Source organism: Pinus tabuliformis, chromosome 7 (genome assembly GCF_031772625.1).
Source record: "Pinus tabuliformis cultivar Carrire ecotype Pingquan chromosome 7, CPIR1, whole genome shotgun sequence".
Lineage (NCBI taxonomy): Eukaryota > Viridiplantae > Streptophyta > Pinopsida > Pinales > Pinaceae > Pinus > Pinus tabuliformis.
In genome coordinates, this window is record NC_142293.1 from 754,118,187 (window position 1) to 754,262,365 (window position 144,179).

Genomic DNA, 144,179 nt, shown 5'->3' on the forward strand with positions numbered 1-144,179 from the left:
TATGTCCTAAAAGGAATATCGAAGGACAAAAAGAATAAGAAAAGATCAAAAAAATGAAAATATATGAACCCCCCAAAAAAATAGATCATGAAAGTGTGCAATTCTAAATGGCACTACTATTTTACTGCTTTACTGCTTTAAATAATGGTTGTGCGCAGCTTGTCATACATGCCACAATCCATGGTAGTCAAATTGCTTAATCTTGATTATTTCATGCTTTGAATTTTATGTTTATATTTAGAGAATAAAATCTGACCAAACAGTTTAATCTTGGCAGATTATTAGATAGGTAGAGAAAATAAAAGGAGCTCATTAGTTTAATCTAAGCCTTTGGATTATATAAGGTTAGAATTAGATAGTTTACTTTTCAAAAGAAAAATAAATGATAAGGGTTTGCTAGCCTAGATGCACCCAAAGAAATGAAGAAAAAATGTTATGGTAAGTAATGGGTAAGTAGAAGAAAGGTTGCTAAAGTATAAATTTGATTGGATAAAAGCACATTTATCATGCTTAGTCATATCTTTCAAATGTGCATGAGTAGTTAACATAGAAAAAACAATGGTTTATAACCTGATTTAATTAACTCCCCCTCATTCATTTCATCCATTTATTTACTAATTTCCCCTATCCACAAGTAAGTTCTAGTACTAAAAATCCTTCAAGTCAAAAAGGCTCAGAGCATTTCTCTGACTTTTGGTGGGACTAGACCCTCGGCTTAATGACTTATGGACATCAAGTGTTAGAATTCCCATTATAAAATTCATTTCCCTTCATTACCCTAATAAAACACCTTTTCCTAAGGTTAAACCCTATTTACCTATGAAAAGTAAACAAACACATGCTAAATTCCATTTCATTTAAAATACCCACAAAAAAACATTTTATCCTAAGTATTAAGTGTATGTGAATAAAATGCACAAACATTACATTTATGCTTAAGGGTATGTTCACTCCGCTCATTTCATATTAATTTTTTGACATAATACTATAGCTCCAAATGTACCTTTTCCCGTATATAATTAAATCCCCTATATAATACCCCAACCCTTAGTTTAGCTATAAACTATACTTTTACCCCATATTCCCGAAAAAACCCACTTAATTCACCACTTCTTAGTAAAGTTAAACTAATCCCATCATTAAGCCCCACCCGATCATTTAATCCAAATATTTACTCCTAATTAATCCCAAACTGCCAAGGATTAAAGCCTTGGGCCCCCCGAAACCTATGCTCATATCATCCGCGCACATCCCTCGCCCGACTACCGTCCGATCATCAGTGCCCACATCTGACGGTCCACAACCATATCAAGTTCACCCGATGGCCGACCTTTACCTACCCGATAAAGTGGTTTTCCCTAGCCCTCCATATGCTACGTGTCAAGCACTGGTATAGATCGGGTGACCCCTCCAAAATACTACCTCCTCCATAAAAGCGATGTGATGGCTTGGGAAACCACCCACTGTTTATTTGTAATTTACCTGCCAAAAAGTGACTGTTTCTCAATAAAAATCCCGAAAATCCCTATTTTGTCTTTTTTTATTCATTTTCTTTGCAAACCTCTGTAAACCAATGCGACACCTGCAAATGTTTAATTCACTAGTTGACCTCAAATTCCACTCCTCAAGAAGTTGCAGAGACCCTAATCAACCTCTCAGTTTGTACCAAAGCCATTCGAACTTCTGCAGTTCCCAAGAACATAGACTTTGTAGTCAATTCACCCAAATTCCAAGTATTTGAAAAAAAATTACCAGACACCCTTTCAAATTTGAAAACGTTTAATATTTAAAATTATTTTAATTAAGTAAAATTAATTGAAATTACTTTAAATTTAAAGTGCACAACCAATCCCTTCTTATATTTATTGAGTTTCCTTCAAAACCTCTCAATAAAATAGTATTGCCTAATTCAAATCCACAAGAACTTAATTATGGCTACCCCCATCGCCATGGATGTCAGACCTATCACAACTCCCCATTTGGACCTTGACCACCTTCCCCTAGATGATAGGGAATTTCAAATCAGAGACACAAGTGCCTACCAACTCCTGCTCAAAATTCATTGTTTGAGTAAGGGTAGATACCTAAACCATTCTAATGACATTGGCCTTTGGGACTGCAATTTGCCTAAAGACCAGTTTCCATAAGTACATATCTTTCCTGAGATTTTCCATATGTGCCATGCCTGTTACATTCCTAGCCAGAGAGCTATAATTTCCCCTGACCAAAAAGTCTTGTTTACCATTACAGTTGAGTCAATGAATGAGATGTTGCAAGTCCAACCAAGTCCAAACCTGACCCCACTCTCCATTGGGGACTTTTTAGACCAGTACACATAATTGGGTGCATCTGGACTTGCCCAAATATTCCAAACTTTCATTGTACAAGAGCATAACATTCCCAAATATGTCCCTCCATATGTTTCTGACATTTTCTCTGAAAGGGGCAAGAAAATTATAACCATGATATCATGTATTTTGGGTTGTACCACTGATGAATTTGTTGATGAGCTTATCCTGGCCTTCATGTCCATTTTTACCCCAGGAAAGCCCCCTGGTACTTTGTACAATTATGCCCAATTTATAGTTGAAAGGATGCATGAAACGTTTACTGGAATGCATAATGAGAGAGTATTAAAATAATCATCTGTACTTTACCATATTTTTTTGTATTATTAGTCAGACAAATTTCCCTTCACCCTCCAGAAGCTAGATACCAAAGACCAGCCCAGGTCTGTTATATTTTGGACACCACTTTTCCACAAGTATTCATCACCATACACCTATACAGATTTCATTGAGTCTTTTTCCCATCCAGTCATGACCATGTTGAAAAGAAGCCCTCCACCTAGAATAAGTCAAGAAATCAAAAGATTTCTCCAATTGTCCAAGAAAAGTAAGGTGGGAGATTGGTACCCTTACCAAAACCACACTGAAATAAGAATCTATGGTTGCTAGCTAGCCCCATACAAACTGCCCAAATACCTACCCATGAGGTTATTTGATTTAGAGTATTATAGGCACATAATGAACTCCAATGAAGTCAACTTTGTCTTAGCCAAGAAAAGAACTCAGTTCTAAGTTAGAAATGAGTTAGGCCATTTCATTTTCAATTCTAGAGAAGCAGGGCAGGAAGCAAATCAAATTCTACAACAAATGAAGTTTCAGAGCAGTTTCATGTGGAGGTATGACCCCCAAGTGTTTATTACCAAACTAAGACAAAAGGTCAAATTGGGACCTTACATTCATCACCCGATACCAGAGATAGATAGATATTCCAATCAATCTGAGTGGTTAGAAAACACTCTCATAGACGGGGATAACACAAAGGTAGATGTTGAAAATACCTTGTTTGATTTAGAGAGACATATTGATGAAATCTCATTCGTGCAGGTACCAGAGCAAGAAGGAACCATGAGTACCCCAACTATTTTGCAAACTCCTAAGAATGAGGAAAATAATCCCAAGAGGAACAGAGTGGGAACCTCCAATTTAGGTATGGAAACTTAAAATTTACAATATGAAGCCAACCAGAGAAAAAGGCCAAGACTCAATCCTGTTTCAGAATAGGAAGACACAGAATGATCAGTAGAAATAACTGGTAGTGAGTTAAACTAGAGTAAGGGCACAAATCCATCTGGAGAAACACAAGAGCCATCTACATCACAGACTCAAATTTTGAAAAGGTAGCTTAGTGTAGAAGTCTCCTCATTTAGTAGGTCTGCTGATAAAGATAAGGACATTAAGGACAGGTTCAAAGAAATCAAAATGAGAAATGAGAAACTGAAGGCACAGTCTTATGCACAGTATCTCAAACTTACACCTACCAATCAAACCAAGTTGATGTCAGCTTTTGACATCAAGGAAGGAAAGATGCAAATGTCTTTCACAAAACTAACTGTACAACGACCAAGGACATTAGTAGATTTCAAGAAGATCGATTTTGAGGTATTGGAAAGGGATATTCATTCCGTTGACCAAATTGAATTTCAAAAACAGGCTGGAGAAATGATTTACTCCACCCTTACAGGAAAATCCATAGCTTCCCATCAGTTTCAGAATTCATTGAACAACATTTTAGCCTAGTACTAGTTGGAAAAGGCCTCCTCATAGGCCAAAGACACCAGAATCAAGTCTTTGGAAGACTTAGTGATTGAATTGGGACATGATCCCAAAGACATCAAAGCTATTGAACAACTGATCAAGAAAAAGAATGATGACATTGCAACACTCAAAAAGCAATTGAAGATACCTCAACTACAACATCCCCAAACAGAGGAACTATTGGAAAGCCAAACAAGACATGAAGAGTTGATGGACTTAGTCCTTAAACTAAATGATCAGTTGAGGGAAACAGAAAAGGAATTGGACAGCTTAATCCAATTGAAGCAAAGTGATCTTGGCACTACATCAGTGAATGTCATCCCAGCAGTTACCACGGTTGTTCCTTCCACATTGGCAGCCTCATTGGCTCCCATAGCTCAAATGGCCACAACACAACCAGTTTCAATAGAGTCTACATCAACAACAGGTACATCAGGTGAAGAAGTAGCAAAGTTAGTTAAAGTTATGGAAGAAATATCCATACAGACTACAAAGATGAATAATTTCAAAGAAAAGGTGACAAGCTTGGAAATTGATTACAAGCTTGCCAAAATCATGCACAAAAAAGAAGTGCAAAAAACTACCAGGATGAGCGAGAGATTGAAAGCCATGGAGAAGGACCTAACACTAAAAGAACCCCTTGGGCAGGCTAAGGAACTACTATGGGCCAATATCATTGACTATGTCAATGATCTTTGGCCATGTATTCAGGTGATTTTTGAACAGATAGATTTAATAAAGATGGCTGCAAAGGCCATCCAAAGAGTAAAAGAAGAATTAGGAGAAATGCCAGAAGAAGCTACCAGAATTATCCAATTCCTTAACAGTAAGAATAAGTATGATCTTCAAGAATTGGAAATAGAGGACAAAACAGAGACAATTTTTGAGGTGAGAAAGGTCCTATCCAAGAGAAACTTAAAGCTAAACTTGGAGGACAATTGTCAGAATATGCAAGTAGCCATTGACATATTTATGGATAATTTTCAAATTTCAAGAGAGAAAGGGTTACCTATACCCCTAGTAATAAATGATAATCTCATGACTTAGGAAGATTACAACAGGAAAATCAGAGAGCTAGAAAAGGATTGGGTGAATACATCTTCAATGAAGGCATTGTCAATAGGCAAAGTACTCTACCAGAAATTTGAAAACTTGTTTTACCTCCAGCATGAGGTAAAATACTTGTTTATCAATAAGCCTACTTTTACCAAATACACCGAGGCAGATGAAATATATAGGAGGATGCTAAAATCCAATTACCTAATGCTGAAGCATGAGAGAAATTGACTGATTTACTATAGAAATGTGTAGTTAAAAGGTTAAAGTACAGTAAAAGTAAAACAACCAGGTAAAAGGATGAAGACAGATCAACAAAGTTAAAGTGTATCATTGTCAAAGTGTATCAGATGAAAGCCTAAAGTAAATGAAGCTTCCAGCGTGAAAGATCAAACAAAAAAGTAACATAAAGGGCTAAAAATCAAACATAAAAGCCAGCAGTACCAAAATAAAAGGGACAACATGAAACAGTTCAATAGCTGTTTCTATCTTCTTCCAAGAAGATATTTTTATCTCATAGATTAAATCTCAAATTAACTTGAGATATTTTGTAAATAAACTTTTGCATAAATACTTCACAATTCAAAGTATGTAGGTGGATTCTATTAGACATTTCTATAGACCTTTTTATCAAGAAGACCCAGAAGGTTATTATATCAGTTAATGAGCCAGCAAGCTAGATTGATTAATAAAGATCATAATTTTCCAAGGATTCATGTGTTGAGTGAATTTCAGACAAGTATTTTCTTGTGTCATTGTTAATTTTCTCAAAGTTATTCATAATCTTGTATGTGTTTCAAATCTAAATGCTATAACTGGAATAATATTTTAGAACTTGTTTAAATCACACTATGTTTTAACAACTAAGCATTTGAATGTTTTATTCTGATATTTAGATTAAATAATTCTTAATTTCTCTTTGGTTTAGATTCATTTCATGAATAATCCAAGTTATCTTAACTTCCCTTTGATTTCGATTACCCCTTCCTTCCTCATTCATTATCTGGGTCTGAGAACCCTTAACTATTCTCTCACCTGGAGTGAAACCCTTTCACCCCTCTGTCTCAAACATCTGAAATACACTCTACTATCTTGCCCTTGGAAGATCCCCTTTAGTGAGTTAATCTAGTTTTGCTTCCTTATTAGTTGACTCCATAGCCCAATGGTCTAAAGGACATCAATTTATCCATATGTCTAAGCAGATCCCACCACAAAATATCAAATACAAATCAAAACCCTTGAACAATCATAGCTAGCCTAAAAACATTCTTAACTAAAACAAAGTTAAATCTTAAAGAGAGAGCCCTCTCTGAGCATTAGGAAGGCTAGGTCCTAATCTCTAAAAGTGGATAGTGGTTACCTTTGGTTTTTCCTTCTTATTGCTTCAAAGGAATTATCAGAGTGATAACATTTTTGGTGACCATACTGGGGACTTCGATCCTCGGTCCCATAAAAACTTTAAGGAAACCTTCAATCAAATCTTGAGCCCCTTAAGGTCATCACCTGAAGTAAGTTTTTAGAAAATTTCATAAAAAATAGCTTAAAAACTTAAAATTTTGGCTCCTAAAAAAATTCATTATACCAGAACCAACTCAGATCCAAACCCTACAACTATAGTGGATGACCTAGAAAGGATTTTAAGATAGCCTAGAACAACAAAAACGCAAGCCAGTGGTAGCCAGCTAGACAGAGCCAATTCACTCCCTAAGGAGTTTTTATCTTTACAAGAAGTCCCTTTTGATTTTTCATTCAACCTCTCATTATTTAGAAACAAATCTGAGAATGATATCCATGAAACAATTTTAGACCTTGAGTTTACTCAACTCATTGAATCAGAAAGGGTTACCCATCCAGATTTAGATAAATTTTTCTTACATGATTTTGACAAGTTAGAAGCCTTGACCTCTATGTTGATTAGTAATATATGTTGAGATTGCAACAAGATGATGGAGCTTAGTGAAAAGAGTCGCCTTCACTAAGTGGGCCCGTAGGCAAATTATGGCGCAAGTTCTATTTTTTATCACATTGTGGATGATCACAGTGTGGGTGACCACAATGTGAGTGATCACAGAGTGAGTGATCACAATGTGGGTGACCAAAGTGTGGGTGACCACAGTGTGGGTGATCAAAGTCTATTTTTAGACTGGCTGTCAAAAATAGAAAAGTCAAATATTATTGTCTCATAATAATATTTGGACTATAAACTTGATCTTATTCTCTTGGAGCACTTCAGTTTGAGCTACAGATGTGGCCCATGTAGCTGTCAGAAGGAAGTACGCTTTTCTTATGAGTTAGTTGAGTTGTTGCATGCATGACTTTAGTTAGAACTCAATCAGTTGAGTTTGGTGGAGTTGATTATGGAGTTGATGGAGTTGTGTTCAATTTGACTTGGTTAAACTAGTTGTAATTAGTCTAACTGCAAATAGAATAATGATGAGTTGTTAAACTAATTATTAACTCATGATGCAACTAATGGATACATCAGTTAACTCAGTTGCATGTCAGTGCATGTTCAGTTCAACAGGGACAGGTGGTAGAGAATTAGATTGCTATCAGTTGTGACTATAGTTGTGCACCAGATCTTGCACAATCAAGGGATTGAGTATGCCAATGAGTTTGCTCACATATTTTCCCAGTATTGTAGCCTTTTCTCACGTCCAAAAAAGTGTGAGTGATTATTTTGAGGTGAAATACGAGTTTGGTAAGCCATTCTCATCAGTTCTTGAGCAGGTATTGAGTAGTGGAGGCAGGCAAGCAGTGGAATAGATTTGGAGATTAGATCTGAGCTATATTGTGTGTAACAGGTGGAGTTGGTACTGAATTGCTTGTGATAAGCATTGTACTTTGTAATGTTACATGGTCTCAATCATTAATATACAGATAGTTGGGATTTTTAGCGAGATGCTTTCCCCGGGTTACATACTGTGTTAATGTGTGAATGCTCTTGATGTTTTATTGTTATTGATGTTGCTATATTGATGATCAACGTAGAGGAGCTTATGTATTGTGTATGTATTCCGCAATAGTACATGATCAAGATAATCTCTGTTGAATATGTGTTAAATTATTCAAAATTTCTACATGGTATCAGAGCGAGCTAGATAATTGTAGAAAAAATTTCTACATGGTATCGAAGTTGTTGATCATCAGATCTACTATTTAGGAAGTGTTTACATTCTATTTCTTCAGGCAGAGTCTGTAATCGGGCCAGGTAGCCTCTGGATTCATCCTTCCTTTGGAAGGTGAGATATCTGGTGAATGCCCATACAGTCAATCTCTGTACGAGAAATATTGTGTTCTCACGAATTCTAGATCGGAAGCAGTTGAGTTTGGAGCTGGTGGAAAATCGAATTTGCAGCAGTGTTGTTGAAATGTCTTTCAACGGATTGTAAATGTTATTCCAAAGCAAGAGCGACCTGGTGCTCAAGGATAAACTCAGAAACAATAAAGCTGAGAATGGATCTTCATCAAAGGTATCTAATGAAGAGAATTGTGCTTTGGCTGCCAAAGCAAAGAAGGGGAAGAACAAGAAAGCTTCTCATTCTGATGCGAAAGGCAAGAAGTGGGATATGTCCAAGGTGAAGTGTTTTCACTATCACCAGCACGGACACTATGCCACTAATTGTCCACGGAAGAAGAAGAACAAGCAAGCTGCTGGATCTTCAACAAGAGAGGCTCTAGCCTCACAGTTTGAGCTTGAATTTTCATTGATCGCATGCTTGGTTTCAAGTGTGATGGGATCCGTGTGGTTCTTGGACAGTGGTGCGTCTTTTCACATGATGGGAGATAAAGATTTGTTCTCTGATCTGGAGGACAAAGATCTTGGAGTGCACATCGAGATGGGCGATGATGGTAGATACACTCCAACCGGTAATGGTACCATTTCCTTTGAGAGGGAGTCTGGTAAACCCTTCGTATTGAAGGAAGTCATGCATGTTCCAGGATTAAGAAGAATCTTATCTCAGTGGCGATGTTAGAAGACAAGGGGTATGATGTTGTTTTCAATGAGGGAAAGGCTTTCCTGCGCAGCAAGACAACTGGTGAGACCCGGAAGATAGGGGTTCGAGTGAGGAACCTTTATCAGTTGCATGTAGATGGATGTGCAGCAATGGCGGTCAAGGCAGAAGGATTGGTGAGCCGGGATGATGGCGAGTTGTGGCACAGGAGATTGGGTCACCTTCACCATGGAGCATTGAAGATACTGCAGCAGATCACTACAGGGCTTCCCAAAGGCACACTTGCGCAGTCAGATCAGTGCAAGGGGTGTACATTGGGGAAGTTTGTGAAAGCCACCTTTCACGAGAAGGATAGTCGCGCCACGACGATCCTTGAGAGAATTCACACAGATGTGTGTGGACCTTTCTCAGTTGCTTCGACAGCAAAACACAGGTATTATGTGATTTTTGTTGATGATTTCTCTCGTAAGTGCTGGATCTTCTCCATGCAGAAGAAGAGCGAGACATATTCAAAGTTCTATGAATTCAAAGCACTGGTCGAGAAGGAGTCGGGGAAGAAGGTGAAGGCTCTTAGGAGCGATAATGGTGGTGAATACATCTCACACGAGTTCAAGGATTTTTGCAAGGCAGAAGGGATTCGTAGAGAGCTCATAGCTCCCCATAACCCACAGCAGAACGGGGTAGTTGAGCGGAAGAACAGAACGATTGTGGGTGCTGCATGGGAAATATTGCATGATCAGGGCCTATCCCTTCACTTGTGGGTGGAAGCATGCAATACAACAGTTTATGTGCAGAACCGTTGTCCTCATAGGATACTTGGCATGAGTACACCCGAGGAGGCTTATTCTGGTAAGAAGCCTGATCTTTCTCATTTGAAGATTTTTGGTGCTAACGTTTACATGCATGTGACGCAGGATGCCAGGAAGAATTTGTAGCCGGCCACAGAGGTTGGGATATTTGTGGGGTACACTGATACGCCCCACAACTATCGTGTGTATTTTCCAAACAGTGGTAAAACTGTTGTGCGACGGGATATAAAATTTCAGGAGGAGAAAGCCATGAAGTGTTCGCTTGAGAGGGAGCTACACTTGCATGTAGATGAGGAGCTATTAGTTCCTAAGGAGGAGCTTCAGGATGTGGATCAGCCATAGGATGAGGTTCATGGAGTGGACGAGTCCACTCATGCAGCGCCAACCATTAGAGGGCGAAAGCACTTGACAGAAGTTGAGCGACTAGCTCAAGATGCAGAGAAAGTTGTAGGACCACCTACAACCCAACGCAGGCAAAGACGGTCACCTGATCGGTACACTGGATACATGGCTCTGATGAGCAAGTGTGTTGTGACTGAGCCATATTCTTTCGAGGAAGTTGTGGAGGATCCGGCATGGGTAGACGCCTGGTGGAAGAGTATGATTCTATTGTCAGAAACAGTGCATGGGAGATTGTTCCTAGACCGGAAGGGAAATCAGTGGTGGGTTCGAAATGGATCTACAAAGTTAAGCAGGCAGCTGATGGGAGTGTGGAGAAGTACAAGGCAACATTTGTTGCCCGAGGCTTTTCACATATTGAGGGGATTGATTATGAGGAGACCTTTGCACCTGTCACAAGGTATTCTTCCATACAGACGATTCTTGCTCTCTCAGCGCAGATGGGATGACACATTCATCAGATGGATGTGAAGATTGCGTTCCTCAATGGAGTCATTGAGAAGGAGGTGTACATTGAGCAGCCTGAAGGCTTAGAGGTCTTCAGTAGCGAGTCGCATGTGTGTAGGCTCAAGAGAGCGCTGTATGGGTTGAAGCAAGCACCACGTGCTTGGTACACATGGATAGACAGCTATTTCACAGGACTTGGATTCTCCAAGAGCGAGGTGGATCCTAACCTATACCAGATTGTGGTGGAGGGTAAGTTGCTTATCATTGTACTGTATGTTGATGATTTGATTCTAATGGGTGATGAGCTATTGATACTGTCATGCAAGAAGGATCTTGCTACAGAGTTTGAGATGAAGGACTTGGGCCTCCTTCACTATTTCCTAGGATTGGAAATATGGCAGCGCAGTGGTGGACTATTTGTTTCTCAGGGCAAGTATGCTTGGGAGATACTGGAGAAGTTCAACATGCATGCCTGCAAGCCTGTTGATACTCCTCTTCCTGGAGGTTGGAGGAAGGAGGATGCCACTTCGGGAGAAGAAGTGGATGCCACTGTTTATCGACAGTTGGTGGGGTTGCTGATGTATTTGGTCAATACACGACCTGATATATGCTATGCATTTAACCAGCTTTCAAAATCTATGGTTAAGCCTACCAAGCTCTTCTGGAAGGCGAGCAAGCATGTATTGTGCTACTTGAGAGGCACATCGGGATATGGTTTGTGGTATAGACAGGAGGATGAGGTGAAGCTATGTGGCTTCATGGATGCAGATTGGGCAGGGAGCCCAACGGACAGAAAGAGCACATCAGGAGAGGTCTTCAGTATTGGATCGAAAGCAATTTCTTGGTACAGTAGGAAGCAGAGATCTGCGTGGATGAGGATGATCCTAGTCAGGTTGTTCGGGTCCAAGCGCATCAGGTACCATCATATCAGAGATTGCGTGCAACGGAGGATCATGTTGCTTTCATACATTCCAACATAGGATCAGGATGCTGATATTCTGACGAAGGCTCTCACTAGGAGCAACTTCGAGTACCACCGAGGCAGGGTAGGGGTTGCTGATAATCCATATCTTGTCGAGAGGGAGTGTTGAGATTGCAACAAGATGATGGAGCTTAGTGAAAAGAGTCGCCTTCACTAAGTGGGCCCGCAGGCAAATTATGGCGCAAGTTCTATTTTTGATCACGGTGTGGATGATCACAGTGTGGGTGACCACAATGTGAGTGATCACAATGTGGGTGACCAAAGTGTGGGTGACCACAGTGTGGGTGACCACAGTGTGGGTGATCAAAGTCTATTTTTAGACTGGCTGTCAAAAATAGAAAAGTCAAATATTATTGTCTCATAATAATATTTGGACTATAAACTTGATCTTATTCTCTTGGAGCACTTCAGTTTGAGCTACAGATGTGGACCATGCAGCTATCAGAAGGAAGTACGCTTTTCTTATGAGTTAGTTGAGTTGTTGCATGCATGACTTTAGTTAGAACTCAATCAATTGAGTTTGGTGGAGTTGATTGTGGAGTTGATGGAGTTGTGTTCAGTTTGACTTGGTTAAACTAGTTGTAATTAGTCTAACTACAAATAGACTAATGATGAGTTGTTAAACTAATTATTAACTCATGATGCAACTAATGAATACATCATTTAACTCGGTTTCATGTCAATTCATGTTCAGTTCAACAACGACAGGTGGTAGAGAATCAGATTGCTATCAGTTGTGACTATAGTTGTGCACCAGATCTTGCACAATCAAGGGATCGAGTATGCCAATGAGTTTGATCACGTATTTTCCCAGTATTGTAGCCTTTGCTCACGTCCAACAAAGTGTGAGTGATTATTTTGAGGTGAAATACGAGTTTGGTAAGCCATTCTCATCAGTACTTGAGAAGGTATTGAGTAGTGGAGGCAGGCAAGCAGTGGAATAGATTTGGAGATCAGATCTGAGCTGTATTGTGTGTAACAGGTGGAGTTGGTACTGAATTTCTTGTGATAAGCATTGTACTTTGTAATGTTACATGGTCTCAATCATTAATATACAGATAGTTGGGGTTTTCAGCGAGATGCTTTCCCCGGGTTACATACTATGTTAATGTGTGAATGCTCTTGATGTTTTATTGTTATTGATGCTGCTATATTGATGATCAACGTAGAGGAGCTTATGTATTGTGTATGTATTCCACAATAGTACATGATCAAGATAATCTTTGTTGAATATGTGTTAAATTATTCAAAATTTCTACATGGTATTAGAGCGAGCTAGATAATTGTAGAAAAAATTTCTACATGGTATTGGAGCTGTTGATCATCAGATCTACTATTCAGGAAGTGTTTACATTCTATTTCTTCAGGCAGAGTCTGTAATCGGGCCAGGTAGCCTCTGGATTCATCCTTCCTTTGGAAGGTGAGATATCTGGTGAATGCCCATACAGTCAATCTCTGTACGAGAAATATTGTGTTCTCAAGAATTCTAGATCAGAAGCAGTTGAGTTTGGAGCTGGTGGAAAATCGAATTTGCAGTAGTGTTGTTGAAATGTCTTTCAACGGATTGCAAATGTTATTCCAAAGCAAGAGCGACCTAGCGCTCAAGGATAAACTCAGAAACAATAAAGGTGAGAATGAATCTTCATCAATGGTATCTGATGAAGAGAATTGTGCTTTGGCTGCCAAAGCAAAGAAGGGGAAGAACAAGAAAGCTTCTCATTCTGGTGCGAAAGGCAAGAAGCGGGATATGTCCAAGGTGAAGTGTTTTCACTGTCACCAGCTCAGACACTATGCCACTAATTGTCCGCAGAGGAAGAAGAACAAGCACGCTACTGGATATTCAGCAGGAGAGGCTCTAGCCTCACAGTTTGAGCTTGATTTTTCATTGATCGCATGCTTGGTTTCAAGTGTGATGGGATCCGTGTGGCTCTTGGACAGTGGTGCGTCTTTTCACATGACGGGAGATAAAGATTTGTTCTCTGATCTGGAGGACAAAGATCTTGGAGTGCACATCGAGATGGGCGATGATGGTAGATACAGTGCGACCGGCATCGGTACCATTTCCTTTGAGAGGGAGTCTAGTAAACCCTTCGTATTGAGGAAGTCATGGATTGTTCTAGGATTGAAGAAGAATCTTATCTCAGTGGAGATGTTAGAAGACAAGGGGTATGATGTTGTTTTCAGCGAGGGAAAGGCTTTCCTGCACAACAAGACAACTGGTGAGACCCGGAAGATAGGGGTTCGAGTGAGAAACCTTTATCAGTTTCATATAGATGGATGTGCAGCAATGGCGGTCAAGGCAGAAGGATTGGTGATCCGGGATGATGGCGAGTTGTGGCACAGGAGATTGGGTCACCTTCACCATGGAGCCTTGAAGATACTACATCAGATCACTACAGGGCTTCCTAAAGGCACACTTGCGCAGTCAGATCAGTGCAAGGGGTGTACTTTGGGGAAGTTTGTGAAAGCCACCTTTCACGAGAAGGATAGTCGCGCCACGACGATCCTTGAGAGAATTCACACAGACGTGTGTGGACCTTTCTCAGTTGCTTCAACAGCAAAACACAGGTATTATGTGATTTTTGTTGATGATTTCTCTCGTAAGTGCTGGATCTTCTTCATGCAGAAGAAGAGCGAGACATATTCAAAGTTCTTTGAATTCAAAGCACTGGTCGAGAAGGATTAGGGGAAGAAGGTGAAGGCTCTTAGGAGGGATAATGGTGGTGAATACATCTCGAACGAGTTCAAGGATTTCTGCAAGGCAGAAGGGATTCGTAGAGAGCTCATAGCTCCCCATAACCCACAGCAGAACGGGGTAGCTGAGCGGAAGAACAGAACGATTGTGGGTGTTGCATGGGCAATGTTGCATGATCAGGGCCTACCCCTTCACTTGTGGGCGGAAGCATGCAATACAATAGTTTATGTGCAGAACCGTTGTCCTCATAGGATACTTGGCATGAGTACACCCGAGGAGGCTTATTCTGGTAAGAAGCCTGATCTTTCTCATTTGAAGATTTTTGGTGCTAACGTTTACATGCATGTGACGAAGGATGCCAGGAAGAAGTTGGAGCCGACCACAGAGGTTGGGATATTTGTGGGGTACATTGATACGCCCCACAACTATCGTGTGTATTTGCCAGACAGTGGTAAAACTATTTTGCGTCGGGGTATAAAATTTCAGGAGGAGAAAGCCATGAACTGTTCGCTTGAGAGGGAGCTACACTTGCATGCTGATGAGGAGATATTAGTTCCTAAGGATGAGTTTCAGGATGTGGATCAGCCACAAGATGAGGTTCATGGAGTGGACGAGTCCACTCATGCAGCGCCAACCATCAGAGGGCGAAAGTGCTTGACAAAAGCTGAGCGACTGGCTCAAGATGCAGAGAAAGTTGTAGGACCACCTACAGCCCAACGCAGGCAGAGACAGTCACCTGATCGGTAAACTGGATACATGGCTCTGATGAGCAAGTGTGTTGTGACTGAGCCATCCTCTTTCGAGGAAGCTGTGGAGGATCCCGCATGGGTAGACGCCATGGTGGAAGAGTATGATTCTATTGTCAGAAACAGTGCATGGGAGATTGTTCCTAGACTGGAAGGGAAATCAGTTGTGGGTTCGAAATGCATCTACAAAGTTAAGCAGGCAGCTGACGGGAATATGGAGAAGTACAAGGAAACATTTGTTGCCCGAGGCTTTTCATAGATTGAGGGGATCGATTATGAAGAGACCTTTGCACCTGTCACAAGGTATTCTTCCATACAGACGATTCTTTCTCTCTCAGCGCAGATGGGATGGCACATTCATTAGATGGATGTGAAGACTACGTTCCTCAATGGGGTCATTGAGGAGGAGGTGTACATTGAGCAGCCCGAAGGCTTTGAGGTCTTCAGTAGTGAGTCGCATGTGTGTAGGCTCCAGAGAGTGCTGTATGGGTTGAAGCAAGCACCACGTGCTTGGTACACACAGATAGACAACTATTTCACAGGACTTGGATTCTCCAAGAGCGAGGCGAATCCTAACCTATACTAGATTGTGGTGGAGGGTAAGTTGCTTATCATTATACTGTATGTTGATGATTTGATTCTAATGGGTGATGAGTTGTTGATACTGTCATGCAAGAAGGATCTTGCTATAGAGTTTGAGATGAAGGACTTGGGCCTCCTTCACTATTTCCTAGGATTGGAAATATGGCAGCGCAGTGGCGGACTATTTGTTTCTCAGGGCAAGTATGCTCGGGAGATACTGGAGAAGTTCAACATGCATGGCTGCAAGCCTGTTGATACTCCTCTTCCTGGAGGTTGGAGGAAGGAGGATGCCACTTTGGGAGAAGAAGTGGATGCCACTATTTATCGACAGTTGGTGGGGTCGCTGATGTATTTGGTCAATACACGACCTGATATATGCTATGCATTTAACAAGCTTTCACAAACTATGGTTAAGCCTACCAAGCTCTTCTGGAAGGCGGGCAAGCATGTATTGTGCTACTTGAGAGGCACATCCGGATATGGTTTGTGGTACAGACAGGAGGATGAGGTGAAGCTATGTGGCTTCACAGATGCAGATTGGGCAGGGAGCCCAACGGACAGAAAGAGCACATCAGGAGGGGTATTCAGTATTGGATCGACAGCAGTTTCTTGGTACAGCAGGAAGCAGAGATCTGCATGGATGAGGATGATCCTGGTCAGGTTGTTCAGGTCCAAGCGCATCAGGTACCATCATATCAGAGATTGCGTGCAACAGAGGATCATGTTGCTTTCATACATTCCAACGGAGGATCAGGATGCTGATATTCTGATGAAGGCTCTCACCAGGAGCAAATTTGAGTACCACCGAGGCAGGATAGGGGTTGCTGATAATCCATATCTTGTCGAGAGGGAGTGTTGAGATTGCAACAAGATGATGGAGCTTAGTGAAAAGTGTCACCTTCACTATGTGGGCCTGCAGGAAAATTATGGCGCAAGTTCTATTTTTGATCACAGTGTGGATGATCACAGTGTGGGTGACCACAATGTGAGTGATCACAGTGTGAGTGATCACAATGTGGGTGACCAAAGTGTGGGTGACCACAGTGTGGGTGATCAAATTCTATTTTTAGACTGGCTGTCAAAAATAGAAAAGTCAAATATTATTGTCTCATAATAATATTTGGACTATAAACTTGATCTTATTCTCTTGGAGCACTTCAGTTTGAGCTACAGATGTGGCCCATGCAGCTGTCAGAAGGAAGTACGCTTTTCTTATGAGTCAGTTGAGTTTTTTCATGCATGACTTTAGTTAGAACTCAATTAGTTGAGTTTGGTGGAGTTGATTGTGGAGTTGATGGAGTTGTGTTCAGTTTGACTTGGTTAAACTAGTTGTAATTAGTCTAACTGCAAATAGACTAATGATGAGTTGTTAAACTAATTATTAACTCATGATGCAACTAATGAATACATCAGTTAACTCAGTTGCATGTCAGTGCATGTTCAGTTCAACAGGGACAGGTGGTAGAGAATCAGATTGCTATCAGTTGTGACTATAGTTGTGCACCAGATCTTGTACAATCAAGGGATTGAGTATGCCAATGAGTTTGCTCACGTATTTTCCCAGTATTGTAGCCTTTGCTCACGTCCAAAAAAGTGTGAGTGATTATTTTGAGGTGAAATACGAGTTTGGTAAGCCATTCTCATCAGTTCTTGAGCAGGTATTGAGCAGTGGAGGCAGGAAAGTGATGGAATAGATTTGGAGATCAGATCTGAGCTGTATTGTGTGTAACAGGTGGAGCTGGTACTGAATTTCTTGTGATAAGCATTGTACTTTGTAATGTTACATGGTCTCAATCATTGATATATAGATAGTTGGTGTTTTTAGGGAGATGCTTTCCCCGGGTTACATACTGTGTTAATGTGTGAATGCTCTTGATGTTTTATTGTTATTGATGCTGCTATATTGATGATCAACATAGAGGAGCTTATGTATTGTGTATGTATTCCGCAATAGTACATGATCAGGATAATCTTTGTTGAATATGTGTTAAATTATTCAAAATTTTTACAATATAGACAGTTCTTATCTTCAGCAATCTGTAGAGCTAGCTACCCTTACTGCTGATGCATCTCAAATTTCTTCACAATAATCACTCACCGTAAATCCACCTTCCTTTACCACAACTTCATCAATTGTATCTACCACAATCAATCACCTAAATCACTTATTAGTCAGTCATATTCATCATCACTTAGTTCACCTCCATCAGTTTCAATCCCTTCTTCAACCACCACAACTTTACCCCCTAGTCAAACCAGAATCACAACAATGGTAAACAAATATTCTCCTCTTGTTTTACCTGCCCAACTCCTTGCTATGCCTGTAGATTATCAGGGCAATATTTTCCTGTTTGATGCTACTGGTCATTACACTACCCAACAACATGTAAACATGATTTTTGACTTTTCTAAATTGCATGAAATAGATGAGGCAAATGTCCAAATGAGACTGTTCACCCAAACTTTAAATGGTGATGTCAAGAAATGGTTCAAAGCCTTTCCTACCAAGCACATTAGAGACTTAGCAAATTTTCAAACGTTATTCATTGATAGATGGGAAAGAAAGAAGAAACCATTACAAATACTTTCTAAATATGGCAATATTAGGAGATCTCCCAATGAGTCAGTTCAATACTATTGCACTAGGTTTAATAATATCTATAATTCAATTATAGCCAACATTAAGTTGCCACCTGAACTAGCATTAATTAAGTTCCCAGATGGTTTTGATGCTAACATGTCATATCAGCTAAGGGAGAGAAATCCTGAAACACTTGAACAAATGTAGAGTAATGCTGTCAATGTAGAAGCCAACCTGTTAGCTAGGAAAGCATGAATGAGGAATAAAAAGAAAGTTGTATTTAAAGAAGAAGCTTCAAGTTCAGATGGAAAAATAGATGTTTTAGCTAAAAGTTTAGAAAGAATCATGTATAGGAAAAATCAATGGGAGAATCAACAACAACCACCCCCAATAAGAAACCCAAATTTTAGGAAGATCCCTAATGCTGGAAAAAATGCTACACTAGACCAACAGATTAGGCCACCCTTCCAAGAAAACTATGTTGAGGAATCACAAAACCAAGAATCAGAGGATGATACCCAGATTAACTTACTGGAAACCATAGAGGAAGACATTGTTTTTCTTACTCAAGAAGAACATGAGTTATATATGCTTCAGTAGTTACAGTTAGAATCTGGTGAATATTTTGATTTTAAGTAGGGATATGAGTCAACTATATATGAGGTACATAAACAATATAGCTTGAGAAGTAAGAAGAATAGTGAAACTGCCACTAAAAGATCCATCCAAACTTAGACTAAGATAATAAAAGAAACTTCAGTTAAAAAAGTATTACAAATTCTCCCTAGGGGAACACCTGAAACTTCAACCCATAGGATTGTAGATATAACCTCTAATGAAACCCAAACAGAACCAATCATTGAAAACAATCAAGATAAAAGAAATCAAGGTAAAACAGTAGAAACATAGACTCAAATGCTTACCACCAAGAAACAGGATAAAGACACTGAATCTGCACACACTAAGGAAGATCTGAATAAAAAAAACAAACCTCAACTCCCTTTCAATATTAAAAATGAGATAGCTAAGTTAAAGATATCAGTTCCTCTATCCGAATTGGTAAAAAATGAAAGTTATAGGTGTTACACAAAAATATCGTCACCATGATTATTTGCAGTCAGTATGGGTCTATCATCACTTTTACTATCATACTAAGCAAGTCTCAGACCTCAGCTCTTCAAGTCAAGCTTTAAAAATAAGAGAAAGACATTAAAAATCAATGAAACTCTGGTTCCGCACTTTCTGTCACTGTTACCTGCGGTCCCACGCCTTCTATTTACAAAAACTACGGACCTGCCTGCTCTGTCCCTAAAGGTGAGGGTGCGGACCCCTGTGAAAGTAAAAAAGGCGCAAGTTTATTCTAAAAAACTCACTTTGGGTTAATTCTAGATGATTCTAGAAGGAATTTTGACGTGGATTTGCTGCTCTTAGGTGGTTCATGCATCCCAAAAGAGAAGGAGCTAATCCCTCAATGAGAGGAGCTATCCCTTTGAAGGAGGGCTTTATCCCTTTGAAGGAGGACCTAGTAAATTCCCCCCATTACACTATAAATTCAGGCATTGGGTTGGTTGCTAGAGAGGTTAGAAGCTGAAGATTTTTAAGGGTAAATGCTGGTGAAATTAAGACTTCCTAGTTGAGCTTAAGAGGAGAGATCACATACCTTTTTGGATTCATTGGGAAGTGAGTGAAACTTGTCAAAGTAGAGGAGACTTCTTGCTGGACCCTAGGAGGAGCTTGTACAACATCAAGGAACAGGTTGTAAAGTTCTTCTTCTTTTGAATTAATACAACCAAACTTATTTTTCTCAACAAGTATCTCATGTTATTTGTTTCATGAACTCCTTGACTTTCATGTTAAATATGTTTTATGATATTGGCTTTTCAGGTGCTATTTAATTTGTTTTCTTGTTTGTGTTTTCAAATTCGCGACAAAGGAGCTCATTTGGATTGAAGGAGCGAGGGAATCCACAAACTTGCGTTGGACCTAAGGTAGGCCCTAAAACACTTGTTTGCCTTTGTTTATAAAACCATATTTAGAGAAAGATAGTGTCTGGTTGGTTTGCTTGTCATTAGGTCTTCTTTAGATTCTAGGAAGGTCTATCTTGTCCACAAGATTGACTTATTTCGTGTGACAAAATGACGACTCCAATGGGGAATTGATTTTTTCCTTGTTTTTACTTTGACCCGAGAAACTGTGTTTTTGTTTCTGTTTTTGGCTTGTTATGTGTAAAATTGGGTAGAGTTTGTAAATCCAGGGTTATTTCGTTTTTCATAGCTTTGGGAGAGGACCGCACCCTATCCTTTTGACACAGTGAGTACCTATCCGCACCTTTGCTTTTAGCACAAAGCGGGACCGCACCTGTGTTAACTGTGGGTCTGCAGACCCTATCAAAATTTTGAAAAGCCTAAGATTTCCTCTGTTAGTCAGCTTAGTTTTTGTTTAGAAGTTATTATCCACTGCCCAGACCTGCATATAACTTGTCAGAAACGTTCCTTAGGTTGATTTCATTAGTGTTAGGGTTTTAGGTGAAATTCCTAGGAGTTTTGCTTGTTGGACTTGTTTTTCATTTTGGTCTTGTAGTGGCTCTGAGCTTAGAAGTTGTAGGGACCTCAGATCACCTTGGTGTCTACCAGCCTTCTTATGAGTCTGACCATTTATGAAATCTCCCCTTGTTGAGGAGTCCGCTTTGAGTTTTCTCTTTACAAAACTTCGAAAAGCTTGTGTTTAAAAGTTTGGATTTTCATTTTTAATAAGAAAACAAAATTGGTTGTTCTTGACTGATTTGTGATTCTGCATAAATTGGTCCTTAGCTTACATCTAGCTAAGTAAAACATCCTTAAAAAATACATCTTGTAGGCTTTGAATTCAAATAGGTTTTTATAATTTATAGATCTCAAAGTTAGTCATTTTCGTAGTTTTGAGTGTTTTATAAAAATAAAAATAAAAATCTCTTTTGGAAAAAGTTTGTTTTTGTAGTGGTTGAGTGCTTTGAAACGAAAAAGGGAATTTTTTGTGAAATAACTAGTTGTCTCGTTTTGAGTGCATTGGAAAGGACAAAAGCTCTTCTTTTAATTTGTTTGGTTAAGAAGGATTTGTGTTTATAAAGTATTTACATTCTCAAACTCTTTCTTAGCTAGAAGTTCATCGAAGAGAAAAGATTGTTTAAATCATCTTAGATGCAATTTTAGTGATTTTGAGTCGAGTCTTCATACCACGAGTTTCATCTCCGCACCTTTTGACTTAAACAAAAACCAATAAAAAATAATGCTTAAAGTAAAATTCATCTAGCAACATTTTTATTTCTAGGGCTCTGATACACCAACTTAGCTTAGGCTAGTGTCTTGGAGTAGGAGAGTAATTAACTCTCCAAGACAGTAAAAACAAACAAGTAGCTGTATCTTGTGGTAGGTAAGAAATCCAATTGGTGCATTTTTTCTCTGGGAAAGCTCCTCTTAAAGGAGAAGCACGAGCTTGTGTTCGAACCAGTGTGGGAATCAATCCTTCCTCATTGGGAATGACACCAGATATTCACGTATTAAAAATGGTAAACCTCGGATTAACCATTGTCGAGGAGCCTGGGGTCACTTGTTGATAAACCTTGGATTATGTCAAGGAGCCTTCAAGGGGATTGAGCTTACTACTCTGCCCTTGCGTGCGTATCGGATCGTAGACTGTTCCCCCAGGTATATTTGTTTCAGTTGGTAACCTTAGTGGCCATATTCTTTAGGATTCTTCCTGAGGTGACAGTGGTGGGAAGATCCCACTGTACCGGGAGCAGACGTCGACTAGACTCACTTGGATTTTCTGGGGGGTTCTCTTCACTCGAGACGGTTAAGTGGAGGAACTTGTGCCAGTCTATTCATTAAGCAGGTTGTCGGGGTAACTGTTCCAACCACCATTTTTGTATTGAACTCTGCGACGTTGGATTTCATCGCCAACTAGTGTTTTCAGTACGGAAAATTACTATTTGTGTGTGTTTGATATCCTAGATTCTTTAGGTGTGTGATTCAAATTTGTTTGGTTCTTTAGAGGCTTTAGGTGGTTTTCATTGAGATTTTACTTTGTTTGCGTGTGAAGTAGTTAAAAGTTTTTAACAGTGGCTGAATTACCGAGGAAGTCCAGTAGACTTCGGGGCCAACCTCCTGTGTTTTCACCGAGCTAGCTTGAAGGCTTGAAAGTCCTCGTAACTCCTAGAGACAGTAGAGTTGGGTCACCTGAAGAAGGAGAGTCTTCTTTGATAGTACATCCTGATTTTCAAGCGTTAGTAGCAGATTATAATCCACAGTCAGTGTCTGTTTCCGAAGTTACTGGTATCTTTTCATCTACTAGTGATATAGGTGAGGAACCTGAAATATCCGAGCCTGAAAGTGAATTTGTTGTTACTCCAACATCGGGGTTTGCTTCTCCAGCTTCTAGTGGTCCTGGTTCACCTAGGGTAGAAAGAGTAATCACCCAAGATCTTCCTTCTGGACTTATAGCTATTGAAGAACTTGCTACTCTGGAAGAAGAAGTAGGCATCCCTATCCCTGAAAATCAACCTGTTATTGGACTAAGGGAGCATGAATCAATTTTTTACAGTCCACCTAGGAGCAGTACTTGGTATCTTTCTTTGACTAATTTCTTGGAAAACCCAGGGTTAAGTTTTGCACCACCTCGTGTTCCTTATCACCCAACACCTAGAGGCTATTATCCTCCATTAAATATGTCAAGACAGTCGTCCATGTTTACTCAATCACCTGAATCCTTTTTGTACGGCGGTCCTTCTATTCCCTCTGGGTATCAGTCAATTTCTGGTACTTTTTTGGGAGCATCTCCTCAACCCATTGAGGAAGGGTTACTAACTGGAAGTAATGGTACTAAGCCGTTGAGCGTAGAAGACATTATCATGATGTTAGGTTCTATTCCCAATCCTCAACCTCAAGGTGGCCAGTTACCGCCTGGGGGGCAGCCTCAATTATCGCCTGGGGGGCAACCTCAAGGTACCCAATTTGCGTCTAGGGGGCAACCTCAAGGACAGTACATACCTACGGGACAGTACGTTCCTCAAGGTCAACCCAAGACTCAATATGTACCCCAAGCTCAAACCTAGTATCAATTTATACCTCAAGGTCAACCCCAGTATCAGTACGTGCCTCAAGGATATCAACCCCAAGGTCAGTACTCGAACCAAGGTTTCTAACCACCCTCCGGTCAAACGTATGTTCAAGGAACGGGAAATGTACCTTTAAATTATCAATCCTACCCTCAACCAGGTTATGGTCCTCAATATTCTCAACCTGTTATGGGTCCGTACCCCGGAATGAATATAGTGTGGGATCCATCACAAACTCAACAGGTGTCGCAGCCAAATGTACAGTTGTCATCTCAAACTGGACAACCCTTAGTTTCTGGTACACCCCAGCAACCAGTCCAGTCTAACATTCAAACTTCTGTACCTTCGGTAGTTTCTCAGCCTGGGCCTAGTATGCCTCGTACTCCGCCTCAAACGACTGCTACAACTGCCGCAACATCTGTTCAAACTACCCCACCTACTTCCGAAGTATCGACAGCTCTGGTTTCTACTGTTCCTGTATCTACTCCTCAGACATCTTTACCACCATCTGGATCTACGATTCAAACTTCGGTTTAGATGCCCGTAGGACAACCTGGTTCAAGTACGGTTGTCATAAGTCAACCACAATTTACTTATCAACGGTACCAGGGATAGTACCAATTCAGTCCTGCTGTGCAGCAACCAGTCTATCAGTATCAACCGTACCCTAGGTACACATATCAACAACTTCAGCAACCCTAGTATGGTCCGGTTAATCCTGGTTTTCCGGGAGGATACAATATCCCAAATGCAATTCCTATTCCTATTAATCCTTGATATCCTCCTCTTGGGGCTGGTCTCATGACCCAGAGTTTTAGGGACCCTAATCGTCAGTTACCGTTTATCACAACTTTGGACTTGCCTCACTTATCGCACCTAATGAACGATCCCATTAACTATCTTCTGTTTTGGCCGCCAATGCCAAATAAGTTGCCTAGTGACATTACTAAGTTCGAAGGTAAATCAGGAGAGGACCTGTCGAACCATGTGATGACTTACCACCTCTGGTGTGCGTCTAACTCCATTTCAGATGATTCAATCCGTCTAAGACTTTTCCAGCACACTCTAATTGGTCTCGCGGCCAAGTGGTACATTGAGTTACCACTAGGAACTTTTAATAATTTTAATCAGTTAGCTACCTTGTTTTTAACTCATTTTCAGTTGCCAGTCCGATATGACAATAGCACGGAATTGTTAACTTCGTTAAAAAAATCGACATCCACTTACATTTCATATCATATTCATGAGTGGACACGTCGATGGCGTTTAGTGAAGGTTTTTATTCTGGATCAGATCTTGGCTGAGTGTGTTATGAAACCAGCTCACAAAAAGATAGAAAAGAGAGATCCACGCCTTAGAATTCAACCTCTTCGAGGGGGCAACCTCCTTTACATTACATAAATGAACAATTCTTGGATGATTGAAATGACAAAACCTCCTTTCTATATATAGGAGTCTAAGGAGTCACAATATAATCCAGCCGACCTAACAATAATAATATAAAGCCACAAAAATAACAATAGAGGGATTCTATGGGCACATTAATAACAATATGGGGGTAATAGGGGCACAACAATATAAATAAGGGGTATAACTACAATAGTAATGGGGTAATCACTAGTATTATAGGGACCCAACATGCCCCTCTCCTTCAAAAAAGTGTTGTCCTCAACGCTTGAGTAGTTCTGGATACTTCTGCATAAAATTCTCATCCTCCCATGTGGAATCTTCAGCGGATAAGTTCTTCCACTTGATAAGATACTCTGAAATTGATCGATTTCGTAGCTGTCGAGTTCTTGTTTCTATAACTGCTTCTGGTTCCAATATAATTTTTCCTTCCTCGTCAAGTTCTGGCAATATTGTTTGAACTGGGAGCTTGTCGCCTATAACCTTCTTTAAGCATGAAACATGGAAAACTGGGTGCAATCGAGAAGCTGCAGGAAGCTCCAATTTGTATGCCATAGTACCAATCTTTTGCAACACCTTGTACGGACCATAATACTTTGGTGATAATTTATTATCCTTCTTAGCTTGCTTGAGGGACATTTGCTTATATGGTTGTAGCCGTAGGAATACCCAATCACCTACATCAAAACTTCTTTCACTGCGATGTTGATCTGCCTGTTGTTTCATTCTATTCTGTGCCAACACGAGGTTATCCTTTAAGAGTTGGAGGACTTGTTGTTGATGTTCGATGTGATGTTCCACTGCCTGAACCTTAGAATTTTCTCTTAAATATGATGTGATGGATGGTGGTTGATACCCATAAAGTGCCATAAATGGGGTCATTTTTGTTGCTGTATGGAAGGAAGTGTTATACCACCATTCAGCCAGAGGCAACCATTTGACCCATTGTGTCTGTTTATCAGATACAAAGCAACGAAGATATCCTTCCAAACATTTGTTTACTATCTCAGTTTGCCCATCAGATTGAGGATGATAAGATGAGCTATGAGCTAACTGAGTACCAAGACAAGAAAATAATTCTGTCCAAAAATTTCCAGTGAAAATGGGATCTCTGTCACTTACAATAATCTTTGGGTTTCCATGTAGCTTTTGAATTGTTTCCATAAATGCAGTAGAAACTGTACTGGCTTTAAATGGATGTGATAATGCACAAAAGTGTGCATACTTGGTAAGTCTGTCAACTACCACCATGATGACACTCTTTCCCTCAGACTTGGGTAAACCTGTGATAAAATCCATTGAAACCTCCTCCCAACGTTGGCTTGGAATGGATAAAGGTTGTAATAGACCCGGTGTCTTAATTGTTTCAACTTTATTTTGTTGGCAAACCAAACATTCCGCCACAAACTTTTGAATATCTGATTTAAGGCCATCCCAAAAAAATTCCTTCTTAACCCTGTGGTAAGTTTTTTAAAATCCTGAGTGCCCTCCTAAGGGAGAAGTGTGCAATTCCATAAGAATCTTTTGTTTTAGCTGGGAATTCTTACAGAGGTATAAGCGATCTTTGTACCATAACGAATCATTTTTCCAGCTAAATGTATCAGACGTACTGGAATCTTGTTGTAGCTTTCGAATAAGTGCCCACACTTCTTCGTCATTCTTCCATTCCTCCCTTGCTTCATTTATCCAATCTGGTTGGATAATAGAAATGGCGCACAACAATGCTTCCACATCCTCATCCTTTCTTGAGAGTGCATCTGCCACCACATTTTGCTTCCCTTTTTTGTAGATGATTTCAAAGTCATAACCCAACATCTTTGTGACCCACTTTTGTTGCTCTTCAGAGGATAATCTTTGTTCTAAAAAGTATTTAAGGCTATCATGATCTGTTTTTACCTTGAAGTGTCTTCCCATTAGGTAGGGTCGCCATTTCTTAAGTGCATGGAGTATTGCCAACATTTCCTTCTCATAAATAGCTTTGCTTAAAAACTTTCCCTTGATTGGACGACTTTCAAAAGCAATGGGTCTTTCATCTTGCATTAGAACAGCACCAATTCCATTTCCTGAAGCATCACATTCCACAATAAAGGTTTTTGTGAAGTCCGGTGTAGCTAAGACCGGTGCTTGGCACATTGCCTCTTTAAGATGTTCAAAGGCCTTTGTTGCTTCCGGAGTCCATGAAAATGCATCTTTCTTCAATAATGTTGTTAGAGGTGCTGCTATTCTCCCATAATTCTTAACAAACTTGCGATAATACCCTGTCAACCCAAGAAATCCTCGCAGATGCTTTATGGATGTGGGGATTTTCCATTCCTTAATGGCTTTAATTTTGCTAGGGTCTACCTTAACTCCTTCATGAGATACAATATGACCCAAATATTCCACCTCCTGGACTCCAAAGAAACATTTGGATCTTTTTGCATATAATTGTTTCTCCTCCAATAGTTGTAGCACCCTGTCAACATGTTCAACATGATCCTTCCAAGACTTGCTGTAGATTAGTATATCATCAAAAAATACTAACACAAATTTTCTAAGGAATGGTTTGAAAATTGAATTCATCAAACCTTGAAATGTTGAAGGTGCATTGGTAAGGCCAAAAGGCATGACCAAAAATTCATAATGACCCTCATGAGTTCTAAATGCCGTTTTTGGAATGTCTTCAATCTTCATTCTGATTTGATGATATCCTGAACGAAGATCCAACTTGGTGAAGTAAATTGATCCATGCAATTCATCCAGTAATTCATCAATGACAGGAATGGGGAACTTATCTTTAATAGTGAGCTTGTTGAGCTCCCTATAATCTGGACACATGCGCCATGATCCATCCTTCTTGTGCACCAATACTACTGGAGCAGAGAAAGAACTTTGACTCGGTTGAATTATACCAGCCTCTAGCATTTCTGCAACCATACGTTCAATTTCACTTTTTTGGACATAGGGATATCTGTACGGCCTGATGTTTGGAGGAACACTTCCTGGAATCAGATGAATAGCATGATCATGATCACGCATAGGTGGGAGACCTTTGGGAGTCTCAAATACCTTGGAATGATTGTCCAAGACTTTTTGGAGATCTGGAGAAATAGATGATTCCAATGTGGAAACATCTAGCGAACATAATTGTGCAATTACACCTCTTTGCTCCTTTTTTAGAAGCTTTGTCATACCATTAGAGCTGATTATCTTTCCTGGTTTCCCTGCAATACCCCTTAATTCAACTTCCTTTCCTTCCACAGAAAATTTGATGAAAAGTTCTTGAAAATTAAAAGCTATTGTACCCAAGGATTGTAGCCATTGGACTCCTAGTACAACATCAGCACCTCCCATTGGAATGGAAAGCATTGGGCTAGTCAATACATATTCTCCCATGGATAGCTTGATATTATGGCACTTTCCAGAGAAATTTATTGTTCCTCCATTTGCAATCATCACTTGACACTCTGGTGCTGGATATAGGAAGCAATTCAATTCTTTTGCTACCCTACAATGAATAAAATTGTGGGTGCTTCCTGAATCAATCAACACTATTACCTTTTTCTTCTTGATTTGTCCTTCTATCTTGATGGTTTGAGGAGTGGTAATTCCCGCCAATGCATTACAAGATATGGTCGGATTTATTTGTTCTTCATCTAGGCTTTGTTCCTGGAGTATATCTTCTTCTTTTGACCTTTCTTGCTCCTTTTCTTCTTCCTCTTCACAATCTATGTAGAATAATTTCTTCTCAGCACACTTATGACCTTTAGTGTATTTGCTATCACAACTGTAACAAAGCCCTTTTGCTCTTTTTTCTTCCAATTTTTGTGGTGTCAACCTTATAGGTTGTGGAAGACTAGGGGCAACAACACTTCCATCTTTATAGTTGTGAGTGGTATGCTTCCTGGTTGCCATAATTTTGCTTTCCATTTTTCTTGCTAACCTGAATGCCTTCTCTAATGAATCAGGTTCCCAAAGGCGAACATCATGTTGGATATTATCCTTTAAAGACCCTATGAACACATCAATCCTATGCTCCTCTGGAATATCTTTTACCCTTATGTTCAATTTTTGGAACTCCTCAATGTGCTCCATTATTGAACCCTTTTTTTTGAGACTTATCAATTGGCTAAAAAAAGTGTTGCTTTTTGTATCCTCATAATGTGCTATCAATTCTTCCGTAAAAATTGCCCAAGTGATAAATTGTTTACGAGAGCAAAGCCATTGATACCATACAAACTGATTTGGTTCCAAATATAAAGTTGCCATACGTACCTTTTGTGTGTTTTGCACATTATTGAGATCGAAGAATTGCTCCATCTGTAATATCCATGTGGCGGGATCCTTGCCATCAAACTTCCTCATATCGATTTTTGGAATATGGTGGGTCTTCGATCCAACATTAGAGTCTATGGAATCATGATTAACATTTCTTTTGTTCACATCATGAGTTTCCTTTACAACCTTTTCACCATTAGTAAGTATCTCTTGTAGAAAATTTGTCAAATCTGTCTTCAAATCTGCCATGTCTGTCTTCAAATCTGTCTTCAAATTTTCGATGTCTTTCTTCAATCTGTCTTCAAATCATCCATCTTAGCTTCCATGCCCTTTATCTTAGATTCCATGCCATTTATCTTAGCATCTGTTAGCTTTTGTGAGCGTGACATTTGTTGCACTTGTTCTTGTAATTTTGATATATCATGTAGCATTTCTTCCTCTTCTTCATGAGTCATGCTAGAGCTTTCAGGTTCCTTACTAGGTGTTTGCATTTTCTTTTCTCGAGGCATCAGTTACCGATAATAATGCTTTACTATGCCCTTTGAATTCCTTCAAACCAAGCTTATGCAAAAATAAAAAATAAAAACTACACACCTTTTTTACTTTGTAGAAGCCTGATATTGAATCTGATGTATCTCTGTAATTTCGAATCATCCAGTTCTGAAATTGTGATCTGTAGTAGCCTTCTATGTCCTCTTTCCAATGCCACTAGTCTGAACCAAATTGGATTCTCCAAGAAAGAGTTATGCACAATCTCCCGCAGTGACCTAATTATAGACTAGTTCAGTAGAGCGAACTTGTATGAAGTGCCACGTGTCACTGTTTCAACCTTTGACTCTGAAAAATATAAAAAAGAAAACTACAGTCCGTCCTCTTTCTGTACCTTCTTACGGAATTTCAATCCGATGCTCAGAAAGAAAGTTATGACGATTTTCCCCAGGTCACCTGTTTTGAGTGTAATTCAGGAGTCTGCAAAAAGACCAACTTCCTGAGATCATATCTCCGCAAATATCAAGCGAAAAGCTCTAAAATTAGGACCCAAGGTTCAGCGTGATTTCTTCTCAAATGGGTTTTTTTTTTACTTCTGAAATGTCACAGAAAAAACGTTATAGTGAAAATGCCACGATGACCTGTTTGGAGCAGCGAAACCCTAGAATCCAAAGCTCTGATACCAAATGTTATGAAACCAGCTCACAAAAAGATAGAAAAGAGAGATCCACGCCTTAGAATTCAGCCTCTTCGAGGGGGAAACCTCCTTTAAATTACATAAATGAACAATTCTTGGATGATTGAAATGAAAAAACCTCCTTTGTATATATAGGAGTCTATGGAGTCACAATATAATCCAGCTAACCTAACAATAATAATATAAAGCCACAAAAATAACAATAGAGGGATTCTATGGGCACATTAATAACAATATGGGGGTAATGGGGGCACAAAAATATAAATAAGGGGTATAACTACAATAGTAATGGGGTAATCACTAGTATTATAGGGACCCAACAGAGTGGTTTGTAAAATCTTTGTTGCCAAAGATCACTGAAGATGTAGCTAAAGCCGGAGTTGTTACTAAGGAGCAAGTAATTGCTCAAGCACAGTACCTTGACTTGGTCTATACTCAGTCAGGTACGTTACACGAGAAAATCCCCGATCTTCCTAAGCAAAATCAAATCGCTGCAGCTCCTTCGGGATCTCATGCCGCCGATGGTATGATTGGTACGGTTAACACTAAAAGTAAGAAGAAGTCTTCCAAGAATTCTTCTCCTATCATAACATTGCCTGATTCCTCGACAGGAGATTCTTCTACAGATATTTTCGCCGATATTCACGTTGTAGAGTCATCTTCAGCCAAATCAAAATCCGGTGGAAAGAAGAAAGGAAAGAAGAAGAATAAAACGGACAAAAATTCAAAGGAGAAACCTGAAAAATCGGAATCCAATGATGAAAAGCACAAACCTCGTTATCCTTGTCTCATTTGTGACGATGAACATTTTACAAGAGATTGCCCTGATCATGCAGAGGTTGTGAAGATTGTCAAAGGTTCCCAAACTCCTGTTGTTTTCAAGGATCCTTTTCCAGCTCAAGACAGTAAGATGATAGGTTCTTCCTCGAGTGCCAATGAAGAACCCATATTGATGATGTCCCATGTTAGGATTGCGACTCGATCGCAAGATTATGGTAGTAAAAGTCCTGTTGATGGTAAAGAAGCAGAATCTTCTCATTCTAATCCATCAACCTCAGCTTCCGGTTCCGATCCACTACAGATCGAGAAACCTAATCCAGAATTGGTAATCAAACCGCTCGCTAAGGGTATACTTCGAAAGTCAGCTTTCAATCCACATGGGAGATTGGCTCAGAACTATAACATTGTTGAGGATTTAGCTGTTTCACCCTCAACAATGTCGGCTTTGGAAGTGTTGCAATCATGTCCAGCACAGCGTAAATTACTTTTGTCGGCTATAGGAGCTGTTGACATTCAGGACTCGAACCTAATGATTTTCGATCTAGAAAATAGTACACCACGCTTACCTCATCAAATGGCTTTCCAGATTCCAGTGATAGTAAAAAACAGGTCTATTCATCGGACTGTAATTGATGAGGGAGCCTCAACGTGTATTATGTCGATACAGTGTTGGAGATCGCTTGGTTCTCCTTCGCTAAATCAATCCCCGATGATTCTAAAGGCCTTTGATGGCCATGGGTTTCATCCTTTTGGCATTCTACAGGATTTGCCTATAGGGGTTGAAGGAAAAACCAATAATCTAGATGTGGAGGTGGTTGATGCCCCTCTAGATTACAACCTTCTCTTGGGTTGAAGTTGGTCTTACACTATGATAGCGGTCGTTTCATTGGTATTTCGGGTTATAAAGTTTCCTCATAATGGAAAGATCATAACAATAGACCAGCTAGCTTACTTTTCATCCGACCCAGCCTCTTCTGAAAGTATTAAGCATGTCGGTAAAACAATTATCCCGTATAAGGATGTTGGGGTAGGACTAGTTAAAGATGTTAGTTTACTGGGAACTTTTCCTTTTCCTCCGATCAACGCATCGTCTTCATTTGCAACCATTCATATGATTACGTCAGACACCATTGTTTATGATGATCCTTGGATCATTCCTTCTGAATCTGAGATAGACTCATTTGGTGATATCATGCCTTTGAGTCCATATGAAATTGCATATGAGGTCGTGCAATCGTTTACCGACCCATCTTCAACCGAAAATGACTTCATGAATGTGGCCTGTGAGGAATCACTTTTCACATCAAGCTCGGATTTAATCACGTTTTCTAAACTTGTTCACTCTGATGAGAAAATTCGTGAAATCATATGTGTAGATGATTTACCATGGGAAGATCTCCATCACAGATCTTCGTTTTTACCCGAGAATGATCATTTTGAAAATGATTTTTCATCAATTTTTACGACTGAATATGTCAAGGAACCTCAGAATCCAATGAAACATCCTCATTCTGAGTTAAATTTGGGAAACATCTCTCGAACTATTCCTATTGACATTTCGGTTAAGCCTGGAATTGTTGAGAACATTCATATAGGTGCCTCGTGTACAGATGATGAAATTCAAATATATAAGGCCCTATTTCAAGAATTTCGTGACGTGTTTGCCTGGTCCTATGAGGAAATTCCAGGAATTGATCCCACGATTGTTGTTCATGAGATCAAGACTTACCCAGACGCTAAACCCATCCGGAAACGTTTGCATCAGATTCACCCAAGAAAAGTTGCTGAAATTAAAGCAGAAGTTGAAAAATTACTCAAAGCAGGTTTCATTTATCCGATCACGTTAACGGATTGGGTATCGAATATTGTTCCGGTTAACAAAAAGCAAGGAACAATAAGAATATGTATTGATTATAGGGACATTAATCGAGCCTGTCCAAAGGAAAATTACTGTTGTTGGGAAAAGTATCCATTCGGAATGCCCCTATCCCACTCTAAGGTGTGATAGTGCCTTAGCAACAAACAAGGAAAACTATTTTCGTATTCTTCTTTATGAAATGTAAATGGAGAAGAAGGATGTAACTAATCGGTGTCTTCCGCTAGTTTGTTGATCCAATCTCTCTCTCCTTTGTTCGCTTCCCGCTGCCTTCTCCTTCACTGGTCCAGTTTCACCAAGTTCCTGCAAGATCACAAGAGAGGAAAACTACACAACAGACATAGATTTACATTCATAACTAGTTTAGGATCAGATATAAACTAAATATGAAAATATAACAAAGCATCATTGATATACAAGCATATAGGAGAAACTCAAATAGTTTTATTGATATGATAAGAAATTCCAAGAGGAGATACAACCAAGTGAGTCCCGATCCAGCATCTACCTCCCAACAAAGGAATCCCTTCCTCTCCTCCAACAAAGCATAAATCACCCAATGTACTAATCTCAATCTCAAACCAACAGCAATTCTCTGCAAAGTACAAAATTCCAGCCTCTGGATCTCTAGGATGAGGGATCCATATATAGATGTAAGCAGAGAGGATGAGTCAGCTTATGTTTTGACTTGTGGCTTCTCTCTGTCAGTTCTTGCTTCCACTTGGAGGTTGAGACCCTCTTACTCATCACTAATCGAATTCATTGAGGCAAGTATCATTGGAGAAGATTCTGGAAGCTTCCATGGTCTTTCCACCTCGTTGAATGAGCTTGCCATTTGTCATTTCCCGCTCAGCGCACCCTGGTAGTGCATTTAGGTGCGTTGCAACGCACCTAGCTAGTGTACTGGGGTGCATTGCAACGCAGGCAGCTAGTAGAGCATCTGAATTAATCCTGAATTGACTGTTTTTGAGTGGTTTTTGGTGGAGAACTTCTGGGAGAAGCTGTCATTGGTTGACCTTGTTCCTTTAGGGGCAGGAACAACTCTTTTAGGGACTTTGGATCCCTTGGATTATGGACATTTCATGCTCAATGCTGCAAGGCAAAAAAATGTCTATAACAGTTGCCCCCTAAAGTATGAGGCTGTTTATCGGGTGAAATTCTTTATTAGGAGGATCCGAAGTTCTTTCAATGCTGGGAGGAGACCTGTAATAAGATACAATACAATACATTATTTTTCATACTGTTTTCATGATCTAGCTGAGGCGGGCATTCCCATGCTCAACTTTATAAATTCATTTTTTTGTACATAGAACAGACAATCGTCTGACGGTAGACTGATGATTTTGATGAAATCATCATCCTTTTGGTAGGATGATTATCTGTGCTGCAATGCTGTACATGTCAATGTCTTTATTTTTCCTGAATATATATCGCAGCCAGGATGGATGAAACTAGATCCGGGGTCTTCAATCTCGTCCGATCTTCACTCTAAGTACAAGTCGATCCATGTGAGAAATGTTCTGAAGTCGAACATGGAAAGACATCGCTTGATTACCAGTCAATGATGTAAACTGTTAACAAGCGCGAGAGGAATCACCGATAATGATAATGACCCTCAAAGTACTGCAGTACAATTCACGTGGTGTGAATAAAGGACTTGGTGTCGAACACAACGCAAAATCTTTCGGTCGAAGGTCATTGATGTATACATTTCGCCGGAAGTGAGAAACTTGCCATTGAGGCATGCAAGCTTCAAAGTACTGAAGGGGGTGTTCCTAGATCAACTTCTTGGATAATGAGCTGATGTCGACAAGAAGCGATCCGTCAGAGGAGGGCCTTGATGTATCCCACATCAGTGACACGGAACGGAGCAAATGATTTTGATGGAGGTGAAAACGATCTTATGATATATGGTTCAAGGTGGCGGTCATGAAAGGATGAAGTATAATGTATGGTAGTGGATGGGACACGGTTGACTTCTCTGGATGACTTCTCTTGAACATATCGATGACACTTATGTGATGGATTGGTAGCATTTACCCCAAAGGTGGATGGTATGGCGAGACCATGGCGATGTGACCGGTGAATGAAACAACCCAATCCGACTCAGGCACGGAGTGGAAGTGTCATGTTCAAGAGCGACTTGCTACCAATAAAAGTTCTTTGAGTTTCTTCCCAATTTTTCCCCAGTCATTGCTAACCAGTACCTCTTTATTTTTGTCAAGCTTGAGGAGGATAACATATGCTTGTTCTATAATTTGCCCTTCGGGCAAACCCATCGCTATGTTTTAACGAGCCTAGTGATAGTGAAACTCGTTCTCGTCTAAAGACAAGTTTGTCGCTATTAATATTTTTAACGAGTCTAACGACAAAGATAACTCGGTCCTTTTCATTTTTAGAGAGTCTGAAAAGGTACGTAAAGATAACTCCAAAGTTCCTTTTTCGTCATCTAATCCCTTAAGTCTGAAAAAGTATAAAACAATACAGAAGGGATGAATTTTCGATAGTTTTAATGAGCCGAAGAAAACAAGCGCTCGATCTTTTTGTGTAATAATCCCTCAGGTCCAAAAAGATTAAAATCTAGAGGAGGGATAGCACTTCCGGTCACTTTAACGAGCTGGAAGGCCAAAACTCGGCAATCTTTTCATATTTTACGAGTCAGATGAAAAGAGCTTAAAGAAGACTCGTCTTTTGAGGAACAAGTGATAAACGGGTAGCAGCTGATTCCAGGTAAGGGTTGGAATTTTCCAATCACGGCAGTGTCACAAGGATGGCTAGTGAAATCACTCTTCGCAGCTGTTCCTCAAAATGGGTAAACAATCAAATGGAGGTGAATGATCGGCCAATGGAAAAGTGGAGGTGACGGTGCAAACACGACCAAGGCTTTAATGGCTGATAATATTACATTCACAGTTGTTATTTACCGGAGGATAGTTCATTTTTTAACGAGCTTAAACGTGGATTGAAACATTTGCTCGATCTTATGTTTATTTTTTAACGAGCATGAACTATGTGCTAAAACGGCTCGATTAATCCAGTCATATGATAAGAATGTCTCATTTAAGATTCCATTTTTTATGGAGCTTGCGCCTTACAAATCTGATAAGAATGTCTCATTTAAGATTCCATTTTTTATGGAGCTTGCGCCTTACAAAGCTTTGCTCCGGAATCCTTTCTTTATGCAAGTTCGGAAACGACTAATCCTACGAGTTTAAAGGGTTAGAGGTCCTAAAAATTTAAAAAATAAATAGCCGCCCCTCGCTTGCACTCCAAAAGGTTTGCATGCCGCCAGGTATAAAATAGAGTTTCAAGGTTACCCCTCAATTTGCAGATAAAACATTTGTTCTACCAGGAAACGCCTACCTCTTTCAGGTTACCAAAGATTGTCTCATTTGCGCAGCAAACAAAACACTTCTTCGGCGATGTCTACCGAGATAGACAAAGGTGAGTGACAACGAGCGCCAAACACATAACTTTGACAAAAGAATCTTATTCTAGAACAACCCCTCTTCCAATCACGGACGGGGTATGGACTAGTAATATTCTCCCGCGGAAACCTACCTTATACCCAAAGTTTTCCTGCCGAAGCAGACTAGGACGCATGCCCCCTGGGTTCCAGTCACATCCTTCCGAATCACTCGCGCTCATCGGGAGGACAGACCGTGGGTTGAGACATTTCTTGCGTGAAGAGACCATTTAGGGATGGTATATGACTATTTGCGATGCATGATCAGGGAAATGAAAGCTGGTCCACGAGCTTGACCACTCTTCCTTCGTGCGGAAAACACATTACTCTAAAGAGTGAGGAGACGATGGCTCCCATGCAATATATATAGTCTCGTCCAAGGAGTAGGTTATAATCCAAGGGTCCTTGAACGACCATCACGTTCATTTGAACGGTCTTCCCTTTCAATGTTATAGGCACATTGGGGAGGATCCCTAAAGGTCGACTGGTTCCTTTATCGAAGCTTGACAGATGTCTCATTTCAGGCAAAAGCGATGGTGAACCAAGCACTTTCCAAGCAATAGAGGAAAGGATACTCACAGATGCCCCCTCATCAATGATGGTGCCAGCCATGACAATTCTGTATATTTGAACGATAATTCGGAATGGTATGCTTGCTGGCAACCGGGGTCTGCCTAGTTGGTTCCAATCAAAGGATACAACTAGGTTGCTTGGTGGTGGGACCGAGTAGACGGCCAGATATCGCTCTGACGAACTTCCTTCCTGCGATAAAGGAATGGGTGGATTACCCCCGTGTTCGTCGGAGTCCGTGTTGATGAAGAGAATTTGGACGGTGTCATCCTTATCCTCTTCAGTGACTGTATCATTCGAAGATAAAACCTCTGAAGGCAAGACCAGGTCAACTTCTACCTCGACCTTTTGACTTTCGTCTGGTATGGATTCAGTTGGTTTATCTTCAATGATAGACGCTTCAGCTGACCACTTGAGCGGGCCAGCTGGATTCTCAACTAACGAAGGACTCGGCAAGAGCTTTTTATATCCAGGAGGAAGTCGTAACGGTGAAATCGGACGATCTTCCAAGACTCTTTTAGCCTCGTCTAAGAAGGGACAACGGTGGAGGGCATGGTTGCCTTCACACAATCTACAGGGAGGTCTAGTTCTCCCTTTTTGTCCTGGAACTTCACTTTCGCTAGTTGACGGTGTACTTTCAACATGGCCATCAGAGGTTGATGACACCGGATTGTGCAAACGGGGAGACCAATCCCTTAGTATCCGAGGGATGCAAGGACAATCTCTGTGAAAGTGGTCTCCCTTGCAGATGAAACATGGCGATTTAGGCCTGGTCAGTGTTGTTTGTGGATTTTCATCAGACGACACTTGTTTTCCCTTATTTGACTTTGGCTCCTTCTTCTTTTTCTCTTTCTTCTTCTTTTCCTTCTTCTCCTTAGGAACTTGGTTTTTTGTTTTACCAGTTCTGTCACGCGAAGAGGAAGGAAGAGAGGAAGAATTATAGGAAGTAGAAGGTTGGTGGGAAATTCTAGACTCGTCTAATTGTTGATTCGACTATTCAGGAATAGTGGTGTTCTGAACGACATTGGTTGAGAAGAGCCAGACCGGCAGGCCAATTGTCAGTCCTGGAAGCGACAATGTGGTCATATGGGGCGCACCAACATCTCCCCAAGAGGAGAAGGGACTAGGATTTCCACCAAGGGGAATTCCTTGGTTGGTAGGCTCCATTTTCTCAACCTAAAGATCAACACAGGGAAAAGGGTATGAATATTCCGTTTAAAATAAATTTTAATGACGCTTAGACACAACTTGCTTTTTCAATTTTAAAGAGTCGAGAAAAAGCAAAAGATGACTCTAGTCTCCTTCGATTTTTAATGAGCCTGAAGTGACAAGTGCTCAGATGGACCTTTTCCGTTAAGGAGTCTGAAAAGGAACGAAAGGGACTGCTCTGGAGTTCTAGGTAGAGGGTGTGCCAAACTTTTCGCAAAACCGCAGAATACTTTTTAGGGTACGGGTGGTCAATCTTCTCGAATGCTATGTTCAGTGCATTGCGATCAGTAGGGCGGCCGACACGGCTTCCTATGGATAAAGGTTTTATACCTATAGGGGTCTCCCAATATATACTCGACGGTACATGGGAGCACAATCCGTACTGGCACTTATCGTCTCTCAGGAGGAATCACCCAACCATCAGTGAGGCGACCAGTGACCAAGTTTTACGACGCCGAAACACGTCTCTAGCCTAGAACTCTATGTTGTGCGTTAAGTTACAAAGCGTTGTTAAGTTCATTCAATTTATTTTAGGTTGATATTTCTTAGAAGTTTGCCTTTTTGGATCACCACGAGATGTATGATACAATTCCTAAATGCAGTCTAAAGATGATAAGCAAGCTTTTATATCTTTTCAACAATGAAAATCTTAGCTACAAGGGGAAAAGAAAGACACAATCTTTTCTCAAAGAGCATAGAGCACACTGTAAATGCACTTTTCCTAAATCAACATACAAACTGTCAACATGAAAATGCACATATGCATGTATTTGTTTTCACTTTCTTAATATTGATGCCTAAAAAGAAAGTTGTTGTACAAATTTGAATTCGATTTCAAGTGAAAAACACAAACAAGCTTCTTTCGAAATCAAAAAGACGATTACGACACTTTATGATTTTGATGTAAACACTCGTTTCGACACTAGAAATGCATAAATTCAAACCAAAAGACAAAAGTAAAAGCGTAATCAACTGTGAACAGCAAACAAACTCACTCCTAAGATCAAAACGACACTTACGACAGGTCTAGATCTAAGGGCGACAGTATGACTAGTTTACTTTTGTAATGGGAAACTGCAAATGATGTAACAAATACACAAAAACAAATACAGTTTCTTTATACAACTGAGGCGGAATTGAGGCAAAGAAAAGGGGTTTCAGATAGGTACACACACTGATAACAGGCTGCAAAAATCAGAGAGAAAACTGAGCAAAAAGAAGCAGAGAACCACAGCTGCACAAGGCAAAGGCTGATCAGCGCACCCCCAGCACAGAGAAACTGAACTTCAGCGCAGGTAGCCTTCTTGGGACCTGCGTTGAAATGCAGAACCTCTTCACAGAGCCTGCGCTGAAGCAGAAACGAGAATTGTTTCTGGGTTCTGGGTCACGGTTTGCAGTTTAATCTACGGTTTTTGGCCGGATAAAAGCTATCAATTAGGTACAATTAGAGGGATGATTTAAAGGAGGACTAAGATCTATCACAAAGGGTTGTTAGAGCACTTGTGGATCAGCTGTTCAGATCATAAACAGGCCCAGCAAATGGACTAGAGTAGCAGATCTCTACTTTGCATTTGTAAATGGCAAATGCAGTTCGATTCGGCACTCCTGAGTTTATGAGAAGAACAACAATAGAAACACAAATAAACTAACAAGATACGATCCCCACCGGAGTCACCAATTTGTTGTTGGGAAAAGTATCCATTCGAAATGCCCCTATCCCACTCTAAGGTGTGATAGTGCCTTAGCAACAAACAAGGAAAACTATTTTCGTATTCTTCTTTATGAAATGTAAATGGAGAAGAAGGATGTAACTAACCGGTGTCTTCCGCTAGTTTGTCGATCCAATCTCTCTCTCCTTTGTTCGCTTCCCGCTGCCTGCTCCTTCACTGGTCCAGTTTCACCAAGTTCCTGCAAGATCACAAGAGAGGAAAACTACACAACTGACATAGATTTACATTCATAACTAGTTTAGGATCAGATATAAACTAAATATGCAAATATAACAAAGCATCATTGATATACAAGCATATAGGAGAAACTCAAATAGTTTTATTGATATGATAAGAAAGTCCAAGAGGAGATACAACCAAGTGAGTCCCGATCCAGCATCTACCTCCCAGCAAAGGAATCCCTTCCTCTCCTCCAACAAAGCATAAATCACCCAATGTACTAATCTCAATCTCAAACCAACAGCAATTCTCTGCAAAGTACAAAATTCCAGCCTCTGGATCTCTGGGATGAGGGATCCATATATAGATGTAAGTAGAGAGGATGAGTCAGCTTATGTTTTGACTTGTGGCTTCTCTCTGTCAGTTCTTGCTTCCACTTGGAGGTTGAGAGCCTCTTACTCATCACTAGTCGAATTCATTGAGGCAAGTGTCATTGGAGAAGATTCTGGAAGCTTCCATGGTCTTTCCACCTCGTTGAATGAGCTTGCCATTTGTCATTTCCCGCTCAGCGCACCCTGGTAGTGCATTTAGGTGCGTTGCAACGCACCTAGCCAGTGTACTGGGGTGCATTGCAACGCAGGCAGCTAGTAGAGCATCTGAATTGATCCTGAATTGACTATTTCTAAGTAGTTTTTGGTGGAGAACTTCTGGGAGAAGCTGTCATTGGTTGACCTTGTTCCTTTAGGGGCAAGAACAACTCTTTTAGGGACTTTGGATCCCTTGGATTATGGACATTTCATGCTCAATGCTGCAAGCACAAAAATGTCTATAACAATTACCCAACTCCCTATATCGATCAAATCATTGATGATTGTGCCGGCAGCAAAATATTCTCCTTCATGGATGGTTTTTCTGGATACAATCAAATCAATATTCTACCTGCCGATCAACGAAAAACGGCTTTCATTTGTCCATGGGGGACATTTGCTTATTGCAAGTTACCTTTTGGGCTCAAGAATGTTGGAGCAACTTTTCAAAGGGCCATGTCTTATGCGTTTCATGACATCAAGCACATTGTGCAACCCTATCTCGATGACTTGCCTGCTCATTCATTACATCGAGTTGATCACCTCATCCATTTACAAGCAATCTTTATGAGGTGTAGGCATTATCGGATTCGGTTGAACCCACACAAATGTGTCTTTTGTATAGAAACGGGTCGATTGCTGGGGTTTGTAGTTTTGAAAGCCGGCATTCGCGTCGATCCCTCGAAGGTCGAAGCTATTGTCAAATTGCCTCCTCCTTCGAGTCTTCGCCAACTCCAAAGTCTGCAAGGGAAAGCAAACCTTTTATGACGATTCATTCCTAACTACACCGAGGTTACAAAAGGTTTTACCTGGTTGTTGAAACAGAATACTCCATTCTATTGGGATGAGATAGCTCAGAAATCTTTTGATGCACTCAAACACGCGTTGACCCATGCACCGTTATTGCATCCTCCCAACTACAACTAGGATCACTTCTTGTATCTCGCCACCTCTCATTCCACCATTGGAATGGTCTTAGTTCAGGAAGATGAATTCAGAACTGAGCATGTGATATATTACCTTAGTCGCACCTTAAATCCAACTGAGCTAAAATACTCACATGTGGAGAAATTGGCATTGGCAGCTGTTCAAGCTGTTCAACGTTTTCGTCACTACATTTTACTACGTAAAACTACAATAATTTCGGATTGCAACCTTATGATCTACATTTTGACCAAGAAATTGCTAGGGGGCAACTACTCTAAATGGATTGTTATCCTCCACGAGTTCGACTTGGAATTTGAGAAATCTAAGTCTAAGAAATCTTTAGCCTTTGCAGAGTTAATGTGTGATTTCCTGCGTATTGATACGGAAACTGTGGCGGAGGAGCCCATTGCAGACGAATCCTTGTTTCTAATTAGTAATTTAGATCCATGGTATGGGGATATCATCGTTTATCTCCAGACTCAATCCTTTCGGCCAGAAATATCAAGGTCAGAACGTCGGAAAATACGATTCCAGTCCCAACAATACAGGATTATTGGAGATACTCTTTATCGCCATGGGGCGGACTCTGTTTTTCGACGTTGCTTAACTCACGAGGAAGCTGAAAGGGTTCTAAATGACTGTCACTCTAGAGCGTGTGGCAGTCATATGTCTGGGTATGCCACAGCCCAAAAGATATTGCGCACTGGCTACTTCTGGCCGTCTTTGTTTAAAGATTGTATTACTGCGGTCCGAAAATGCCACAACTGCCAAATTTTTGATCGAAAGATGCACACTCCACCTGCTCCTCTCCACCCTATAATTACCGTTGGTACTTTTGCCAAATGGGGTATCGATTTTATTACATGTAACCCTCACTCAACCAGGGGGCATACGTATATCATCCTTGCAGTAGATTATTTTACCAAGTGGGCCGAGGCGATGCCTACATTTGAGGCAGACGGCAAGACAGCTGCAATTTTTGTGTTCAATCATATAATTGCTAGGTTTGGTGTCCTGCAAGCGATAATCACTGATCATGGGTGTCATTATCGAAACGTTATGATGACCGAACTTATAGGCCAGCTTGGTTTTCGTCACGATAGTTCAACCCCTTATTATCCACAAGCTAATGGTCTAGTTGAATCCATCAACAAAGTTTTAGTCATCATGATCTGACAAATCATTGGGATTCATTGGTCGAATTGGCATAACATGCTATTTTCAGCGCTTTGGGCATATCGAACTTCAGTAAAAACATCAACAGGGTTCACTCCTTTTCAACTAGTCTATGGTCTGGAAGCTGTGTTACCCATTGAATGCGAAATCTCGTCACTGCAAATGGCCATCGAGTTACTTCCAGCCACTTCCGAAGAAGAAAAGAATTTGTCATACTTGGTGCAATTAGATGAGAATCGACGTGATGCTGCATTGGCGATCGAGACTCACGCAAAACGTATGAAAGCTCAGTATGATCGAAATGTGACCCCTCGAAATTTTTCGGAAGGAGATCTAGTCTTAGTTTATGATCAAGATAATGACAAATTAGGCACTGGAAAATTCGTTCCTATGTGGCATGGTCCCTATGTTGTCAAGCGAAAGCTAGCAAAAGGGGCCTATGAATTGGTAGACTTTGACAGGGACTCTTTGGGTAAACCCAGAAATGGTCTTTACTTGAAGAGGTATTATGCTTAAACAATGGGTATGGAGATTTTTAGTTAGGATAGCTTTTCTTTCTAGCTAGTGTGTTTTAGTTTAAAAATTTTGCTTAGCTTAGAGAGTTTTTTTTTGTCATTATTCCTGCTTATCTTAATTTTACTCTTGATATTGCAGATGTCGATGCCTCTCCAAACATACATTGGTTTCGCTGATGGTGCTTGTCGTAATACACGGAACATTTCTTCCGCAGCTTGGGTTATCTATTCGCCCTCTGACGAGTTAGTATCTATGCATGGGGTAAGCCTCAGTCAAACAACGAACAACATTGCCGAGTATACTGCAGTGATTGAGTTATTATCTGAATCTATTTCATTTTGGATTCGGAGTTTGATAGTGAGGTTAGATTCTGAACTCGTTGTATTACAGCTTAATAGAATATATGCCATTAGAAATCCAGTATTATTAAGATTATTTTTTAGAGTGCGTCTCTTTGAACGTGAATTTGATTATATTGAATATCAGCATATTCTGAGATCTTTAAATACATTAGCAGATGCAATTTCTTCTCGAATGTTAAGTAGACATTTGCAATAATCATACATGTAAATTTAAAACCATTCCATAACATGATTTACATGATAAGCTGGTAATAGTGATATATATATATATATATATATATATATATATAGGAGTGTGTCAAAAAATACATCATCCTCAATCATAGGTTGAAAAACACCTTATGATCGGCAAAAATGAGAAGTACAAAAAACAAAAATGTCATATGTGCCCACAATAGGCGATCATCCTATCACTGGTGATGATCTCGATAAGAAACCATTGCACGGGCAACCTTGCAAAGGAACTTCCTAAAAGGTCATGGGAACCCAATCACATAGCGCTGAAGTCGATGAGGAATGTCATCTATAGTGGTCTCCGGAATATCTCCTCTCTAGCGCTCGAGATGACCCTCCAACTCGGCCAAAACCTCTGCTGATTCGTCCTGTGGGGCTGACGCGGCTGCAACTGGTTGTTTCCTCTCGTAAGGCCGGAGAGCGGCTGGTCGTTGTGGACCCACATCTGCATTTGAAACTTTTGCTATCAGTTTTGGGACAATGGAAAAATAATAAAAAAATTTAAATAGGAAAAATGTTGAAAATGATTTTACCTGAGTCATCCCACTGCTCTCTAGGTCACCACGAAAATCTACCCCAGCGTAACGAAAGTCCTGAATAGAAAAAACCTGGTTTTCCAACCATTGGAAATACTCAGGTTTGAATCGAGCAACCTCTGTCCTCTTGTCCGGGTGACGGGCCATAACTGCGACCCATCGCATCAGTTTGGGCTCTCGAGGAAGCCCAACTCCAACAGTAAGGTGCTGCGGGATCAACATGGGAACCCTCTCCAGACCAAAACTCACAAAGAAAGTCCCATAACCAAAGGTCTTTAGTTGTCCGTTCTTGGCCCTAGTCAGTTGGCCTTTCACATTGGCCAACACAGCATCGCACCAATTTAAGACGGTGCCTCGAAAGCAATCAACTGCCATACGCATCTGGGATCTGGTGACAATATGTAATGCGGCACTCCCGCAAATTCTGGTGACAGTAAACGCAATCACCATGAGTTCAGGACGGGATATGGTTTTTATGTCTATCCCTTTGTCTCTAGCCTGGCTGTTGCAGAACTCTAGCCGGAGGCTATCGACAGACTGGCCACCTGGCCTAGCCCCAAACAGAGTCAAGTCTTCGCCTCTCTTAGGCAAACCAGTCAAGAAATATATGTCCGCCGGCTTGATTTCGAGCTGGTGGCCACCAATGAAGAAGCACTGGTCCCGTATGCTCCATCTGTCAACCAGCCACTGTAAGAAATCAACCTGAGCCCTCATGCCAGGAATGGCCCAGAATTTTTACAAGCCGCATGCCCTCAAAGCATCAAGCGAAGGTTGATGGTTCCATGCGGCAACATCCACGTCCTCATGCTCTCATTCACGCCAATCTAGCATGATGTAATCTCTGCATCAAGTAAAAAGATAAATTAAAATGTTAGAAATTATTTTGTTTGGTCCAATTTTGAGAAATTTTGGGTTAAAAACCCTTGCGGCGGGGACCGCACCCTCCGGGTTAGACACAGTGCGTGGGACCGCACCTTGTCTACATGGAAGGTGCGGACCCCTGACTTTTTCCCAATGGAGAAAAATTCGGGGTCTGCAGGCCAGTAGTGGTACACCTGCGGGCCCCCGCGCGCGGGTTTTAAGCCAAAAAATCCTCCAAAAAATGAAATGAAAACCTAAAGCAAAAAACGAAACGGTTAAAAATGAAGAGTAGGATGATGTGGATTACCTGGAGAAGACGGCGTTCGATTCTGACGGTTGGATTTTCCGCAATATTCACGGGAAGTTGTCTGAACAAAAGCACTATTTTCTCACCCAAAACTCAAACGGTAAAAATGAATTGACGAAGGCACTTTTTATAAGGCTTTTGAGTAAATAAATTGCAAATTTGTTTATGTTTCACTTTGGAAAGGTATTTTTGCAACATTTTTATCCATTTCAAACAGATATGAGTAATATTTGCGTTTTGTTTAGGATAACGGATTATTCAAGCGAAATCTATCATTTTCGATGGAAAAACATTTAGAGTCACCCTTAAGCTCTTTTATGACTCCTAAAACATGAAAAGATTGCTGAGTTTTTCTTTTAAACTCGTTAAAGCGGAATTAAAAGACGGTCCACTTACAGCTCTTTTCTGACCGTAAAAACATGAAAAGATTGTCAGATTTTTGTCGTTTCAAATTCGATATTGGTTATAAAACGATGTGTCGTTGATCGCTTTTTTACTTTTTCGGATCAAGGGCACTAATTATGAAAAGTACTCCTTGGTCGTAAAGATCAAGCGGTTCTCTCAAGTATTATTTTATACTTTTTCGGGCTTAGGAGACACAAATTTACGAAAAAGGTCAACCCTGGAGTTTTCTTAAGTTTTTTCAGACTCTCTAAAATTGAAAAATGCCGAGTTTCTCCCATACTGGACTCATTAAAATTTCACAATAAAGGACATATTCAATTACAAACAGGAACGAACCACTCCTTCTTAGGGTTCGAATTTAAACTAAGTTGGACTCATCCGAAGGATGAGCTTATAATCAAGCAAATGTTATCCTCCTCAAGCTTGTCAAAAATAAAGAGGTACTTGCCAGAAATGGTGGGGGAAAAGAGAGAAAAATGAGCCTGTTTGTCATACTTTGTAACCACTCTTGAACATGACACTTTTATTCACCTAGGTTGGGAAATCCTTTACCTAACAGTTGATCAAACCACATTGAAAGTCTTTAGCCGGTTTCTAGGTATTAACTTTGGGTCAATTGTCACCAAGCCATCTGTCATGTCGTTATGTGTTGAAGAGGTCACTGCCAATAAGCCATTCATCTGCAAAATATCTGTCATCCATCTTGACCACTGTGACGGATCGCTTTCTATCGACTTCAGCTCATTATCTAGAAGGATGATCTAGAAATCGTCAGTACCTTGAGATCTGCATGCCTCAATGGCAGGTTTCTCGCCTTTGATGACAATTTGCATCAACGACCTTCGATCAAAGGATTTCGTGACATGTTCGACATCATCAGATTTATTCACATTTCATGGATTGTACTGGGTACTTTGAGAGCCATTGACATCACTGGTGGTTTCTCTCACACTTGTTAACAGTTTACATCATTGATTGATAATCAAGTGGTTTCTACCATGTTCGACATCAACACATTCATTCGCATGGATAGAATCGTACTGTTTCGGGAAATAGAAATGAAGACCCAGGGTCTAGTTTCCACAATCCAGGCTGCGAGGAATTTTGTATTCATTATATAATGGACTATTCATAAACATATGGCTGCGTCCATACTGTGTCCACATGAGTCTATACTTGTGATGTTTTACAAGATCATTCCTGTATCAGAGCAGTAGTTAGTTTTCTAAGTCAGTTTTGATCTGAGTATGGGAATGCCTATGTCAGCGATGATATGATCTCATATATATATCTTGCATTGAATGTTTTTACAGGTTCCAACCGGGCTCTCCACAAGATAATCCTTGAAATGATAAAGTACTTCACTCTTCCTAAATGATAAATGAAGTCCTCATCTACTACAGACTTCGCACTTTAGGGGGCAATCTTTTACACAAAAATATCATCACCATGATTATTTGCAGTCAGTATGGGTCTATCATCACTTGTACTGTCCTCCTAAGCAAGTCTCAGACCTTAGCTCTTCAAGTCAAGCTTTGAAAATAAGAGAAAGACATCAAAAATCAATGAAACTCTGGTTCCACACTTTCTCTCACTATTACCTGCAGTCCCGCACCTTTTGTTTACAAAAACTGTGGACCTGCCCGCTCTATCCCTAAAGGTGTGGGTGCAGACCCCTGTGAAGGTCAAAAAGTCGCAAGTTTATTCTAAAAAACTCACTTTGGGTTAATTCTAGATGATTTTAGAAGGAATTTTGACGTGGATTTGCCGCTCTTAGGTGGTTCATGCATCCCAAAAGAGAAGGAGCTAATCCCTTGATGAGAGGAGCTATCCCTTTGAAGGAGGGCTTTATCCCTTTGAAGGAGGACCTAGTAACTTCCCTCCATTGCACTATAAATTCAGGCATTGGGCTGGTTGCTAGAGAGGTTAGAAGTTGAAGATTTTTGAGGGTAAATGCTAGTGAAATTAAGACTTCCTAGTTGAGCTTAAGAGGAGAGATCACATACCTTTTTGGCTTCATTGAGAAGTGAGTGAAACTTATCAAAGTAGAGGAGACTTCTTGTTGGACCTTGGGAGGAGCTTGTACAGCGTCAAGGCACAGGTTGTAAAGTTCTTCTTCTTTTGAATTAATACAATCAAACTCATATTTCTCAACAAGTATCTCATGTTATTTGTTTCATGAACTCCTTGACTTTCATGTTAAATATGTTTTATGATATTGGCTTTTCAGGTGCTATTTAATTTTTTTTCTTGTTTGTGTTTGTAGATTCGCGACAAAGAAGCTCATTTGGATCGAAGGAGCGAGGGCATCCACAAACTTGCGTTCGACCTAAGGTAGACCCTAAAACACTTGTTTGCCTTTGTTTATAAAAGCATATTTAGAGAAAGATAGTGTCTGGTTGGTTTGCTTGTCATTAGGTCTTCTTTAGATTCTAGGAAGGTCTATCTTGTCCGCAAGATCGACTTATTCCCTGTGACAATAGGTCACAGATAACTGAGACTTTGAACATAGGAGAGGGAGAGGATTCTATTAATTTGAATGATGACCAACCTATATTTTTGTTTGGCCCTGAGGCCAATGGAATTCATTAGCAAGGGGGAGTTCCTCCTTTTTACATCAGCCTAAATATTCATGATAAAATTTTTGATAATGCTATGTTGGACTTAGGAGCATCCCACAATCTCATGCCAAAGGCAATAATAGAAAGAATCAACCTAGACATAACGAGGCCTCATAAGGATTTATTTTCTTTTGACTCCAGCTAGGTTAAATGCCTTGCTTTATTCAAAGACTTATGTGTGACTCTTGTCCAGTGCCCTGCAAAGAGCATTCTAATGGACATTATAGTTGCAGATATCCCACCAAAATGTGGAATTCTACTATCTTGCTCATGGGGAGCAAAACTGCAGGGATCTTTTCAATTGGATATGTCTTATGCCACCATATTTGTTTTTGGCCAACCAAAGAAATTATATAGGGAGACCTTAATGAAGTACATGGTCAGTAGTGAGGAAAAACCCCAGAACTTTCCCGTATACTCCATGCACTCAAATATGGACTCTTTCATCTTATATAATGCAAAAACTGATAAAAAGGAAATTACAGCCAAAGACCTTAGGTACAGAACAACTGACAATGAGAACATATTCCACGAGTCACTTTGGCATTTAGACTTTAATGGGTCTGTAAATAGGTTAGGGGCTAGTGCAGGAGTTTGTATTCATAATATGGCAAATAACCATGCTGAGGGACATGCTTTTAGATTGAAATTCAAATGTACCAATAACATGGCCGAATATGAAGCCCTGATTCTAGGGTTACAATTGGTTAGGAAATTGGGAGCCAAAAGAGTTTTTCTCATGGGAGACTCAGAGCTAATTATGAAAAAAATCAGTGGTGAATATTCTATCAACAACCCTAGGCTTGGTAGTGTTGGTTTGTGTTATATTCTTTCCACCACTAACCCACGTAGTTAATCGACGGGTTAGAAGGGGGGCAAAGCCCCCCCTTCATTGTGCCGATTGTGTATCGGGGGGAGTGACAAGGGGTTTGAGGGGTGCAGGTAACCCCACTCTATGAAAATTTTGGTTTTGGACCCTATATTAGGTTGGGAAAACCTAATTATGGTTTTGTGCATGTTTTTCACACATGTTTTTGGACGTGATGGTTTTCGATCCATGGTTTTGGACGTGATGGTTTTCAGTCCATGGTATTGGATGCTTTGGTATGTATAAATATGTATTGTAACATTGAAAGAAACAATAATGAAAAATCAAGCTGGTAGTCCCAGTTTTGGGATCCAGGGGAAAATCTTTGTGTATATGTGTCTTATGTGTTATTCCCTCACATTGTTTATTTTCTGTGTTTTAGAATTCGTATGTAGGTAATTTATGTATAGGGTTAAGACCTACATTTGGTATCAGAGTTGTTTTGGATTCAAGGGGATGCCTTTGTTGCTGAGAGGTTTCGCTTGGGCCTCTGGTAGACCCCGTTCAGTGGGAGATCTATGGGATCGATTCTGGTGGTGAAAGAAGATGGCAAGTAGTGGAAAGATAGAGATCAAGAAATTTAATGGTCAGAGTTTTGAGTTGTGGAAACTCAAGATGGAGGATCTGTTGCTGGATAAAAATCAGTGGATCACGGTAGATCCAGGTACTAAACCAACGGGAGTGTCCGATGAAGAACGGAAGAAGTTGGATCGGAAGGAAAAGAGCACAATACAATTGTGCGTCTCAGATTCAGTATTGTTGAATGTATAATGGGAAGCTACGGTGAAGGCTTTGTGGGACAAGTTAGGAACTTTGTACCAATCTAAGTCTATGGTGAATAAACTGTTCCTACGGAAAAAGATGTATAACTTGAGGATGAAATATGGAGACTCAGTGACAGAGCATATAAATGCATTTAATATTGTGGTAAGTCAGTTATCGTCTATTGATATCAAAATTTTAGATGAAGATAAGTGCATTAGTTTGTTGTGTTCTCTACCAAATTCATGGGATAGTCTAGTTATTGTAGTAGGTAGCAATGCAACTGCCTTGCAGTTTGATGAAATAGTCTCATCCTTACTGACGGAGGATATGAGATGGAAAAATATGGAGAGCTAGAATGGTAATTCCTTTTCTGGATGAGGACGGTCCCAGAACAGAAACAAAAATAAGTCATTGAGTGGGAGATTTAAATCTAGAGGGAGATCTAAATCTCCAAGAAAACCTATAAAGGTGGTGTGCTAAAAATGTGGAAAGGAAGGACACTACAAAAGGGACTGTAAATCTAAAGCTCCTGAAAAAAGAAAGGGATCTGATGATGGTCCTTCTACAGAGGTGAAAACCACCTCAAATGAAGGTGGGGATGTGTACTTGGTTTCTTCAAGTACACATGTAGATCATGAGGCATGGTTGAATTACTCAGGTGCATCCTTTCACTTCACTCCCCATAAAGAGTGGTTCTGCGAGTATGAGAAATATGATGGTGGTGATGTCTTCTTAGGGGATGATAGGAAGGCTAGAATCATTGGCCATAGAAAATTAAAGTTGAGGTCTCAAGGTGGAAGGGTTAGAACACTTCCGGGTGTTCTACATATTCCTGCATTGGCTAGAAATCTAATTTCTATAAGCAAGATAGATGATGCAGGAGTAAAAATATTTTTTGAGAAGGATACCTACAAGATGGTTCCGAGAGCACTGGCATTAATGTGGGGAGTTCAGGTTGGAACTCTATACAAGCTGCAAGGTAGCATTGTTGTTGATGGGCACAGTAATTTTTGGTTCCTGAAAGTGGAGTAGAAAATCTAGTGGTCTCTGGAGAAAAGACCATGTTGTGGAATCAAAGGCTTGGACATATTGGAGAGAATGGTTTTCGAATAATTTATGGTAAAGGTATGGTAGAAGGTATGAGTAATAGCTCTTTGGGTTTTGATTTCTATGAAAATTTTGTATATGGGAAACAAAATCGGGTGAATTTCCCCTCTGATGGTAAGAGGGTGAAACGAGTATTAGAGCTTGTGCATAGTGATGTGTTTAGGCCTGTGAAGGTTCTATCACTGGGTAAGTCTATGTACTATGTATCATTTATATATCACTTCTCAAGGAATAAATGGATATATTTAAGGCTCTGGTGGAAAACCAAACAGAGAAGAAGATAAAGGTGTTGAGGACAAATAATGATGGAGGGTTTTGTAGTAAGGAATTTGAAGAATTTTGTAAGAAGTGTGGTATATCACGACAGAAGACTACTCCATACACACCTAAGAAAAATGGACTTGCAGAAAGAATGAATAAGACATTGATGGAAAGGGTGAGAAGCATGCTCTGTGGTGCCTAGTTAGGACAAGAATTCTGGGTAGAGGCAATGGGGACAACACGTTACTTGGTCAACATATCACCTTCATCAGTGTTGGAGGATAAGACTCCATAAGAGGTATAGACTGGTAAGAAACTCTCTCTTTCACATCTGAGGGTATTTGGATGTGATGCATATCTACATGTTCCAAAGGAGAAATGAACTAAGTTGGATAGTAAATCTTAAAAGTACATCTTTATTGGGTATAAGGATGGTTTAAAGGGTTACAAGCTTTGGAATCTAGTAACAAGGAAGGTTGTGTATAGCCGAGATGTGGTGTTCAAAGAGGTGAAAGGTGTTATTAAACATGAAGTCCAACCAAAGGAACTTGAGAAGATATAGTTTGAGCTAAAGGAAGAAGAATCAGACTCTATAACATAGGAGGAATCAGAAGATGAAGAGCCACAAACTCCGAGTGTAAGAAGATTAGTTCAAGAAAGAAAGAAGCCAAAAAGGTATAGCCCATCTGCTTTTTGTTCAAAATTTTCTTTATCTATTACTGATGATGATCCCAAAATTGTGAAGGAATCAATAGATTCAGAGGATGGAAAACTATAGAAAGAGGCCATGGTTTATGAAATGACATCTTTGCACAAAAATGAGGCTTGGTATCTAGGGGAGTCGTAGGCTAGAAGGAAACCCATTGGCAGCAAATGGGTGTTCAAGAATAAGACAAATGGAGAAGGAAAGGTGGAGAAATACAAATCTCGGTTGGTATCAAAAGGTTATTCCCAGGTGTCAGGAATTGATTTTGGTGATATTTTTTCTCCTGTTGCCAAGGTAGCTTCTATTAGATTACTTTTATCTGTTGTTCTTGTTGGGCTGTTAATATGTCATTATTACTATCACTTTTGAATTCCTATTCCACCCATTTCTACTCTTTTTTATCATGTCATTTATCATGGTTTATCATGTAATTCCATCTTATAATGATTTATGCTATTATGGATAATTATTATTTCTTCTCCTTTATTTTTAAATAAATTGATTATTATGCATGTTTTTACCAATGATGGTTTATTAATAAATTTGTTCACCATTTTAGCCTCCAAGATATTTTCCAGATGGAAAATTTGATCTCCAGCTCATCATTAGATGTGCCAACTCAGAAATTCGTTGGAATAAGAAGTAATAGTTTTGCATTGGACGTTTTGGGAAAATGGAGAAGAATCTGGAAAATCCGAGACATGGGTTTATCCAGAACGGACCAAATTAATTTTGTGATGAATCATTTTCCCAAATTTGGTCCATACTATGAGAAATAGAAGGTTCTCTAAAGACGTTTTTCTTAGATTTGTTGTTGTGGCCGTTTTCCAAAATATCTCAGTGGCAATGCCAAATTCGACCTATTCCTGTTGAATGATTGATGAAGAGATATTCAAAATAGGATCTTGTTTATCAATTTGTTGTGATAAATCTAATTTTGTAATGAGAATTATATTGTAATCATCACGGTTGTAACTTATATTTTCTCTCTATGTATTTAAATCAGAACATAGATCAGAGATGGGGAATAATGGATTCATGATTCATGATGGATGATTAGAAAGAGAATTAGATGGATTTTTAGATTAGTGATAGATAGGGTAAGATAGGAGGAATGGGAGAATTACTATTGAGAAATTGTAACTGTTATTGTTGACTCTCGTTGCTGAAGCAGAGAACGAAACTACTGTAATGTTTATGCAATGATTAACATATAAAAACAGTTGTAGTTCCTTCGCATCTTCTGAAGTAATCCGGTGGTGATTCACCAGCAGCTAAGGGCCTAGCCCTGGTGGATCCACTTGCTTCTTGTACCATTACTTTACAGTTCCGTGTGATGGTTTGATTTACTTTTCATTTCTTTAATTTGTTCTATTCAGCAATCTTCTATTTCTAAACATTTCGTGGAATTTCTCTCTTATATAGAAATCATAAATGGATTGCATTGGTGACAAAATTATTACTTATAACTTAAAATGTCATGTTGTTAATTCTAATATGATATTTCGCTGTCCATTTCAGATTCTGTTGTTCATTTATAACTATGGTCGTTGTTCATTTATAACTACGATTGCTATTCATTTATAACTGCGATTGTTGTTCATTCTGCTAGATTAAAATTGCTAATTCAGTTACATTTGCAGTTGCTGTGTATTTCTATTTAATTAGCTCTGCTTTTCAGTTATATTTAAGATTGATGTTCAATTCTAGTAATTTAGCATTACTGTTGTTTAGTTATATTTAAGATTGTTGTTCAATTCTAGTAATTTAGCATTACTGTTCCTTTCCATTAATATTCATTTATGATAGATGAAGCTTTGCTATTCAATTTTTCAATAGACTTAGTTGCTTTTCCTTTTCTGCGAGGATTTGATTTCATCCTTTAATTGATATTGTAGCAAGTGTGTTTTAGTAAGCATTTCCAATTGAATTTCCATTTCCAATTATTTGCTTTAGTGTGGGTTGAAAGATCAACAATTGTAAAGAACATTGACTATAGTTGTCTAAGTTATTAGATTGGAGATCTTGCCTATGATTTATTTTCATTTGTATCAGTTTACAGGGGAGAGAGTTATCATTATTGAGTCCTCGATTGATGATTGTTTGAGTGAATGATTTAGTTCAGAACATTTCAGTTTCTTTCTGTTCTTATTAGATTTTGTTTCCAACATTCATTTATCTTTGCATTTTAAAGCACTATATTGTAAAACATTACTCTTGAGCAAGTGTCCGCCTCAGACTAAGTACACTTTTGAAATAAAAAATTGTCCCTGGGTTGACAATTAATGTGAAGATAATTAGAAGTTAAAAAGACACCTTTTATCACTCAACGTTTTGGCATCGTTGTCGGGGAGAGTGTAGCCATTTCTAAAGAGTAGTGTGCATCTGATGGATGCTTGTTAGGAAAGAGTTGGGTATTAAGAAAAAAAGGTAAGAACTTGCTTATAGAGCATGCAAAAGCCCTGCTCCCCCACTTGCTTTCCAGTAGGATTTTTAGACTTAGGGTAGAAATAAATGTTTGAATTTCTCTATGAATGACTAAGAAAATAAAATAAAAAAATTTGAAAAACAAATGTCATGATTTCACTTAAGTTGTAATGTAAGCACCACCCATTTCACTAACAAATTGACAGGAACATTTGAAGAAGGAGCCTCAAATAAAAATATGAAGAACATCTTCTATTATCGTAAGAAATGGCTCACATTTCTACTTTTGAATTCCCTATCAAAGATTTAGGAGTGACACAAATGCACATAATTACCCTATCTTCTATATGTTATAGACATATTTGGGCACTGCAACCCAATCACATATGTCCATAAACAAAGGGCTTTTAAACCCATAAAAGTGTTGTTTCATACCCTAAAGGGACAAGGTCAGCTGATTACATCATCTCCCAGAAGTTTTCCATGAATAACTACTCAAAATTGGTCAAAACATGACCATACAGACTGCTCTATGCATAGGGTGCGACGCATTTCACCTATTACACAAGGGTTGTGCGATGCATACTAGAAATCCCTTCTGTAGGGTGCGATGAGCGAATGCAGATAAATGGCAGAAGTAGTTTGCTAGGTGGAAACCCAGAGAATCTTCTAGAAACTGCTCATATGACACTTGCCTCTCTGAATTCGCCTAGGGATGAGTAAGAGATCTGAAATCTCTAAGTGGAACCAAGAACTATCAATGAAATGACACTAATTAAAATCCTAGAAGCTAACTCACTCTCTTGTAAACATCTATATATGGATCCCTCATCCAAGAGATCCAAAGGCTGGAATTTTGTAATTTGCAAGGAAGTGTTGTTGGTTTCTCTTTGAAGAAATTATTGGGTGATATTCCTTTGTATGAGGCGAAGAGGGCTTTCATTCTGGGAGGATGGAGCTAGGTCAAACCAATGGGTTGTAATCCTCTCTTCTACTACTTCTATCAATAAAGCTATTAGAGTTTTCCTCCATATTCTTGTATATCTCTGAATCTTGTATTGATATATGCATTTGTATGGTTAATATACTTCTGATCCTATATTGTTTATGGTTATATATCTCTATGCTTTGATAGTATTATGCTACTTTGACTCTACAGGTATTCTTTGAAGCGGGACAAGTAAGGAAGGAGTGGTGAATCTCTGTCAAAGGAGGGAGGCAACAAGCAAGGAGCCAAGTGAAAGACTAAGGTGGGTGCTCTCCACTTCTCTCTCATCTATCTCTCATAAAGGAAAACACAAGTAACTTTAATCTATTTTTTTCTAAGATAGCTACCCATCTTAGTGGGACTAGCAGCTCTAAATAAACACTAGTTTTCCCGCTAACACTATACCAAATTTTCATGGTTTGACAAATGAAGATCCAGATACATTCTTATTTGAGTTTGAAATAATTTGTAGAGGATATGATTATTGTACTCATGACCAAAGGTTGAAAGTGCTTCCTCTTACTCTAAACTCTTTGATGGTTCGTGAGCTTAGGTGGGAACTACATCCAAACATGGGAGGACATGAAGAACATATTCTTGAAAAAGTACCAAGACTATTGTGGATCCAATGAAAATATTTTATGTATGATACAAGGGGAAGATGAAATCTTGGACGACTATGTAGAGCGATTTCATTACAACCTTCAAAAATCAAAGCATAAGTATTTGGAAAAAGAGATCTTAAAAACACTCATTCTTAAAGGAATCAAAGATGAATTTTTAGAACTCTTAAATCTGATAGGAAAAGGTGATGTTTTTCAGTTGCCATATGATGATGCTTTTGAATTGTGCATAAGCTATTCAAGAGGAATCTCCAAGGCTGGTAAGAATTCTACAGATGTTTGTTCTTTCTTTTCCAAATCTGCGACAAGAATAGGAGATATAAGAGTTGAAATCAATGTTTTATTTGAAAAATTTAAAGTTGATTTTATTAGCTCTCTAAATTTAAAATTGGATGTTTTGCAAGTTCAAAAAAATCAAGAAATTCAAGAAGTGTTTTTCCCTCATTACCGAAAGGAGCATCGCATAGATAGTTGTTCTTCCTTATCTAGGATGGAAGTACCATATCAAAGAGATGAGGAAGCTGCAACAAGGTCAAAACCATGGGAAGCATGGCCTATAGGTATGGTTAAAAACACCTCCTCTCCATCTTCTTACTTGCATAATCCATTATGGAATACTCGTGTGTTAGGGAATCCATGTCAATCTCAATATAACCACCACCAATCTTGTCTACAAGTTTGGCATGGTTCACCTTATGATTGCATGACTACTATCTCTCATCTTGTAGCACAAGCACATTCTCCATATTCTTCACCAGCTCTTCCACAACATCCTGCTTGCATATCAAAATCATCCACTCAATCCAATCATCTACATCATCAAAATGCTCCATTTCGTACACAATTTCCTGCTCAACTCATTCCACACCCTCACCATAATAAACCAGTACAACATGCTTACAGTGTTGAACTGCAAAATTTACCCACCCTTCCCACCCATTCTATCTCACATGCGCCATTAGAGAAAACTTACAATGAGATTCATAATGTTTCAAATTAAAAAATTGTAGAAGTTATGGAAAAAAATGAGGTTTCTTTTAGTTTGCATCAACAAGCCATTTTAAAATCTCAAGAACTTCATGGTATGATGGCTATGGGAAATCAAGAAAGTAAAGGATATATTGAAGATTGGTTTTACTCCATCACTTGTTTGCAACATCACTCCATACTTCAATATTTTTTGACACCATCTTTTCAAGGGAAGTTGGCTTCTCATACCCTAATATTCATTAATATGCATTTTTCAAATTTGGTTATGTGCATACTTGAAGCATTATTTCGAAAATGGCTCCACTGGAAGTACTCGTATACGTAATCATATTCATTTTCAAATCAAAGTAGGTTAGTTTAAAAAATAAAATAAATAAGGACATAAACAAATGAGTTTTGTTTATAATGTAAAAATAGTTGTTTTTTTTGTTGCAACACGCTGTGGAAATCAACATCAGTGATAATTTTTTTTTTTCAATTCATTTGTGTAGGTAGATGAATTATAATGGAAATAACAGTTCTACAAACACTCATATTCATTTTTATCACTGATTTGGAAAAAGTGCTTGAATATCATATTTTTTTTGGCTTGTGGGCTTGATAAAATTTTTGAAAACACAGTAGGGACAATTATGTTTTGAGGGAGAAAAAGAGAATATTTTTAAAACTTGTTTCTATCTTAATTATCCCTTGCTATCTACTTTCCAACCCAATTTGAATCACTCAATTTGGAGGCCTAAATGACTATATTTTTAAAACCTGTTTCTATCCTTGGTAGCCTTTGATGTTTACTTTCCAACCCAATTTGAATGACTCAATTTGGATTTGAAATGAAAAAGTTAGAACAAACATTGACAGGGTGTCTAGCAGGAAACTCAGGAATAGAGTTGGGATAGTCGGTTTTTGGAGGCCTAAATGACCATATTTTTTAAACTTGTTTCTATGGTAGATTTTCCTATGAATCTAGTTTACAAGGAAATTGGAATCACTCATTTTCGATATTGTATGAGGAAGTTATGATCAAAATACTGACTATCTATCGTAAATCAGTACTCTTAAAACTATGCCTTTCCAGCTATTCCTTAGGGTATTTGACCTATCAATTCTTCTTGTCTTCAAAATATGTTTTTATTAGAGAGAAATAAATGAATCTACTTTCATTTCCAATTTGAATCATTCGAATCCAACATCAAACGAAGAATTTATGCTTAAAATATCCACTGTTGTTCTAAGTCGGGTAATTGAAAATGACTCTATTATGCAGGACGTTCTAAGTAAAATTGAAGCCAAAATATGATTCAAATGCTCTTGCAAAAACTACTTTTGCACCAGTAAGGGGTGGTTTTATCTCTAATGGAATACTTTATAAAGCTTATTAAATCTCTTAATGAATTCAACAACTTCCTCATTTGGTATTTTTAATAGCATTGAACTCCATCAAAAAGTAATCATGATCCTTTTTCTCTCCCCATATTTGTATAAATGTGTTCTTCAATTCCTCCCAAGTATTGGTTGAATTGGTTGGGATAGTTTTGAAACATTTCGAGGCCTCTCCATTCAGATATGGCACAAACAATCTAATCACCACATCTACATATTTCACATTGAGATTTCTGCAAAAGCACATAAATTTGCTACATGTTTTTCAGTTGTAATCTCATCTTCCCCTATGAACCTTGGTCACAGTTTCAAGTAATGTTGAGGTATTGAATTCATTGGATGGGGGAATTAAAAGAAACCCTCTAAGTGCCATGTTTTGATTTTGAGGAGGAGGAAGATTTCATGCTTGAAACACAAAAGAGGTTGGAGGAATCAAAAAATTGGGATTGGCTGGGAAACTAAAGGAATAGTCTGATACGATGCTAAAAAATCAAGAGTGTTTATTTCTTCAACTTCTGAGATTGTTGGAAAAGAAAAAGAAATTATTCAAATGATCTTTATAACAAAAGGAATAACCTAATATAATGCTAAAAAATCAAGAGTGTTTATTTCTTCAACTTCTGAGATTGTTAGAAAAGAAAAAGAAACAGATTCAAATGATCTTTCTTCAAGAGTAGGCTTAGGAAAGGATGACTGAGGCAGAACAAAACCCCTTTCAAAGAAATCTAAATTTCTTGCAACTTCTTCTGGGTGCGATTCTTTGGTATCTTGAGAGAAAGAACTAGAACCAGGAGTAGATAAAGTAGGTCTTGGGGTTTTTAGAGATTGTTTTTTCTCCAAACCCTTCGAGATACCAATATTTTAGGGTCAGATAAAGCTAGAGCTTTTTGTTGGGAAGAATCTAACCTCATGTGGGGTCTTCTTGGAGCTAGGACTATTGCCTTTATTCTTATTTGGTGAGAAAACTCAACCAGCACACTATCTTTGTTCAGCAGACAAAGAAATAGTTTCTAAAAATCCCAAGGAAAAGAAAAATCATTATTCAATTCCTGGAAATGGCTCCAAAATATCGTGTAACCCTAGAGACAACTTTTGGCTGAGATGAGGTTAGTGCCTAGGACATTTTTAAGAAAGATAAAAAATTTGCTTGGTATCCCATACGTGATTACTCATAGATATTTTATATAGAATTAATGCAAAGGAAGACTCTTGGAGAAAAGACACCTTTCTAGATGGCCACATTGTCTAAGAAAATGATCTTCAAGTTGTAGTGAGATGACATAATGAAAAATTGGAAGATTCAGAATAGAAGGTTTCCATGGCATAATATTTTATTATAAACCTTAGCAAAAAACATGAAATACTAAGAAAATGAAAGTATGAAAATATGGAGCACAATTTAAGGTTATTTAAATCATAAATTTACAAGTACTGTGAGCTTTTTCAAGCAAAGTAAATATGTCTTAATGGAAATAACCACTAATTTCTTTACACATTTACAAGAGAAATAAAACAAATAATGACTTACAGTAGTAAAGAAACACATATCATATTCAAAAGGCAGTTGGAATCATCCATAAACTTTATTAAATCTCCAAGAAAATGTTGATACATTACACAAGTATTTCTCTCTGAGGTAAAAATTTGAAACCCCAAAAATGGTTCATCCATGTCTTTTTAAAGAAACATTACATTAAGGACAGTTACAAAAACTGTTAACTATCAAGAAATAACTTCAACTACTTTCAAAACTACTCTAAACTTTACTCGGTCCTTATGAGGACTCAAAAATTAAACTTAGAAATTAAAGTTCTTCGACTTGAAATTAAAAAATAAAATATCTTTTCCAAAATAAATTATATGCTTGCTCTTCATTCGATCACTTGGGATCCTTATGCAGGCTCGCTTGAATTCATTCATTCTTGACACATAATAGAGTGAAAACCATTTACCGCTCAAGGGGGTGCCCACGGTGGTAAGTAGTATCACCCGAGAGTGATGTCGGATGTGATATCAATCTTCAACCTCCCGATGAAGGTTCCCCGCCAGACCACTTACCGGGGCTCCTCTTAGCATAATAGTCGAGAACATTATGGTATCGGGTTCTCCCTACATATGGATCTCGATGCTACTAATGACATTACTCTTGGGAAGTGCGCCATCTTTAACATTAGTTCATATTCCATCGAAAAATCGCCCAACAACTTATAATATTAAAATAACTTCATAAAATGGACTTGCACCACCTTGGAAACAAATTAATTTATTTTCTTTTCCTCTTTTCTTTTTTTTAGTAAAATTGTACAAAACAATTCCAATGACCTTTTGACATTTCTTTTCATTTTTTTTTTCATATCTATTTTTTTCTTTTTTAATATATTTGAAATAGAATGAAAATGCACTGCAACATCTTGGATAACTATCAGATATTCAATTTCCTGTACAAGTTATTTGTCCTGCAATTGTTTTCTTTCTTCTTCAACTAGTCGATTATGTTCTTCTTATTCAACTTGCTTTAGTGTTGTTTCTTCCTCTTCTTTTCTCATTATTTATTCTTCTTGTATATTCCTCTCTTTTTTTTTGTGTAAGTGAGTAGATTATATTATATAACAAGTATACTACAAAAAACTGCCGAAGCAGTGTGAGCAGGGATGTACAATATTCCTGGGCCTATCGCCTGCTCTGAGGAAGTGATACAAGTAAACCAAAACGTTGCACACCACGCAGGGTGGCGAGGAACAGAACAAAACATAACTAAACCATAGGAACTACCGTAGGTAGACAGGAGAAGTAACGACATAACACCGGACACAAACTAAAGCCGAGATAACAGAGTGAAAAGATAACAGAGGAGCGAGAACCCGAGTCGGTAAGAGAGCCATCAAAAGACCTTAGAGGTTGTAATTCCCCAGTTGGGCGATGGTGTCCAAGCCGATGTCCTTGATGTGGCTGTCGGCCTTCGACTGCATTTCTTCCAAGGAGGCAGGCTGAAACGCTGCAGAAGTGGCTGGCATGGCAGCTTGGTTCGCATTTGAAGTGCCTGGCTGAGCCGCAGGAGCAGTATTGATGGAGTTTTTGAGAAGCTGGATGAGCAGTCTGAGCATACGGTTGTTGGTTTTGATCTCTTCATACACCAAGGTTATTTTTCTGTCTAGGGAGCTATTGAAGTCCGTAATCTTGGCCATCTGTTCTGTAGTGAGATTAACCTCAGTAGTTAGATTAACCTCTGTGACGGATTCCAGCGCCTTTGCAATTAAGGTTTTCGTGCGCCAACTCTCTGCCTGGGTGCGCACAAATTGAGTGGCTCTCTTCGTGGGAGTACCGGGGTCTGTTAACTAGTTGACCTCAGCAGCAATTTCTTTATCCGAACGACCACCTTCCTCAAGCCTCGCCTGAGCCTCTAATTCTGCAATTTTGCGTTTGATTCTGGTCGCGGTCCTGGTTTCGTAGCCACCTCTGGCTACCTGAAGTTCCCTATTAGCTGCCTTGCAGCGACTACCTCCCGCCTCCATGGTAAACCTCTTGTGACTAGCCCGAAATAAACCAGACTCGTAATCAAACCCGCTCTCAACACAGACTCTAAGAACAATGAGGAGAACAGGGCAATTGCCCGTGTTTTTATAGTGAAGGCAATGATGTTTCCTCAGGAGATTGGAGTAAATGCCTCTGATAGTGGCGGTACCTTGCTGATGGGTGAGCTGAAGAATCGCACAAGCGAGCTTGTCATTGAAAGAATTGGAGCTAATGATGTAACTACCAAGCTGATGAGCCGGGCGCCAAGTGTAAGGTGAGAGCCTTCTTAAGGGATGGTAGCGCGTGAAGGGAGATGAGCCCCGTATGCTGGCATGCTTGGTGCTGTTCCTTCGGGCCTTGTTCCGCCTTCTTCCACTCAGAATTGCCATTAATGGTGATGAAACCTCTTCATACGGATCCTCTCCATGCATGCTGCAAGGACGGTGTCGGAAGTGATAGATCTCGTCGCTTGACTCGTCATGATCGCTTAACAGCAGGAGCCGCTGCCGCCAGGAGCTCCATCTTCCCCTGTGTCCCATCAACCCATTGAGGGCTTTGGGTTGATAATCCTTGTCGATTTCCTCATGATTCCGGGACTATGGCCAGATGCCGTCCGCGATTAAGGTTGGGTGACTTGGATTAGGTCCTTCGCTACCAGTTGTATGCATGCTTCCTTTATGATTGGGTCGTCAAACTCCCGCCAGCACTTGTCCAAGGCAATGTTGGGGTTGTCTGCTCCACAGTTTGCCAGATGGTCAGCAAGACCATTCGCCTTTCTCCTGATCGTTTGAAAGATTAGACCTTTCATCCCCATAATGAGCTCAGCTATGTTTTCCGTGGCTTTGGCAAGCCTCCAATGCTTGGTTGCTTTGCTTATGGTCGTGCCTGTCTGAAGGCGTTTAGCCGCCATGATAGCCAGAAGAGAGTCTCCTTCGACTATTAAATTTCCTCTTCTGAGACTTTTTAGGATTCTTAAGCCCTGTTCAAGCGCAGCGAACTCAGCCTCATTATTAGTTGCTTCACCTAAAGCTCTACAGAAAATGTGAATGATTTCCCCTGCTTGATTTCGGACAACTCCCCCAATGCCTGCTATGCCGGGGTTTCCCCGAGAGGCACCATCAAAGTTCATTTTCAGGCTGCCCATAGGAGGTCGCTGCCAGATTGAAGAAATTGATGCGGGTTGGGGAGAACTTCCCCCTGTTGTTTGCTTGCTCACCACTTCCAATTGAAAAGCCTTTAAGATTCGTAAATCCTGAATAGTAGGTTTTTCATCCGCTTCAGCTTTGCACTTGGTCTGTATGAGCTGTTTGATATTTGTAGAAATGGATTCCTTAGCAAATTCTAGGCTTCTGGTTTCTTCTTTGAAGATTCTACGGTTGCGTTCTTTCCAGATGGTCCAAACTATAAAGCCGGGGGCAGATTTCCAGATGCTTTCCACTCTGTTCATTTTTGAAAACTTGCTTCTCCAGTTGGAGATGGTTTCTTGAATTGAATCACTGTTCCGGTCCGAGGCTCCAAGAATGCCTTCCATCCAGTCCCAGAGCTTGGAAGCCCATTCGCAAGAGTTGAGAAGGTGGTTCATGGTTTCCTCCTCCTTAGTGCACATAGGGCATCTGGAGGGTCCCCTGAAGCCTTTCTTCATAAGGTTTTCCCAGGTGAGAGTCCTCTTCTGCATTAATAACCATAGAAAAGTCCTTATCTTCGGCCATAGCAGACTGTCCCACACCTTAGCTGTCCAAGGTAAAATGTTCGGTTGTCCTTCCTCATCTACGATACTCCGGGCCTCTTTCAGAGAAAAGTTCCCGTTTCCTCGAGGTCCCCATCTGAGCTTGTCATTTTCGGCTGCAGTTCGAATTTTCCTTTTTGAGATTAGTTGATTCAAGTCTTGTATTGATTCCTGAGTTAGTTCATTGTTGTTTGAATCAAAGGCTGTCCACTGCCTCCAATCCTGGTCATCATTGTTGGTAGACCAGTATTGACTTACAGTAAATTTGCCTACCGCTTGCTGACTTTGTTTCAGGGGAAGGAGATGGGGGGAATCCAACTTGGGAAGCTGTTGCCAGGCGTCTTCCCAGAAGAGAGCGTTGTTGCCGTTTCTTATCTCCCAGAAGCTGTGGTCCTGGACTATGCTTCTATTGGCCTGAGCGTGGTTCCAGATAGGTGAGCCGTTACGGGTTATCTGCATCCTGATTATGTCAAGATTATTGTTGTTAGGCATGTACTTCTCTTTCCAGTGAGTGGCCCAGGGAAGACTCGTTTCAGAGATCCACTTCCACCAAATCTTAGCTCCACAGATGTTATTGACTGTTGCTGGATCAACTAAATTTAGACCCCCCTTGTTCTTTGGTCTGCATAGCTTCTCCCAAGCAACTAGAGACCATTTTTTCTTCTCGCTGCTTCCACTCCACAGAAAGGAGCGCTGAATGGCACGAATTTGGTTTAAGACCCCTTTTGGAGCTGGGAGGATAGAGAGCAGATAATGAGGAATAGCCTGCAAAACCACCTTTGTGAGAATTAGTCTGCCTGCAAAGTTCAAAGCACGGTGAGTCCAGTGTTTCATTTTCCTTTCCAAGCTGGCTAGCATTTTCTCCCAGTGTCCTTTCTGCCAAGGTTTCAAAGTGAGGGGAGCACCAAGGTATCTGGAGGGAAGAGAACCAATTTTGAACCCCAAAAGACGGGAAAGGTGGGACTGAATGGAAGGGTGAGTATTGAAGAAGAATAGAGTAGATTTGGAGAAGTTGATCTCCATACCTGAGGCTTGGCTGAACAAATTAAGAATATTCCTATAGGCTGAGGCTTCTTTGACAGTAGGGATACCGTGTAACATAGTGTCGTCCACGAACTGTTGATGAGTTGTGGCTTGACATTCTCTGATAGGTTGAAGGCCTCTGATGTTGCCTTCCTCTTTGTTCCTTGTGATTAATCTGCCAAGTCCCTCCATGAGAATGATAAACAAAAAGGGGGAGAGGGGATCGCCTTGCCTAATGCCTCTAGTGGGTTGGAAAGGAGCTGAGGGAACCCCATTCACAAGAATGGAGTGTTTAGGTGATTTGATGAGGGCTAGAATCCACTTAATCCACTGATTACTGAAACCAAAAGCTACAAGCACAGCTTCCAAGTAAGACCAACTAACCTTATCATAAGCCTTGGAGAGATCAAGCTGCATGAGCATACCTGCTTCTTTTTGAGAATGTAGAGAGTGAATCATTTCTTGCGCAAGCAGGATATTATCCATGATTTTCCTGCCCTCCACATAGCCAGACTGTTCCGGAGATATGATGCCCGGTAAGATGACTTTCAATCTATTTGCAATGACCTTTGAAATAATTTTGTAGATGACATTACAAAGAGCAATAGGTCGGAATTTTTCCGGAGTGTTGGCAGCTTCCATTTTAGGAACAAGAGCTATGAAGGTAGAGTTTAAGGACTTGAGAATGGTTTTGGAACGTCTGGAGTCTTCCACTATCTCCCAAATGTCTTGCTTGACGATGTTCCAGCATGCGTTGTAGAAATTGATTGTGAAACCATCCGGACCTGGGGCTTTATCATTGGGCATGCTTTTGACAGCCTCCTCAACTTCTTCCATCGTGATTGTTCTTCTGAGGGACCAGTTCTGTTCTTTAGTAATCATTCTGGGAATTACTTCTGTGATCTTTGTGATGGCTTCCTCCCTATTAATGTCTGGCTCCTGCGCTATAAGACTAAAGTGATTTCTGAGGGAGGTTGAGATTTCACTGTGATTTCTTACGATATTCCCCTCCTCGTCTTTTAACTCCAGTATTTTGTTAGCATTTCTGTAATCCATAGCTGATCTGTGGAAGAACTTTGTGTTTTGCTCCCCTTCTTTCAGCCAAAGAATTCTAGATTTCTGTTTCCAAAGTGTTTCTTCCTGTTTGCATCTGCTGTGCCATTGTTGCATGAGTTCCTCTTCAAGTTTGCTTGTTTCCTCCTCTCTGCGTCCTTCCATGCCTTCCTTTTGTATTAGTTCCAGTTTCTCTTCGATGATTGCTTTCTCCTGGAAGATGTTTCCGAAGACTTGTTTGTTCCATTCTTTCAGTTTTAGTTTGATGTATTTTAGTTTCTGTTGCAGAATGAACATTTTGGAGCCTTCCTCCCTCGCGGGCTCCGACCACCATTTCTCTACCATTTCTAGGAAGGAGGGGTGTTCTATCCAGAATTTCTCAAACCTGAAGGGTTTGTTTTTGGGAGAGTCCTGAATCTCAACTGCTAGAGAGACCGGCCAATGATCTGATCCTCCGCTAGGGAGGATGTTTGATTCGACGGCTGTTCCTTCCAAGAGCAGACTCTCTGAGATTAAGAAACGATCCAATCTAGAGGCAATGAGCCTATCTCCCCCCCGTCTATTGTTCCAGGTGTATTTGCCGCTTTTGGGATATACATCCACCAATTTAGCATTCTCTATGAAGCTTATAAAGGCCTCTCCATCCTTGTGTAGTCTTCTTAGGCCTCCTTTCTTCTCCAGTAGGGAGGTTATCATGTTGAAGTCTCCCCCCAGGATGAATTTGGCATTCTGGTGTCTTTCTATGAGTTTGGTGAGCGAGTCTAGGAAACAAAATTTATCTTCTACCTTTTGGGGACTATATACATTAATGCAGATAAAAGAGGATGAGTTACCTGTTGGCTGCATCTCCAGGGCTAGGTAGTTCTTGCTGGCTTCAGCGGTTAAGAGATGAAACCTTCGGGTATCCCAGAAGGTTGCTAAGCCTCCCTCGCGCCCTTTACTTTCAATCTCCATAACTTCGAGATTCCTGCTTAACTTCCTTTGTAGCTTGCCAATGAGTTCACTGTTGCATTTGGTTTCTTGGAGAAACAGCATATCCGGATTATACTTCCCCATTTTTCGGTTTAGAACCCTCTGTTTGGCCTGACTATTTACTCCTCTGGCGTTCCAAGAGATGATCTTCATAGCTAATTGTTTTGTTGGAAGGACGGGTACTCATCTAGCTGCCTGATCATGCCAGCATTGATTAGCATTTCGCCAAGTTCCTGTAGCTGCTCTATGCTTGTTTTCCGGCCTCGTCGGCGCTTGTGTCTTGGGCCTGAAATTCTGCCCAGCTGCAATTGGTAGTGAGGTGACCCTCCCTTGATTATTCCAAGTTTACTTTTCTGTTTCTCCATGATTGTTTTCTGCCGTGCTATGAACAGGTCATTGACCTTCCTTATTTCTTCCTCTGGAACTGCTTCCAATCCTTTGGCTTTCCAGCTTTCCACCAGCGCATTTAGGTCCATTCCATCCGTTGCGAGGGTATCTTCCAACTCCAAGTCCTCGCTGCCTGCTTCACTTGTTAGCATATCTGTCTCCTCCTCCGTTTCGACGACTCTGTCGATCATGAGGATCTCCCCTGCTGTTGTTGCATCTGTCCTTTCTTCTTCTGTGGGTTTTTCCGGCTTCTCTTGCCTCGCAATCCTGTGGGGAGTGTGCTGCTTTTCCTCCGAGTCCGTTTCTAGATCAAGAATCTCGAAGGGATTACTGAAATAGTTTCTGTCTATTTTCCCTTTCCCATTTTTCCTTCTGTTGGCTCTCTGCCTGTTCTTGGGTTTAATGAAGTTATTCTTGTCTCTGGTGGTCTGTATTTTTTCCTCTTCTGCCTCCTTTTTGTTCAAGGGGCAGTCCCTTACTAGATGTCCATGCTCGTGGCATTTCCGGCATCTAAAGGGTATTTGCTCATAGTCTAGCGCCTGAAAGTATTCTTCGTCCCTGTAGTCAAGCCAAACCCCCTCGTGTAGCGCTCCTGAAACGTCCAGTTCCACACAAATTCTCGCGTAGGTAGTGTATCTTTTCTGCATGGTTGCTTCTGATGCTTTGACGAAGGTGCCGAGCTTGTCCCCGATTTGTTTTAGGGCATTAAGACCCCAATAATCTATGGGTAGGGAGAAGAGTCTGATCCATACAGGCACCTGGGTGAAAGTTTCCTTCTCCGGGACAAAGTTTGGCTTCCAATGTCTCATGTAGAGCCCTGCTGCTGCCAAAAAATAAGGGCCTCCCTCAAACACTCTGTCCTTATCTTCTAGGCTGGTAAAAACTACTGTGAAAAAGCCTTTAGCTCCTAAGTGCAGCTGCACGTCTCCTTTTGGTTTCCATTGCTGTCTTATCCACTGGCAAAGGGTTCGCTCGGAAGGCCAGATGCCCATGAATTTGCATATGATGGCATGTTCAGCCATGTGATCTCTATAAGCTTGGATTTCAGGGTCGTTGATGGTTATCCGTAGACTGTCTCCTTTTTTTGGCTTACAAGCGTTGTTGGTCACGTGGGTTCTTTTGGGGTCTGCGCTTGTTTCCCCCTCCTTCTCCGGATAGACTATTCCTTTTCCCTTCCCTTCTTTGTCTTTTTTGGGCTTCTCCTTTTCACTTTCTGATGGTTGCGTTCTGTCATCATTCTTGTCCTGTTTGTCCACAGTGTTCCCCTTCACTGTATTCCTAGCCCCTGTTGATTTGTCTGTCTTGTCAGACTGTGGCGTCTTTTTTCCCTTGTTTGTCTTGCTGCTGAGCAGCTTACTGTTCAGACCCTCGATTCTCACTCCCACCGTTGCTTTATGTGGCTGAGTTTGTGAAACAACTTGTTTAAACGACGGGGTCCCGCTGGACCCCTCGGCACCCATTCCGCCCGAGCTCAGTGCCCCCAGCAGGACAATATCTCCCGATGCGAGCTTTGTGTGAGCTGTGCGGCTGTAGCAGAGGAAAACCCAAACCCTAAATGGGCTAGGTTAAGATGCCATTAACGAACCAGTTCCCTTGTATATTCCTCTCATCTTGCTCTTTCTTCTCTTATTCTTCCTTCTGTCTTATATCTTTCTCTTGCCTCTTCTTCTTCCTCCTTCTTTCCATTTCCATAACTGCTTTCAAGATAATTTGATCTTCGTTGAATTTGTAGCTCCGCTCTTCTGTTGAATTGTGCACAACCTTCCTCTTAGAATTTGTGTGCACTGGATGTGCCTCTCTAATGGTTTTACTTCTAGAGCGGATTCCTTCTGAGGAGTAACCTGCGATGTACCTGCAAATTTTACTAGAGTGCAAGGCTTGGAGGCATTATAACAATTCTTAATATTTTCCTCCTCAGGTTTAGAATAAATTTTTCTTGTCCAGCTGAAATGTATATTTGCACATTGTTGCTTGCACACACTCCTAGGATCATATGGGTGATATTCGATAAGACCAAACCTAAAGTTATCCAACTCTTTACCCTCATTCTCCACAGCCTTTAGATTCTTAATCTCGTATAATCCATTCTGCAAAGGAAGAGTGGGCCATCGTGCTTTCTTCTTCCTTTGCAAGACTATGGATAAACTTGTGGAAGGATGAAAAGCTACCTCGTACATGACCAATTTTTCAATGGCATACCTTGGCAAAAAATGAGAATATTTCTAACAACTGAACACCCTAATGTAAGGGCCATCAAGTGAGGCAAACCAATAGGCAAGTTTTGCTACTACTTCTATCACCTTACGAGACATGCAATGTGGTTCTTCTTCAAAGATCAGCTTGTATAGCACTATGAGGAAGTTATCAGTGATATTCTCCATGAATCCTCTTTAGATACACTCTGAAAGAAACTTGTATTAAATATGTAGAGTAGGCTCCTTCAGTGTCCTTGTCCAACTCATGCCAGGAAAATAATTATGTGCACATATCACATCTAGCAAGTAAGTGGACATATAGAATTTGGCTTGCTTACCTTAGGAGGGTTCTTAACATTAGTCACATGGATCTTTAACTATTGGGCCAACAAATCTTACCAATTTCATGATTTCCCTTCCTTCACAATCTGATACCCCAAATATGTCTAGCCTTCGGGAAAATTCTCAGTACTCTTTTGACCATAGATCCGGAAGCATATAACTATTAAGTAATGGAATGATTTTCTGAGAGATTTGGTCTTATATGTAATGTTGGGTGTCTAGAAAAATTTGGATGGATCTTTCACCCAACCTTTAATGACATCTTTAGTGCTCAGATAAGTAGCAACTGCATAAAATTGGGAGTCGATATATGCTTCTAGTAAGGGAAAATGATACATAAGATGAAATTAATGTGCCATGAATGAGTTAAGCCTTTATCCACTAACATTAGTCTGGATCATGCTCTTTGCATCTATGTGTGGTAGGTTCCACTTGATAATGTATGCACATGGAGAGACTGGAAACATGCATGCAATCTTATGTAATCTTTACTTTTGGACATTGATATAAACATGTATGTCTTCTAGGTCTTCTTTCTAATTGGTTGTCGTGAATGCATCTTTTACTATGTGCCATGTGATATCTTAATCTTTCTCAATGAAGAGTGAATAGTCTGATAGAATTGGCATGGTGATAGGGGTACTCTCAACTACTTCATTGGTGCTCCTCTTTGTGGTATATTTTCAGACATATCTCTTTGGTGGCACGATGACAACAACTAACATAAGAGATATAAGCTCAATAAAATGCAGTACCTGTAACACAAGATGCACACATGATGAATATAAATCAGCTCAAAAAAAACATTTCATTCAACAACATCCAAATATCAACTCAATGACTAAAGGAAAGGATTGCACAGTGTCTGAGGCTCATGAACTACACTTTGCACAATCTTAGAGGGCGAGGAGTGAGCTAGAGGCTTGAGACTATGTAATGTGTAGTCTCAACTGGGCAGGCTGAGGAAGAATGTGCATTACGTAGTCTCAGTGGCTAGGGCTGAGGCTTGAGACCTAAAATTGTACAATTCATAGTTGGGAAAGCCAGTCACTATGCATTGTGTAGTCTCAGAGGCGAAGTATTAATCTTGAGCTTTGAGGATGCGAATTTTGTTGTTTTTAGGGGTGATTGTTGGCCAAGATTGTGAAGATCTACCCGAGAAGGAGAGAGAAAATTGTCAGATCTAACTGATGGGGTGGGAAGGAAAGTATATTGCATTTAGGGGAAGTTATATCATTGAAAATTAAGTATCAAAAAAAAGCATGCAAAAGGAAAAATGAACATGCATAAAATGACCCAGCAACAACAACTGCTAGTGGGAAAAAATTAAGTAGCTGAGACACTAGTAAAATGTAGATGATAGACCGAACCAACACTTGTAAAAGATAATAATAGTTAAAATTATATCTACCATGAAAATAAATAAGAAAAAAAACACTCATAGAAGCAAAAGAAACGAAAAAAAAAGTGACAAAAAATGACACATGCAAAACTTACTAGAAAAAGCACCGCAAACTTAGTTGAATGTTCCTTGATATTGTTGGGAAGGCTAGAGCTCCAAGATCAAATGTGAAAATGACCTCTAGAGGTTTCTATTATACAAATTATTTAGGTTAGGGTTTATAAAACGCATGCCTAAATTCATTGAAAAGGTGCCACTTGTCTTAACATCAAAATTAGCAACTTGGTGCCACTTTCCGGACATTAATTAGGCAATCCCTATTTTCTAGGGATGGAAACTTAGATTTTTCTAGGAAACTTCCCATTCAAACTGGTAGGAAAGACTACAAAATTCCCATAAATAGGGATTGTGGAGTTCACTTCTTTAGTGAATTGTGTAGTTTATGGTTGAAGAGAGAGGCTCAGCACAGTTTTTATGCTCAAGGGTTTCCTGTCTTCAAGGATTGTGCTGTTCTAATCCTCAAGGCCTAGCACAGCTTCTAGAGATAGTGGATTTCGTAGTTCTAAGAGGGTAGACTGGAAATAGGTACAAGATCAAGGGAAGAGATGGATTGTGTTTAAAACTGCTTGGTTAAGGTTAAATAAAGTCATCACAAGCACTTCATGCAAAGATAAGTTTTCAAAATTAGGTAGGATACTTGACGACAGTGAAAGATGGGTCCTTATGGATAGAAGGTAGGCTCCAAAATCAAGGCATAAGAAAAAAATTTGAGGGGGGTTGTAGCAGCTACAATACTTGGTGACACACTGGTAGAAATCCAACTCTTTTAATGGGTTTTAACTCTTGTAAACCTGGTGGAACTCTTCAGGAAGAATTTTTCATTTCATCTATCACCATAGCTTCTTTACTTTGTTTGAGTTAAATATATAGTCTCATCATTCTCTTCGTCGGAAACACTAAAAAAAGCAAGTCAAACTTAGTTGTTTTGATTGGGGATGAGGATTCCATAGATACATAAGTGGAAAAGGATTATCAGTGTCTTGGTTTTCATCTTTAGTTTTTCTCCGCTACTAGGAGGCCTAGATGGTACCTTGGTAGAGTCACTTCAGGACCACAAACATTGCTCCACTTCCATTGAGCCTGGACAATACCTAGGCGTACTTGCTTACTTCACCTCCCTATGTAGGAATCCTTTCTCTTATTTCACCCTTTATTCATTTTTATATTTTATTTATATAATTGTGCATCTACACTTATTGATTTCATGGGGAGGAAAAGGGATCCTGACTTATTGAGAGCATAAGAGGTTATCCCTTCAAAGAAGGATATTTATACACCTCTGAAATATAGTCCACTTGTTTAAGTTTCCTCCCCTCCTGATGGAGGCAATCCCTCTAGCCCAGGGGAGAGGGTCTAGCCAAAAACAAGATAATATAACATAAGTTCCCTTAGATTGAGAATGTATAAGATCCTACCACTTGTATTGCTAATACTTGTTTGATGAAGTCCTTGTGCCTTTGCTCCAACTATCAGCTCCTTAGTGTAAATCAAGCACCTAAAACAATGAGACAAGAAACCAAAGCACACATGATAGCATACAAAATATTCAACCTACTTAAGAGGCTAATGAGTTTTAAGCTACCAAATATCATATGCAATTGATATAGGAAGCAAATTATCAGTTGTGTTATTATGACAAAAAGGAAAGTACAACCTTCGCCTTAGCATTGCAGGTTTCCTTCGACGTGTCCAGGTTCCAGCACCACTATTAGAATCTCATGATTCACCCTCAAAACAATGGAGTTCAAGGCTTCTTCCTCTTTACTCCAAACCAAACAAACTACAAGCTTATTCTCCCTTTACAAACACAAACTATAAGGCTAAAGTTCTCAAGATGGCTATCAAGATTTGCAGAATATTCCAGCCCTTTCATTAGCTAGAGGAGGTTAGAAAAGGAGGAGTTTATATAGCTTGAGAGGGGGGATATGGATCCTCTTATGATGGGAGAGGCCTTATCCCTTTTGTTTTGTTCCATTTTATTAGGGGAAATGAGCCCAAATAGTCTCTCTAGACTCTATATTTCCCAACCATTTATCAAACGTCTGTTCATGAAGCTTCTAGACCTGGAAGCTTTGACTCCATTTTTACAAACTTTCATAAGAGGGTCAGCACAGGTCATGAATGGATTACCAACACCGTTTGGTGCTAGGCCTAGTGTTAGACTTTCTAAAGTAGCACAGGGAAGAACCTGAGTCCTAGCACTAGTCTTGAAAACTGAGTTTGAAGAAATATTCTTGGGAAATGATGTAAGAGGGAAATGTTCTACAGATGAAGAGGGATGTAAGGACATGTTCTTCATGAAAGGGAAACACGTGAGGGTCACTATATAGTTCCTACAAGATCGAGGAACGGGGAGTATAGGGACAGTGACAAAATTCTGTGTAACAGATGCCCCCTAAAGCATGAAGGTCGAACAAGAGTGAGGGGTGAAATTTTTATGAATAGGTGCATGGAACCAAAATAATAATCAGAAAACCTACAAGAAAGCATAGATACATATACATCACCGAAATATCTAGTACATGGATCATGGTATGGATGCATCCATCCAAAAAAATATCATGTAAATGGATCCAAGGTATGGGCGCAACCATCTAGTAAGAAGGATCATATCTAACCCAAGGTATGGTCACAACCATCTGTTAATGAGAAGGATCACATATAACAGACTCATGGTATGGTCACAACCATCTATTAATGAGAAGGATCACATATAACAGACTCATGGTATGGTCACAACCATCCATCTTAAAGAGACATGTATATGAACATGATCATGTCACATCACCCTGCAACCTGGACTTCTGTAATTTGAGCCAAGGGTCTTGCGCTCCAACATGACCCGATCAAAGTACAAATTTTAGCATGTGAATAGATGCGTTGAAGTCAAACATGCTAGAAAATCACTTGATTACCAGTCAATGATGTGAACTATTAACAAGCGTGAGAGGAACCAGCAATAATGATAATGGCTCTCAAGGTAACAGTAGCACAATTCACAGAGTGTGAATAAGGAACTAAAGTCGAACACCTGTGAAGTCACTCGATCAAAATCCAATGATGAGAACTTACCATCGAGTGCAAAGAAATTTCCATTAGGGCATGCAATATCTAAGGTACTGGAAGGGAGTCTCTCAGCCAAATTCCTAGATAATGAGCTGAAGTCGACAAGAAGTGACCTAGTTGAAGGAGGGCCATGATGTATCCCACATCATCGACGTGAGACAAGGGGATGTGATGATTATGGATGATACATAGAATCGGGAATGAGTGTAAACTGTAGAATGATTAACTCTTAAACATATTAGTGACACGATTGTGGAGTTTGGAAGCTTTTTGAATCCATAGGATCGGAGGTCATGATGATGTGGCAAAGATCAAATGGAAAGGCAAAAAGTGGCAACCCAAACCCAGGAAGGTCAATGATGAAGTGAGGATATCCCAACCCAACACCAAGCATAAAAGTGTCATGTTCAAGAGTGACAAGCTGCCGACACAACTGGTAAAATTTTTCCATTTTCCCCCACCATTTCTGGCAAGTACCCAAACTATTTTTTATCACAAGACTGAAGGGGATAGATTATTCTTGTAATGTAAGTCCATCCTTTGGATGGATCTGACCTAGTAATATTAACAATCCCCAGGAAGGAGAATCTCATGTCTGTCATGGTGACAAATCCAGTGTCATTAAAGTTTAACAAGTTTGACAAAGCGAAAACTCAATATCTTTTTCATGTTTAGAGAGTTTGAAAAAGACACGAAAAATAAAACTCTGAAAGGTTCCTTTGTGTAAAGTTGTCTCTCGAGCCCGAATGGGTAGAAAACAATACTTGAAAAAACCTCTTGACCATGTCTTCCAAGGATTACCTTTTTCATGAATAGTTTATCCTGGCCCGAAAAAGGAGTAAACATATACTAGGTAAATGACGTTTCAGAACCATTGACAAGGTCAAAATGACAAGAACTCAACAATATTTCATGTTTTGAGAGTCAGAAAACAGCTTAAAGTGGACTCCCCATTTTTGTTTACTTTCACGAGTCAAAAAGGGAAAAATACTTGGCAATCTTTTCATTTCATTTTTTACGAGTAGGGAAAAGAGCTTAAATATTTTTTTTTCACATCACCACCAGCAAAGCATCACATGTTGCTACACAAGAAGCAAATGCATTATCCACTTCTAAGGAAAAATGGAAAAAAATACTTTTAAAACCGTAAAACATAGCGAAAAGCATATAAAAAAGGAAAAAGTAAAACATTTTTACCATTTACCTCATTTGGAGCAATTTTTACCCATTTGTGCCCTAAATCTCCAGGAGTAGATTACTGTCGATTCAGGAGGCTGATCATCAAACTGTCTATTGCAGGTAAGAGCCGAGGCCCTAACTTTTGCATTAATACACATTTTTTGAGCATTTAACTGTCTTTTCAGGGTTTTTGAGGGATTTTTGGCAAATAAAATTCGTCGTCAGTCAGCGTGGGATCCAAGCATGGGATCACGCCGATTGGGGGTTTTAGCATGGGGACTCGCGCCAGCACAAATAACTAAATTTTTCAATTTTCTCCCAATTTTATTGCTTCAAATCAGATTTTTCCCTTGCAAGAACTGATGTTAAGTTAAATGTGGGGTGTTTGCAGGAAAATCAAGGCACAAAAAGATGGTGATTGAATGGAAAGAACGTGAGCATGAAAGAATATATTAAATGGCCTTGGAGGATCCAAATTGTCTTGATGCATTAAGGAACTGTGGGCTCCTCATGTTCTTTCTTAAACCAGGGCTACGAGTTCAACCTGAGCTACTACAACACCTGATCAGTCTATGGGACATCGGATGAGAGGTATTTGTGATCCATGACCAAGTGCTAGAGTTCGAGACTTCAGAAATTTACTTCATTACAGGATTGTCTTGTAGAGGGTAACCAGTCCAACTGTATGGAGGCAAGCCCATTGGGGCGAGTGTAAACATGCTCCTTATTGAACATTACCCAAGAAATATGAAATCTATAAGAGGAAAGATCAGCATTATGACCATAAACGATCTTGTTTTGAAGTTAGTTCTCTTGACCATTAACTGTGTAGCTGGGGCTAAAGCACTACACGAGTCCAACAAATCTCGATTCTAGTATGCAGTGGATTTCATGGCATCCATGGTTTACAACTGGGTGAAAGCCATGAAGTTAAACATGAAACTAAAATTATCTAAATGCAAAGGAGGAAAATTGAGGCAATTTGGATATGGCTCCATCTTAGTGACCATCTTGGAACGGATCCCACTGTTCCACTACCAGATGGTGGAGGTGAATCCTATGGTACCGGGAGATCCACAGATGGTCTGATGGAGTGAGATGATGCCTAGATCTAGAGGGGGCCAGCAGATGTCCTATAGGGCTACCTTCTTTGTATGGCTCAGATGATAGTTGATCATGGTAGAGGATTGGCCATACAGCAGGAATGACTTCCACGATGATCCTGACATACCCCTCCCAGAGGGAGAAGACTTTGATGATGGAGGTGACCAAAACAATTTTGGTTTTTCATTTTTATTATTTTTTCATATATGTATTCACAACACCTTTAATTTGTAACTACAGTTGTTCGACCAGAAAGACCAACAGGGATCTCTCCTATAGCTAGACATGTGGCTTAACAATTTGAGGTTGCTCCTTATCAGGAAGGAGTGGACAACGAAGAGGAGATTGACTGAAATCTAGAGGGCCTGATGAGAGGAATCCGAGAGTATGCACAGATCGGGGACATTCCTCGTCATTATCAGCAGCACACCGTGGGAGTGTCTGATCAAATCTGACGATTACTGACTCGTGTAGTACGAGCAGTAACATGTTATCCTGATCACCACACAAAATAGTCCATAATTTGCATTTATAGTTTTGAGACCTGTGAGCCACGTATATATTTGAACACATTATTTTTTGGATTTTGATGTATTACACTCAAATATTATCAACATATATATGTGTTATATTTCTTGTTTACTATGATACAATTTTTTTCACATATTGCATAAATGTCCATCTAAAACATAATTAGCCAATGCATCTGTTAATGTATTTATATGCCTAGGAATTTGATGATATGTGATATAATCAAAATTTCTTTCCAATAGATGAATATGCAAATAAATTCTCAATAACTAAGGGTTTCTGATAGAATATTTCCCACTGAGCTGAAGAACAACAATTTTCAAATCAAGGTTAAAAACCATTTGTCAAATGTCAAGAGCAACAACTTCTAACAAGAGTTCAATAACTGTGCTATATTCAGTAATGTTATTAGTTGTTTGACCCAAACAAATACCTTGAAGATCAATTAACTCACCATGAGGTACATAAATAGCCCATGCTAGGGATGATAGATTCTGGGTACTATGGCAAGCACCATCAGCGAAACTAACATAAGGAGTCACATACATTTGCAAAGAAGGTGAAGACATAATAAGCAAGAAAGCTACTTGAAAAACAAACCAAACCAAACTGCACACAAAAATGAATAACACACTTATGTTCATAAGTAACCATGCGAGATGACTCATTCATAATACCTTTTGAGGTACAGCCCATTGTGGGGCTTGCTCAAAGGGTTACCTTCATAATTAGTTAGCTCATATGCCCCTTTTTGTAACACGCACTTGACAATATAGGGCCCATGCCACATGCGTTTAAATTTTCTTGCCCATAGCTTATCGTTAGCTTGGTCATATAGCAACACAAAATCACCCTCAGAAAAAGCACGAGGAGAGACCAACTGATCAAAATGGTATTTAACTCACTTTTTCTGTGCTTCAATGACTAAAGCAACGAGACGGTGGGTTTCATCTAGTCGTTCCAAATATAGGAGATGCTCTTCTTGAGGTGAGGTTTCAGGGAGTAATTTGACAACCAATTTGAGTGAGGGAATTTCACATTCAATTGGTAAGGTAGCTTCCAGACCATAGACGAGCTGAAAAGGTGTGAATCTAGTTGTGTCTTTAGTTGAGGTTTGGTAGGCCCACAGAGCTGAAAAAGCATGAGATGCCAATTGGATTTGTGCATCCCAATGGTGCGTTGAAGCATAGTAACTAAGACTTTGTTTACTGCTTCAACTTGGCCATTGGCCTGAGGGTAATATAGAGTTGAGTTGTCATGATGCAAGCCCAATTTTGAAGTCATCTCAGCCATCATATAATTGTGAAAATGGGAGCCATGGTCAATGATAATGGCTTGAGGCACTCCAAACCTAGAAATCACATGATTGAAGTGAAATTGCACCGTTGTTTTACCGTTAGTTGTTATACAGCAAATTGACCACACCCATCAGCTCAGAGGGGAAAGACATGATAGCTGAAGCAAAGACCAAGATCACATGCATTGTTTCCACACTAACGTTGGCTATTCACTGACAACCTGATTTATAAAGCCTCTCAATAAGCCTAAGGGTGCATTAGTGACCCTACTAACTCTATTTTCTAGTTCAGGAATAGCCTTAGTGGATCCTAATGAAGTTCTAAGTGTCAAGGGAGTGAATTGACTCATAAATATCTAGATATTTTCTCCTAAATCTACTCAAGAAAAGCAAGGAAACATCTCAAGTTCAACCTGTTTGGGGGATTTCTAATCCTAATGAAGGAGGCAAATAGGAAAGAGTGAAAAGCATGGAAACTGCATTTCTTTTACCCGAATGAACTCATGGGGGAACTTGGCAACCCTAACTCAATTGCTACATAAGAAAAGCTAGGCCTATGGTGATAGGGGTCAGATCATTTGAAAGAATAGCATACTTTATTGTTGAGCATTGTCTCAAATTAGAAGAAGTTGGTAAGAAGGGAGAGAGAGAGAGAGAGAGAGAGAATTTGGAGGGGTAAGGGAAGGTTGATGCAATAGATGGTTGTAATCACTCTTCCGACATTAATATAGAACTGCAGTTGTACTGTCTACTCCGTGGTGTTGGTACTATCATTCATTAGCTTGTTTGTCCAATACCTTTTAGCATGAGTAGCTTAGTTATGTGTAAATAGATGTTCTTTTATGTATTCATGTATTAGTTATTGAAGTTGTATGTTGTGATTATGCTTGTCTCTTCTATGTGCAGGACTTGATCTGGAGCTGGCTCAGGGGACTTCCACCTAGCTGCATTGTGCTCTCTAGCAAATCTACACGGAGGCTTGAGGTAATCTATTTGTCCTACTTTGATAGTTAGTTATTGTTTATGAACATGCATGTAACTTTGTGATGGTTGCAGATAATCTTATAGTCTGCCAAAGGTCTTGGGAAGACCTTTGATGGTATTGTTGAAAATTGGAAACAAGAAATTGCTAAAAATAGAAGTGCTAAAAATAGCACTGCTAAAAATAGTAGTTTGGGCATCATTGTTGTATTGGGCAATAGGGAATGAAAAATCGAGGTGCAAAAAATAGAAGTTCTATTTTTAGCAGTTCAGTGTGGATTCCTATTTTAGTCAGTCCCTGGACTAGAAATAGGAAGTAAAATTCGAATTTGGTCTTACCAGTAGTTTGAATATTAATTAATTAATTCTCCATGAGCTAATTAGTTAAGGAAAAGCAAACTTGAAGTCTTTGTGAGAATATGCAATAATTTCTCTACTTATTGGGGAATATGTCCTTGATTTGCTCCACTGATTGAGGAATTAAGGATGAGTTCTATATTGAGAGGATCATTTGACTTATTTTGGGTTTAGTATCAACAACTTTGACCACCGATCTACCCTTAACAAGATACACTGACCTACTAGTTGATCTAGTGCAATTCATAGCTCCATTGGTTGTAACCTGAACACATCTGACCAATACTTTGGCTCCTAATCTCTAGCACCAACTTGCCTCTATCAATGATCTTTCTTGTTTAGGTCACTGAACACATCTCTAATATGCCCTCTAACTCATCATTAGTCCATCAGCAACCAAGACACAAGGTATTCTTTTCAATTGTTCACAACTCCATTTGTGTGTAACTTAGTCAAGTCCATGTAGATTAATTTAACAAGTTGTTTAATTAATGAGATACAGTTTGTTGATGCTTGCACGCATGTGACAACTATTATTTTCAGATAACTATGTATTTACTCATGGATAAGTGATGCATGTCAATTCTGTCAGATACCTAGTTGAGATCAGATGTGGGACAATGTAATATCAGATGCTAGGATATTTCTAGTAAGTACTCCTTGCATGGGGAAGGAAGCTTCTTCCTTCTAAGATTGCGTAGTTGGACCTGAGGTTACAGCAGGTATGATGTGGCCAATTCACACATGTTATGATATTGGACCCCAATCAAAAGTGTGCAAGGAAACAGGAGCCTAGACCTAAGGTGCAGCCTTTATATACAGGGCTAGGTAGTCCATGAGCTTGATCATCAAAGTATAGAGAGAGCAGGATAGCTTTTGAGCTGATTCTTTTTGTATGCTGTTGAGGATTTCCACTTGATTGATAATACAGAGATGGGGTTTTAGGCTAGTGCTTTTCCCAGATAAATTCTTCTGTGTTATGTGTGATTGATTCCTTCTTATTAGCTATATGTGTTCATGCTTGATGTTTCTCATGGTTGATTAGCTTCCGTTAAGTTTATGGTAGTTGTAGATCTAGTATTATGCTTTAGTACATTGCATATATCAGTTGGATTTGTAGGTGAAATTTCTACATGATATCAGTGAGCTAGCTAATTTGTAGAGAAAATTCTGCAGGCATCTCCATTCTCCATACACCGTGCATTTTAACCTATAGTAGAATTGGCAACTCCACTGGGGACTATACATCTAGTTCCTGGTTTACCTGGACAGTTCTCAGTTTCCTCCTCCTTCTAAGACCTCCCTATACTTCTGCATTCCTTTTCTGACCCACCAAAACCTTGTTGTATTCTGCCTTCACATATTCAGCCTTGAATCTGATCCAAAAGGCCTTGTTTTGAGCTATTTTCCCACGCAAGTTAGCAGACTACATAGTACTTTATAAAGCTCTGTGTCTACATACACAAAACGTTAGTGGACCCAAAACTCTCTGTGGCCACTGCTACATAGCGTTACTCCCTTAAAATCTTGATATACAGTTGTGTCTACAAAATCAAGGGAAAAGGAAGCCTGCTCATGGACTGAAAGACGGTCTGCAACTGCATTTTGTTAGCAAGATCAGTGTCCTGAAAAAAAAAAAAAAAAAAAATTAATTAATTAATTAAAAAAATTAGGAAATAAGTTTTTTTTTTCTTTCTTAAAACATTTTTTATGAAAGAAAGATCCACATTTTTTATTCATTCTTCTATTTAGTTGGTTAAAATATGCTTTATTTTGGTTTTAAGTAGTTGTTCGGAAAGCATTGGAAATATTTTTGTTGGATATGCATGTGTTATAATGACTAGGATGCATGGAAAAAATATGAATATGTGAAAGACTCTCACCTATGGAATACAACTTGTTTTCATCGAATTGAATCTTTTTTAAAATCATTGTTTATGCATGATTTTTGAGTCAGAGTCCCATCACATTTCATACATCAACTCCCCTACCAAAGACACTAAAAAAGTACGCAAAGTTTACCTAAAATCAATTATTAACTCCTTATTCAGCAAACAAACATTAGTTCAGGCTAGGATCTTAGGATAGGCAGTGTGAGTAAACTGCCCAAGATCAGAAACCAAAACTAGTGTCATTAAAAGAGTGAAAAATCCTACTGCACTCATACTACTGGGACCACTCCAGTCAAAGCATAGCTAAATATGAGACAAAATTGGACTGTAAGTGAAGGTAGCCCACCTTTGCTTGCAACTCCTTTGGGTATTCTGTGTATTTGGGATCCCTTCAGGGATTTCGAAGCTGAGTCGGGGACTCAAGTATCCTACCCACACAGCATACTATCTACAACTATGTCCCCCCCAGTAATGTCCATGATTTGAGGTATCCTTAGTGGGCAAGCTTTTAGGGACTTACACAAGCTGATTGGGGTAGGCTGCCCTGGTACCTAACACAGACGAACCTACTCTTTCTTTAGTTTTTGCGAGGGCGCTCGTCTTCATGAGAGTACTTGGCCCCTCAATCGGAGTTTCAGGTGAAGCTCAAGAGTAACCATAACTAGATATTTGGCCAACCCTCTTTGTTATTCATTGTGATACGGGGTTTCATCTCCAATGTTTGGTGCTTATCAGACAAGGTCATTTCCCTATATTTATTGATTGATCAACTTAGTGTATTTTTTATATTTTTTTTAGGCACCCGAGTGTTATCATTTAAGACTTTAACAAATATCATGATAAAATTTATTGATAAAAATTAATGGTCATCGTGGCTACATCTGGCCCTTGTCGTCAATCCAGACAATTGTTAGGACTTCCTCCACTCATTGTGGAAGATTTGCCGAGCTCCAATGAATCGGATTCCCCATCTTCAGGGAATTAGTCTCCTAGATCTCACATGGAATCTATTTGGACAACCGACGATTCAAGTTTGCCATAGGATTTATTTACCAAAGGATTTCTTCCTCCCTTTAACCCTCCACTTACGAATCTGTTGGACCCACTCTTGGTTCCCATGGCACCTGTACTCCCTATTTCTTTAGGTCAAACATTTCCATCCATCCCGTCGACGACTAATGGGTTGTGGAACTTTGTGGACACTTTTGGTCCTCCACCACTTCCCTAGTCAATAGTCACCACCACACCATTGATGGAAAACCCTGCCATCCCATTTTTCCTAAGTAAAACCACTCACATGACACCCTCCATGAGTGGAACCCAGTCGATGCCAAGTTCCACCAATTTTGTGTCAAACTGTATACCTTCGACACGTGCTACATACAACGCTCCTTATAATGCTCAATATAGGACTATCAGTGCGGTTCCTATCCACCAACAATATGGTCGGCAGCCATTGTACAGCTCAAACCCCCAGATTCAAGTATCTAGGGGAATTCCCAATATGCACATACCGGTCAAGAACATAACAGTCCCCTCTCCATTCTCAGGCATGCATGGTCAATCATTGGTTGACATGAGTGTTCCTTATGTCAATCAAGGATATATGGTTAGTTTTTTGGAAGGCTGGAATCCTCAAGGAGATCCCAACCAATCCATGGGGGCACCCTACCCACAAATTCAAATGAGTCAAGGGGGCACTACTTATCCTAGGGGAAATTCTATACTCCAACATCAAATTCCCCATGGAAATCCACACTACAACACCATACCCCAAGGCAACTACTATACCATGCAACTTGTGTATAATATTGGGACTCAAACGATGGGAGGACCACAAGGTTCCTCAAGTCATATTTCATCGCCTTGGTCTGAGTCGGGGGCACCACACAGTTTTCCTTTCTTGACAATGTTGGATATCCCTGACTTGTACAAAATTAGAAATGACCCCATCTACCATAACTTACTTTAGCCACCAATCCCACACAAAATACCAACAGACATCTCCAAGTTCGAAGGGAAACAAGGGGAAGATCTAGGCACCCATATCACCACCTATCATCTTTGGTGTGTTTCCAACTCCATGGTGGACGATAGTGTCCGGTTACGTCTTTTTCCCTGTAGCCTCACTGGAAATGCAGCTAAGTGGTATATTGAGTTACCATGCACGTCAGTGAATACCTTCGATGCTCTAGTGATGGAATTCCTAAAGCACTTCTAGCTACCCATCCACTATGAGACTGGGACAGAGCTCCTCACTTCACTACGTCAGGATACCACCACCCACATCTCTGATCATATACATGAATGGAGACGTAGGCAGAGGTTAGTTAAAGCTCCCCTCCCAAACTATCTCTTAATAGACTGGCTCTGCAAGTCCCTACTCTTGCAAATCGTTAAAGATGTCACTTTAGGTGGTGCGGTCACAGAAGACCAATCCATACGTTGTGCCCAGCACTTAGATCTGATATATTCACATTATGGCACTCTTTACGGCGTAATCCCTAATGCCCCTCGTAACTCCAATGTTTCCGCTACTCAGCACCTAGAAGCGCACGCTGATGGGATTATCGGCACAACCTCTGGGGCTGCTATAAAACAACTCAGCGGTCACATTGCCTAGATGTCACTAAACCCCTCTACCAAATTGACTGCTCTTCCTACCACCACCACAAACTCTGTGCAGTCTACATAAAAACCCAGTGGTAAGAACAAGAAGAATAAGAAAAAGACCGCTCCTTTTGAGGAGCAGTCACCAAAGCGGCAAAACCCAAAATAGAAGGCTACTGCACCTCTTGACGATGGAAAGGATAAACCCACCAGATTCCCTTGCAAAATCTGTGCTAAAGACCACATGACCTATCGTTGCCTGTGTCTTCAGTAATGCACAAAATACATTGCCAAAAAGGATGCCGGTAGGAGCCCCGCTGTCCTTAATAATCCTTTCCCCACTCAGTAGTAGCAAAACCTTATTGCAAACCAACCCCAACCCCCACATGGGGGCAACGGTGGTTTGCAACATCCTTCAACTGGTGAAGGATCTTCTACCATTTACACCTTTGAAGCGGTAGATCTACAAACAAGAGCCAAATCCTATGGAGCTCCTATCGCTTATGCAGAGGAACCTTCCTCAAGTCAAAACCCATCGTCACCTAATGATTTTCATATCGAACGGCTAGTTTCTGACCTTTTAATTCACCCCCCCAAAGGGGCACTTCGACACACAATGCACAGTACATCTGCATGTGCCGCCCAAAACTACAACATTGTAGAATATATGGCAGAAGCTTCGTTAGATATGTCAACACTCAAAGTATTACAAACATGCGTAGCACAAAGGAAATCTTTGCTTTCAAGTATTGGTGGTATTGACCCACAGGATTCCATGCTTGCAATTTTCGACATGGAGAAGTGTAGACCTCCCCTTTCCCACCAACTTACATTTCAAGTGCAAATTTTTTCGAAAGGTAAAGGTATACGCAGAACTGTCATCGATGAAGGTGCTTCTACCTATGCCATGTCGGCTTCATGTTGGCTTGCTCTGGGTTCTCCAACCCTATCCCTGTCGTCAAATTCCCTTAAAGCTTTCGACAATCACACTTTCATCCCAAAAGGTTACCTTGCCAGCTACCCCATCACTTTGAGTGGGAAAGTGGTAACGGTGGATATCGAAGTTGTAGATCATAAACTCGACTATAATCTGCTTTTGGGCCGCACTTGGACTTACACCATGAATTCCATTATGTCTTCAATCTTCCATATCATACTATTTCCCTTAGATGGAAAGATAGTCACAGTAGACCAACTGTCCTTTTGCACCCCAGATTACTCCCCATTACCTAGCAGCTCCATACCCTTAGTGGGAGGTGTTCCTGACTCTTACGTCAGTATCGATACTGATCTATTGAAGGGCTCTTCCTTGATGGGTTGTTTCCCTCTTCTGCCACCCTCAGTTCCATAGGCGGTCTCTATGGTTTCATCCATTCCTCACAAACCGACCGATCGTTGGATCCTCATGGCCCCTTTAGACATTGACACTTATGGAGAAAAAATGTCGTTGTCACCAGCTAAATTGGCCTACCAAGCCATTCAATTTGCATCTAAGTCTCCAGTCACTTTGGTCACGGACAACAGTACCACTGCCCCTCCCATAACTACTCCTTCTTTTGATCCTCTTAATCAAGTCCTACCTGTGGATGAAAATATTAGAGAGATCATGAGTTTAGAAGAGAAACCTTGGGAGGACTCACACCATTGTGTTTCGATATCTGATTCGGACATCATCCATCTTCAAATCCTGTAACCTGACATAGCAGAAATAATTTTCTCACCCTATACGACTATCCAAACTTTGGAGGCAGAAGGAAACATGGGCAATATTTCAAACACATTGCTCATTGATATTTCTGTCATGACAGGCATCGTGGAAAACATACAGATTGGAGCCAATCACAATCTTGAGGAAATTGTGAGCTTCACCTACCCTTTTAAGGACTTCCGCGATCTTTTCCCTTGGTATTATGAGGAAATGCATGGCATAGACCCTTCTATTGTCAAGCATGAGATCAAGAAAAAGATCAATGGAGCATTATTTTTATGGTATTTTTCTTACTCATTAATCCGAAAAATAAGTCTCCTTCTTCGGGCTCGTTAAACTACCATGAAGAAGATCAAGTGTTCTTTTTACGGTATTTTTCTTGCTCGTTAATCTGAAAAACCCCGAGTCTCCTTCTTTGGGATCGTTAAACTACTACAAAGAAGATATGAGTGCTTTCTTTTATGGGATATTTTCTTGCTCTTAAATTGAAAAATCCCCGAGGTTTTCATCGTTGGGCTCGTTAAACACATACGATGACGGTCTGAGAAACTCTTTTTTGCTCTTTTTATAGCTAATTAAACTGAAAAAGACCATTAGAGCATTCTTTTTAGACACTTCTTTCTCGCTCATAAAACTGAAAAAATCTTGAGTTTTTCTTTAGGCTTGTTAAACATTTATAAAGATGACCCGAGCATTCTTTTAGGTACTTTTCTCGCTCATTAAACTGAAAAAACATGAGTTTTTGTCACCAGGCTCGTTAAAAATCTATGGCAGCAACAAGAGCACTTTCTTTTTTGGGACCATTTCTCGCTCTTAAATCGAAAAATCCCTGAGTTTTTCCCCTTCTACGAGCTTGTTAAATCTACGAAGAAGGAATGAGAAGTTATTTTACCTCTTTTTCCTTGCTCAATAAACTGAAAAAGATACCTTGAGTTTTCTTCATTTGAGTCGTTAAAATTTGATGAAGGTATTGAGTTTGTCGTCACGTGACTCATTAAAAATTCACGACGAAAAATGAGTTTACTCCGTCTCCTGGTACTCGTAACAAAATGAGGTCAACATCTATTGAACATAGGTTTCCCATTATCTAGATTCAATATATTAACTCACAGAAAAGTAACGAATCCGAGTATACTATTAACCTTTTGTCACACCCGGTAAACAACTATGACAAAGGGACCACCATGGAACCATTTTTTACAATCTTTTCAGACTCTCTAAATATGAAAAGACCACCGAGTTGTCTAGTCTAGACTCATTAAATTACACAGACAAGATATAGAGTCACTCCCTTCACAATCCTTTTGAGACTCTCAAAACATGAAAAGATCGATGAGTTTCCTATCTAGACTCATTAAACTAATCATATAGGGAACAAAGTCGCTCTTTTTGTGGTCCTCTTTAGACTCTTAAAATATGAAAACATCGACAAGTTTACCCATCTAGACTCACTAAAATAATCAGATGGGGAAAGTATACAATACAACCGCATTTAGTATTAGAAAGCGTGGTTTGGTAGCAGTCATTCCCTTGAACATGGCACTCCCTCAGATAAACCTTCCTTGTGACGGCCTCTCAATATGAATCCTTCCATCCTATGAGCGTAGCCTAAATACCCCGATGTTCCTGCATCTCTGTATCCTAACACTCTTTGGTGTTCATGAGTCTAGTGTTGCATGGTTAAAACCATTGTCGTGCCTTCTATTGTTCAAGGGTTAGCCTTTTGTTTCCTCTGTCAACCCATTAAACATATTCTTTCATCATGCCCTTTGTTGTTTAGACCTAATGCTCAAATATTCCTCAAAAAATAAAGCATTCGTGTCTCGTTTCGTGTCAATTGATGTAGGACACATTATTGCCTACCCTTAAACAGGTATCTTCCTATCGACTTCAACACTCTATTTAGGAAGACAACCCAGAAACACATTCAGTGCCTTGGTACTTGCAGACATTAGTGGCAGGTTGCCTTGTGTTTAGTCAGGGATTCTCATTATTGGCTCCTGGTTAAGTGATTTTATGGGTGTTCGATGAAAAAAACATCTTTCACACTTGTTAGATTGTACTATGCATCTTGTAGACAATCACCATTATTGGTGGCCTTCCTCATGTCTGTTAATGGTCTCCATTATTGACTTGTAATCATATTATTTCATGCATGTTCAACATCAATGCATATATTCACATGTATTGATCTATGTTGTTCAGTGAATCAAACATCAAGACCTTGGGTAGAGGCTTACATCACTTAGCCTTGCTTCCTCTCCCAAGTTGCGTATAATGTTTTTTGGAGACAACTCATCAGAATGATCCTATTATGACACTGGATCCACATTGTGCTTATCGGCAGCCAACATCGTCATATCTCTTTTATGAGAAAATCACTCTGACATAGCTACTGAGCATGGGAATGCCCGACTTAGGACATGATTTTAGTAGTTTTATATATATGTGTTGTATCTAGTTTCCCATACCACCCAAAGATTTGATCCTCTCTCTCTTTCTGTCGAATAAGGAAAATTACGGTTAAGTATTTCAGCCATCGTCGTAGCCTCTGATCTCACACATTAAGGGGCATCTGTTATACAGCAAATTGACCCCCCTCAACAGCTCAGAGGGGAAGGACATGATAGCTGAAGCAAAGACCAATATCACATGCCTTGTTTCCACACTAACACTGGCTATGCACTGAAAACATCATTTATAAAGCTTCTTTGTAATCCTACGGGTGCGTTAGTGACCCTACTAACTCTAGTTGCTAGTTCAGGAATAGTGTTAGTGGATCCTAATGAAGTTATAAGGGTCAAAGGAGCGAATTGACTCATAAATATCTAGATATTTGCTCCTAAATCTACTGAGGAAAAGCAAGGAAACATCTCAAGTTCAACCTATTTGGGGGATTTCTAATCCTAACGAAGGAGGCAAATGGGAAAGAGCTGAAAAGCATGGCAACTTCATTGCTTTTGCCCTAAGGAAATCATGGAGGAACTTGGCAACCCTAACTCAATTGCTACATAAGCGAAGCTAGCACTATAGTGATAGGGGTCAGATCATTTGAAAGGATAGCATACTTTATTGTTGAGCATTGTCTCAAATCAGAATAAGTTGGTAAGAAGGGAGAGAGAAAGAGAAGTTGGAGGGGTAAGGGAAGGCTAATGCAACAGACGGTTGTAATCAGTCTTCCGACATTAATATAGAATTGCAATTTTACTATCTACTCTGTGGTGTTGGTACTATCATTCATTAGCTTGTTTGTCCAATACCTTTTAGCATGAGTAGCTTAGTTATGCGTAAAGAGATGTTCTTTTATGTATTCATGTATTAGTTATCGAAGTTGTATGATGTGATTATTCTTGTCTCTTCTATGTGCAGGACTTGATCTGGAGCTTACTCATGGGACTTCCACCTAGCTACATTGTTCTCTCCAACAAATCTACATGAAGGCTTGAGGTAATCTATTTGTCCTACTTTGATAGTTAGTTATTGTTTATGTACATGCATGTAACTTTGTGATGGTTGTAGATAATCTTATAGACTACTAAAGGTCCTGGGAACATCTTTGAGGGTATCTCCATTCTCCATACACCATGCATTTTATCCTATAGCATCAGTGGAATACGTAGGCATCACTTTGGCCCATTTAGTGAAGTAATCCATGACAACGATAATATAACCATGCCCCCTAGCCGAACGAGGGTTACATGTCATAAAATCAATGCCCCATTTGGCAAAGGGACCAACGGTAATAATGGGGTGAAGGAGAGTGGGTGGGGTGCACATTTTTCGCTAATAAATCTGGCACTGGTGGCATTTATGGACAACAAGAATTCAATCCTTAAAAATGGAGGGCCAGAAATAGCCAGTGCAGAGGATATTTTGAGCAGTGGCATAGCCAAACAAATGACCACCACATGTGCCAGAATGGAATTCATTTAAGACTCTTTCAGCCTCATCGAGAGTTAAACATCAACGAAGAATCGAATCAACACCAACGTGGTATAAAGTATCCCCAATGATGCGGTAAGGTTGGGATTGATGTCGAATGCGTCAGTGATCATCCTTGGACAATGCAGACCAGAAGGTAGAAGTTTGGAGATACATGATGATATCACCATACCAAGGATTGATAGTGCTAATTAGGAAGAGAGTCTCATTGGGTAACTTCTCATCAACACCAGTAGGAAGACAAGCAGAGGAAAAAGAGAAAATCAACTCGAAAAATGCAAGTGATTTCTTCGATTTGGCAGTAATGAACACTAAATAAAATTCTTGGAGGATGACAATCCACTTAGAATATTTTCCCGCAAGCAATTGACAAATCAGAATATAAGTCATGGGGTTGCAGTCAAAAATCATAGTTGTAGTGCGGAGGAGAATATAATGTTGAAAGCGCTAAATAGCCTGAGTAGTAGCCAAAGCCAATTTCTCAACATGATCATAACGGGTCTCGGCATCGAGAAGATTTTGACTAAGGTAATAAATTACATGTTCATGACCTTCATTGTTATCTTGTACCAGAACCATAACAATAGTGCTAGAAGTTGTTAGTGCCTAAATCTACCTCATGCTGAAGGAAGGCAGGTCTAGGGTAACATCAAACCATGCTTAACCTGGTAGCTAGCCCTAACAAGTCGGGAGAGGGCTCTCTCCTTGTCAATATCAATTAGAATATTGGCAACTAGGGTTTGAGATGACTGAAATAAATGCTGATTTTAGGGTAGGTATAATAGATCAGAGAATTTTGTTTAATTTTAGGTTTTGGTTGCTAGATCAATTGGAGAAGGAAGATTGGGTCTGGGAAATCAACTCATGCATATAGTCATGTCCTGTGGGGCAAGGTAGACAAGAGCTTATGTACTAGCAATGGATTGAGATGGTAGAGTAAGACAACTGAGGAGTTGAGGAGGGCATAAGAAACTATGAATCCTCTTCAAACAGTGAAAACATTGAAAACCAAATGCATTCCCAAGACAAAGCACTATAAATTTAGTGTATTTTTTCTATTCACCTTGATTCATTTAGTTTAGAAGAGAGAGAGAGATGTGGATACATATAAAACATCAGAAAAAACTCATTACAAAGAAGAAACAATACATAAACTCACTATCACAAGAATCCCACAAAAATAGTTGTGAAACCTAGTTTTATTCCTTGCCAAACTGCTGATACAAATTCTCAGTGAGTCCAACACTTTTTCCAAAGTCCAACCTTCACAAATGAATCAAAAAGTACATGATATAGGCAAGGAAACTACTCAAGCTAGCTATCAGGATCGAATCCATGAGAAAAGGGGTGGATTCAGTTCAAAACCACCTTTGACTTGATGAATCTACCCTATTAAGTGTTTTACATTCATAATTACATCAAGTTACATCATTTTCCATGATAATTTCTCCAAGAGAGAAGGAAAAAGTCAACTATAGAGAAAACTAGGTGAAATTTGGAAAATCAAGCAAAACTGGCAAAATTCATCCTATGCGCAGTGCTTTTTCTAGGCCAATTTTGGAAGGCTTCCTGGAGTCAAAATCGGGTGTAGGATAGCTCATTGGAAAGCTTGATGAGTCTACTTTCTGGAACAACTTTAATTTCTTAATTTCGGATCCATTTGCCCCTCCAAAAATTGATTCTCCCAAGATTGTTTCTTGTGAGGCAAAAAAGTGGCAAAGAGGGCACTTTTTGGGGGTTTTTTGCCCTTTAGAAGACATAGAACTTGTCCAAAATTCCCAGCCATTTCTGAGCTTCCATATTTTTCCATGTTGATTTCAAAAATATAAAGTTTTTTGCAAGAAATTTTACCCAACAAAAGCACAGCGCCAGTGACGCTGCGCACATACTGAAAAAGCCTGTGTTTACATTAAAATTTTCAAAATTGACAAAAATTTCTCCAAATTTCTTGAAATTTGGCATGATTAACCCTTGTTAAGTGATTTTATGAGCCAATTATGCTTCAACCAATATATTGACTTTATCTTGCTCTTTTTAGCTTGGCCTTTAGCTTCTTCACCCTAGTTTTGCAAATTTTGTTCCGGGTTAGGTAGTGATAGGCCATATGGCGCAACATTTTATTTTCTTTGTTGGATTTCTCAAGAATCTTCTCAAGGTGCACGTTATCTCTTTCCAACCATGATTCTCGGTTAGCTTCAATTTCTTTCTCAAGGGAGGTAATCTTAATCTTTCTCTTCTTTGTCATTTGCCTATTTTCCCTAATCATTTGCAGCTCTATAATAGCTTTCTTATCTGTCAGTTGCTTGTTTTCCTACTCAAGAAAATTGATGATCCATTTGGCCCTCTCAAGATCAAGTGATAAGGCTTGTATTTCAACCTCCTTCTCTTTGATAATCATGTCTTTGAGTCTTGATCTTTGAGAGCCCAAATCAGTGACATCCTCCTCAATCAAAACAAAATCCCTATCTTTCCCTTCAGTAGGGCCCACCTCATGCATCCTTTTCTTCCTTCTATCTTTGCTCTTTAACTGTTGGCCAACCTGTATAGCTGGAGAAGAAGGAAAAGCCCCTTTCACCCCCGGTGAAGATAACATTTTCCTGTGGTTTGGTGAAGAAAACGAGACCCCTTCCACCTCTGGTGGAGATAGTACTCACCTGGAAGCAACAAAAAGCCTCCTGGTGCCTCTCTCATAGGTGAAAAACACCGGCACACCTATAGTTTCAGTCTCATGAAAACCTGGCTATCCTAATGGCCCCCCTTCCTGTTGAGGCACCGATGGAATCACCTGAGGGCCTTTGAAAATCTCATGGGAAATAAAGGTATCCCATGGTATGTTCAGCAAGCTTAGTTGATGCAAAACAATAATTTTAATTAGTGAGAAGTGGTAAATGCTATTAAATTGTTGAGGAAAAGGTTTCCTCTGCACATAGAGAGCCATATTCTCAATATTCCTACATATAAAGCATGGGAGGTTCATCATCCTTACTCTTGTGAAATGCATCAACAATCTGACATGATATATATATAGGCAGGAAAACCTTCCTTCACAGGTGAAATACTTGATGATGAGTTTCATGAGAGGAACATAAGTGCTCTGCAAGTATTTGAAAGGAAAAACCCTACTGATTTGCCTGTGATATCCAGCCGTAATTTAAGGCTCATAATATTCGCTGCCCACATGTTGCCCCTTATTCCACTGTTCACCTACATTAGGGATACCTATTGCTGTTGAAATCGTGTCAGGTGTCAAGGTGAAAGAGACACCAGTGAGGTTCACCTAGCCATTGTGGAGATGAATAACAAACAACCTAGCAAGCTGATGATGAAATTTCAGCCTCTCTACCATTTCAAAAAACTGATAACAAGACTGGTGTTTAAAGTTAGTTACAGCAAGCGGGCAAGCAAGTAATTTTGTAAGAGTGGTGGGCTCCTCCTAGATTATCTTTCCCCCTTTGTGAGGCTTCTTCTACTGCAAATTCCTTTCCCTAGAACTATCACTAAGTCTATCTTCCTCCATTCATAATCACTATCCCTCTCCATTGATTTTGATGATTGTGAATACTAGTGGTGGAATGAAGGAAAAGGGTGAATGAAGATGAGTATGAAGAGATTTAAAAAGGAAATTAGGTGAGGTGAATGAGGATATGGAAGGGATTTAAGGAGTGAAGGATTTGGTATGTAGGTTTTAGGTTTCTAGGAATAGTGTGTAGAAGGGTTTACATGTGGAGGGTTAGGGTTTAGGGAAAATAGATTAAGGGAATGGAAACAGCAAAAAACAAGTACCCTTTGCAAGTCTATGAGATAGTTTGGAGGATAACTAGGGTTTAGATTTTTGAGATATGAAAATCACCACAATTGATGAAAAACCCTTGCTAAACTAGGTGGTAAGATTTACTTACTTGATGAGAGGCCAATTAAGAAATTTGAAGTGAATTAGGGTGACTTGAGTCGTTTTGAAGCTCAGTGGACAGGTGCGTAGCACTGCCTCTTAGGTGCACAACGTTCTTTGTATGCGCAACGCCCATTCAATCTTCAACTATGGGAACTCTACAGGTGTGCAACGATCTTTCTATGTGTAGCACCAGCTGCCAGGTGTGCAACGCCTTCTGCTTTTCCACAAACTGCTATAATTTCTTCCCTGAACCCAATAACACTCAAAATCATGCTTTTTTCTCTCCTTAGCACTTACAAATTCAACAAGGAAGTGAGATAACACATGGACGACCTTTATATCCCTCTCATTTAAATTTTCACTAACCAAGACCCACTTTTCTAATGTTTTACCAGCTTTTTCAAAAATGCTCTGTTTCACTTACATTCTGACTTTTTTCCTTTTTGCAGGTGGACTTATACATTGACATTTTGTAATGGCAGGAGTTGACTTTGTCACCAGGTCACTAGGAATAGTTATTGAATACTTAGTACATATAGAAACATTTAAATTACATAAAATTTTCACAATAATGGAAAAAACTATGTTTTCACCTCAAAACAGAGTTTTGAGATAAAAAAGATTTATTGAACATGACAGAAGTAAATTTATGATTTTATGAACTTATTTACCCTCCTCATGTGCCTGCTGACCTTTTTACTCAAATTTGGATGACCATGATGACAAACCCTAAGACCTAGTGAGACTAAACCCTAAAACTTATTTTTATAAATGAAATGAAATAGGATGATATTAAATGACTAAAAAAATGTGTGAACAGGTCAGCAAGTGAATGTCGTGAGGGAAATTGACATGAGACCACTACCATCAGTTGATCCATGACCTAATGGAATGCAGTTGATTAGATGAGACACCTAATATGCGTGCAAAAGAGCATTTTGATCACTGATGGAAGTGTGAAGACACTGACACTAACATTGGCTCCAATGGGGATGGTGGCTCCTGAGAGGTGCCAAGAACCATAGATCTCTAGAAAAGCAAATAAGTGCCTTCATCCATTGGGAAATATGGAATCAACATCTTGGCAACAAAAACATCAAAACTTAAGACTCAACACTCAAGACTCATAACTAAAATGACTAAGAACTAAGACTAACTCAAAACTGAAACAAGACACTCATAAGATAAAACTATCTTGAAACTGACGAAAACAAAAAATGACTCAAGACTTACTTAATTGAAACAAGTACTTACAAAGCTTTTTAATGGTAGCAAACCATTGAGATTTGAGGGCTTCAAATCATGATGACAACCACCTGCCTACTGATGAAATATGTACAATCATGTGAAGTGGGCCTTCCAATGTAACCAATCCAGCAAATGGCTACTTACTGAAATCCTGCTCTCACTTTCCCCAAGCAGGTAGAACGATGTACATGTAGGAAACTCACAATAACAACTGAAACCAAGGCTTATGCTAACGAACCAGGAAACATTCATCTTCTCTAGTTCTTGCAAAAGAATGATGAAGGAATCTTGAAAATCCTGAAGCACTAGCTTGTATTGAGATCTAGCAGCAAAAATACAAGTACTACCTTCATTGTGCTTTGAAAAACAGTTGGTTGTTGTTTGATAGGAAGGCTTTGAGAAATATAATCTTCTGCTATTTGAGTGTTGGCTGTGAATTCCATGAGCATAAGAAATTCTAACCTAAATTCTGATACACCATCTCTCTCAGGTTCATACTCCTCAATTTCATATTCGAAGCATTTCTTAAACATAAAACAATCTTCAAGATTATCAAACATCACAACCATATCATTTTCATGAAGGAAAACAATATCCTTTCATTGATCTATAAATCTAATTTCAAGACTGTCCTCACTTTCAAAAGTGGAAGAAGCTTCACTAACACCTTCTTGACAATGCAAACACTGCAAACTTGCATTATCTTGGACTGTAACCTGACCTTTCAGGAGTTGATCTATCTCATCTTCAGACAGAGGAGATAATACTTTTTGTTTTCTTTTGCTCAAGTGATTATTGTCTTCTTGAAATAACATTTCAAAACATGAAAAACTTGAATGACAGTCCTCAATTCCCTGATCTTCTGAAATTTGAAAACATTGTTGATTATCTTCATATGACATGGAAATCAAATTATCATTTACCACTGAGTTATCGAAAGAAGATTTTTCACTTACTTGAACAAAGATCTCATCTTGTTTTTCTTAAAATGACTAGATTACCTCTTCATGAAGGCTTTGTTCTAGTGAAATGAGAACATTTAGGTCAATAACTTTGTCTTCTTCTTTCCAGACGATCTCAACAACAGAGCTCTCCTTCATGGGATTCAGAACAAGGTACTCTTCATCATCACGATCTGAATCTAGATCTGAAATAGCCAACTTGATGTTATCACAATCTGAAATTGAAACTTGATTTCCCTGCATATTGTCTTCTTCTATGAGCAGATCTGAAATAAGACTTTCTCTTTCATCATTTTCCATTGTACTAAGATCTTGAACCTGCTGCAAATTTTCCTAATCATCTTGATAAGTATCACTCTCTTTATGCTGCTGAAATGGATTTTCATACAGGGCTTCCATGATCTCATCGTCCATGAAGTCATAATCTTCATAAATTTTCTCCAGATTTTCAATAAAAATATAAACATGTTTGGAACAATTCTAAACTAATATTAAGTATGGATAAGATTCTATATACCTCTCAAAGAACATGGTATGAAAATCTTTCAAACAGTAAATACTAGAAGGAGACAAACTTTCATACTAAGATCAGGCTTCACCTTCTAGAGTGGCCATGAATATCTTCATCAAGAAGTCTTTAGGAAAATCAACCTTCAACTTGTGAATATGTATGTGAAATCTAACTAGATGTAAAGCAGCATCATTCCTATCATCATCTTTAAACATAGGAAAATTCCTTTGTCAATATACCTTCGGAATTTTATTTGGGAAACCTGGAATGTGAACTCGGCTCATGGGAGCATACCTTCGATCCAGTCAATCCATTTTGATAGCAATGAATTCACCTGGAAATTCTTCAGGCTACTGATTCTTGAAGAGTAGAGTTGCCATAAAAATTCTGAACCTTGAGATTCTTAGACACTAGAGTCGCCAGGTGAATGATTTCAGCCTTCCGGTGTCTGATCATTGTCCACCATCAACAATCAGATCTAAACTTGATACATTTTGCTGAGGAACATAAAACTACATTCCCCAGTATGGTCACCACTATGTTAGTGCCTAAATCTACCTCAGGCTGAAGAAAGGCAGGTCTAGGGTAACATCAAACCACGCTTAACCTAGTAGCTAGCCCTACCAAGTCAGGAGAGGGCTCTCTCCTTGTCAATCTCAAGTAGAATATTGGCAACTAGGGCTTGAGATGACTGAAATGAATGCTTATTTTAGGGTAGGTATAGTAGATCAGATAATTTTGATTGATTTTAGGTTTTTGTTGCTGGATCAATTGGAGAAGGCAGATTGGGTCCTGGAAATCAACTTAGGGATACAGTCATGTCCTGTGGGGAAAGGTAAAAAGATTTTATGTACTAGAAATGTATTGATATGGTAGAGTAAGACAACTAAGGAGTTGAAGAGGGCATAAGAAACTATGAATCCTCTTCAAACAGTGAAAACATTGAAAACCAAATGCATTCCCAAGACAAAGCACTGTAAATTTAGTGTATTTTGTCTATTCACCTTGATTCATTTAGTTTAGAAGAGAGAGAGAGAGATGTGGATACATATAAAATATATATAAAAACTCATTACAAAGAAGAAACAATACATAAAATCATTGTCACAAGAATCCCACAAAAATAGCTATGAAACCTGGTTTTATTCCTTGCCAAACTGCTGATACAAATGTTCAATGAGTCCAACACTTTTTCCAAAGTCCAACCTTCAAAAATGAATCAAAAATTACATGATATAGGCAAGGAAACTACTCAAGCTAGCTATCAAGGTCGAATCCATGAGAAAAGGGGTGGTTTAAACCATATCTAAGCTAAGAACAGGAATATAGGCAGTGGAATAGTTTGCCTCTAAAACCAAGGAAACCAATTCATTCAGTTCAAAACCACCTTTGACTTGATGAATCTACCCTATTAAGTGTTTTAAATCCATAATTAGATCAATTTAAATCGTTTACCATGATAATTTCTCCAAGAGAGCAAGAAAAAGTCAATTGTAGATAAAATTAGGCGAATTCTAGAAAATCAGGCAAAACTAGCAAAATTCATCCTATGTATAGCGCTGTCATGCGGAAAGAGTTGACGGTGCGGACACAACCGACCTCCCTAGAATCCTAAGACTTTATAGTGACAAACACGACAAATAGGAGCAATCCTTCTCTAAATATGCATTTATACTATGTGAAATCAAGTGTTTTAGATCTTACCTGTAACCCAACGCTGTTGTAGTAGTCCAGCTTCGTTGATCCGGATGAGCTCCTCCCTCTCTTCAAAAGCTGCATTCACTAACAATCAAATGATTAAATAGCACCTGAATATCACATAAAATAAAACACATTTAACATATAGACCAAGGAGTATATGAAACAACTCATAAATAACAAATTGTTGAGAAGAATGGACTTATTTGTATTAAAAGGTAACAAAAGAAACCATTACAACCTGAGCCTTGGTGTTGTGCAAGTTCCTCCCAGGGTCCACAAGAGTCCTCCTTTACTCTGATCAGCTCACCCACTTCCAAATACAACAAGTAAAGATGGTAATCTCTCCTCACAAGCTTATACAAGGAAGTCCTAATTCCAGCAGCATCTACCCTTAGGAATGTTCAGCTTTCAACCTCCCCTCCCTCTAGTCCAATGCATGTATTTATAGTACTGTAGAGGAAGTTAATCAGGTCCACCATCAATGGGATAAGCCCCTCTTTTGGGTCGGTTAGCTCCCCTCTTGATGGGATAAGTTCCTCTTCTATAGGGATACATGAACCATCTGGAGGCACTCCATACACGTCAAACAAGCTTCTAGAATGCTCTAGAAATAACCACAAGTAACTTTTTTGGAGTGAAACTTGTGCTTATTGACCTTTACAGGAGTACGCACCCATTGCTTTACAGACAGAGCATATAAGTACGCAGGTATTGTGAACTTGGATTGCGTACCCGCAGGTAAGGCTGAGAGAAACTGCGTACCAGAGATAACTTGACTTAAAATGACTTTTCTCTCTTCCTTTGAGTTTGACATGGAAAGCAGAGGCATGAGACTTGCCAAGGAGGATAGTATGACAGGTGATGGAGTCATACAAACTGAAAATAGTCATGGTGACATTTTTTAGTGTAACAAGCGCCACTAATCCTATGCGCAGCACGTTTTCTAGACCAGTTTTGGAAGGCTTCCCAAAGTCCAAATCAAGTGTAGGATAGCTCGTTGGAAATCTTGATGAGTATACTTTCTGGAACAACTTGAATTTCTGAATTTGGAGCCCATTTTCCCCTCCAAAAATTAATTCTCCCAAGACTATTTACTATGTGGCCAAAAAGTGGCAGAGAGGGCACTTTTTGGGTGTTTTTTCCCCTTTTGGAGACCTAGAACTTGTCCAAAATTCTCAGCCATTTATGAGCTTCCATATTGTTCCATGCTGATTTCAAAAATATAAACTTTTTTGCAAGAAAGTGTCCCCAACAAAAGCACAGTGCCAGTGACATTGCGCAGCTGCTAAAAAACATTGTTTTTTACATTAAAAATTTAAAAATTGACAAAAATTTCTCCAAATTTCTTGAAATTTGGCATGATTAGCCCTTGTTAAGTGATTTGATGAGACAATGATGCTTCAGCCAAGATCTTGACTTTATCTTGCTCTTTTTTTCTCCTCAAAGCTCTTTTTAGCTTGGCCTTTAGCTTCTTCACCCTTGTTTTGCAAATTTTGTTCCGGGTTAGGTAGTGATAGGCCATATGGCGCAACATTTTCTTTTCTTTGTTGGCTTTCTCAAGCATCTTCTCAAGGTGAACATTAGCTCTTTCCAACCATGATTCTCGGTCAGCTTCAATTTCTTGCTCAAGGGAGGTCATCTTAATCTTTCTCTTCTTTGCCATTTTCCTATTTTCCCTAATCATTTGCAACTCCATAGTAGCTTTCTTATCTATCAGTTTCTTGTTTTCCTACTCAAGAAAATTGATGATCCATTTGGCCCTCTCAAGATCAAGTGATAAGGCTTGTATTTCATCCTCCTTCTCTTTGATAATCATGTCTTTGAGTCTTGAGCTTTGAGAGCCCAAATCAGTGACATCCTCCTCAATCAAAACAAAATCCCTGTCTTGCCCTTCAGTAGGGCCCACCTCATGCATCCTTTGCTTCCCTTTGTCTTTGCTCTTTGACTATTGGCCAACCTGTATAGCTGGAGAAGAAGGCAAAGCCCCTTTCACCCCCGGTGAAGATAACATTTTCTTGTGGTCTGGTGAAGAAAACGAGACCCCTTCCACCTCTAGTGGAGATAATACTCACCTGGCAGCAACAAAAAGCCTCTTGGTGCCTCTCTCATAGCTGGAAAACACTGGCACACTTGTAGTTTTGGTCTCATGAACACCTGGCTGTCCTGATGGCCCCCTTTCCTGTTGAGGCACCGATGGAATCACCTAAGGGCCTTTGAAAATCTCATGGGCAATAAAGGTATCCCATGGTATGTTCGGCAAGCTTAGCTAATACAAAACAACAAATTTAATCAGCGAGAAGTGGTAAATAAGATGTCAAATTATTGAGGAAAAGTTTTCCTTTGCACATAGAGAGCCATCTTCTCAATATCTCTGCATATAAAGTATGGGAGGTTCATCATCCTTACTCTTGTAAAATGCATCAACAATCTGACATGATATGTATATAGGTGGGAAAACCTTCCTTCACAGGTGAAATACTTGATGATGGGTTTCATGAGAGAAGCATAAGTGTTCTGTATGTATTTGAAACGAAAAACCCTACTGATTTGCCTATGATATCTAGCCTTAATGTAAGGCTCATAATATTCTCTGCCCACATGTTGCACCTTATTCCACTGTTCACCCACATTAGGGATGCCTGTTGCTACTGAAATGGTGTCAGGTGTCAAGGTGAAAGAGACACCAGCAAGGTTCACCTGGCCATTCTGGAGATGTATAAAAACAACCTAGTAAGCTCATGATGAAATTTCACCCTCTCTACCATTTCACAAAACTGATAACAAGACTGGTGTTTAAAGCTAGTTATAGCAAGTGGGCAAGCAAGTAATTCTGTAACAGTGGTGGGCTCCTCCTGAATTTTTTTCCCCCTTTTTGAGGCTTCTTCTGCTGCAAATTCTTTTCCCTAGAACTGTCACTAAGGTTATCTTCCTTTGTTTCATAATCACTATCCCTCTCCATTGATTTTGATGACTGTTAATACTTTTGGTGGAATGAAGGAAAAGGGTGAATGAAGATGAGTATGAAGAGATTTAAAAAGGAAATTAGGTGAGGTGAATGAGGATATGAAAGGGATTTAGGGAGTGAAGTATTTGGTACGTAGGGTTTATGGTTCTAGGAATAGTGTGTAGAAGGGTTTACATGTGGAGGGTTAGGGTTTAGGGAAAATAGATTAAGGGAATGGAAACAGCAGAAAAAAAGTACCCTTTGCAAATCTATGAGACAATTTGGAGGATAGCTAGGGTTTAGATTTTTGAGATATGAAAATCACCACAATTGATGAAAAACCCTTGCTAAACTAGGTGGTAAGCTTTACTTACTTGATGACAGGCCAGTTAAGGAATTTGAAGTGAATTAGGGTGACTTGAGTCATTTTGAAGCTTAGTGGACAAGTGCGCAGCGCTTCCTCTCAGGTGCACAACATTCTTTGCATGCACAATACCCATTCAATCTTCAACTGTGAGAACTCTACAGGTGCGCAATGCTCTTTGTATGTGTAGTGGCAGCTGCCAGGTGCGCAGCGCCTTCTGTTTTTCCACAAACTGCTATAATTTCTTCCCTTAGCCCAACAACACTCAAAACCGTGCTTTTTGATCTCCTTAGCACTTAGAAATTCAACAATGAAGTGAGATAACACAAGGATGACCTTTATATCCCTTCCATTTAAATTTTCACTAACCAAGACCCACTCTTCTAATGTTTTTCCAGCTATTTCAAAAATGCTATGTTTCACTTACATTTTGACTTTTGCCTTTTTGCAGATGGACTTATACATTGACTTTTTGTAATGGCAGGATTGGACTTTGTCACAAGGTCACCAGCAACAACTATTGAATACTTAGTACATATAGAAACATTTAAATGACACAAAATTTTTACAATAATGGAAAAACTTTGTTTTCACCACAAAATAGAGTTTTGAGGTAAAAAAGATTTATTGAACATGACAAAAGTAAATTTATGATTTTATGAAATTATTTACCCTCCTCATGTGCGTGCTGACCTTTTTATTCAAATTTGGATGACCATGATGACAAACCCTAAGACCTAGTGAGACTAAACCCTAAAACTATTTTTATAAATGAAATGAAATAGGATGACAGTAAATGACTAAAAAAAGTGTGAACAGGTAAGCATGTGAATGTCATGAGGGAAATTGACATGAGACCGCTACCATCAGTTTATCCATGACCTAATGGAATGTAGCTGATTGGATGAGACACCTAATATGCGTGCAAAAGAGCAATTTGATCACTGATGGAAGTGTGAAGACACTGACACTAATAGAAACTATAGCTAGATAGAGGAAATAATCACGATGATAGTTCAGAGGGTGCAAAAAAGGAGCATTAATGAGGATAACTTTCAAGTCATCAAAAGACTTTTGGGTAGTCTCATCCCAATGAAACAGAGTTCCTTTCTTAAGAAATTGGGTGAACCCTAGAGCTCGCTCAACATAGCTAGGCACAAAGTGACAAAGGAAATTCAATTTCCCTTGCAAACTCTGTAATTGATACAATGAAGAAGGAGGGGGTATATTAACAATACCCTCGACTTTAAGAGGATAAGGATGAATACCATCCTTCGAAACAATAAAACAGAGCCGGACTCAACGCAGAAGACACACTTATGCGGATTAAGCCAAATGTTATAGTGTCGATAGCGAAGAAAGATTTGTCGAAGGTGATTGAGATGGTCATGGCACTTACGTGAATGAGCAAGAAGATCATCCAAATAAGGTTAAATGATTTTTTTAATGTCATGAAAAGCATAAGACATCACTCGTTGGAAAGTAGCCCCAACATTGTTAAGGCCAAAAGGGAGTTTTTTATATTCAAAAGTCCCCCACAAACAGATGAAGGTGGTCTTGTGTTGATCAGTAAGTGCAATTTATCTGGTTGTAACCAGAAAAATTGTCCATAAAGAAGAAAATCTCACTCCCAACACATTCATCTATAATCTAGTCTATAAAAGTAGTGGGATAATTGTCCTTCAGACAGGCACAATTAATGTCATGGTAATCAAAACATACACGAATGGTGCCTTTTTCCTTAGTCATTGGTATGGTATTGGACACCAAATTTGTTAGAGGAATAGGATAAATAAATCGAGCTTTAAGAAGTTTTTCAACTTTTCCCTTAATGGCGGCCTCTTTCCTAGGGTGCACAGGACGAAGTCGTTGGCGAAAGGGCCTTACGTTAGGATAAGTCAGAATTTCATGCACGAGTATACTTGGGTCAATGTTGGGAATTTCTTCATACGAACATGCAAAAACATCTTGAAAGTCTTGAAATAAACAAGTATAAAGCTTGATCTTATGAGGAGAACAAGTTACCCCAATATGAATGTTTTCAATGATACCAAGTTTAACAGAAATGTCAATAGGCATTGTTTGGGTAATATTACCCATGTTCCCGTATGACCAGACTTCATGGGTCATGATATGCGTTTGAAGTGGTTGGACTGGGAAATGAGAAGAGAACTTCTCAAGACAAGTAAACATGTCTTTTGAGCTAGGTAAGAATGAGGAACGATGATGGGTATCATTCCAAGGTGCTTCCTAAAGAGAAATAATTTCCATGATACTTTTGTCAGTAGGAAATGTCTTGATTAAGGGATCGGAAGAATCCAAAGAACCAATGCAGGGAGATTGAGAATACGTGTCAAGATATGTACCCAAAGTAGTTTGAACAGTAGATATTGAGGCTGAAGCTGAAACAATATCCACATAATTAATCTCAGCAGGTCTTAACGACATGACATCACCCCATGTATCAACTTGATCAAGAGGAGGAATGATCCAAGGATCAGACTTAACTGAGATCATGTTGACTAAGGCAACATGTGGAGGTGGAAGAGGAAAAATACCCATTAAGGTGGGATCTTTAAAAATTCCAACTCCCACACTCTTATATGGAGCACTGGTATGCTTCACGTAAGGAACATTGCCATTCGAGGAGGAAGAGGCAAAGAAAGACAACCGGTTGACTATGACGATTTTTCCTTAATGAGGAAAATGGAGCATGCAGAATAGAAAGGAGGCTACATCATGCATAGCATGGGTCCAACTTCATCAGAGTAGAAGATTATAGTAAAGATTTGCATCAACAATTTCTACTTTGACATTAACTGTCTTTCCTTCCAAGGTAATGGAGAGATTAGGAAGGACACAGAATGGTTGAGAATCTTGTCCATCAAAGGCTTCCAATGTGTTAGGTGATTGGTTCAAGGTAGGAGAACTGATTTCCTTCCAACAAGAAACATACATGATGTAGGTAGAAGCACCTTCATTAATGATGAACCTGTGGATTGTCTTTTCATTTATAATCACCTGAATGAGAAAGGAAATTTGATGAGGTAAGTGGGGAACATGGTTTTTCAGATCAAAGAAAATAATATTGGAATCAGATGGATCAATACCTCCAATGGCTGACAATAATTCTTTCTCCTCGGAGGGACAGCTTTGAAGGACCTTGAGAGCAGACATAGCTGATGGTGCTTGACCTAAGTCCTCAACAATATTATAGTATTGGAAAGTTCGAGCATTTGAATTATATGAGGACATTCACAGCACACATCTAGAGGGTGGTCAAACAACATAATCTGGATTAGGTCGCCCTATATGGAGAGGACTAGAGGTCGATGGGATAGAGGAGGAAGGGGTACTTTCTTTCTCTTTCCCTGCCATCAGGGTTTGATAATCTTTGGATTTGGTAGCCACATTTATAGGTGTGTTCATAATAAACACTTGGGAACCTGAGGGAGCGGAAGATTGAGGCTGGTCTACCATTTGGGTTTGATGGAATGGAAAGGGTTCTTTTAAGACATTCAGGGTCCCTTTTAGCAAGCGACTAACTTCATATCATCAAGGACAATCTTTAGGCATGGATACTTCGGCTTTATTTGAGAACCATCACCATGATATGACTTAGGAGGGACCATTTTTGGGGCATCGGCTTTTGCCTTTCCTTTTCCCTTCCTTTTACCCTTAGAGGTTTAGTCTACTGTGGTAGACTGGACAGTGTGAACCTCAGAGGTTTTACCAGGACCATGTGAATTTTGAGAGTGATCATTGGAACCAATGTTCGAGACTTATTTCTACTTGGAAGAAGATTTCGCGAGGGTTTAAGGCACGGAAACAATCACTTCATCAACAGGTGTTGTAGCCAGAGACTCCGATGCTGTCAGATCAGATGATGGTCTCAGAGCATCAGGTAACATCTCATATAATGTGCCAGATTATGAGTAGACTACGTCTAAATACTAGGCACAAGCAATGGTTTTCTCCTCAGTAACACATCCACCCCTGGCTATGTCCTCAACAATCATGATGATGAATGATTTTTTGAACCATTTTATCAAAACTGATCAGCAGTTTCAAACTTGATCAGGCGACGCTGACATCTCCATTCATGGATGTGATAATTGATATGGGTCGCAGTGTCTTCCTTAAGTGACGTAAGACGATGGGTGTCAGTTTCATAGTGAACCGGTAGTTGGAAAGGAGTGATAAAATCCATAGCAAGAGTGTTGAATTCACTATAGGTACCTCGAGGTAATTCGATGTACCATTTTGCTACATCTCCTATGAGAGTTCTTTGAAAAAATCGTAGGCAGATAGAGTCATCAATGTGCGAATTGGAGGAGCACCAAAGGTTATATGTCATCACATGGGCTTGTGGATCCTCCTTTTCTTTTCCCTCAAATTTTGGGTAATCGCTCAGAAATTTCATTGGAACTGGAGGCCAATAAGGCAAATGAAGGATAGGATCATTAGTGAGCCTTGAAACATCTAGCAATTCCAACGTGGCCAAGAACGGAAATTGCCTATTAAAAGGAATTTGGATCCTTTCAGTAGACACAAACTATGGAACCCATCCTTGTTGGTAAGGGTTTTTCCCACACAATGGAAGGCTTTATCCATATGGAATGTGATTTTTCCCCCATTGTAGGTTACCATACCTATAGGGAGGATTCTGTCCTGGGTAGACATGATATTGTCCTATCATAGGTCATTGATAGGCATATGGGTTAAAAGATTGTTGAGCCTACTGACCTTGGACGTAAGGATTTTTAAACTGTTGACCCTACACATAAGGATTTTGAACCTATTGCCCCTGGACATAAGGGTTTTGAACCTGCTACCCCTGGACATAAGGATTTTGAACCTGCTACCCCTAGACATAAGGATTTTGAACCTGTTTCCCCTAGGGTTGACCTTGACCTTGAAAAGTTTGACCTTGGTGTTACACAAAATATCGTCACCATGACTATTTGTAGTCAGTATGGGTCTATCATCACTTATAATATCCTCCTAAGCAAGTCTCAGACCTCAGCTCTCCATGTCAAGCTTTGAAAATGAGAGAAAGACCTTAAAAATCATTAAAGTTCTGGTTCCGCGCTTTCTCTCACTGTTGCCTGTGGTCCCACACCCCCTGTTCACAATAACTATGGACCTGCCTGCTTTGTCCCTAAAGGAGTGGGTGTTGACCCCTGTGAAAGTCAAAAAAGTGCAAGTTTATTCTCTAAAACTCACTTTGGGTTAATTCTAGATGATTCTAGAAGGAATTTTGACGTGGATTGTTCACTCTTAGGTGGTTCATGCATCCCAAAAGAGAAGGAGCTAATCCCTTGATGAGAGGAGCTATCCCTTTGAAGGAGGGCTTTATCCCTTTGAAGGAGGACCTAGTAACTTCCCTCCATTGCATTATAAATTAAGGCATTGGGTTGGTTGCTAGGGAGGTTAGAAGCTGAACATTTTTTAGGGTAAATGCTGGTGGAATTGAGACTTCCTAGTTAAGCTTGAGAGGAGAGATCACATACCTTTTGGCTTCATTGGGAAGAGAGTGAAACTTGTCAAAGTAGAGGAGACTTCTTGTTGGACCCTGGGAGGAGCTTGTACAGCATCAAGGCACAGGTTGTAAAGTTCTTCTTTGATTTGAATTAATACAACCAGATTCATTTTTCTCAACGAATTGTCTTATGTGATTTGTTTCATGAATTCCTTGATCATCATGATAAGTATGATTTATTATATTGGCTTTTCAGGTGCTATTTAATTTCTGTGCTTGTTTGTGTTTGCAGATTCTCTACAAGGGAGCTCATTTGGATCAACAGAGCAAGGCTTCCACAAACTTTCATTGGACCCAAGGTAGGCCTAAAACACTTGTTTGCCTTTATTTATGAATTGCATATTTAGAGAAAGATAGAATTTGATTGATTTGTTTGTTGCTAGATATCATTAGATACTAGGGAGGTCGGTCTTGTCCGCAAGAATGACCCATTCCGTGTGTCACTTGGCCCTGAACGGGTTGACCTTTTTGATATGCATATGCACCCTATAGCTACAAAGGTTGGCTTTGCCACTACATAGGTTGGCCTTGTGACTACTGCAAAGATTGGCTTTGCTACTGCATAGGCTAACCTTGTGGTTACTACAAAGATTTCCATTGATGCTTCAAAGGTTGGCCTTGCAAGGATAAAGGTTGGGAGTATTTCTGAACAAACTATGTCTGCATCGCCAAAGGTTGTTGCGACTGTTGCAAAGGTTTCCCTTGCAGTTGTAGCAGTTTTCCTTGCTACTGCAATGCTTTCCCTTGCAGCTGTGAAGGTTGTCCTTGCCACTGCAAGGGTAGCTAGATAGCTCCTTGATAATTCCTGAATTGGATTTGGCCATATCCACCAGGCACAATGGATTGTCCAGGGTAAACATAAGGTCCAGCTTGAGGAATGTAAGGTGGGGTAACCAAGGCTTGTGAACCATATGTAACATAAGCCAGTTGGAACGGAACCTGAGCCATGTATGGTTGTTGGTATTGGACATTAGCTGACCCGAATGGATCAACAGGGTTAGGAATAGCATCGTAAAAAGGTTGATTTGTTCCAACCATGTGAGTTTGTGATCCACTCACATTGGTTTTGCCTGACATCATGGAGATATTCAAATCTTTCCCCCCCCCAAGTGGTGGAATGGTCTGTAAACTCACTCGATGGGTAGAAGAATTTATTGAGACCTTACTTGCCGAGACCGTCAGTTGAACCAGAAGAGTCGGTTGAAATGATGAAACAAGCGAAGATGGAATAGTAGGTTGAACCAAAACTGAAGTGACTATAGTTCGTACAATCGGTCGAGAGGTCATGTTATGGACAAACGAACCTGATGTAGGCATGGTGCTAGAAGACCAAATAGGATTTTGATACAACAACAAGGCACTACGAGTGCCTGAAACCAACTGAGCTAGAGAGGTGTAACCATGCGGAAATAAGCGCTCATTAAACTTAGGATAAACGCTAGACAGGATGATTCCCGTATAAGGGAAACCTTCTAGAGGGAACTCATATGGTTGTTGATCACCCACTTGAGGAGTGTGAATGACAGAAACTTCTGACTGGCTCAGAGAGGAGACTGGAATTTCGCCTTCTAACTCTATAGAAAACAACTAGTGACAAGTCAAACATCAACGAGGAGACAACTCCAACCAAACACCAGGCTGATCGTATGGACTATAAATACGTTGTGGAGATAACACAAAAGGGTATATACCCAGTCCTTGAGGACTGTCAAAAGTCTGTGGACTCTCAGTTTTCTAGATAGGATTATCAAGGGATTCCATGCTAGACTCATAAGATGACTCAGTATCTGAAGGAGGAAAATGAGAAGACAAAGGTTGAATACTCAGAAAAATCACAAGCTCAACATCTTGTTCCTTAAGTGACTGTGGAAGTTCAGAGAAAGCTTCTCCAGATGACCTTATAGATGAAGGAGAGGAAGAGGAATGAGGCAAACCTGATGGTCTAGCCATAATGACTTTGTCTCAAACAAAAGAGGAGATTAATTTCAAGGATTTTAAAATATATTAAGGATATACGCATGATGTGGTCCAAAATAAAACTATCAGGAATGTGATGTGATCGTGGGCAAAATAAAAATTAAGACACTGAATAAACTGATGCATTTTCATGTTTTAAGAGTTGAGGAAAAGGAAAATATAACTCTAGTCACTTTCGGTTTGAACGAGCTCGAAAGGATAAGTTATCGATGATATTTTAAATTTAAAGAGTCAAAAATACCAAAATGACTACTTAGGATAATCTAGGCAAAATGATTACTAGGTAACCGTGAACTACAGAATACCTCTCGGCGAACCGAGAAGTACGGGTAGACAATCTCTGCAAATGTTGTGTTCAGTGTATCATGTTTACAAGGTGGCAGACTTGGCCTCTTGTTGATAAAGGATTGCAAACCTAGTGGGGTCTCCCTTTATATACGCGACGTATGAGGAGCACAAGTCCATACTAGTGATGTCTAATGCTGAAGCAAACGACAACTGCTAGGTTTAAAGATGTCGAAACACGTCTCTAGCCTAGACCTCTAAATATGAGCATTTAGTTTCAAATGTGCCTTAGGTTAATTGAATATATTTTAAAGGTTTATCTTGAAATTAAGTCTCTGTTTTTAGGCCCTATCAATGTCACCTGAAAAAATCTTATGTGCAACTATATGAGACAAAACCCTTTCAATTCGATCAATGCTTACACTAATTGAGAGAAGAGAAAACAATCAATTGAACAAACAAGCAACAGAAAGAAAGATGACTCTTCACTACTTCGCTTTTCAAAACAAAATAATGAATTTTTTTTCCAATTCCTACTCTTCCTATCAAATTCACTTCAACTAGTCCTTTTAACAGTAAAAGAAGTTTATTTCATTTCACATGCTCATGAAGATGCAATTCTAGCTTTTAATGATGCTAATCAATGTAACATATCAATTAATCAAACTAGAATGATGTATTTTTTTTAAAATATTACAAACAACCAAACATCAATCAAATACAAAGCACAATAAAAAAAACTCCTTTCAAACCAAATGCAAAGATTCAACCGAAACAAACTGAGCAATGTGATTTATGCCCAGAAAAGAGACGTTCAACAAAAATTTTTCACTAGTTCAATTGAAACCAAAGCAAGATAGATGCAAGGACTGAAAAACAAAATGCATGAAGTGGCAAACCAAAAACTTGACTTGATGAGCATACAAAAAAATGAATGGACAATGACCTATATGCCCTAGGAACACAAACCATCCAACAACTCAAAAAATCGAGTAAATCAATCTCAAACCAATCAAGCAATAAAATCAAGCTAACAAAGCATTCTAACCAAGGAGAATAAAGGAAAAAAAGCCGAGAATCATAATCTATGAGGACAAGACACACTGGCAATGATTTAGGAGAAACCCTGATTTTAACCTATAGACATTGGTGCAACGGTCTAACTAGCAATGTGTGCCAGAAGGGGATGTGGCACGACTGTTCAAGGGGAACTCACTCTCGAAGGCACTACTGTTAGAAAATTAACAACACTGATCGAGGGATTCAAAGAATAAAGAAAAATTTCCACAAAACAAAACCATACCTATCACTATAAATTTAAGAATCAAAGCATCAGATGATGTAAAATACATATTACAAAAGAGAAAGTAAAGGAGAAAAGTTTTCAAAAATCATGAAATAAAAAACAATCCAAAGAGAGGGATGGGTCCCCAGTATGGTCACTAATTTGTGGAGTAGGAAGATTCTCTCTATGGACAGATACAATCCCTCTAGCCTAGGGGAGAGGTTCTAGCCACAAACAAGACAATCTAACATAAGTTCCCTTGGATTGAGAATGGTTAAGATCCTACCTCTTGTATCGCTAATCCTTGTTTGATGAAGTCCTTGTGCCTTTGCTCCAGCGACTAGCATCTTAGTGTCAATCAAGCACCTGAAACAATGAGACAAGAAACCAAAGCACACATGATAGTAGACAAAATATTCAACCTACTTAAGAGGTTAATGAGTCTTAAGCTACCAAATATCATATGCAATTGATATAGGAAACAAAATATCAGTTGTATTATTATGACAAAAAGGAAAGTACAACCTTCGCCTTAGCGTTGTCAATTTCCTTCGACGTGTCCGTGTTCCCACACCACTATTAGAATCTCATGGTTAACCCTCAAACAAATGGAAGTTCAAGGATTACTCCTTTTTACTCCAAACCAAACAAACTACGAGCTTATTCTCCATTTACAAACACAAACTAGAAGGCTAAAGTTCTCAAGATGTCTATCAAGATTTGCAGATTATTCCAGCCCTTTCATTAGCTAGCTAAGGTTGGAAAAGGAGGAGTTTATATAGCTTAAGATATGGGAAATGGATCCTCTTATGATGGTAGAGGACTTATCCCTTTTGTTTGTTCCATTTTATTATGGGAAACGAGCCCAAACAGTCACTCTTGGCTCTATCTTTCCCAACCATTTACCAGACTTTCGTTCACGAAGCTTCTAGACCTGGAAGCTTCGAATCCATTTTTAAAAACTTTCAAAAAGAGGGTCAATGTAGGTCATGAATGGATTACCATCACCATTCAGCACTAGGCCCAGTGTTAGACTTTGTAAATCAGTACAGGGAAGAAACAGAGTGCTAGCGCAAGTCTTGAAAATTGAGTTTTAAGGAATATTCTTCAGAAATGATGTAAGAGGGAAATGTTCTACAGATGAAGAGGGTTGTAAGGAAATGTTCTTCATGACAGGGAAACGCATGAGGTCACTCTAGAGTTCCTCCAAGATCGAGGAATGGGGAGTACAAGGGTAGTGACAAAATGTTGTGTAACAAAGAGTATCAACCTAATTGTGCTTGGGACTAACATCAAGACTGCAAAAACCTGACAAAACCATCAACACAGGTTGAAGGGCCTTGAGAACTTGAGCTAATTCTAAGATATCATAAGGTACATCATTAAAAATTGATGGCTTAGATCATTGACAATGGAATATACATAGTCATTACTAGATGAATCAATGAATATATCACAACATCCATGATCAAGATTTTCTTCATCTGAAAGAAAGGATTCTTCATGATTTCATGAATCATATAAACGAGGTTATTGAAAAATTGAATTTTCACTCTTTGTTTCTTCAAACTAATCAAATTATAGATGAGAGAGATCACAAATAGAATATATTTCCTTATCCTGTTCTAATGTAAAATCAACATTCCACCATGTTGAGATTGCAACAAGATGATGGAGCTTAGTGAAAAGAGTCGCCTTCACTAAGTGGGCCCGCAGGCTATTTTTGGCGCAAGTCTATTTTTAGACATATGGATCATGTCTATGTTTATGGATGATTGATCAAGTTGGGAAAAATAGATGGACTTCTATTTTTGATGAAAGTGTGAGTGATCACAATGTGAGTGATCAAGTCTATTTTTAGACTGGCTGTCAAAAATAGAAAAGTCAAATATTATTATCTCACAATAATATTTGGACTATAAACTTAATCTTATTCTCTTGGAGCACTTCAGTTTGAGCTACAGAAGTGGCACATGCAGCTGTCAGAAGGAAATTCATTTTTCTTATGAGTCAGTTGAGTTGTTGCATGCATGACTTCAGTTAGAACTCAAGTGAGTTGAGTTTAGTGGACTGGAGGTACAGTTGATGGAGTTGAGTTCAGTTTAACTTAGTTAAACTGGTTGTAGTTAGTCTAACTACAGATAGACTAATGATGAGTTGTTAAACTAATTATTAACTCATAATACAACTAAAGAATACATCAGTTAACTCAGTTGCATGTCAGTGCATGTTCAGTTCAACAGGGACAGGTGGTAGAGAATCAGATTGCTATCAGTTGTGACTATAGTTGTGCACTAGATCTTGCACAATCAAAGGATTGAGTATGCCAATGAGTTTGCTCACGTATTTGGCCCGCATTTTAGCCTTTTCTCACGTCCACAAAGAGTGAGTGACTATTTTGCAGGTGAAAATCGAGTTTGGGAAGCAATTCTCATCAGTTCTTGAGCAGGTATTGAGCAGTGGAGGCAGGCAAGCAGTGGAAGAGATTTGGAGATCAGATCTGAGCTGTATTGTGTGTAACAGAGGTGGAGATACTTGTGAGAAGTATTATGCTGTGTAATGTTACATGACTCAATCATTAATATACAGATAGTGTGGGGTTTTTAGCGAGATGCTTTCCCCGTGATACAAACTGTGTTAATGTGTGAATGCTCTTGATGTTTTATTGTTATTGATGCTGCTATATTCTTGATCAACGTAGAGGAGATTATGTATTATACATGTTCCGCTTATAATTGTATGATCAGGATAATCTCTGTGAATATGTGTTAAATTATTCAAAATTTCTACATGGTATCAGAGCTAGATGATTTGTAGAAAAAGTTTCTACATGGTATCAGAGCAGCTTGATTTGTAGAAGAGATTTTTACAGGATATCAAGCGAGGGTTGATCGGAAGCAGTTGAGTTGGTTGCTGGTGGAATCTGAATTTGCAGCAGTGTTTTCTTGGTGACAACGCAGCAATGTCTTTCAACGGATTGCAAATGTTATTCCAAAGCAAGAGCGACCTGGCGCTCAAGGATAAACTTAGTAACAATAAAGGTGAGAATGGATCTTCATCAAATGTATCTGATGAAGAGAATTGCGCTTTGGCTGCCAAAGCAAAGAAGGGGAAGAACAAGAAAGCTTCTCATTGCGGTGCGAAAGGCAAGAAGTAGGACATGTCCAAGGTGAAATGTTTTCACTGTCACCAGCATGGACACTATGCCACAAATTGTCCGCAGAAGAAGAAGAACAAGCAAGCTGCTAGATCTGCAGGGGGAGAGGCTTTAGCTTCTCAGTTTGAGCTTGATTTTTCATTGATCGCATGCTTGGTTTCAAGTGTGATGGGATCAGTGTGGTTTCTGGACAGTGGTGCGTCTTTTCACATGACGGGAGATAGAGATTTGTTCTTTGATCTGGAGGACAAAGATCTTGGAGTGCACATCGAGATGGGCGATGATGGTAGATACAGTGCGACCGGTATCGGTACCATTTCCTTTGAGAGGGAGTCTGGTAAACCCTTTGTATTGAAGGAAGTCATGCATGTTCCAGGATTGAAGAAGAATCTCATCTCAGTGGCGATGTTAGAAGACAAGGGGTATGATGTTGTTTTCAGCGAGGGAAAGGCCTTCCTGCACAGCAAGACAACTGGTGAGACCCGGAAGATAGGGGTTCGAGTGAGGAACCTTTATCAGTTGCATGTAGATGGATGTGCAGCAATGGCAGGCAAGGCAGAAGGATTGGTGAGCCGGGATGATGACAAGTTGTGGCACAGGAGATTGGGTCACCTTCACCATGGAGCCTTGAAGATACTGCAGCAGATCACTACAGGGCTTCCTAAAGGCACACTTGTGCAGTCAGATCAGTGCAAGGGGTGTACTTTGGGGAAGTTTGTGAAAGCCACCTTTCACGAGAAGGATAGTCGCGCCACGACGATCCTTGAGAGAATTCACACAGACGTGTGTGGACCTTTCCCAATTGCTTCGACAGCAAAACACAGGTATTATGTGATTTTTGTTGATGATTTCTCTCGTAAGTGCTGGATCTTCTTCATGCAGAAGAAGAGTGAGACATATTCAAAGTTCTGTGAATTCAAAGCACTGGTCGAGAAGGAGTCGAGGAAGAAGGTGAAGGCTCTTAGGAGCGATAATGGTGGTGAATACATCTCGGACAAGTTCAAGGATTTCTGCAAGGCAGAAGGGATTCGTAGAGAGCTCATAGCTCCCCATAACCCACAGCAGAACGGGGTAGCTGAGCGGAAGAACAGAACGATTGTGGGTGCTGCACGGGCAATGTTGCATGATCAGGGCCTACCCCTTCACTTGTGGGCGGAAGCATGCAATACAGCAGTTTATGTGCAGAACCGTTGTCCTCATAGGATACTTGGCATGAGTACACCTGAGGAGACTTATTTTGGTAAGAAGCCTGATCTTTCTCATTTGAGGATTTTTGGTGCTAACGTTTACATGCATGTGACGAAGGATGCCAGAAAGAAGTTGGAGCTGACTGCAGAGGTTGGGATATTTGTGGGGTACACTGATACGCCCCACAACTCTCGTGTGTATTTGCCAGACAGTGGTAAAACTGTTGTGCGACGGGATATAAAATTTCAGGAGGAGAAAGCCATGAAGTGTTCGCTTGAGAGGGAGCTACACTTGCATGCAGATGAGGAGCTATTAGTTCCTAAGGATGAGCTTCAGGACGTGGATCAGCCACAGGACGAGGTTCATGGAGTGGAAGAGACCACTCATGCAGCGCCAACCATCAGAGGGCGAAAGCGCTTGACAGAAGCTGAGCGACTGGCTCAAGATGCAGAGAAAGTTGTAGGACCACCTACAGCCCAACGCAGGCAGAGACAGTCACCTGATCGGTACACTGGATACATGGCTCTTATGAGCAAGTGTGTTGTGACTGAGCCATCCTCTTTCGAGGAAGCTGTGGAGGATCCCGCATGGGTAGACGCCATGGTGGAAGAGTATGATTCTATTGTCAGAAACAATGCATGGGAGATTTTTCCTAGACCGGAAGGGAAATCAGTGGTGGGTTCGAGATGGATCTACAAAGTTAAGCAGGTAGCTGACGGGAGTGTGGAGAAGTACAAGGCAAGATTTGTTGCCCGAGGCTTTTCACATATTGAGGGGATCGATTATGAGGAGACCTTTGCACCTGTCGCAAGGTATTCTTCCATACGGACGATTCTTGCTCTCTCAGCGCAGATGGGATGGCACATTCATCAGATGGATGTGAAGACTGCGTTCCTCAACGGAGTCATTGAGGAGGAGGTGTACATTGAGCAACCCGAAGGCTTTGAAGTCTTCAGCAGCGAGTCGCATGTGTGCAGGCTCAAGAGAGCGTTGTATGGGTTGAAGCAAGCACCACGTGCTTGGTACACACGGATAGACAGCTATTTCACAGGACTTGGATTCTCCAAGAGCGAGGCGGATCCGAACCTATACCAGATTGTGGTGGAGGGTAAGTTTCTTATCATTGTACTGTATGTTGATGATTTGATTCTAACGGGTGATGAGCTGTTGATACTGTCATGCAAGAAGGATCTTGCTACAGAGTTTGAGATGAAGGATTTGGGCCTCCTTCACTATTTCCTAGGATTGGAAATATGGCAGCGCAGTGGTGGACTGTTTGTTTCTCAGGGCAAGTATGCTCGGGAGATACTGGAGAAGTTCAACATGCATGGCTGCAAGCCTGTTGATACTCCTCTTCCTGGAGGTTGGAGGAAGGAAGATGCCACTTCGGGAGAAGAAGTGGATGCCACTGTTTATCGACAGTTGGTGGGGTCGCTGATGTATTTGGTTAATACACGACCTGATATATCCTATGCAGTTAACGAGCTTTCACAAGCTATGGTTTAGCCTACCAAGCTCTTCTGGAAGGCGGGCAAGCATGTATTGCGCTACTTAAGAGGCACATCGGGATATGGTTTGTGGTACAGACAGGAGGATGAGGTGAAGCTATGTGGCTTCACGGATGCAGATTGGGCAGGGAGCCCAACAGACAGAAAGAGCACATCAGGAGGGGTCTTCAGTATTGGATCGACAGCAGTTTCTTGGTACAGCAGGAAGTAGAGATCTGTGGCACTCAGTTCAGCGGAGGCCGAGTATATGGCAGCAAGTTTGGCTGCATGCGAGGCTATATGGATGAGGAAGATCCTGGTTGGTTTGTTCGGTTCTCATTTGGATCCTACTGTGATTTACTGTGATAACCAGAGTTGCATTAAACTCTCGGCTAATCCTGTATTTCATGATAGATCTAAACATATTGACATCAGGTACCATCATATCAGAGATTGTGTGCAGCGGAGGATCATGTTACTTTCGTACATTCCAACGGAGGATCAGGATGCTGATATTCTGACGAAGGCTCTCACCAGGAGCAAATTCGAGTACCACCGAGGCAGGATAGGGGTTGCTGATAATCCATATCTTGTCGAGAGGGAGTGTTGAGATTGCAACAAGATGATGGAGCTTAGTGAAAAGAGTCGCCTTCACTAAGTGGGCCCGCAGGCTATTTTTGGCGCAAGTCTATTTTTAGACTATGTCTATTTTTAGACATATGGATCATGTCTATGTTTATGGATGATTGATCAAGTTGGGAAAAATAGATGGACTTCTGTTTTTGATGAAAGTGTGAGTGATCATAGTGTGAGTGATCAAGTCTATTTTTAGACTGGCTGTCAAAAATAGAAAAGTCAAATATTATTATCTCACAATAATATTTGGACTATAAACTTAATCTTATTCTCTTGGAGCACTTCAGTTTGAGCTACGGAAGTGGCACATGCAGCTGTCAGAAGGAAATTCGTTTTTCTTATGAGTCAGTTGAGTTGTTGCATGCATGACTTCAGTTAGAACTCAAGTGAGTTGAGTTTAGTGGACTGGAGGTACAGTTGATGGAGTTGTGTTCAGTTTAACTTAGTTAAACTGGTTGTAGTTAGTCTAACTGCAGATAGACTAATGATGAGTTGTTAAACTAATTATTAACTCATAATACAACTAAAGAATACATCAGTTAACTCAGTTTCATGTCAGTGCATGTTCAGTTCAACAGGGACAGGTGGTAGAGAATCAGATTGCTATCAGTTGTGACTATAGTTGTGCACCAGATCTTGCACAATCAAAGGATTGAGTATGCCAATGAGTTTGCTCACGTATTTGGCCCGCATTTTAGCCTTTGCTCACGTCCACAAAGAGTGAGTTACTATTTTGCAGGTGAAAATCGAGTTTGGGAAGCAATTCTCATCAGTTCTTGAGCAGGTATTGAGCAGTGGAGGCAGGCAATCAGTGGAAGAGATTTGGAGATCAGATCTGAGTTGTATTGTGTGTAACAGAGGTGGAGATACTTGTGAGAAGTATTATGCTGTGTAATGTTACATGACTCAATCATTAATATACAGATAGTGTGGGGTTTTTAGCGAGATGCTTTCCCCGTGATACAAACTGTGTTAATGTGTGAATGCTCTTGATGTTTTATTGTTATTGATGCTGCTATATTCTTGATCAACGTAGAGGAGATTATGTATTATACATGTTCCGCTTATAATTGTATGATCAGGATAATCTCTGTGAATATGTGTTAAATTATTCAAAATTTCTACATGGTATCAGAGCTAGATGATTTGTAGAAAAAGTTTCTACACACCATTCCTAAGTGTGATTAAAATTGACATGCTCAGACACTGACTCATCAAAAGACGTGACAGTTGCAATAGGTTTATGGAAAATGTGAGGATAATGAGGAAGAGGTGATAGAGAATAAAAATCATCATTCATTGCAAATACTTATTTAGAATCATAATCCCACACATAATCATTATGAATAATATCACAAGTTTCTTTATTAACATTGACTCCATCCTGAACTTGATCCTCATGAGAATCGGAAGAATCAATTATAACAAGTGGTTGTAATAATTCAAAATTAGGAGGATCAAAAGAGAAGGCAGATGGAGAATTAGTAATTTTATTATCATCGACACTTCTGGCCTAATCAACATCGGTGTATGCAGTCAAAGTAAGAGTTGAGCTCTTAGGGTACCAGAGACCGAAATCAGGAGTTCCTTTCAGGTATATGAGAATTATTTTTATACCCAACAAATGGGATTGTTTAGGAGCTAATTTAAATCTTCCCACCATTCCTATTGCTTGCATAATGTTGGGTCTCATAGCAATTAAGTACAGAAGGGCACCAATTATTGACCTGTAATGAGTTGCATCTACTGGAGGGGAGTCATCATTTTTTCTCAATTTGCAACTTGTGGTCATAGGTATGCTCATGGGTGCACAGTCTTCCATTCGATATCTTTTAAGCATGTCTTTAAGATGTTGGGCTTGAGATATGGACATGCCTGTCGTGGTTCGAGATACTTTTAGTCCAGGGAAGTGAGATAACTCTCCTATCATTGACATCTCAAACTCTTTTGACATATTTTGAGAAAACTCATGGCTCATCTCATCATTATTTCTAGCAAAAATCAGATCATCAACATAAACAAGTGTGACTAGTAACTTATCCTCATCTGTCTTTATGTAGAGATTACTTCCTACCACCCCCTTCTTGAAGCCTTATTGTTGTAGATAGTGATCCAATCTTGCGTACCAAGCTCTAGGAGCTTGTTTCAACCCATATAATGCCTTTTTCAACTTACAAACAAAGTTTTTTCCTTCTATTAGATTAAACCATTCTGGTTGCTCCATGTAGAGTTCTTCCTTGAGTTCCCCATTTAGAAATGCTGATTTTACATCCATTTGATAGATTTTGAATCCTTTTGAGCAAGCAAATTCCAGGTACATCCTGATAGATTCCACACAAGCTACTGGTGAAAATGTTTCTTCAAAGTCAGTTCCTTCAATTTGTGAATAGCCTTTACAAACAAGCCTTGCCTTATTTCTGATGATTTGTCCATCTTCATTCATTTTGTTTTTAAACACCCACTTGGTTCCTATTATGTTTTTGTCCTTTGGATGCGGTACCAGCTCCCATGTCTCATTCTTCTCAATTTAAGATATTTCTTCTTCCATGGCTTTTACCCAATGAGGATCTTTTCTTGAGTAAATTTTTCTGATTCTATCATCGATAGAAGAGCAATATCATTTTTCTTTGGTTCATTTTTCATCCTTCTTTAGGTTTGCATCCTTTCATCTATATTGCCAATAACATGCTCTTCCAGGTGATATTTTTGGAGAAGTTTCATCTTTGAAGGAGTTTGAAATGGTTCTTTTTCCTTGGGTATTTCTTGATTTTTTTCTTCTTCTTCAGGTTCTCCTTCACTGAGAGGATCAACTTCATGTTCTTCAATTTCTTTCTTTGGAAGGTCTTCATCAATCTTCAGATCAATTATTTCCACTATTTTCCATAGTCGGTTATTGTAGCACTTGTAGGCTTTGCTCCATGTAGAATATCCAAGGAAGATCCCTTCGTCAAGCCGAGAATCAAACTTTCTTAGTGAGCCATCATTGATTTTTATGAAGCACTTGCTTCCAAAAATCTTGAAGTATTTTACTGAAGCAAGTCTTCCTTTCCATAATTCATAAGGAGTCTTTTCATTATTTGGTCTTAATTGAATTCGATTCAAGGTATAGATAGTTGTCTTGACTGCTTCTCTCCAGAATTTTGGCTGCAAGTCAAATGCTATTAACATTGTTCTTTCCATTTCTTGAACTATTCGAATTCTTCTTTCAACTACCTCATTTTGCTTGGGTGTTCTAGTAGCAAAGAGTTCTCTTTTAATTCCATGTATTTTACATAATTCATTAAATTAATTTGATGTGAATTCTCCCCCTTTATCTATTCTAGGGCACTTAATCTTTTAGTCCTTTTCATTTTCTACAAGAGTTTAAGATTCTTAAAACACCCAAATGCTTCGGATTTATATTTTATAAAATATATCCACATCATTCTAGTATAGTCATCAACAAATAAAGCAAAGTACCTTTCTCCTTGGAGTGTCATAGTTCTAGTTGGTCCACATAAATCATCATGGATGATCTCCAAAGGCTTTTATGTAGAAAAATCCTTGGTCTTATGGCTGGTTCTAGTTTGCTTTCCATGTTGACATGGACCACATATTCCTTGATTTGGTTTGAATAACTTTGGAATGTCTCATACTGCTTTAATATTGCTGATATTGATCAAGTTATAGAAGCTTGTATGTCCAAGTCGCTTGTGCCACAACCAAATTTCATCAGTTTGACTTCAGTAACATTTTTATTCTTGAAGCTTGTTCAGAATGTAGATGTTGTCTGGTGTTCTAACCCCTTTCGCCACAAGTTACCCCAAGGAAGAGTTCCCTATTTCACAGTCTTTGGTGCTAAAGACAACATTATGCCCTTGATCATAGATTTGGCTAACACTCAAGAGGCTGTGTTTGAACCCGTTTACTAGCAAATCATTTTGAGCTTTTCCTTTTCCATTAATAAGAGTAGCATTTCCTTTTCTAGCAATTTTGGCAGATCCACTTCCAAAGGATACATTTCCTTCCTTTTTGTTCAATGAGACAAACTTCCTTTTGTCCCATGTCATGTGCCTCAAACACCCACTATCCACAAAACAATGATTTTCATTATTTTGACCACATAAAGCTAGGCCACATTGATCCGTGTTGGGATTCTCACTTGTTTCTTTTCCTCTTTTGAGTAGGCAATTTTGTTCATTGTGTCCATTATTATTACATAATGAGAAGGTCAGATAAAATCTGGTCAAGGGATCAAAAGAATTGTAGTTCTTGATTTGTCCTTACCCTTTGGTGCCATATTGTTTGTTTAATTGATCCTTCACTTTTGGTGTGTCATTCTTACCAACCGTGTAATGTCTAGCCCGATGACCAAAACTTTTACAATGCAAACAATGCCCAAAAAAGAGAGTTTTATACCTGTTGTAATAGTCATGATTTGAATCAACATTCTTCCTTTGAGTTACTCTCTCTTCACTCTTTGGATCTGGGATGAGACTTTGATGAAATAATCTTTCTTATTTTAGGTTGCTGGAAATTACGTTGGCATATATTTTCGCATTATTCTTAGTACTTGATGATTCTCCTTTAAAACCTATTCTAGATTTGTCATGTTGAGGTTTTTGATTATTTAGGATTGTGTCAAGTATTTGAGATCTTTTCCAACCCTTTTTAGCTTTCTCCAATTCCTTCCTCAGAGATACTATTTCAGCTTCACGTTCTTCACAAGCTTCTTCTTTTTCTTTTAGCTTACTTTTCAAGAGATCTTCCCTTCTTTTTGTTTCCTCGTTTTCTACCTTGAGAGAAATATTTTTTTTTTTTCCATAATTTCTAATTTTCTTCAATGGAACTTATTAACAATTCATCTACATTTCCATCTAGCCCTGAGTCATCATTGTCACACAGAATGAATCGATCTTGCAGACAAGATAGACCTCCCTAGTATCTAAAGATATCTAGTGACAAGCAAGCCAATCAAAAACTATCTTTCTCTAAATATGCAATTTATAAACAAAGGCAAACAAGTGTTTTAGGCCTACCTTGGGTCCAATGCAAGTTTGTGGAAGCCTCGCTCCTTTGATCCAAATGAGCTCCCTTGTAGCAAATCTGCAAACACAAACAAGCAAACAAATCAAACAACACCTGAAAAGCAAATATCATAAAGCATACTTATCATGATGATCAAGGAATTCATGAAACAAATGACATAAGACAATTTGTTGAGAAAAAAGAATCTAATTGTATTAATTCAAATCAAAGAAGAAATTTACAACCTGTGCCTTGATGTTGTACAAGCTCCTCCCAGGGTCCAACAAGAAGTCTCCTCTACTTTGAAAAGTTTCACTCTCTTCCCAATGAAGCCAAAAGGTATGTGATCTCTCCTCTCAAGCTTAACTAGGAAGTCTCAATTCCACCAACATTTACCCTAAAAAATGTTCAGCTTCTAACCTCACTAGCAATTAGCCCAATGCCTTAATTTATAGTGCAATGGAGGGAAGTTACTAGGTCCTCCTTCAAAGGGATAAAGCCCTCCTTCAAAGGGATAGCTCCTCTCACCAAGGGATTAGCTCCTTCTCTTTTGGGATGCATGAGCCACCTAAGAGCGAACAATCCACGTCAAAATTCCTTCTAGAATCATCTAGAATTAACCCAAAGTGAGTTTTTTAGAATAAACTTGCGCCTTTTTGACTTTCACAGGGGTCTGCACCCACTCCTTTAGGGACAGAGCGGACAGGTCCACAGGTAATGTGAACAGGGGGTGCGGGACCGCGGGTAATAGTGAGAGAAAGTGCGAAACCAAAGATTTGTTTATTTTCAATGTCTTTCTCTCATTTTCAAAGCTTGACTTGAAGATCTGAGGTCTGAGACTTACTTAGGAGGACAGTACAAGTGATGATAGACCCATACTGACTGAAAATAGTCATGGTGACGATATTTTTGTGTAACAGATTGCCCCCTAAAGTGCGAAGTCTGTAGTAGATGAGGATTTTCATTTATTATTTAGGAAGAGTGAAGTACTTTAACATTTCGCGGATCATCTTGTGGAGAGCCTGGTTGGAACCTGTAAAAACATTCAATGCAAAATATATATATGAGATCATATCATCGCGGAGGTAGGCATTCCCATATTTAGATCAAAACTGACTAGAAAACTAACTATTGCTCTGATATAGGAATGATATTGTAATACATCACAAGTATAGACACACGTAGACACAGTATGGATGCAGCCATCTGTTTATGAATAGTCCACAATATAATGAATGCAAAATTCCTCGTAGCCTAGATGGTAGAAACTAGATCTAGGGTCTTCATTTCCACTTCCTGAAACAGTACGATTCTATCCATGGGAATGAATGTGCTGAAGTCGAACATGGTAGAAACCACTTGATTACCAGTCAATGATGTAAACTGTTAACAAGTGTGAGAGAAACCACCAGTAATGTCAATGGCTCTCAAAGTACTCAGGACAATCCATGAGATGTGAATAGATGTGTTGATGTCGAACATGTCACGGAGTCCTTTGATCGAAGGTCAATGATGCAACCTATCGTCGAAGGCGAGAAACCTGCCATTGAGGCATGCAGATCCCAAGGTACTGACGATTTCTAGATCATCTTTCTAGATAATGAGCTGAAGTCAATAGAAAGTGATCTGTCGTAGGCAAGCCCACAACACAAAATCATAGATCAAGTTGAAGAAATTTAGTTGCAAGGACTGACTCAGGGATGGTCAAGATGGATGACAGATATTTTGCAGATGAATGGCTTATTGGCACTGACCTCTTGAACACATAACGACATAGCAGATGGTTTGGTGACAATTGACCCAAAGTTAATACCCAGAAACCGGCTGAAGACTTTCAATGTGGTTTGATCAACTGTTAGGCAAAGGATTTCCCAACCCAGGTGAATAAAAAGTGTCGTGTTCAAGAGTGGTTACAAAGTATGACAAACAGGCTCATTTTTCTCTCTTTCCCCCACCATTTCTGGCAAGTACCTCTTTATTTTTGACAAGCTTGAGGAGGATAAGATTTGCTTGATAAGCTCATCCTTCGGATGAGTCCAACTTAGTTTAAATTTGAACCCTAAGAAGGAGTGGTCTGTTCCTGTTTGTAATTGAACAGGTCCTTTACTGTTAAATTTTAACGAGTTCAGTATAGGAGAAACTCGGCGTTTTTCAATTTTAGAGAGTCTGAAAAAACTTAAGAAGACTCCAAGGTTGACCTTTTTCATAAATTTGTGTCTCCCAAGCCTGAAAAAGTATAAAATAATACTTGAGAGAACCGCTTGATCATTACGACCAAGGAGTACTTTTCATAATTAGTGTCTCTGACACGAAAAAGTAAAAAAGCGATCAATGACACGTCGTTTTATAACCAATATCGAATTTGAAATGACAAAAATCCATCAATCTTTTCATATTTTTACGGTCAGAAAAAGAGATTAAGTGGACCATATTTTTATTTCCATTTTAACGAGTTTAAAAAGAAAAACTTGTCGATCTTTTCATGTTTTAGCAGTCAGAAAAGAGCTTAAAGGTGACTCTAATGTTTTTTCGTCGAAAATGACCGATTTCGCTTGAAAAATCCGTTATCATGAATAAAAACTTCAAACATTACTCATACCTGTTTAAAAGGGATAAAAATGCTGCAAAAGTTACCTTTCTAAAGTGAAACATAAACAAATTTACAATTCATTTATTCAAAAAACTTATAAAAAGGGCTTTCGTTAATTCATTTTTACCGTTTGAGATTTGGGTGAGAAAATAGAGCTTTTGGTCAGAAACTTCTCGTGAAGATTGCGGAAAATCCATCCATCGGAATCGAGCATCGTCTCCTCCAAGTAATCCACATCATCCTACTCTTCAATTTCATCCATTTCAAATCGTTTTTTAGGGTTTTATTTAATTTTTAGAGGATTTTTAGGCTAGAAACCCACGTGCGGGGGCCCGCAGGCATAACACAGGCAGCCCGCGGACCCCGACTTTTTCTCAATGGGGAAAAAGTCAGGGGTCTGCACCTGCCGTGAAGGCAAAGTACGGACCCACGCACTATCTCTAATAGAGAGGGTGTGGTCCCCGCAGCAAGGGTTTTTAACCCTAAATTTCTCAAAATTCACCCAAATAATTCAATTTTTTACATTCTAATTCGCCTTTTTGTTGGATGTAGAGTATACATCATGCTTGATTAGCGATAATGGGAGCATGAGGATGTAGATCTTGCCACGTTAAATCACCAACCTTCGATCGATGCATTGAAGGCATGCGGCTTGTACAAATTCTGGGTCATACTTGGCATGAGGGACCAGGTGGACTTTTTGTAGTGGCTGGTAGACAGGTGGAGCATACAGGACCAGTGCTTCTTCAATGGTGGTAACCAGCTTGAAATGGAGCTGGTAGACATATACTTTTTGACTGGTTTGCCTAAGAGAGGTGAAGACTTTACTCTATTCGGGAATAGGCCAGGTGGCCAGTCTGTCGATAGCCTCCGGCTAGAGTTCTGTAACAACCAGACTAGAGACAAAGGGATAGACATCAAAACCATATCTCATCCTGAACTCATGGTGATCACGTTTACTGTTACCAGGCTCTGTGGGAGCGCCACACTACATATAGCCACTGGATCCCAGATGCGGATGGCAGTTGACTGCTTTCGAGGCACCATCTTCAACTGGTGCGATGCTGTGTTGGCTAATGTAAAAGGCCAACTGACCAGAGCCAAGAATGGACAACTGAAGACCTTTAGATATGGTGCTTTAGTTGTGAGCTTTGGTCTGGAGAGGGTCCCAATGTTGGTCCCGTAGCACCTTACTGTTGGATCTGGACTTCCTCGAGAGCCCAAACTGATGTGATGGGTTGCAATTATGGCCCGTCATCCTGATGAGGGGACAGAGGTCGTTCGATTCAAACCTGAGTATTTCCATTGGTTGGAAAACTAGGTTTTTGCTATTCAGGACTTCCCTTATGTTGGGGTATATTTTCGCGATGACCCAGACATGGCTCTTCCACCAGAGAGCAATGGGATGACTCAGGTAAAATCATTTTCAACATTTTCCTATTTTAATTTTTTTTTTATCTCGTCCCAAAACTGATAGTAAAAGTTTCAAATGAAGACATGGGTCCATAGCGACCAGCCGCTCTCCGGCCTTACGAGAGGAAACAACCAACTGCAGCGGCACCAGCCCCACAGGACGAATCAGCAGAGACCTTGGCCGAATTGGAGAGCCATCTAGAGCGTTTGACAGGAGACATTCCAGAGACCGGCATAGATGAAATTCCTCGTCGATTACAGCGCTATGTGATTGGGGTCCCAGGAACTTTTAGGAGGTTCCTTTGTAAGGTGGCCCGTACAGTGGTTTCTTATCGAGATCATCACCAGTGATAGGATGATCGCCCATTGTAGACACATATGACATTTTTTCTTTTTGTATATCATTTTTGCCGATCATAAGGTGTTTTTCAACCTATGATCGAGGACGATGTATATTTTGACACACTCCTATATTATACTATATCACTATTACCAGCTTATCTTGTAAAACATGTTATGGAATGTTTTTAAATTTACTTGTATGATTATTGCAAATGTCTACTTAACATTCGAGAAGCAATTGCATCTGCTAATGTATTTAAAGATCTTGGAATATGTTGATATTCAATATAATCAAATTCACGTTCCAAGAGATGCACTCTCAAAAATAATCTCAATAACACTGGATTTATAATGGCATATACTCTATTAAGTTGTAATACAATGAGTTCAGAATCTAACCTCACTATCAAACTCTGAATCCCAAATGAAATAGATTCAGATAATAACTCAATCACTGCACTATACTCTGCAATGTTGTTCGTTGTTTGACCGAGGCTTACCCCATGCATAGATACCAACTCGTCAAAGGGCGAATAGATAAACCAAGTTGCGGAAGAAATGTTCCATGTATTACGACAAGCACCATCAGCAAAACCAATGTATGTTTGGAGAGGCATCGACATCTGCAATATCAAGAGTAAAACCAAGATAAGCAGGAATAATGAAAAACACTCTCTAAGCTAAGCACACTTTTTAAACTAAAACACACCAGCTAGAAAGAAAACTAACCTATCTAAAAATCTCCACACCCATTTTAAGCATAATACCTCTTCAGGTAAAGACCATTTCCAGGTTTACCTAAAGAGTCCCCGTCAAATTCGACCAATTCATAGTCCCCTTTTGCTAGATTTCGCTTGACAACATAGGGACCATGCCACATAGGAACGAATTTTCCAGCACCTAATTTATCATTAGCTTGATCGTACAATAAGACTAGGTCTTCTTCCGAAAAATTTTGAGGGGTCACATTTCGATCATACTGAGCTTTAATACATTTTGCATGAGTTTCGATCGCCAATGCAGCATCACGTTGATTCTCATCTAGTTGAGATAAGTATAACAAACGTTTTTCCTCTTCGGAAGTGGCTGGAAGCAAATCGATGGCCATTTGCAATGACGGGATTTCGCATTCAATGGGTAACACAGCTTCCAGACCATAAACTAGTTGAAAAGGAGTGAACCCTGTTGACGTTTTTATTGAGGTTCGATACGCCCAAAGCGTTGGAAATAGCATGTTATTCCAATTCGTCTGATGAATCCCAATGATTCGTCGGATCATGATGACTAGAACTTTGTTGATGGATTCAACCAGACCATTAGCTTGTGGATAATAAGGAGTTGAACTATCGTGACGTAAGCCAAGCTGGCCTATAAGTTCAGTCATCATAACGTTTTGAAAATAACGCCCATGATCAGTGATAATTGCTTGTGGAACATCAAACCTAGCAATTATATGATTGAACATGAAAATCACAGCTGTTTTGTCGTCTGCCTCAAATGTAGGCATCAGCTTGACCCACTTGGTAAAATAATCTACCGCAAGGATGATATACGCATGCCCCTTGGCCGAGTGAGGGTTACATGTAATAAAATCGATACCCCATTTTGCAAACGGGCTGACGGAAATTATAGGGTCGAGAGGAGCAAGTGGAGCATGCATCTTTCGATAAAAAATTTGGCAGTTGTGGCATTTTCGGACCGCGTTAATACAATCTTTAAACAACGATGGCCAGAAGTAGCCAGCGCGCAATATCTTTTGGGTTGTGGCGTACCCAGACATATGACCGCCACACGCTCCAGAGTGACAGTCATTTAGAACCCTTTCAGCTTCCTCGTGAGTTAAACAACGTCAAAAAACAGAGTTCGCCCCACGGCGATAAAGAGTATCTCCAATAATTCTGAATTGTTGGGACTGGAATCATATTTTGCTACGTTCTGAACTTAAAATTTCTGGCCGAAAGGATTGGGTCTGGAGATAAATGATGATATCCCCATACCATGGATCTAAAGTGTTGATTAGAAACAAGGATTCATCCGCAATGGGCTCCTCCACCACAGTTTCCATGTCAGCATGCGGGAAGTCACACATTAACTCCGCAAAAACTAAATATTTCTTCAACTTAGACTTTTCAAATTCCAAGTCGAACTCCTCTAGGATGACAATCCATTTGGAGTACTTCTCCCCTAGAAATTGCTTGGTCAAAATATAGATCATAGGGTTGCAATCTGAAATTACTGTAGTTTTACATAGTAAAATGTAATGACGAAAACGTTGGACAACTTGAACAGTTGCCAATGCCAATTTCTCCACGTGTGAGTATTTTAGCTCGGTTGGATTTAAATTTCGACTAAGGTAATATATCACATGTTCAGTATTGATTTCATCTTCCTGAACTAACACCATTCCGATGGTGGAATGGGAGGCGGCGAGATACAAGAAGTAGTCCTGGTTGTAGTTGGGAGGATGCAATAACGATGCATGGGTCAACGCGTGTTTTAGTGCATCAAAAGATTTCTGAGCTATCTCATCCCAATAGAATGGAGTATTCTGTTTCAACCATCGGGTAAAACCCTTTGTAATCTCGGCGTAGTCAGGAATGAGTCGTTGTAAAAAGTTTGCTTTCCCTTGCAAACTTTGGAGTTGGCGAAGACTCGAAGGAGGAGGCAATTTGACAATAGCTTCAACCTTCGAGGGATCGATGCGAATGTCGGCTTTCGAAACAACAAACCCCAGTAACCGACCCGTTTCTATACAGAAAACACACTTGTGTGGATTCAACCTAATCCGATAATTCCTACACCTCATAAAAATTGCTCGTAAATGGATGAGATGATCAGCTTGATGTAATGAATGAGCAGGAAAATCATCGAGATAGGGTTGCACAATGTGCTTGATATCATGAAACGCATAAGACATGGCCCTTTGAAAAGTTTCCCCGGCATTCTTGAGCCCAAAAGGTAATTTGCAATAAGCAAATGTTCCCCATGGACAAATGAAAGCCGTTTTCGGTTGATCAGTAGGTAGAATATTGATTTGATTGTATCCGGAAAAACCATCCATGAAGGAGGATATTTCGCTGCCGGCACAATCATCAATAATTTGATCGATATACGGAGTTGGGTAATTATCTTTTGAATGGACTTGATTAATGTCCCTATAATCGATACATATTCTTATTGTCCCTTGCTTTTTGTTAACCAAAACAATATTCGATACCCAATCCGTTAACGGGATCGAATAAATGAAACTTGCTTTGAGTAATTTTTCAACTTCTACTTTAATAGCAGCATCTTTTCTTGGGTGAATCTGATGCAAACGTTGCCAAACGGGTTTAGCGTTCAGGTAAGTTTTGATTTCATGGACAACAATTGCAGGGTCGATTCCTAGCATTCCCTCATATGACCAGGCAAACACGTCGTGGAATTCTTGAAATAGGGCCTTATATATTTGAATTTCATCTTCCTTACACGAGGCACCTATATGAATGTTTTCAACAATTCCAGGCTTAACCGAAATGTCAATAGGAATAGTTCAAGAAATGTTTCCCAAATTTAACATTGAATCAGGATTCTTCATTGGATTCTGAGGTTCCTTGACATATTCAGTCGTAAAAATTGATGAAAAATCATTTTCAAAATGATCACTCTCGAGTAAAAGTGAAGATCTATGATGGAGATCTTCCCATGGTAAATCATCGACACATAGGATTTCACGAATTTGCTCATTAGCGTGAACAAGTTCGGAAAACGTTGTTGAATCCAAGTTTGATGTGAAGAGTGATTCCTCATGGACCACATTCATTAAGTCAATTTTGGTTGAATATGGGTCGGTAAATGACTGCACAACCTGATACACAATTTCATATGGACTCAAAGGCATAACAACACCAAATGAGTATATCTCAGATTCGAAAGGTACGATCCAAGGATCATCATAAACAATGGTGTCTGATGAAATCATATGAATGGCTGCAGTAGAAAATGATGCGTTGATAGGAGGAAAAGAAAAAGTTCCCAGTAAACTGACATCTTTAACTAGTCCTACTCCAACATCCTTATACGGGATAGTCATTTTACCGACTTGTTGAATACTTTCAGAAGAGGCTGGGTCGAATGAAAAGTAAGTCAGCTAGTCTATAGTTACGATCTTTCCATTATGAGGGAAATTTATAAGTCGAAAGACCGATGAAACGACAGCTTTCATAGCGTAAGACCAACTACAACCCAAGAGAAGGTTGTAATCTAGAGGGGCATCAACCACCTCCACATCTAGATTAACAATTTTGCCTTCAACCCCTATAGGTAAATCCTGGAGAAAGCCAAAAGGATGAAACCCACAGCCATCAAAGGCCTTTAGAATCATCGGGGATTGATTTAGCAAAGGAGAACCAAGCGATCTCCAACACTGTATCGACATAATACACGTTGAGGCTCCCTCATCAATCACAGTCTTGTAAATAGGTCGTTTTTTGACTAACACTGGGATCTAGAAAGCCATTTGATGAGGTAAGCACGGTGTACTATTTTCTAGATTGAAAATTATAAGGTTTGAGTCATGAACTTCAACAGCTCCTATAGCCGACAATAGTAATTTACGTTGTGTTGGACATGATTGCAGCACTTCCAAAGCCGACATTGCTGAAGGTGAAATAGCTAAATCTTCAACAATGTTATAGTTCTGAGCCGCTCTCTTTCGAAGTATACCCTTGGCAGGTGGTTTGATTACTAAGTCTGGATTAGGTTTCTTAATCTGTAGTGGATCAGAATCGGGAGCTAAGGTTGATGGGTTAGAATGAGAAGATTCAGCTTCTTTACCATCAACAGGACTTTTACTACCATAATCATACGATCGAGTCGCAATCCTAACATGGGACATCATTAGTATGGGTTCTTCATTAGCATTTGAGGAAGAATCTATCATCTTACTATCTTGACTTGGAAAAGGATCCTTCAAAACAGTAGGTGTTTGGGAGCCTTTGACAATTTTCGCAACCTCCGCACGATGAGGGCAGTCTCTTGTAAAATGCTCTTCGTCACAAATGAGACAAGGGTAACGAGGTTTGTGTTTCTCATCATTTGATTCCGCTTTTTCTGGTTTCTCTTTCGAATTTTTATCTGTTTTATTTTTCTTCTTCCCTTTCTTCTTACCACCGAATTTTGATTTGGCTGTAGATGACTCTACAACATGAATATCGGCGGAAATTTCTGCAGAAGAATCTCCTGTCGAGGAATCTAGCAAGGTTATGATAGGAGAAAAATTCTTGGAAGACTTCCTCTTACTTTTGGTGTTAACCGTACCAATCATACCATCAGCGGCATGAGACCCTGAAGGAGTTGCAGCGATTTGATTTTGCTTAGGAAGATCGGGGATTTTCTCATGTAACGTACCTAACTGAGTATAAACTAAGTCAAGGTACTGTGCTTGAGCAATTACTTGCTCCTCAGTAACGACTACGGCCTTAGCTACATCCTCAATGATCTTTGGCAATAAAGATTTTACAAACCATTCAGCTAAGATCTGATCCGGAATAAAAACCTTCACTAAACGCCGTCGACGTCTCCATTCATGAATGTGATCTAAAATGTAAGTGGACGTTGACTGATTTAATGATGTTAATAATTCCATGTCATTATCATATCTGATAGGCAACTGAAAATGAGTTAAAAATGAAGTAGCTAACTAACTAAAGTTATAAAAGGTCGCTCGCGGTAATTTAATGTACCACTTGGCCGCAAGACCAATTAGAGTGCATTGGAAAAGCCTTAAATGGATTGAATCATCTGAAATGGAATTAGACGCACACCAGAGGTGATAAGTCATCACATGGTTCGACGGGTCCTCTCCTGATTTGCCTTCAAACTTAGGAATATCACTAGGAAACTTATTCGGCATTGGTAGCCAAAACGGAAGATAGTTAATGGGATCGTTCATTTGGCGCGACAAGTCAGGCAAGTCCAAAGTTGCGATAAATGGTAACTGACGATTAGGGTCCCTAAAACTCTGGGTCATGAGACCAGCCCCAGGAGGAGGATATCCAGGATAACTAGGAATTGGGATTGCATTTGGGATATTGTATCGTCCCGGAAAACCAGGATTAACCGAACCGTACTGGGGTTGCTGAGGTTGTTGATATGTATACCCAGGGTACAGTTGGTACTGATAGACTGGCTACTGCACAACAGGATCGAATTGGTACTGTCCCTAGTACGGTTGATAAGTAAACTGAGGTTGACTTATGACAACCGTACTTCAACCAGGTTGTCGTACAGGCATCTGAACCGAAGTTTGAATTGTGGATCCAGACTGAGGTAAAGATGTTTGAGGAGTTGATACAGGAATAGTAGAAACTGGAGTTGTCAGTACTCCAAAAGTAGGTGGGGTTGATTGAACAGATGTTGCAGTAGTTGCAACAGTCGTTTGAGGCAGAGTACGAGGCGTACTAGGCCCAGGCTGAGAAACTACCGAAGGTACAGAAGTTTGAATAGTAGACTGGACAAGTTGCTGGGGTGAACCAGAAACTAAGGGTTGTCCAATTTGAGATGACAATTGTACATTATGTTGCAAGACCTATTGAGTTTGCGATGGATCCCACACTAAGTTCATTTCCGGGTATGGACCCATAGTAGGTTGAGAATATTGAGGACCATAACTAGGTTGAGGGTAGGGTTGATAATTCAGAGGTACATTTCCAGTTCCTTAAACATATGATTGACTGGAAGGTGGTTGGAAACCTTGGTTCGAGTATTGACCTTGGGGTTGATAACCCTGAGGCACGTACTGATACTGGGGTTGACCTTGAGGTACATATTGATACTGGGGTTGACCGTGAGGAACGTACTGTCCCGTAGGTATGTATTGTCCTTGAGGTTGCCCCCCAGGCACAAACTGGGTACCTTGAGGTTGCCCCCCAGGCGATAATTGAGGATTTTGAGGCTACCCCCAAGCGGTAACTGGCCACCTTGAGGTTGAGGATTAGGAATAGTACCTGACATCATGAGAATATCTTCTACACTCAACGACTTAGTACCATTATTTCCACTTAATAACCCTTGTTCAATGGGTTGCAAAGATGCTCCCGAAAAAGTACCAGTAAGTGACTGATACCCAGAGGGAACAGAAGGACCACCATACAAAAAAGATTCTGGAGATTGAGAAAACATGGATGACTGTCTTGACATATTTAATGGAGGATAGTAACCTCCAGCTGTTGGGTGATAAGGAATACGAGGTGGTGAAAAACTTAGTCCCGGGTTTTCCAAAAAATTGGTCAATGAAAGATACCAAGCACTGCTCCTAGGTGGATTGTAAAAGATTGATTCGTGTTCCCTAAGTTCTATAACAGGTTGATTTTCAGGGATAGGGATGCCTACCTCTTCTTCCGGAGTAGCAAGTTCTTCAATAGCTATGAGTCCAGAAGGAAGATTTTGGGTAATTATTCTTTCTACCCTGGGTGAACCAGGACCACTAGAAGTTGGAGAGGTAAACCCCGATGTTGGAGTAGCAGCAAATTCACTTTCAGGTTCAGATATTTCAGGTTCCTCACCTATATGACTAGTAGATGAAAAGCTACTAGTAATTTCGGAAACAGACACAGATTGTGGATTATAATCTGTTACTAAAGCTTGAAAATCAGGATGTACCACCAAAGAAGACTCTCCTTCTTCAGGTGACCTAACTCTACTGTCTCTAGGAGTTACGAGGGCTCTTAACCCTTTAGGCTGGCTTGGTGAAAACTCAGGAGGTTGGCCCTGAAGTCTACCGGACTTCCTCGATAATTCAGCCATGATTAAAAAATTTAACTACTTCACATGAAAACAAAGTAAAATCTCAATGAAAACCACCTAAAGCCTCTAAAGAACCAAACAAATTTGAATCACATGCCTAAAGAATCTAGGAGATTAAACCACACACAAACAGTAACTTTCCGTACTGAAAACACTAGTTGGTGATGAAATCCAACGTCGCAAAGTTCAATACAGAAATGGTTGTTGGAACAGTTACCCCGGCAATCTGCTTAATGAATAGATTGGCACAAGTTCCTCCACTAAACCGTCTCGAGTGAAGAGAACCCCCCAGAAAATCCAAGTGAGTCTAGCCGACGTCTGCTCCAAGTACAGTGGGATCTTCCCACCACTGTCACCTTAGGAAGAATCCTATAGAATATGGTCACTATGGTTACCAACGGAAACAAATATACCTAGGGGAACAGTCTACGATCTGATACGCACGCAAGGGCAGAGTAACAAGCTCAATCCCCTTGAAGGCTCCTTGACATAATCCAAGGTTTACGAACAAGTGACCCCAGGCTCCTCGATAATGGTTAATCCGAGGTTTACCGTTTTTAATACTTGAATATTTGGCGTCGTTCCCAATGAGGAAGGATTGATTCCCACACTGGTTCGGACACAATCTCGTGCTTCTCCTTTAAGAGGAGATTTCCTAGAGCATAGATGCAACAATTGGATTTTTCTCCTACTGCAAGATACAGCTACTTGTTTGTTTTACTGTCTTGGAGAGTTAATTACTCCCTACTCCAAGACACTAGCCTAAGCTATGTTGGTGTATTAGAGCCCTAGAAACAAAAAGATTACTAGATAGATTTTACTTTAAGGATTATTTTTATTGGTTTTTGTTTAAGTCAAGAGGTGCGGAGATGAAACTTGTGGTGTGAAGACTCAACTCGAAATCACTAAAAAATGCACCTAAGATGATTAAGCAATCTTTTCCCTTCAATGAACTTCTAGCTAGGAAAGAGTTTGAGAATGCAAATGCTTGTAAACACAAATCTTTCTTAACCAACAAATTAAAAGAAGAGCTTTTTGTCTTTTCCCATGCACTCAAAACGAGACAACTAGTTATTTTCACAAAAATTTCCCTTTTCTTTCAAAACACTCAAATACTACAAAAACAAACTTTTCCAAAAGAGATTTTTTTTATTTTTTGTAAAACACTCAAAACTATAGAAATAACTAATCTTGAGATCTATAAACTATAAAAAAACTCTTTGAAGTCAAAGCTTACAAGATGTCTTTTTCAAGGATGTTTTACTTAGCTATAAACAAACTAAGGACTAATTTGTCCAGAATCACAAATCATTCAAAAAAGAACCAATTTTTGTTTTCTTTTCTAAAAATGAAATCCAAACTTTTAACACAAGCCTTTTCGAATTTTCGCAAAGAGAAAACACAAGGTGGGTTCCTCAACAAAGGCAAATTTTGCAAACGGTCAGACTCATAAGAAGGCCAGTAAAAACCAAGGTAATCTAAGGCTTCTACAGCTTCTAAGCTCTGAGCTACTACAAGACCAAAATGAAAACCAAGCCCGGCAACCAAAACTTCTAGGAATTTCACCTAAAACCCTAACACCAATGGAATTAACCTAAGAAAAGTTCTTAACAAGTCATATGCAGGTCTGGGCAAGGGATAACAACATCTAAACAAAAACTAAACTGACTGAAAGAGAAAATCTTAAGTTTTTCAAAATTTTAGCAGGGTCCACAGGCCCACCGTTCACACAGGTGCGGTACCGCTCTGTGCTAACAGCAAAAGTGCGGATAGGTACCCACTGTGTTGTAGGCCGAGGGTGTGGTCCTCTCCCAAAGTTATGAAAAACAAAAAATAATCCTAGATCTACTAAATCTACCCCATTCCACACACAACAAGCCAAAAACAGAAACAAAAACACAGTTTCTCAAGTCAAAGTAAAAACAAGGAAAAAATCAAGTCCCCAGTGGAGTCACCATTTTTTCACACAGAATGAGTCGATCTTGCGGACAAGATAGACCTCCCTAGTATCTAAAGATATCTAGTGACAAGCAAGCCTATCAAAAACTATCTTTCTCTAAATATGCAATTTATAAACAAAGGAAAACAAGTGTTTTAGGCCTACCTTGGGTCCAATGCAAGTTTGTGGAAGCCTCACTCCTTTAATCCAAATGAGCTCCCTTGTAGCAAATCTGCAAACACAAACAAGCAAACAAATTAAACAACACCTGAAAAGCCAATATCATAAAGCATACTTATCATGATGATCAAGGAATTCATGAAACAAATGACATAAGACAATTTGTTGAGAAAAATGAATCTGATTGTATTAATTCAAATCAAAGAAGAACTTTACAACCTGTACCTTGATGTTGTACAAGCTCCTCCCAGGGTCCAACAATAAGTCTCCTCTACTTTGACAAGTTTCACTCTCTTCCCAATGAAGCCAAAAGGTATGTGATCTCTCCTCTCAAGATTAACTCGGAAGTCTCAATTCCACCAGCATTTACCCTCAAAAAAGTTCATCTTCTAACCTCACTAGAAACCAGCCCAATGCCTTAATTTATAGTGCAATGGAGGGAAGTTACTAGGTCCTCCTTCAAAGGGATAGCTCCTCTCATCAAGGGATTAGCTCCTTCTCTTTTGGGATGCATGAACCACCTAAGAGCGAACAATCCACGTCAAAATTCCTTCTAGAATCATCTAGAATTAAGCCAAAGTGAGTTTTTTAGAATAAACTTGCACCTTTTTGACTTTCATAGGGGTCCGCACCCACTCCTTTAGGGACAGAGCGGGTAGGTCTGCAGGTAATGTGAACAAGGGGTGCGAGACCGTAGGCAATAGTGAGAGAAAGTGCAGAACCAGAGCTTTGTTGATTTTCAATGTCTTTCTCTCATTTTCAAAGCTTGGCTTGAAGAGCTGAGGTCTGAGACTTGCTTAGGAGGACAGTACAAGTGATGATAGACCCATACTGACTACAAATAGTCATGGTGATGATATTTTTGTGTAACAATCATCATTTGTGAATGCCATGAATAATACTTCTTGGCTTCCAGCATTGTCATTTTCTTCATCTGATTCTTCATGACCTCCTTTGCGGTGAGGGAACTGGTTAGTTGATTTCTTTTTTATGACTACAAATTCATCTTCATCAGACTCATCTTTCTTAGAGAGGACATTCTTCTTATTGAACCCTTTCATTTTGTATACCATCCTTTTAGAATTTTCTTCACCATCACTATCATGCTTATGAGGACATTTTGTATCATAATGACCTATTTTTCCACATTCGAAACAAATGAGGGTATTTACCTTTTAGCTTAGATCCTTTCTTCAGCCTTCATACAAATTGCGCCAATTCGGATTCAACATCAGAGTCATCACTACTAACATTCCTTTCTTTCCCCTTTTTTGATTTTGAGGCCTTGAATGCTGCATCTTTGGAACTTGGGCAACCTTTTATCATCTCATAGGCAATGAGGATTCCATGGAGTTCATCCATCTTGAGAGTATCTAGATCCTTCATTTCTTCTATGGCACTTACTTTGGAGTCAAATCTGTGTGGGAGAGATCTTAAGACCTTTTGAACAATGGTGCCTTCTTCAATGTTTTCTTCCAATCCTTTAAGAGAGTTCACCACTTCAGCTACTCGGAGAAAGTATGATGCAATATCTTCTTCATCATCCATTTTTAGACTTTCAAATTGCTTTCTATGAGTTTGAAGCTTTTTCTTCTTGAATTTGGATTCCCCGTCATATAAGCTAATTAGCTCATCCCATACTTCTTTGGCAGAGTTACAATTCATGACTTTTGTAAATTCAGAATCAGTGATTCCACTAGTGATGGAGTTTAACGCTTTTTCATTTGCAACGTAGAATTTCCTCTTGTCTTGATCTGTTGGAAGAGTGGAAGGAGCTATGTACTCATTTAAGGTTGACTTCCAAACATCGGGTCCAAGGGACATTAAGTAGTAGGACACTCTTTTTCTAGAAACCAAAATGTGTGCCATCAAATAGAGGAGGTCTTCCTAACACTTCTTGATTTCTCATCATGACTGAGAATCCTTCTTCAAGCTAATCGGCTGATATGAAGAAGCCCACTCTGATACCAATTGTTGGAAATACTGGGGGGGGGGGTGAATCATTATTTCTTTTCAATCATTATTTTTATCAATTAAAAACATTTACATTTGGAACATAGAAATAGATAACAGAAATAGATGCTTTTATTAATGTGATCTTTGCAATAAATCAAGTACAATATATATATATATATATATGGTTTCAATCAGTTTTCAAGCACCAACTTGGACTCTTTGTGAGGCTGCAACCTCCAGAGCACTAACTCTATCTTGTCAAGGCACCAACCTTGAATTTAGGAGCACCAACTCCCAGGAAACCAGTCCTTTCAGTTCTAGGCACCAACCTCAAGTGCTCCAACCCTCTGTTGTGAACAGTCTATTTATGTTTGCTTGTAATTCTCTGCTCCCAACCCTGCTGGACCTATGACTTACTTCTATCCTCCTATTCCTTCCACTTCTACCAAGACTTTGGCTTCCTTTTTTTCTTACAGTTTGCCAGCAACCCTAAACTTTCCTTGTTCTCTGTTTTATATGCCTGATACACCTGACCTTTGGCTTCCTCATTGATCACTTGTTATTTGGCTTCCTCAATGCTCATTTGATCTTTCAGCTTCCTCTGCGCTCACTCTTTGACTTCCTCTGTCTCTTTGAATTCATCAATACTCACAGGACACGTTAATTAGGAAGAGAGGCCATCTTTATTATTATTCAAACAATAGACTTATTCTTTACAGTAATCACAACATTCATGAATAGTCGTAGTTATTACTTTAAACCCACAATCGCAATCGCAACATTTTGGAGGTCTTTATAAGTCGTTCCCGTAGTACAACCAATGGCTGATAGCTAATTCCCCTGCTACCAACGAAGTGGATGTGATTATCTTATTAACCAATTTTTAATAGCTCCGTCGGGTCCGTCGCCTTATCGCAATTGACAATTTATATTTTTACACTCCTTCAAGACTTTCCATTGAACTGGATGTGATATAACATTAGGGCGTATTAAAATGGTGCAGTTGGGTCCATTCTCCACCATAGACTTCAACCCCCAAAATCCAATGGTCTACAATAATTTCGGGTGGACTACTTGCACGAGAATTACCCACCCGAAATGAGCGGTATTTCTCTCTCCTCTAGTTGCTATGTGCCAATCATTGAATGGAATCGTGCGCTCTCCTCTAAATATCACTTATCATTTTGCATCCTCCTGAAATCTTGCTTATAGCTTTAAATCTGCCTTCCTTCATTGACTAATGCCCGATCTTGTTTGTACCCAATGACTGTAGATCTTCTAGCATCGATGATCATGATGCCTTCTCCAAATTCCTCTTCTGCTACTGCTTAAATCAATATCTGTCGTTCATTTCTTGACACCAGTCTACACGATTTAATCTTGGACGATCATTTCCTTCGACCTCATCCATTGATCTGTGAGATCCAATGGTTCCTATTCGTTCGATCTTCATTTGTCTCCTCACTTTGACTTTGATTCATTTCTTCAGTGTTTTTCCTGTGGTTTCGGGTTTTCTTCAGGGTTTCGACCTTACTCTTTTCCACTGCTCAACTCTCTCTGAGCCTGCCTTCCACGAATTCGTACATCGCTAATTCTCTCTGACATCAACTATGATTCTTCAACTAGATTCAAAGACCCATTATGATTCCTCTTTGCTTCTTTTGATGAATTCTTCCTCTCAATTCTTCTTGGGCATACATTACATGCAATACTCCCGCTATGGCTCGCTCCTCATCAATCTTCCGCTCTTACAATTGCTTCTCTTCTCTACTTTGATAGCTCTGCTCTGATAGCTCCTTGTCTTCATATTGACATTAATGAAAATCTAGACCAACAATCTCCCCCTTTGTCATTGATGGAAATATTCTTCTTCTTTCCCCCTTTGACAATAGTGGCAAAGGAGTGTACAAGGACTCCCCCTGTCGAACTGCTCCCCCTACCCTACAACATCTTTATGAATCAACTTAAGTGATGCTAAAGATATAACCCCCATATTTTGACGAACATGTTCAAATGCTTCTTGAGGAAAAGATTTTGTGAAAATATCAGCTATCTGCTCCTTAGTATTGATATATTCCAAGATGATATTTTGTTCAGCTACTTGTTCACGAAGGAAATGATATGTGATTGGTATATATTTGGTCTTTGAGTGCATCACTAGATTTTTACTAAGGCTGATCGCACTTGTGTTATCATAATAGATGGTAATTGGTTGCTTTGTACCTATGTTGACATCTTTTAAAGCTTCCTTCACCCATAATATTTGAGTACAACAATCTGCGGCAGCTATATACTCTGCTTCAGTGGTAGATAGTGATATGGATGTCTATTTTTTGCTGAGCCATGATACTAAATAGACTTATAGGAAAAATGCATTTCCACTAGTACATTTCTGATCATCGACACTTCCGGCCCAATCAGCATCGGTGTATGTAGTCAAAGTAAGAGTTGATCTCTTAGGGTACGAGAGACCGAAAGTAGGAGTTCCTTTCAGGTATCTAAGAATTCTTTTTACAGCCAGAAAATGGGATTGTTTAGGAGCTAATTGAAATATTCCCACCATTCCTACTGCTTGCATAATGTCGGGTATCGTAGCAGTTAAGTACAGAAGGGCTCTAATTATTGACCTGTAATGAGTTTCATCTATCGAAGGGGAGTCATCATTTTTGCTCAATTTGAAACTTGTGGTCATAGGTGTGCTCATGGGTGCACAGTCTTCCATTCCTTATCTTTTAAGCATGTCTTTAAGATATTTGGCTTGAGATATAAACATGCCTGTTGTGGTTTGAGACACTTGTAGTCTAAGGAAGTGAGATAACTCTCCTATCATTGACATCTCAAACTCTTTTGACATATTTTGAGAAAACTCATGGCTCATCTCATCATTATTACTAGCAAAAATCAAATCATCAACGTAAACAAGTGTGACTAGTAACTTATCCTCATATGTCTTTATGTAGAGATTACTTCCTGCCTCCCCCTTCTTGAAGCCTTGTTGTTGTAAATAGTGATCCAATCTTGCAAACCAAGATCTAGGAGCTTGTTTCAACCCATATAATGCCTTTTTCAACTTACAAACAAAGTCTTTTCCTTCTGTTAGATTAAACCCTTCTGGTTGCTCCATGTAGACTTCTTCCTTGAGTTCCCCATTCAGAAATGCTAATTTTATGTCCATTTGATAGATTTTGAATCCTTTTGAGCAAGAAAATTCCAAGAACATCCTAATAGCTTACACACGAGCTACTGGTGCAAATGTTTCTTCAAAGTCAATTCCTTCAATTTGTGAATAACCTTTACAAACAAGCCTTGCCTTGTTTCTGATGATTTGTCCATCTTCATTCATTTTGTTTTTAAACGCCCACTTGGTTCCTATTATGTTTTTTTCCTTTCGACGATGTACCGGCTCCCATGTCTCATTCTTCTCAATTTGAGACATTTATTCTTCCATGGCTTTTACCCAATGAGGATCCTTACTTGCTTGAGTAAATGTTTCTGGTTCTATCATGGATAGAAGAGCAAGTTTTTCTTTGGTGAATTTGTCATCCTTCTTTGGGTTTGCATCCCTTCATCTATATTGCCAATAATCTACTCTTCTGGGTGATAGTTTTAGAGAATTTTCATCTTTGAAGGAGTTTGAGAAGGTTCTTTTTCCTTGGGTATTTCTTGATTTTTTTCTTCTTCTTCAGGATCTTCTTCTTCAATCAGACGATCAACTTCATGTTCTTCAATTCTTTCTCTAGAAGGTCTTCATCAATATTCACATCAATGCTTTCTACTATTTTCCGTAGTTGGTTATTATAGCACTTGTAGGCTTTGCTTCGTGTACAATATCCAAGGAAGGTCCCTTCGTCAACCCGAGCATCAAACTTTCCTGGTGAGCCAGCATTGATATTTATGAAGAACTTGCTTCCAAAAATCTTGAATTATTTTACTAAAGCAGGTCTTCCTTTCCATAGTTCATGAGTCTTTTCATTATTTGGTCTTAATTGAGTTCAATTCAAGGTATAGATAGTTGTCCCAACTGCTTCTCTTCAGAATTTTGGCTACAAGTCCACTGTTATTAACATTTTTCTTGCCATTTCTTGAACTATTCGGTTTCTTCTTTCAACTACCCCTTTTTGCTTGGGTGTTCTGGCAGCAGAGAGTTCTATTTTAATTCCATGTATTTTACAGAATTCATTAAATTCTTTTGATGTGAATTGTCCCCCTTTATTTGTTTTGAGGCACTTAATCTTTGAGTCCTTTTCATTTTCTACAAGAGCTTTAAGATTCATAAAACACCCAAATGCTTCGGATTTATATTTTATAAAATATATCCACATCATTCTAGTATAGTCATCAACAAATAAAGCAAAGTACCTTTCTCCTTGGAGTGTTAGAGTTCTAGTTGGTCCACATAAATCAGCATGGATGATCTCCAAGGGCTTTGATGTAGAAAACTCCTTGGTCTTGTGGCTGGTTCTGGTCTTTCCATGTTGACATGGACCAACTATCCCTTAATTTGGTTTGGATAACTTTGGAATGTCTCGTACTACTTTAATCTTGCTGATCTTGATCAAGTTGTTGAATCCTATATGTCCAAGTCACTTGTGCCACAACCAACTTTCATTTGTTTGACTTAGGTAGCATTCATCTTCTTGAATCTTGTTCAGTATGTAGATGTTGTTTGGTGTTGTAACCCCTTTTTCCACAAGTTCCCCTGAGGAAGAGTTCCTTATTTCATAGTCTTTGGTGCTAAAGACAACATTATGTCTGTGATCACCGATTTGGCTAACACTCAGGAGGTTGTGTTTGAGCCCGTTTACTAGCAAACCATTTTGAGATTTTCCTTTTCCATTAATAAGAGTAATAGTTCCTTTTCCAGCAATTTTGGTAGATCCACTTCCAAAGGATACATTTCCTTCCTTTTTGTTAAATGAGACAAACTTCCTTTTGTCCCCTGTCATGTGTCTGGAGAACCCACTATCCACAAACTAATGATTTTCATTATTTTGAGCACATAGAGCTAGGCCACATTTATCCATGTTGGGATTCTCACTTCTTACTTTTCCTCTTTTAGTGGGCAATTTTTTTCATTGTGTCCATTATTATTACATAATGGGAAAATCATATCAAATTTGGTCAAGGGATCAAAAGAATTGTAGGTCTTGATTTTTCCTTTCCCTTTGGGGCATATGGTTTTTTTATTTGATCCTTCAGTTTTGGTGTGTCATTCTTACGAGCCATGTAATGTCTAGCTTGATGAACAAAATTTTTACAATGGAAACAATGCCCAAAAAAGATAGTTTTGTACCTATTGTAATAGCCATGATTAGAATCAACATTATTCCTTGGAGTTACTCTCTCTTCATTCTTTGGATCTGGGATGAGCCTTTGATGAAATAATCTTTCTTCTTTTGGGTTGCTGGAAAGTATGTTAGCATAGCTTTTCACATTATTCTTAGTACTTGATGATTCTCCTTTAAAACCTATTCTAGATTTGTCATGTTGAGGTTTTTTATTATTTAGGATAGTGTCAAGTATTTGAGAGCTTTTCCAACCCTTATTAACTTGCTCCAATTCCTTCATCAGAGATACTATTTCGGCTTCACATTCTTCGCAAGCTTCTTCTTTTTATTTTAGCTTATTTTCCAAGAGATCTTCCTGTTATAGACATTTTTGTGCCTTACAGCGTTGAGCATGAAATGTCCATAATCAAAGGGATCCAAAGTCC